Below are 144,179 nucleotides of genomic sequence, written 5' to 3' on the forward strand. Positions count from 1 at the left end.
CAAGCCCGATGTAGCCAATGTAGCCATTTCATATTATCACCCAACTGGCAGCAAATTGCAACCGGAGCGGCATTATGAAAATAGTTTTCACAATTGATAAATTATTAAAAGCATTTTGAATGAGTAAAACCAGAAATAATAATGTAGCCAGTGAAAATAAATGACGCGAACTGGAAATTTCCGCCACCAAACGAGCCAAAAAGTAGCCGGTTTGGCGCAAAGTAGCCTTCTGTGGCAATTCTGCACACCGCGAGGCATCAGATTTGCACTTCAATTCAACCGTATGGAACAAATAGCAAAAACGAAGCGCTGGCTAACCCATGGTGCTAAAATTGAAATGCCCTATCAAGGCCAACGATACGACGAGAAATATACGTGCATCAATCTCATTCAGCAAGGTCTCATATGTGCTGGCGGATGTGACGCTTATCTACACCTTTTACTCGAATGACAAGGCTATCATAGTATTTATGTACATGACCGTAAGTACGCTGCCATCGACACCGGAAACTAGTAAAAAACTCCGCTCGCAACACTACATGTGGTGGTTCTACTATATATTGATGTTGCTGAATAATCCTTGGTGGTATCAAGTCATAAATACAAACACGATTCGGCCTCTCACGTTCTTTCAATTTCGCAACACAGCTCCACTACACCACTTTGCAGCAAGTTTCTTTAAAAAGTTAGCCTAAACAAATGCCTCTGAGAAACAATCCTACTGAGTGAGAGAGTGCCCACTGGAGTACACAAAAATGAAGAGCCGAACGTGTTCTAGGAGTGATGCCGAAGATGAAGAATTGGCCCAACGAGAAGATGGAAACGAAAAGAGTGCTTGTGATTTTTTGATGATAATGATTTCTATTCACTACTATCTGGGAGCCTCTGAGCTACTATCGGGGAGCCTCTAATCTTATCAAACTGCGGTGCAATTGAGATTTATTTATTTATTTATTTATTTATTTATTTATTTACAAATACTGCTGTCCCATGCCTGGGACATTGCAAGAGCGGGTACAGAAAAATCAGCGAAAGCACAGAAACAAACACTAGTGCGCACAAATTTATGTGACTAACACATAAAATTTTTCCCGAACGCTACAGTGTTCATTCTACGCAATGCACCATCAAGCTTGTTCCAAACTTCCACCACACACGGAAAAAAAGAGAATTTGAAACAATCCAAACGAGACCTGAAGGGTACAAGGTTCAAAGCGTCTGTACTACGTGTTGTAGGCGCTGGTATATCAGCGAAAGATAAGGGCGCGTGAACGCGGGTCATTTTCTGTACAATCTTGTGCAACAAGATAATACTCCCACGTGTACGGCGGTGCCCCGCCACGGTGGTCTAGTGGCTAAGGTACTCGGCTGCTGACCCGCAGGTCGCGGGATCAAATCCCGGCTGTGGCGGCTGCATTTCCGATGAAGGCGGAAATGTTGTAGGCCCGTGTACTCAGATTTGGGTGCACGTTAAAAAACCCCATGTGGTCGAAATTTCCGGAGCCCTTCACTATGGCGTCTCTCATAATCATATAGTGGTTTTGGGACGTTAAACCCCACAAATCAAATCAACGTGTACGGCGGTGTTCCAGTGAATGAAGTGACAACAAATGAGCATGTGAAGACGGAGAGAAGTCCCGATCATAACGGTTAAAAACGAACCGTATAGCCTTATTCTGCACAGATTCTAACCTGTTTTTATCTTGCTCAAGATGAGGCGACCAAACCACAGAGGCGTACTCGAGCATCGGTCTCACTAGTGTCTTGTAGGCAGTTAACTTACAATCTTTGGTCGAGTTTTTCAATCTTCGCTTTAAGTAACCAAGTTTCCTTAGAGCTTGACAAGTTATCTGATCAACATGTTTGCCCCATTTAAGGTCATGTGTAAAGGTGATGCCTAGGTATTTGAATTCACTCACATGTGCTAGGGTAGACCCATTGTAGTTTTAACTGAAACTGAGAGGCTGTTTTTTATTTGAGAAAGTCATAGCTACAGTTTTCTTGTAATTTATGGGCTTTTGCCACGTTATGCTCCAATCGCAGAATAACGAGAATACGTTGTTGAGGACTGACTGGTCTTGAAAGGTAGTAATGCAGTTATACAGTACACAATCATCGGCATACAGACGTATGTTTACAGGGGTTCCAGAGATGACATTAACAACATCATTAATAAATATAATAAACAACAGAGGCCCTAGCACAGAGCCTCGCGGCACACCGGATGTGATTTCAACAGGGGATGACTGCACCTGGTTGAAAGTAACGAACTGAGATCGAGAACGCAAGTAATCCGCAATCCAACTGAGTAATTTAGAATCTTTAAGAAAGGAACTGAGTTTTAGAAGAAGTTTTTTATGGCATACGTTGTCGAAAGCTTTCGAGTAGTCTATGAAAATTGCATTTGTCTGACCTCTTTTGTTAAGTAATGTGGCAATGTCATGGGTGAATTCTAGGAGCTGCGTTGTTGTAGAAAATCCAGCTCGGAAGCCATGCTGACCCCGGGGCAGAAGGTTGTTTGCGTCCAAATACTCAACAATATGTTTATGAATGATATGTTCCAGTAGTTTACAGCTTGTTGAAAATAGGAAAATTGGCCTATAATTGGGAATGAGCTGCTTATTGCCAGATTTAAACAACGGGGCAACATTAGCTGTCTTCCAAAGTATGGGAACAGTGGCCGACGCAAACGATTTATTAAAAATGACAGTCAAGTAACGAGCGCCCCATTCGGAGTACCGCCTCAAGAACGTATTAGGAATGCCATCAGGACCGGAACTTTTAGTCACATCTAATTTCAGTATCAAATTGTGAACACCTGAACAAGAGATTGTGATGTCTGGAATTGTACACTGAACAAAGTTGCAAGCATAATCTGGAATAGTGCCATCATCACGAGAGAAAAAGGACTTGAAATAGTTGTTGAAGCTTTCTGCAATAGTGTTAGAATCGGAGCATGATTGGTCATTTATAAGGAAGCAAGACTGAACAGATGACTTCGGGTTAATAGACTTCCAAAATTTGGTCGGGTTTTCTACCATAAACCGTGACAATGTATTGTTGAAATAGAAATTTTTCGCTTCCTGCATTTTCGCCTTCAAAGTACACTTCAAAGAATTAAGCAGTGGTGATCGCGCAGCTGACAAAAGAGGACGACCTTTGCGAAGTCGCTTTACACGGCGACTTAGTTGAATGATTTCCCGTTTGTACCACGGATGTTTTGGATTGCGTTTAATGCACTTTTGAGGCACAAACTTGCGAAAATTGCAAAACAAGCCACTGAGGTATCGGAGAACGTTTAACAAAGGCTCAAAATCATTTTTTTTTCATTTTGACCACTGGTAATTGTGAAGAAAGCAACGCACACACGTTAATGTAGCTGTTCACTTTGTTTTTCATCATATGTATACTGCACTGCGGTAGTCCCAATTTATGCGGCAGGACCATAGCAACTGCAGGTCACTAATAGAATCTGCAGCTAGAAAATTTATTTCTTCTTGGTGATCCAGCGTAGGTGGCTATCGCCTCCAAGAGCTCGAGGAAACTAGCGAACAGTATGATCGGAGGGCTACAATCATGGTTGACGCTCGCGAAACATGCACAAGGGGACCTATGATACTAATATTTATGGCCATTTCATAATGTTTCCGATATATTAAGCTTCATTGTTTATTGGCATCGATGACTGTAAGCTATAAGCTAGCACGCTATTATCATATCGGACAAACGGTTCGTAATAACTAGGTATTCTGCGAGCGTTTACAACCTATTTTAATAATGTATTATTTCCATCTTCTTACAGAACTTTTCTGTCACCTTGCTCTCACGAAGCACAACACACGTACTCATACACAAGCAAAGCCTTGTTGCTGCAAAAAATAACTTTATTTTTTAAATAGGCATTGGACACATACAATGCAATGCGGCGATCGCAATTTCATTCTGCTAGAGTTTAAAAACAAGCGCGTCGTAGTTCAGCTCACAAGCACTGTCTGGAAGCTGCTGACAATATCTTTTATTTATCAAGCGTTTCATAGATGCGCACACAAGCGCTTCTATAGGTATATAAATGATCGCGACTGCTTCACAAATAATGACAACGCTAAGCTGACTGAGAAAAAAAATGCATGAACAAAGCGAGGTTATAAGTGTGGCCATGACATCACGCTATTTGCACTGTTATAACGCTCGGTTGCTAACGTCGCTCTCGACGATTAATGGCGGAACAATTGTACAGAATATTCGTTTTCGTCTCCGTCCTACACCCACATGGTAAGTGCTATTGGAGGTACTATCGATATGAGGTTAAGAAGAATTGGAAAGGTGTGCATAAAATTATACCTTTTGAAAGTATTTATTTATTTATTTATTTATACATACTGCAGCCCTATTCAGGGCTATCGCAGGAATGGGACGTTATATAATACTAGGCAACCAAGAAAAAATACAAAGAAATAATACAAATTGTGAAGCAAGTACAGTCGTAACAAAGCAAAAGTAAAAATGAAGTTAATTACGCGTCACTAAGATATTCATCAACCGCAACTTTAAAGTCGGTTAGTGGTAAGGAGCGAATGCTACCAGGCAGGGAATTCCACAGTTCTATCGCACGCGGAAAAAAACTGTACTTAAAGGTATTAGTAGGAGCAAAGAAAGGTGTTGCATTCAAGGCGTGGGAACTGCGGGTACAACGATAATCAGTAAATGTGATGAGGTTACCATGACCAAGGCCGGAGGAGGAGTTAATAATTCCGTATAAAAATTTTAAATCTTCGTTTTGGTATCGCGAGAGTTGTGATGGGATGTTTAATGATTGAAGGGCTGTGGTCGGCGAGAAGTGGCGGCTATAGTTATGAACAATGAAACGGATAGATTTTCGCTGAATGTTATCTAGCAAGCTTATTTCACAGTGTTTGTAAGGGAACCAAACTACGGATGCATATTCGAGAACAGGGCACATTCACTTAGCACATTCTTATGTTCTCTCCCACTTGATCACCCTTCTGTGGCTAGGTGCATGGCATGTTCAACGGCGGAAGAATCAAACAGTATAACACGTACGTGGATGACATATACTAATAGCTAAATGCGTGTGATGGCATCGTAAATAAATTCTTCATATTCCCGCAAGATGAAGAAAGGATAATAAAAGATAGAAAAAGTCGTACACGCCAGTGTAGCATAAAACTTCAAGGCTAACCTATTCTGATTTTTTTTTAGAAAGCAAAAATTCTAGTTGAAGAACGTAAGTCATTGTCTGCAAATATAACCAGCGGCTAACACATAACCGACTAGGAGGTTAGGAATTTGCAGTGTGATAAGGTGTTATTCTCAAATTGAATCGCACGAATATCACTGTTTTAAATGGTCATATACAACGGCCAAGTGCTTCGATTTGTTGAATAATTTACACATAACGCAACAATAGGTAGCCTCCTGATATGTTGAAAGGGGGAAGCAACGAATCCGGTAAGGTATTGATCTCATTAAATCTGCAGGCCAAGACCAATTATTGAAAGTAAAGCTGCCTTAGCCTTACATATGCCAGGGTGTAGTAGCAGAGAGTAGCAGTAGTACAAGTAGAGTAGTAGTAGTAGAAGTAGTAGTAGTAGTAGTAGTAGTAGTTGTTGTAGTAGTAGTAGTAGTAGTAGTAGTAGTAGTAGTAGTAACTTGTACAGTAGCATTAGGTGGTGAACCTGAGTGACCGCCTGTAGACTGCGTGTGCTTCTCCGATTGTGCTCGTGATTGTATGTATCTTTCATCCCTCTTTTTTATATCTTTTCTCCCCTTCGTCTCTTCCCCCAATGCAGGGTAGCGAACCGGACGTGCGTCTGGTTGAACTCCCTGCCTTTCCTCGCATATTTATCTCTCTCTTTATTAGGTGGCATCCGCTGAAAGGCCTTCTGCTAAGCCAGCAGCTCTCGTGATCTGGCTTTGACCAATCTTGTGTGAAAGTACTCATTTCAAATCTAGTGGCAGTGACACAACTTCACGTGATTTCACTAGCGAAGAATGTAGACTTCGGCGCTTTCGTAACCACAAGCGACTTCGCTAGGGGATGGTACAGACTAGGATATATAGGCTTCGCCCTATTTTGAATGGGTATGCCTCGTGCATCTGCACAGCGATGCACCACCGCGGCGCGAACTGTACCACCAACGCAATCGACGTTACCAGACCGAAGATGCCGTGTAGCCAATTCACGTATTGATTTCACCTGGCTCAAGATTGTTAAACGTTGTGCTTATCGCCAAGAAGCCAGCTGCTTACACTTGGTGCAACAGCCAGTTTAACTATGAGAGCTTAGCCATTCGACCATCTTCACAGAGTGGATAGGCCTATCCTTTTGATTGTGATATCAAATATATGTACATTCTCGGCAGCTTTGTGCCGTCGCCATCACGTTCTGTGTATATATATATATATATATATATATATATATATATATATATATATATATATATATATATATATATATATATATATATGGCACAACGGGAGCGTTGTCAACAAGGATAAATATATTTATTTCCCAACAGTTTCGGGAGGGGAACTCCCACTGACCTGAACCATGGCTGCCAGTACATCATCAACGGAGCGTTTGTCGCGGAGATATCCAAATTACCCTACGAAGTGTGCCGTCATCGGGGACTCAATCATGCGGTACGTCCACACTCACTTCAGCCCGAACGACTCGTCGACGCCGTGCTTCATCTCCTATGGTGGTGCTATGTTTTCGGACATTCCGGCGCTACTTGAGTACCTACCTTACCGGGTGGACACGTTGTTTCTGCATGTGGGCACCACGGACATCCTGAAGACGAGCTCTTCAAGATCACTGGATTCGTTGAGGGAGGCATTGAAGCGAATGAGGCAGATGCGCCCGAACATCAAGACACTGCATCTTAGTCTGCCACTACCTCGCGCACCCAATCGCCGACGGCGGGACTCGAACTGGCGATCAATGAATCGGTTTAATATGGAGGTACAGCGATTCAGCAGAGAGGCCCGCCGTCTCTGCCACTACGGGTTGTTGGGAGCAGGCGTCTATTACGTCGAACATGGTTTCTCAACACTCCCGCTGCGCCGCTTCCTGGCTGCTGACGGCTTACATGCAAGCTTCGAGGGAGTCGCGCTGCTGGCACAGCACACGAGGGTGCAGCTGCGATGGACGTCGGCGGCATGGAGATCGGCGGCAATCGCTTGCACGGACAACTCCAGTGCCAAGCCCCCTCAACAACAAGAAGCCGAGCGACACACAGAGCCATCCAGGGCACCAGCAGTGACGATGTCGCCACTACCACCAGCGAGGCCAGCGAGCCAGCGGGTCCCACCAGTGAGTCAGAGATCGGCGGCAACGGCTTGCACGGCAAACTCCAGTGCCAAACCCACTCAACAACAGGGAGCCGAGGGACACAAAGAGCCATCCAGGGTCCCAGCAGTGACGACGTCGCCACTCCCACCAGCGAGGCCTTACAACACCAGGCGGACGAATGCGGCGAAGACCAAGGCGGCGGCTTCCAAATGACACGAGGAAACAAAAGGTACGGGCAGTCTTAAACACGCATGGTCCCACTCATTTCTATCGATTAGGAAAATCATTGAAAAGCGGGTGCAATACGAAAAACACGCAGAACAACTAAACAAATATCTATCTCACGAAATTGCACCTAAGGGTCTCCGCCTAGCCTGCAACCCCTCAATGTCTACACTAAGTGAAGCAGAAAGGGGGAAGTGGGAAAAAATATTACTAGAAGCGTCCTTGCAACTGACTCGGGTCATTGCGGACCATTGTCTGCGTAAGGCCGCCGAACACAGTGTCACGGAGGCCACGCAGAAATTGGTATCTAATCTCGGAGAGCATGAGGCAAGAGAACTGGAAAGATATGAACTAAAGAAGAGAGGCGAAATTTCAGTGGTAAAAGATAGAAAATTCAAGCGGGACTGCAGTAGCTCCACTGCTCTGCAGCAGGAAAATAGGAATGAGGCCGTACAAGAACACCAGGGACCACCCGTACCACAACCTAACTTTGAGGAGAAAAATGGGAACTCAGAACCACAGTGCAATCCTAATCAAAACATCCTTACTCTCGAATATGACGATGACACTCCCGTGCCACGTGATAGCCAAGAGCAGCCGAAAACTTATGAGGAAAATGTCCTCAATCTGTCAAACACAACACTCACACCCGCTCAGCTTCAACTTTTGTCGAGAGGCTTGACCTTTTGTCCATCATCCGGTAGATTCAATGAATTTGAACTGTACCAAGACCTCGATAACTTTGCGCGTAATCTCCGCCTCCGTGAATACTTTTATGATCGCAAGGACTGTACGAACGAGAATAGAGTGATTGGTGGTGACAGATCATGGTGTCCGGGTGAGCAGAGGGACAAACACCTCGATATGTATATATCAGCAGTTCAAAAAGATATCATCAGAGCGTATGGAAAAAATCGGCCATTTCGAAACAACATATCAAAGTCAGAACGAAGGGCACTCGATGAACTACGAAAAAACCCTGGAATTACTATCAAACCGGCCGATAAAGGAGGCTGCATAGTAATTCTAAATACGTCGGACTACTTGAAGGAAGGGGAACGACAGCTATCAGACACAAAATTCTACAAAGAACTTCCAACGGACCCGACTGCCGAATTTGAAAGGGAGATAAAAGTAACCATAAACAATCTCCGCCGGGACGAGAAAATTACCGGCAAAATGTTAAAAGCAATGTTACCGGCCCACTCTGTTCCCGGTCGATTCTATTTGCTCCCCAAAATACACAAGGCAGGTAATCCGGGACGTCCGATAGTATCCAGTAACGGCACATCAACAGAAAATATATCAGAATTCATCAATTCCTTAATAAAAAACATCCCCCCAAATTTTCCCTATTACCTAAAGGACACAAACCACTTCATCTGCGAAACTTCAAGTCTCGACATCCCAGGCGGCAGTTTTCTGGTGACCATGGACGTCTGCTCACTGTACACCAACATACCCCACCACGACGGAATAGCGGCTATGGTTTCTGAATATGTAAAATCTGACTCATCAACTAGTGTAAGTGGCGAGGTACTGTTTACACTTCTTGAACTTGTACTAAATTATAACCATTTTGAATTCAATGGCAAGCATTTCCTTCAGGTCAGTGGCACTGCAATGGGCACGAAAATGGCCCCAAACTTCGCGAGCACCTTTATGGCTTCACTTGAAATCCAATTCATTGAGGGACGCACCTTGAAACCTTTCTACTACAGAAGATACTTAGACGATATTTTTATGATATGGAACCATGATGAGGGAAGTCTTTTCCGCTTCATAGAGGATTTTAACAAATGCCACCCGTCAATAAAATTCACGCACAAAATTTCCAAAACTACCATTAACTTTTTGGACGTTACTGTCACGGTCGAAAATGACCGCTTGTCAACAAACCTTTACAAAAAGCCTACAGACCGTCAAATGTACCTACATTTCAACAGCAGCCACCCAAAGCATTGCAAAACGGGTATTCCATATTCTCAGGCCTACCGGTACCAAAGAATATGCACCGATATGCGGGAATTAGACAGACACGCGGAACACCTAAAGCATTCCTTATTGAAACAAAATTATCCGGAAGACATTATTGACGATGCCATACTACGTGCTCGCAACGTGAACAGGAATGATATAATTAAGGGACCAAACAGAGTACCTAAAACGACTTCCCAAACGAACCTTGTACTAACTTACTCCTCATCAGCGCCACGAATCAACAACATACTTTCCCGCCATTTCAACATAATCAGGCAAAGCAAACGACTAACTTCTATTTTCGCGAAGCCACCTCACGTGGTGTACCGCCGGGATAAAAATCTGAAGGACATTCTTGTCAGAGCAAAAACAAACACCCCCAAAATTCAATCAGGGTGCCATCCCTGCGGAAAATCTCGATGCAAGGTATGCCCACAGATGCTCACACACGTGAATCCAAAGCGAACTTCTCGGATTTCAAATTCTGCATAACTGAAAGCCTTAATTGTGACTCAAGTAACGTAATATACATGCTACATTGCAACATCTGCGGACAAGAATATATCGGCCAAACAGACACGCCATTTCGGCTGCGGTTCAATAATCACCGGTACCACGCCACTTCACTGCCGAAGCTACCTTTATCTAGACATCTGCGCCTGCCAAACCACAGTTTTGAAAATATTAGCGTAACTCTTTTGCAGTCCGGTTTTTCAAACAGACGCGAGCGCGAACAGCGTGGCGAGGCATATTTTATTTTCAAATTTCGTACATTAGTAGCCGGTATCAACGAGGACCCCGGAAAACTCAACTGCCTCCGAGAAGTAAGCCAGGAGAAAATTGGTGACAAAGATTGATAGCTGGAGACCATGCTTTTTTCTGACTGACTCGTACGTGTACACTGTCCTTAATTTTTTTTTTCACATGCACATACAAAGTGTTTACGTTCGCCTACCACTTCATGACCGTTGAAGGGAAACGGACGAAGATTAAGGGTAAATATCCGACCGACCCATTAACGAGAAACCTTTCCTTTACACACACCACCCGCCGCCCGCCGAACGACCAATTACGGGGAAACCCCTTTCTTTAGGCACGCCGTCCCGAACCCTCCGGGCACCGCGGCGACAATCTTGGGTGGCCCGACACACGACAAGAACTGAACAGCACGTGATATGAACCGTAGGTGGATGTAGACGGACAGTTGGCTTCGTTCTCAGTGTTGACAGTGGTTCTTCCTCTTTTTTACTTTCTTTCTTTTCTTTCTTTTTTCGTCTTTTTTCTCCCCTTTTTTTGTTTTCTTCCTTTTTCCAGTTCCCTCTCACTCTCGCAAACGTCTTTCAAGGCGAGAGGGACGCGGCAGCAAGGAAGTTTGGAAGCTCATGTCAGTATAACTCATCCCCTGATGAAGGGAGGTCCCCTCCCGAAACTGTTGGGAAATAAATATATTTATCCTTGTTGACAACGCTCCCGTTGTGCCATATCCCATACCTTCACGAAGACTAACTGGCCCATTGAATTATTACTCCCACTATATATATATATATATATATATATATATATATATATATATATATATATATATATATATATATATATATATATATATATATATATATATTGTAGTGAAGAATAGGAGCTTCAGCGGCATTTCTCGGCGCATCAGGGGCATCGCCATCAGCATAAGCTCGTGCTTGCTGCGCTTGGCCGGACGCTGCTGACTGCTTCGCTTTCTGCGTTCTGCGCTGCAAATAAACCCCGTTACAAGTGGTGGATTCTGCTGGGTTTCGATCACCCTGGAGCTTCGGAATCGCACTTTACCATCCATTATGCCTACCGACGCAAGCGCCGCTCCAACTCCTCCACCGGCACCGCCTACTGTTCTCTGCGCCGGTTGTCTGCGTCTGCGAGATCCCCCTGTCTTCTCAGGCACAGAAGACAAGGACGTTGACGACTGGATTTCAATGTACGAGCGAGTGAGTACTCACAACAAATGGGATGACACCGCCAAGTTGGCCTACGTCTCTTTCTACCTGTCGGACGTGGCCAAGCTGTGGTTTATAAACCACGAAGCGGAACTCCCTACATGGTCGGCCTTCAAAACGAGCCTCACACAAGTTTTCGGACGGCCTGAGGTACGCAAACGCCGTGCGGAACAACGCTTACATACTCGGTCCCAGCAGCTTGGTGAGAATTTTACAAGCTATATTGAGGACGTTCTGGACCTTTGCAAGCGAGTGAACGAGTCAATGTCCGAAGAGCTTAAGATCAAGCATATCATGAAGGGCATTGAGGACGACGCTTTCCAAATGTTGCTTTCAAAGAGTCCTCGCACTGTCCTAGAACTGACCGAGTTATGCCAGAGTTTTGACGAGTTGCGCAGGCAGCGTCTTTCCACCCGACGTCCCTCGGTGCTCGACGACTCTTCGTCCAGCCTTTCCACCCTTGGCATAGGAGAAGACCATGCCCCTCTTCTCTCCAAGATCCAAGAGTTCATCCGCGCTGAGGTCGCTCGTCAGCTCTCTTTGATGTCCTGTGTACCCGATCAACCACGCAGATCGCCGTCTACACTCCGCGACTTCATTCAAGACCAGGTCGCACAAGTTCTTCCTCCCGCCCGTGAACCTCCCCCAGTCGCCGCACCTCTCACGTACGCCGAAGCCGTTGCTCGACCTCGACAGCCTGCGTTCCAGTCAGCGCCTATGTATTCGCCGCCGCCCTTTTCGTCGCCGACCTATTCACCGCCGACCTATTCACCGCCGACCTATTCACCGCCGCCTATGCAGATACCGCCTCGGCCGCAGTTTTCTGCCCCCCAGCCGCAAGTCGGAGTCTACTCCGACCAATGGCGGACCTACGACAACCGTCCCATATGTTTTTCTTGTGGTGGTGTTGGCCACGTGGCACGTTATTGTCGTCGTCGCCAGGCTGCCCAGAACATTCGACGAATGCCCTCTTTCGACCCTCAGTTTTCGTCTACGCCTTCAAGCCCTCCTTCCTCTTCCTTTCCTTCTGATCGTCCACACGGCCCGACCCGCCGCTCCCCATCTCCACGTCGACGTTCGCTTTCCCCTATGCGTCGCCGTTCCGGACCTACCGACCAGGAAAACTAACGGCCGCAGTTCCCGAGGCACGAACTGCGTCCCCGTCGCCATGCACAAGTCCTCGCCCCTGTCCAGCTAACGTCATTGAAGTGTCAGTCGATGGTATCGTCGTCATGGCGCTTGTTGACACCGGAGCCGCTCTATCCGTCCAGTCCATGAACCTGTGCCGCAAACTCCGCAAAGTTCTGACACCATTATCCGGCCTCTCTCTTAGAACGGCTAACGCAGAAAGTGTAACACCTCTCGCAGCCTGCACCACACGAGTCGTCATCGAAGGGATTGTGTATATTGTCGAATTCGTAGTGCTGCCCTCGTGTTCCCATGACATGATACTCGGCTGGGACTTCCTTGCGAATAATAATGCCGTCATTGACTGCTGTCGCGCTGAACTTGAGCTATCTGCACTTCCCGATGTTGACGCTGTCGAAGCCTCCCTGCCGTGTTATAAACTGTTTGTTTCCGACGACACCACCGTACCACCGCGCTCTTCTCTGCTGGTGACTGTGTCGTGTGACGCTATTTCCGACGGTGATGTTGTATTTACGCCCTCTGCCCTGTTCATTCAACGGAAATGTTCTCCACTGCCCATTGCTCTCCTTACTCTCCACCATGGCGTCACGAAGATGCTCGTGTACAATACGCTAGAAGGGCCTTTACCTTTATTCTATGGTGAATGTCTCGGTCACGTGCATCCGATCGACGCCCGTCACATTTTTGACGCTCCATCTAGTTTACTTTCTACGGACCTCAGCGCACTCATTTCTGACTCTGTTGTTGACCAGTCACTCCTTGACGCTTTCCACCGCTCCATCGATGTCGCAACGTCTTCGTCAGAACGAAGCCAGTTAGTGAACTTGCTGCAAAAGTTTCGTACTTCTTTTGACAGCCACGCTTCTGGCCTCAGTCGCACATCGAACATATCTCACAAGATTGACACAGGAAGCCATACGCCTCTACGGCAGCGCCCCTACCGAGTCTCAGCGTCGGAGCGCCGTGTTATTGACGACCAGGTTGCTGACATGCTCCAGCGGGGTATTGTACAGCCTTCTAACAGTCCCTGGGCGTCACCGGTCGTTCTTGCTAAGAAGAAGGACGGCTCCATTCGGTTCTGTGTGGATTATCGACGTTTAAACAAGATCACCCACAAGGACGTTTACCCGTTACCTCGAATAGACGACGCCCTTGACTGTTTGCAGGGAGCAGAATATTTTTCTTCGCTGGATTTACGGTCTGGATACTGGCAAGTTCCTATGGAAGCATCTGACCGACCGAAAACAGCATTTGTCACACCTGATGGGTTATACGAGTTTACCGTTATGCCTTTCGGCCTTTGTAACGCTCCAGCCACTTTTGAAAGAATGATGGACGCTATTTTACGAGGCCTCAAGTGGAACACATGTTTATGCTACCTCGATGACGTAGTTGTCTTTTCCACCGATTTCGACACCCATTTAAATCGTCTCGAGCACGTCCTCACACGTCTCACCGACGCCGGCCTTCAACTCAACCTCAAGAAGTGTCGTTTTGGTGCTCGGCAGCTCACCATTCTTGGCCACGTCGTATCGCGGGACGGCATACTTCCCGACCCCGCCAAGCTTCGAGCAGTCGCCGATTTTCCGAAGCCAAAAAACTTGAAGGAACTTAGAAGCTTTGTCGGCTTGTCGTCATACTTCCGACGCTTTATTAGAAATTTTGCTTCCATATGTGCGCCCCTTACGGACCTTCTTAGTGGCGACAAGGACCTTTCCACCTGGTCACCAGCATGCGACGATGCATTCACCAAATTACGCCACCTGCTGACTTCACCACCCATCCTCCGCCACTACGATCCTTCCGCTCCCACGGAGGTTCATACTGATGCCAGCGGTGTTGGACTTGGCGCTGTGCTCGCGCAACGAAAGGCAGGGTTTGATGAATATGTCGTCGCCTACGCAAGCCGTACTTTGACGAAAGCCGAGGCTAACTACTCCGTGACCGAGAAAGAGTGTTTAGCTATTATTTGGGCCCTTGGAAAATTTCGCCCCTACCTGTATGGTCACGCATTCGACGTCGTCACTGACCACCACGCCCTTTGTTGGCTATCCACACTTAAAGACCCTTCCGGACGACTTGCTCGCTGGGCGCTCAAACTTCAGGAATACGACATCCGCGTTATTTACAGATCGGGTCGTAAGCACACGGACGCCGACGCCCTTTCTCGCTCACCCATATCGGATGAAGGTGTTTGCCTCTCTTCTCTCGAGCCTGCACTTGCGTCATCCGCCTTGCGCAACATGACGGTGGAACAACGAAAGGATCCCTGGATCAGTGGCCTCATAAGCATTCTTTCTGATCCTCTCACTCCTTCGCCGTCTCGCGCTCTCCGCCGCCAGGCTAGCAACTTTTGTCTAAGGGATGATCTTCTTTATCGACGCAACTACCTTTCTGACGGTCGCAAGTGTCTCCCTGTGATACCCCGCCATCTTCGAGCTGCCATCTGCGAAGCTTTTCCCGCGGACCCACAGTGCGCCCACGCAGGCCTCTTCAAGACATACGCTAGGCTTCGACTCAGATATTATTGGCGTGGCATGTATAACTACGTGCGAAAGTTCATTCGCTCGTGTGCTCAGTGCCAACGACAAAAGTTACCTCCCGGGCAAGTCTACCCGTCACAACCTCTTCCTTGTCCTAGTCGACCTTTTGATCGCGTCGGCATTGACATTTACGGACCACTACCATCAACTCTAGCTGGTAATCGCTGGATTATTGTTGCGATAGACCATCTGACACGCTATGCCGAAACAGCCGCGCTGCCGACTGCCACAGCCCGTGACGTTGGAACGTTTCTGTTGAAACGTTTCATTCTGCGTCATGGGGCCCCTCGCGAGCTCTTAAGTGACAGAGGCCGTGCCTTCCTTTCTGACGCCTTGAAGGCATTACTCAACGAATGCCGAATCGTGCACCGCACAAGTACAGCGTACCACCCTCAAACAAATGGCATGACGGAGCGCTTCAACCGTACTCTTGGAAGTATGCTGTCGATGTACGTCGCCTCTGATCATTCAAATTGGGACCAAGTTCTCCCGTTCGTCACCTGCGCGTATAATACTGCCGTACAAGCTACTACTGGGTTTTCGCCATACTTTCTTTTGTACGGACGAGAACCTTCAAATACAGTAGACACTATTCTTCCATATAAACCTTATGAGTCCGAAAGTACAACTCTGTCCGAAGCTGCCCGACATGCTGAAGAATGCCGCCAGCTTGCCCGCTCTTTTTCTACCGAGGACCAGTGGCAGCAGCAATCCCGCCAGACTGGGGACCGTTCGGCTCCGAACTTTCCACCTGGTTCAATAGTATGGCTTCGGGCACCTGCTACCGCGCCTGGCCGCTCCGCAAAACTTCTTCCCAAATACATCGGGCCATACCGCGTTGTAGAGCAAACGTCACTCGTCAACTATATCGTGGAGCCCATCATCCCATCCACAGACCTACGCTACCGCGGCCGCGACACTGTCCACGTCTCTCGTCTCAAGCCATATTACGACCCATTAGTCGTTTCTTCTCCCTAATCCGCCAGGATGGCGTCTTTTTGTGCGGAGGGCGATTGTAGTGAAGAATAGGAGCTTCAGCGGCATTTCTCGGCGCATCAGGGGCATCGCCATCAGCATAAGCTCGTGCTTGCTGCGCTTGGCCGGACGCTGCTGACTGCTTCGCTTTCTGCGCTGCAAATAAACCCCGTTACAATATATATATATATATATATATATATATATATATATATATATATATATATATATATATATATATATATATATATATATATATTTCTTAAAAGTCTTCCTGGATTCCGGTCGAGTTATAAGTCACCAGAAGAAGCAAACGAGCAAACGAAAAACGATGCTTTATTGCCAACGTTACGGCCGGGGACCGGCCTTCGTCAGGGCATACGTCAGGGCACGTATGCCCTGACGAAGGCCGGTCCCCGGCCGTAACGTTGGCAATAAAGCATCGTTTTTCGTTTGCTCGTTCGCTTCTTCTGGTGACTTATATATATATATATATATATATATATATATATATATATATATATATATATATATATATATATATATATATATATATATATATATATATATAATGAAGTGCTAACATAGGACCCGGAAGTAAAAGTTCAAAAAAAATCAAGCACGTAGGAAAAGTTGTTTTGTAAAGGACTGACGTTTCGGCCGCGGGACCGGCCTTCGTCGGAGTGAAGGCCGGTCCCGCGGCCGAAACGTCAGTCCTTTACAAAACAACTTTTCCTACGTGCTTGTTTTTTTTGAAATATATATATATATATATATATATATATATATATATATATATATATTGCGAGCATAATTTATGCGTCCCATCTTTTCATCGCCGAAGACAGACGGTATGGGCGGCGGCACACATTGGAGCTGCCTTCGGTTTCGATGCTGTGCTCTGCAACGGAGGTGCAGCGCAGAACTGCGGAATGTACGTCAAATGAAAGGCTGTGCTTTTGGGCAAGGTCCACGAGGTCTGTCTTTTGCTCGGCAGTGAGGTGAGGACTTATGGTAGCATTAAAAGCAACATTAGTAGCCTTGGTATCAGTTGTATCAGACAAAGACGGTGATTCTGCGTGAAGGGGAACCAGCGAAAAAGGCTTGCTGTCAGCGAAGCAGCTCAAAGCAGTGCCCTGGGGCCGCATCACTGGCAAAGAAGTTGGGTTCAAGGTGGTGACCAATGCTTTACCGTCGTTAAACCACACAAGGCCGGCTGCTATGGTAAGTGCCGCAGGTTTGGAGCGAACTGATGGAGCTATGAACACGTCACCGTTAACTATAGTATCCGAAGCGATCGTGAGAATTTGTTCATCTCCTGGCGAAATGAAACAATCAGTGGCAGCAACGAAACGGAAGCTGTACGGATCGACATCGGATGAACTCTCAATAGCTGACATTTGAATTACTCGCTGACGACACGATATGAAAGCTGATGCCGAAGAAAGGAAGTCCCATCCTACAAATACTGTGTGAGTGCACAAAGGAAGTACAAGAAACTGAATGTGGTGAGGATGCCATCTATGAAACCGCGGACTGTGCAAACCCTTGAAGGCTCAATAGGGACTCCATTTGCGCAACGAAGGGGAGGGCCATCGTATGGCGTCCTAACTTTTTTCAAACGGGCCCAAACGTCTGCACGAATTACGGAAAGTGATGCGCTTGTGTCTACCAGTGGCTCTGTCTGTATACCTTCAACATACATCAATAACACATTCGATGGGTGGTACAAGGGATTTTGGCGCCCTTCGAAAGATGCAGCTTTCCCTCCTGAAGCTGCACTGTTTAGATTTCCACTTGGCGGTCAGGAATCGAAGTAGAAAGTCAGAGAGGAGAAGAGGAACGCCACATCGGTGGAGGTGAGCGACGACGTGAGAAACGGGAACTGCCAACTGAGCTAAAGTTCTGCGGAGACAGTGACCGAGGTGTGCTGTTCGGATACAGTCGGCGATAGGGTGGTCACGTGGGGTAGAAGTCGTCCCGTTCAAAGTCATTGTAGCTTTGTCTTTCGTCTTGTGGACGGCGTCGGCAAAACCTTCAGATATGACCACGGATGCCGCAATAGAAGCAAGTCGGCTGCGTAGTGCGCCAGTTGTTGTAAGGCTGGGCAGATTGTCGCGGTTCAAGTTAGTTGAGCGAACCATGAACCTCGGGCGCTGGTAGCTGCGTTGGGCTTTGATGGGGTGCAGGTGTCCTAGCGGCAACCTGAGCATAAGTTGGCATGGCCACAGGATATGAGCTCGGGACAGGTGTGACAGTCATCGAGGCCACGCTTAGGTGGGGCACAAGTGTCGTTGCAGCAACGTGAGCATAAATTGGAATGGGCACGGGATGTGAGCTTGGTACTGGTGTACCAGTGATCAAGGCCAGTTGCTCCCTCACGACATCACGTAAACTAGTAGCAGGTGGCGTCGTTCGGATATCAAGTTGGCGAGGTGAAGCCTGTGCATGAAGTTCATCGTGGATTACAGAGCGGATCAGTGCGCGCAGCTCTGTTGTGTCATGGCTTGAGCTCAGGTAAGACATATCAGGTTGCATCATAGTGGTCTGAAGCTCCTCAAGGCGCTGACAGGTAGCGACAACATCGGCTACGGTCTGGGGATTCTACACCACAAGTGCATTAAAAGCGACGGTCGGAATGCCTATTAGCAGGTGGCGCACAAGGTTGTTTTCCGCCATATAGTTGTCGATGCGGCGGCAAAGGGCGAGAACAACTTCGATGTAAGAAGTGCAACACTCGCCGGGGCGTTGAACACGTGCACCAAGCCTTTTCTTGGCGATATCCGAGCGCACTGACGGGTTGGCGAAAATCTGGTGGAGCTAACGTGTAAAGGCGGGTCATGTCGAAAAATCTGTGGCGTGATTAAAGAACCATGTTTTTGCGACGCCATTTAAATAGAATGCAACGTGGGTGAGTTTCGCAGGCTCATCCCAGTTGTTGATAACAATCACGTGGTCATACTCCTCGAGTCAGTCTTCAACGTCATCACCCGGAAGCCCTGCGAACAGCGGAGGATCCTTTTAAAGGCTGGTGACCGGGTGAGAAGGGTTTCTTGGTGGCGAAGCTTGCGCGCTTGGCTGGTCGGCTTGCGACATTACCGAACCCAGGCAACACCACCTAGACTTTTTTTCAGGCCTCCGCAAGCCTACGTGACGTCATCAGTGTAAGATCTGCCTGGAAGCTGGCTTCACTCAAATGGCCGGCACACGTTCGCGTTTTGTCGTTTCGCGGCCCAGTTGCACTCCTAGCATTTTTTTTTCTCAGAGGTTTACACCTAGAAGCAGGCCCGTGGCCAGGGGGGAGGGGTTAGGAGGCCCCCTTCCCCCCCCCCCCACGAAATCTGGATGGAGGGGGCTGTTTTACTGAGAATAAATAGTGAAAGTAGGGGTTTGTCAAGGACTTCAACAGGTGCCCCACCACGCGAAAAATTAATTTTTGGCTACGGGCCTGCCTAGAAGGAATTTTGTTAGCAACAGGTGTAAATGCTTAGAGCCGCTGTCGAACTTGGCTTTAAGCATGCCACCCGTTTTGCTTATCCAGCTTCTTCTTGGTTTCACTGGTTTCAACAACGTGCTCTGCAACTTCGGCAATCCACCGGTATAAACTACGAACTTGACATCTTGGCATGACGCACCGGCGCCTGACTGTCCGCCTATCGGCCACTTCGCTGGAGGTGTGACGTCACCAGGGCCACCGGGTATAAAAGAAGAGCTGCATCGCTTCGTCTTCACTGGGCACGGCGAACCACTGTCGAACTTGGCTCTAAGCATGCCACCCGTTTTGCTTATCCAGGTTGGTCATGATTCTTCTTGTCGAAGTGATGACATGCTACTAGTGGTTCTGCCGTGCCCTCGGCACTGTCTTTGCATTGCGTAAGAGTGTTTTTCTGTATTCAAAATATTGTTGTGTAGCGATGTTGAGAGTGACCCTGGTCCAGATATCCATAAATCATTAAATAAGTTTATAAAAAATCAGGAGTCAATGCAGAACGATATATCTGAAATGAAAGCCTTGCAATGCAAGCTTGATACTTCGCTTTGCAGTGTAATGACTAGACTTGAACAGATCGAGAAACATGTGACAGGTTTTCAAACTTCCCTGCAGCCTATAGCACCAATCGAACAACATCTGCAGTCGCTCCATAAGTCGGTTATTTCGCAACAGCAAAAGGTAGTGAATCTCGAAGATTACAGCCGGCGGTCAAATTTGCTTGTTTTTGGTGTACCCGAGGCTAAATCATAATCTGAAAATGAACTGAAGGAGAAGGTTATCGGCAACATCTTTGATAAACGGCTTGGTGTGAAGGTTGCATCTGTTGGGCGTATCCACAGACTGGGAAAACGCATCAAGGAGACCGGTAACAGTGAAAATGATAGCGGTAGAAGCGAGCAAAAAACCCGACCAGTAATCTTGTACTTCCAAGACTTCAATGAGAAGATGGCTGTTTTCAATAACGTTAAGAAGCTGAAAGGATCGAAAATTTACATTCAGAATGATTATTCCAAAGAAACTCTCCGCAAGCGAAAACTTCTCTGGGAATCGGCACGCAAGGATAAGGATGAAGGGCTGGATCCAAAACTTTATGACGATAAACTTAAAATTAATGACGAAACATATGTTTGGGATGATTTAACAGGTAGACGAATGAAGCTCATATTGTCCCCCGCGCAGTCGCAGTCGAAGTGACATGATCCCGGCAGCGATTCTTATCGCAACAGGCTCATTGTATTGAATATGAATGCCCAAAGTGTTGTCAATAAATCCCAATCCCTGGAAATTGCATTACTTGCGCACAACCCCGACGTAGCAGTAATAACTGAGACTTGGTTAACCAGCGATATCACTGACGACTGCGTCTTTCCTTTATCGTTTTCGGTCTTCAGACGTGACCGTGGGTCATGAGGGGGGGGGGGTGGCTGTTCTGTTAAAGAAAAATATGAAAGCTGTGGTTTTAAATCAAATAGAAGACCACGAAAGCCTGCTTCTCAAGATAACAATTTCTAGTTTCACTTTCGTCCTATGTGCGCTGTACAGACCTCCCAGTTCTGATTCTTCTTATTTGCGAAAGCTCCAAGATCATTTGTTTAGTTTCCGCAAAACCAGGCTTATGCTTGTTGGCGATATCAATCTACCAGGTATTGATTGGCCTACTGGATGTGTCGGAGCCGCAGAGCACTCTGATATTCTATCCGACATTATGCTAACTCATAATTTAAACCAGGTTGTTCTTGAGCCCACCAGAATTTGCGGTACAGCTAGGTCCGTACTCGATCTTGTGTTCTTAGATCGCAGTTTTTCTGATTATTCATTACATGTAAGTGACGGGATTTCTGATCACAAGGTTGTAGTTACCAATGTTTTTCTAGAACCTAAAAAACGTTTGGCGGGAGTTAAGCATACATATGTCAAAGACTACTCCAGGGCGAGGGACGAGTCTGTTTTGGATTACCTTGATATAGCTTACGAAAGCTTTCAAGGTAATGATGTGCGGCACTTGTGGGAAATGTTTAAAGAGCATTGCAAATTTTGTTTAAAGTATTTTATACCTGATAAGAAAAAACGAACCAAAAGGGTCAATCCATGGATTAACCGAGATATTATTCACCTAAAACGGTGAATTAAACGTATCAAGAAGACTCGCAGTCCCGATTGTGATGTCTTAAATAGGTTAGTCTCCAAACTTTCGAGCAGCGTAAAATCCGCAAGGAAACGATATTTTTGCGAACGTTTGCCTCAGTTCATTTTAAACAATCCAGGAAAGTTCTGGAATCACATCTGTAGTGCACGTAAATCGGTCGATCAATTATTGGTTGATGGCAAGATGGAAACATCTCGTCTCTCCATTGCTAATGCTTTCAATTCCTTTTTTCATTCTGTGTTTTCAAACGATCAAGCTGATGAATTTTATATGGCGGCTCATTCGGAACAGATCGAGCTTGTTTCTTTTGAAGAAGTTTTTGAAATGCTTCTGCGATTAGATCCTAAGTGCACTACTGGCCCGGATGAAATTCCGAACGCCTTTCTGCGTCGCTATGCAGAATCTTTAGCTCGGTTTTTGACAGTCATTTTTCGTGAATCTTTTCGGACGTCCGTGCTGCCCCATGATTGGCTTATGGCTAGTGTAATTCCAGTTTTTAAAAAAGGAGACCGTTTCCATGTTGACAATTATCGACCAATTTTCTTAACGTGTCGTTGTTGCAAGATGATAGAACATATTGTAGCTAACCATATTCTTAATGTACTGGAAAAAAATAAAACATTGAGTCCCTTCCAACATGTTTTTAGAAGGGGATTTTCTACCGTTACGCAGTTGGTCACCGCCGTTCATAGTTTTAGTTCAATCTTAGATCACTCCGGGCAAATTGATGTTTTGTTTTTAGACTTAAGCAAGGCATTCGACAGGGTTCCTCATGGTAGCCTTCTTTTAAAACTTAAACAAGCAGGAATTCCTTCTACACTTGTAAATTGGGTTAATTCATATTTGAAAGATCGAACGCAATTTGTAGACATCGATGGTACTTGTTCCTCTTCTCTAACAGTGACATCAGGTGTGCCCCAGGGAAGTGTGCTGGGGCCCCTGCTTTTTTTGTTGTATGTTAATGATTTAGTGTCTGTGGTTGGTGATACTGTGAGTATTGGAATGTTCGCGGATGATATCATGATTTATACTGAAGTGCAGTCTGCTTCTGATCAACATCGGCTAGATAGGGCTTTATGTGACATATCATCTTGGTGCGACAAATGGGGCATGAAAATTAGCACTACAAAAACAGTTTTTTTACGTATAACCAGAAAACAAAACCCCATAACTTTCCGGTACAAAATTAAAAACACCTTAATCGAGGAGGTTAGTAAGTTTAAATACCTAGGTATCGTATTGAACTCCAGATTAGATTGGAACGACCACGCTCAGCAGGTAACTTCTTCAGCGCCAAAAAAACTTGGTCTTTTACGGCATAAACTTCGAGGTACACCTAGTAACGTTAAGCTTTTAGCGTATAATTTCATAATTAGGCCTAAACTGGAGTATGCAGCGGTTGTTTGGGACCCGCACACGAACAAAAACATTAACGAAGTGGAGAAGGTTCAGAGGAGGGCTGTTCGTTTTATTTATAATAAATATAAAAGAAGTGATTCTCCGTCAGGTATCATGGCACTCAATAAAATCCAACCACTACACATTAGACGCCAAATTGCCCGCTTAGCTTTTATGGAATCCCTAATTAAGTGTAAGACTGGATTATCACCCACTCCATTCATTAGTCCGTCCACCACGAGGAAAACACGACACACACATAGCCACAGTTTATCCCCATTTCTTGCCCGAACAAATACCTTTAAGTTTTCGTATTTTCCACGCACGGTAGATGACTGGAATAAATTGCCAGAAAGAATTTTTAGTGGAAATTTTATGACAGCCCTACACGATCATTTTAGAAACTTTTAATTACTGACGTTCGGGTTTTTAGCATTGTTTCTTGAAGTTGTGCGTGATTTTCTAGTTTTATTTGGATTGGAAACCCTGCTATGTTTGTGCGAAAAGTCGGTTTCACCGTGGCTTGTTTATTTTGTAGTTCCAAGTGAATTCTGCGTTTTGTTGCTTCATTGTTTTTTTGCATTGCATTGTATGTACGTGAACATTCTTTTTTTCTGCCCGTCCTGCTTGGACCATTAAATTGGTCTGCAGTATTGTATAAATAAATAAATAAATAAAATAAATAAATGTTATAGACCCCCGAAACGTTTTTGATATTTACACCTATATTTACAATTGTAGCAGAACCTTGTGATGAGCTCATCATGCAATGGGCAAGTTCACACCTAGCAGCAGAGCAGTGGTAACGGGAAACGAAAATAAGTCTATTGGCTATAATATCACACGTGAGAAAGTGTGCCTCAGTGAGTTATGATTATACTGAAGTAAGGCGCGTTATCTGACTCGTTGGTTTATGTAACGTTTTTGAAGGCATTGGAGAGTCTATTTTGCATTTCAGTAAATGGACCAGAAGATTTGTATCAAAACAAGACTGCATGTTTTATTATATAAAATGCTTTTAAAAACAAATCAACAATGAAATAAAACCATTGAACGAGGATTCATGCGAAGTTTTTCGCATACAATATTTTCATAAAAAGTAAAATAAAGCAAACATGACATTACCTGTAAAATCTTTTCGACACTTAGTTGACTTACTTTCAGTAGATGTAATTGAACACACACGAAATGGGTTAGATATAATCTATTTAAATCTTCAAATTATTCTTCCACATAACGGCTCAAGTGCCAAAAGAAAGGCAATGTTCACAACAAAAGGAAAAATGTGACAATACTTTAAAAAATTGTGGAGATAAAGCTTTTAACATTTTTAAAATGATCTTGTAGAAGGTGTTGAAACTGGGAGCTCAAACGATTTGGCTTTATAAACACAAAGGAAAAATTATCAGTCATGTGCGAGAGATTACGCCTGGAGTGTCTTCAGTTTTCATTTAGCTGCTTTGGCTTCAGACAGCTTGTTTTCTCGTTTGCAAAGGTTCTTTAACAAAGTGTTGGCTGCTGCACTAAGTATGTAGCCCATCACTACATTTGGCGTATGGCCATTGTCACAAACATCAAAGTCTTCATTACACTCAAGGAAGAGTGTTGTCATTCAAACAAGCAGTTCTTTCTGCTTTTCACAGGCATAAAATTTGGCTGCGTGTTTTTCACTTGTCAGTTTCTCGAGAACAATATTTATCATCAGTACGGCGTTCACAACGATAGCTTGGGGAAACTTAAGTCCACCTCTTGTGATACTCGTTATGAGCTCGTTTGCCTTAATTGTAAGAATCCTACTCTCAACAACTAGATTCGCTTTACAGAATGCACATTTAAGCTTCTTGAGTGCAGCATGTGCGCAATAACCAGCGACATAAGTTGTAGCTGGAAGTGTGTGCTGCTTTGCAGCAATGTCCTCTTCTCCGACTACAATCTGGAATTGCTTTAAAGCATCACGAAATTCATCAGTGGAGGAACATAGAGGAATCTCGTCGCTCGCTGGCAGCTCGAGGACCTTCTGCAGCCTCAATTTGTGCTCCGCTTCATACATCTTCATATGGAGATATGGTACTGTGCGCCACTTAACTGTCGGTACCTGCCAAACCTGTCTTCAAGGCAGTCCCACTGGAATTTCCCAAGTAAGACGCACCTGAATCCAAGCTTTTCAAGGCAGTAGCTTGTCACCAGAACAAGAGCAAGAGACGTGTGACGCAATGCATTGTGCGTCTCATGACTGAAATGACCAGTGTCATGCTTGAGGCTTCTCCAGTAGTCGAGCCAACTGACTATTGTGTTCAAAAACTCAATTTGAGGGCAACAAACTGCCTTTATGGGCTCTTGTAAGTCATCTCGAAGGTGCCTCCCTTTATCCGGCGTCTTAACATTCACTATGCGCCACCACATTACGACAGTGCTGATAAAATCGGCCGTGCTTTTGGCATGCTGCAGTTATGCTGCTTGTGCACTGTTCGGAGCTGCGATCGTGAAACTGCTGAACACCTTGAGAACAAGTTTCATGTTTTGTCGCTCTAAGTTCGAAAGTTTCAGTGCCTTCAAAGACAATGTTGGAGCAGGTCGTACAAGCTCATTTCTTTCTCTCTCATGGAGCTCTAGCAGCGTGTTGAATAAAGCTGTTAGGACGCACGGCTTGTCAGGTAGTCCATTGATGTCTGGAAAAAACATACATTTACCACTGTTACGCTGGTTAAGCCAATTGTTTTGTATGCATTTTAAAACATGAACAGAATCTAAAATAAAAAAACAGTGGTCTTGATTGGTCTGATGGATGCTTGTAGACCGTATCAACCTTCCGTGGCTCTGAAAAAAATGACATTGCCTTCCCATTGAAGGAGTTATTGTCTGAAACAACCGCGATTACTCGAAAGCCTGTTGCCTCCAGCCCATTAATGAGCTCACGAAGAAATTGATGCAGCTGTATTGCATCTATTTTCACCACCGGAAGGATGTGCACTACGTCTTTGCTTGACGACAGGAGGCTTTGAATCATAAACACATATGCAGTTTTTGCTGCGTTTTGACTGTTTGTAGCCATTTCTACTAGACCACCCCCTTTGTAGTCAATGTAGGGCTGCAGATGAATTTCGTCCATTACAGGCGTCACAGTTTTTTCATGGTCATCCATTCTTACGGCCAGCCTCTTTGCATACGACAGAAATAAAGCATCTTGTTGCTCAGAGCATGGGTTCACACGGTATGACCCACAAGCACGTCTAATTGTGTCGGGATGTGGAAGTTTCAACTTTGATGTGGACCTAATAAATCTGTACGCATGTGGAGATATCGTGAACACAAGGCTAGCAAATACCAGCAAGACCACAGGGTATCTCGAAGTTCTGCTCAGTAAAATGCCGATTTGCTGTTTTACGAACTTGACAACTTCCACTTGCCACTCATGTGGGAAACTTTGTGACGCTAGTTCATCCAGTGTTTTCACTGTCTTCTTCATGACAATCTGCAAGCGTTCTTCGCTGTCGGAGAAGTTTCCTGCCAAACTTTGCACAGCAATAAGGACCCTTGTCGATTTCCCACAGATCACACAAATAAACAGGAAGCACGAGGGTCCCAAGCTTGTTAAGCTGCACGTCACCAACGAACACTTTCACAATCAAATCAGCTGACACTGTCACAGAAAAACGCACAGTTGGAGCTTCTTGAGAATCGAAGTTTAGGAAGAGGACTTTGTCGTGAGTAACAAGTTTTGTCCAGAAGGTGTTTGTCTGGAAACTTGTCAGAGCGGTGGGCAAGTCTTCAAAAGTACTGATGTTATTCTTTTTCTTCTCTTCTTTGTGAGCTTCAGTGGACTGCCTTATTGCCTTCTGTAGCGATTCTCCCTCTAGACGAAGCCGCTTCTCTTCAGGACCTTCCCGGACAACAGTAGTAGGACGAGAAAGATACAAAGGGCAGTTTGGAAATAGGCTCGGGATAGCACCAGGCTTGAGTCGTCTCAGCTGGAGAGGAACTTCAAGTACTCGTCTGGTTTTCTCATCTTGATAGGACGACGCGGTCACAAAATCACTTGTATGAAAGTGCTTCTCACACACCTGAAAAAAAGAAAAATTAAACAGAGCTTATAACACAAAAATCAAGCAAGAAAAAGTTAGTGGACATTCGTCAACTACATATCAGAAAATGTGGCTGCATTATTAGGCATTATCATAGTAGCAATGCCTTGTTAGGCGGCCCAACAGGCGAGCGCTGTTTATTACATCTAACTCTCATAGGATTTGATCAGGCGCTGCAGTCCGTTTAGAGCGACTCAGGCCATGAGCTAGGCGTGAGATTGCGAGGAAAGTACCTGTTTGTCAAGACTGGTCGTGCGAAAACAAAAATTAGGCAAACAGCACGATTACTAATACTGCGTGTCTCAAGTCCTTCGTAATATATGCTGGAAGTGCCCCGAAGGCATAGCTCACAAATAATGAAAATTTAAAGGTTTTTAGTTGCATAACTGAGTGAGTTTACACATGCGTAGGCACCTGCGACAAGTGAAAGAACGCACTTACCACAGTGTACTTTGTGGGCGCAAAGTCCTTGCGAGGGATCGCTCTCGTCCATGCGGTTCTTTGGTCGGCGTCCATCGGAAACCGATAGACGCGCACTTTAGGTCCATGAGCATAGTTAGAGTTGCACCCCGGTGCACAGCAGCATCCAGGCATACTGCGTAGTTTACCCAACCATGCTCACACAGCAAAAGAGAGAGAAAAAACAGCGTGAGCGGTAACAAAATGCAACTAGCCTACAACCACAACAGCCAGCAGAGCGAGCGAGCACGTAAGATCAATGTGGCCAGACGCACTGTCATGCGCTGCCAATTTCACTCGGCTGTGCCCAAAAATGTTTAAAGCGTGAATAAATCAAGTAAATAAGTACATCATTTGAAAGATATATTATTGCTAAGCTTTCTTTGTTAGATAGTAGGTAATAATTTCCTACAGTTTGCCTACTGAAAACTTGTTTCGAAGCGAAAAAGATTGTCTGTCTATTTGGCGAATAGAATCCGCAAGCCATTCCGACCTCAGCCAGTCGAGCGTTGCTTTCTCACAGAACTCACAGCAGTGACGTCACGCTGACGAGACGGAGGCTTGCCGAGGCCTTGAAAAAAAATCTAGGTGGTGTTGATTAGGCTAGGTACTGCCAACAGTGGCAAAGGCAAGCGCAAGTTTTCGCAATGCAGCTTTTAGAAGGTCGTACACGAAGCCTGCTTGGCTGCAGCTGCAAGCACACGGCGCGAATACTGTCTCGTTCCGGCATGGCATGAAAAACTGTTCTCTGATGAGTGTTCATGCTGTCACGTACTACATATGCATAGTAAGCACAGCGAATGTAAACAAGGTGTTATTCGTGAACAGTATCTGGAGCATCGAAAGATATTCTTCTACTCGCCGGTGACCAGCAAATGTGATAACATGGTAGTTGGTTTCCAGCAAACCTCTTTTTTTATTTTTGTAGCGTCCCCAGTTTCTCAATAGAAGCAACATGGCAGATGAAAGAATCTGTTTTCATTGCTGATCCTTACCCTCCTTCCATCCACATCCGGAGGGCACGTAGCTTTCAACCTGGCGGCCATGCGAATGGTGGCCGCTAGATGAGAGCATATTTTGCATAAGCTTTTTAATCCTGGTGCCAACTAAAATTTTTATTCTTCTTAATCGTCTCTTTAATAATAATAATAATAATAATAATAATAATAATAATAATAATAATAATAATAATAATAATAATAATAACAACATATGATTATTATTATTATTATTATTATTATTATTATTATTATTATTATTATTATTATTATTATTATTATTATTATTATTATTATTATTATTATTATTATTAGTATTATTAAAGAGACGAACAAGAAGAATAAGAATTTTGTACACCACTGTATTTTACGTGTTGGCTTCATGTTCCCACGATGTCATCCTAGGATGGGATTTCTCATCACGTCATCACGCCGTCGTGGACTGCGCTCAGGCCGAAGTGGAGCTGTGACCGTTTCGTGATGCGCCTTCTGTTGATGCGGCCGTATCTAGTGTGGCAACCTTGTCGTCACGACGGATATAGACCTTCCTCCTTTCAGCGCCCAGTTTGTCCCTGCCTGCTGTGCTTCACTTTCTGGCGCTACCGTCCTATTCACGCCATCTGAAATATTCAGTAGCCGCCACCACACATCGCTGCCATTCGCCGTTCTTGCGCTTTGTCAAGACCGGTTCCAATATTTATTTCCAATCCCAACTCGTGCTCCCTCAGTTTACGCCACAACGAGACGCTCGGCCACATTCAGCTTATCGATGAAGGTACTATATAGTGTCTGCCGATTTCTTCGACACCAAGCTGAATATGGAGCTGAACGCATTGGTTTCTCACTTTGCCTCGGACAGCGTGTCTTTCATTGCATTTAACCGTTCTATTGACAGTCATCTCGCCCGGGCTCAGCGAGAGCAGCTTGTTACCCTGTTGCACGAATTCAGGTGTTCATTTTACTTTCCCCAAGCGGTTCTAGGAAGAACGAACACAGTTGTGCACACAATTGACACAGGGAAGAGTACTCCTTTGCGCCAGCACCCCTATCGTGTGTCCCAGGCGGCGCGTCGCGTAATTCCAGAACAAGTAGACGACATGATACAGCGTGGAGTCTTCAAGCATTTTTGTAGTCCTTGGTCTTCCCCAGTTGTACTCTAAAAAAAAGGATGGTTCGATCCGGTTCTGCGTAGAGTACAGGCGCCTAAACAACATTACGAGGAGAGATGTTTACCCTTTTCTCCACATACACGACGCTCTCGATTGTCTCCAAGTAAGGAATTCTTTTCCTTGCTTGACCTTCGCTCAGAATATTGGCAGGTCCCAATGGCTGAGTCTCATCGTCCAAAAACGGTGTTCGTCACACCGGATGGTCTCTATGAATTTACCGTAATGCCATTCGGACTCTGCAATGCGCCCGCAACATTCAAGCGAATGATCAACAGCATTTTACGTGGTCTCAAATGGAACATACGCTTGTGCTATCTTAATGACGTTGTGGTCGTTTCACCCGATTTCACTTCACATCTCACTCGTCTGCGTAAGATTCTACAGTGCGTTGTAAACGCCAGGATTCAGCTTAACCTGAAGAAATGTTACTTCGGGGCTAAACAACTCACCATACTTGGTCATGTCATCTCGAAAGCCGGCATCCTTCCCAACCCTGAGAAGCTTCGTGCTTTTGCCGAATTTCCTAAGCTGACTACAGTTTAAGAACTACGGAGCTTTGTGGGCCTGTGCTCCTATTTTCGTCGGTTTGTCCAGAACTTTGCTTCCATCATCGCACCGCTCACCAAACTCCTTGCTGGTCCCGCAGATCTTTTGAATTGAACAGCAGCCTTTGACGAATTCTTCGCAAAACTGCGCCAACTCCCTACTTCACCACCCGTACTGCGCCACTACGACCCTATACTGCGCCGACCGAAGTACACACGAATGCAAGTGACGTCGGCATTGGTGCAGTACTCGCGCAACGCAAACCAGGTTTTATGGAGTATGTGGTCGCCTATGCCAGCCGTGTCCTCACTAAGGCAGAAGCCAACTATTCTGTTACGGAAAAAGAGTGCCTCGGGATTTTGTGGGCGTTAAACATGTCTCGCCCCTATTTGTACGGCCAAACATTTGATGTGGTAACTGACCATCACGCACTCTGTTAGTTGGCTTCACTGAAAGATTCTTCTGGTCGCCTCGGACGTTAGGCACTACGCCTTCAGCAATTCGACATACACGTCGCCTACCGATCGGGGCAAAAGCACTATGACGCAGATGCGCTTTTACGATCACCCGGTAAACCTGATGATACGCTAATATCAGCCCTTGACCTGCCCCTCTCTGCCGTCAGCGTCACAGACATGCCATCTGAACAGCGGGGGGACCCTTGGATTGTCTCGCTCTTGAATATCTTTTCTGACGCATCAACTTCCAGTTATCCGCATGCTCTTCGCCGCCAAGCAACGCATTTCGCCAGACGGGATGGCCTGTTATACCGTCGAAACAGTCGAGTGGTGGGTCGTAAATGGCTGCTAGTCATACTCAGCCATATACGGTCTGATATCTGCAAATATTTTCATGCTGAACCGCAACACGCACACGCCGGAGCGCTAAAGACGTGTGAGCAGATCCGCCAACTTCACTACTGGCGGAGTATGTACACGTTTGTACGCAAACATATTCGCTCATGTTCCTAGTGTCAGCAGCGCAAGACATTCCCTCATTCACCCGGTCAACTGTAGCCTTTACCATATCCTGCACGCCAATTTGACCGTGTTGGGATTGACCTATACGGGCCGCTACCGTGCTCTGTTGGTGGTAATCGATGGGTGATTTTGGCTGCCGACCATCTGACAAGGTACGCCGAAACGGCTGCGCTACCTTCGGCTGGTGCTCGTGACGTTGCAACCTTTATCTTGCATCGGTTTGTTCTTCGTCACGGTGCACCCCGGGAGCTCCCGAGTGAGAGAGGTCACGTATTTTTGTCTGAAGTACTGCAGCAGCTCCTACATTCATGCCGTACTGTACACCGCACATCAACAGCCTACCACCCTCAGACGAATGGCCTAACGGAACGTTTCAATAGAACCCTAGGAGACATGCTCGCTATGTATATTGATTTCGACCACTCCAATTTGAACGTTTTTTTTTTCCTTTGGTGACGTACGCCTACAATACGGCGATTCAATCAACAGGCTTTCCTCCATTTTTGTCTTTTATATGGTCGTGAACCACGCAGCACATTCGACACAATTCTGCCATACAATCCTGATGACGCTTCCGAGTTCAGCCCAGTTTCTGAAATGGCCGAACATGCCGAAGAGTGTCGTCAGCTTGCACGGTCCTTCACACCCGATAATCAAGCCCTCTAAAAAAATCGCCACGACCATGATCTTGTTCAGGACACTTTCCCCGTTGGTTCTCTCGTGTGGCTCCGATTACATTCTCACTCACCTGGACTGACTTCCAAGTTTGCACCGAAATATACTGGCTCTTACCGCGTCATACAGCACCCTTCTTCTGCCACCGATGTGATTGAACCGCTCAAGCCGTCCACGGACAAGCGCCGCCTTGGTCGTGAGACGGTCAAAGTCAGTCACCTCAAGCCCTGCTACGACCCTCCTGTTCTCTCGTCACCTTCAGTCGCCAGGATGGCTCGTCATCGTCGCCGGGATATTGTAGTGGGCAATTCGCAAGGCAATCACTATTGGGACCATCTCTGAGCGCAAATCGCGAGTGTGTGCACGAGCTGTAGACGCTGGACTGCTCAAGTATTTGTGTCCATACCGGCCTTCTGCCTACTACCTGGCGTCGCTATTAAATTTCCTTGCATTATTATTATTATGTTCACGAACTCGATTATCGTCACGTCTGATTGTAGCAGCCTGAAGAAGTGTGCTCATTTTATTTGAAATACAATAAAAAACTATCACAATCACTTAAATGTATATGCTCGTCAGCAAGTTACTCTATAATAAGATAAAAACATTCACTTCCTAGGTACATTGAGAAATTTATAGCTGGCCTTGCAAACATACTGCGCTTTTTGCGATAGACCGGCCTTTCTTACTGGTTGTAGCCAGAACGCCCTTCCTGTGTGCAGTTCTGTTGTCTCCTGAGTACAAGTGCGTTTTTTTTCTCCCTCTCTATGCCTTCTTTCCTGCCCCTATTTCTGCAATCCCAGTAATGGGTAGCAAACCGGATGTCAATACCTTGTGAATATTTCGGCCTTCTTTTTTTTCTCTCTTTCTCTTACGGAAAGCGGCAATTTTGTATTTCACTAGGTAAAATGGTAGAGCAATCTTAACCTTATGCAATACAATAAAGTATGTTTAGTCTGCAACAATACCTTTTTACTGCACTTCACTGACATGGGAAATGAACAACGCCGGTATCGGGAATCGCCGCAACAAAGAGCGGTTTTGAGATAATATTCAGTTTTGCTGCAACATTGAGAACTCGATTGTACCATGCAGTAGGTGTCATTTGTTTATTTTTTTCTATCTTGCTCTCTTCGAAGTGACTTATCTGATGATCACGTATGACAAATTTGTGCATTTATCAGCCGCCTTGAAACAATGTTCCCTTGAAACAAAACACTCCAAAAAGTGTTTAAATAAGTTGGACTACAATGGTTTCAATTGGGAGCCAGGATGAAATCTTACATGCAGCGTGGAAATGTCTCAAATTTCAAGACAGGTGTGTCAATCAAAGCAGGGACCTTGCACAAAATTACTAACTTGTAAGCTAGAAGACAACTTCTCCACGCAGTCACATTGTCACTGCTTTCTAAGAAAAACACCTGCAAGGTCGTCCTTCAACCTGGTTTCAGAAAACAACACGTGCCGAACTAGGTTGCCTGGCGTACAAACCTGGGCCTTGAGAAGTGCTGCGCACATTGTTTGAAGTAAGTCACCTAACTATGGCGCTTCTACATAACGCCATTGCCTTCCTTATTACCATCGCCTACATTCGTGGTATGTTATATGTTTTTGACACAAATCTATGCAAACATGCACAGAGTACAGGTGAAGTTTAATTCAAAAAATGAATCTGGCTCGCGAAAAATCAGTAGTTCAATGATATTGTTTGTATACAATTGTATGCCTTTCCTATTATATAAGCATTTGCTTCTCTGTTTCATTTTGCATGTTTAAAATTTTGCCTATATGTTTAAACTTTCTACGAAAATAACCTACTTGATAAGGACGTTTTTTTTTGTTACGCTTTGTACACAGCAGTCATTTTTCTTCGAATCTTCATCCACTTAAAATCTGGAACCAGCTATAGTATAACCTATTGCTGATAAATTGAAACTGAATTAGTGCAGCGATAGCATTTTCTTCAAACGTGCACATCGAGGCTCAGTAAATAAGGTACATTTTACGCATGTGTTTACCAATACCAAGCTCATTGTTCATTACCAGATGTTAAAACTCAGAGCTTCTATAGGTAGTGATGAAGTATCAAGTATATGAGTATTAATAAAGTGTTTTCATGATTTACAATATAATACATTTCAAAGTTAACAAAAATAATCTGCAACAAAGTCACATATAACGTGTGACTCTGTTAGTACCACTAATTAAGTCAAAATTTTAAGAAGTAAGCAGCACTAATGCCTAAGAAGAAAGTCCTGTTGTTTTCAGAGAGTCTTCAGTAGAGAGGGATATTACTCTTGATGACAACACGCGTCCTCTTTATTGAATCTCACGGCTCTTCTACAAAAGTATATTGCTCTCTGAAGGAATTTAAAGTGAAATGAAAGATGTTCTAATATTCAGTAGAACCTTGCGGTTACTACGGGCTGACATTACAGTCGATGATGTCAAGAGGGTGTAGGAGGAGCAATTTAAGAATACCTGAAAAAAATGCCCCCAACTCCTTGAAGGGAATCGCGAGGAAATGCAACTGCATTTCTTGCGCAGAAAGAGGGTACCATTGCCGTCAAGCATTCGCCTTCAACGACTTCTGCCGTTGCCTCAAAAGGCACCCAACCAGTGAACCATCGATAGTGAAGAGCGAGAGGAGGGAAGAGTGGGGCGCCAGCGTTTTCAACTTCGCGCTGGCGTTTTACAGCTGTTTCTCGAGCACACACTTCTGGATGTTCTTGAAAGGCGCCCAGCCAGCGAACGTTCGAGAGGGAGGCGTGAGCGGACGGGACAGTCGAGCACAGGGAAGAGAGAGAGCACAAGACAAGAGAAGGAGCGGTGAAGCACTGTTCCTATCCTCTCCTACGCTCTCTCGCACCACATGATCTGGTTGCTAGGGGCGAGGATAAAAGCGCGCTCCCGCAGCTGTTGTTTGGGAGACGGAGTGATAGCGTACAGACATTTGCCGGCTTCTGCCGGCCCGCGAACACCACCGCGGACAACGCCGGATGCCTGACGAATCCCGACTAAAAATGCATTCGCAATTAAAAAAACTTTGTCTAGCTGTGTCCCCGTGAGCGTGCCGCCTAAAGTGAATGCGTGGAAATCTACGTCATCTTTGTTTCCTCTCGCGGAGCCATTCTACACTCCGACGTAAGGTTTGGCGGCTCACTAGACCTGTTTAGCTGATCATCACTTACAGTAAGCCACACACAGATGTAGCGTCTCGAGCAAGTGCAGGTATGGTGGTGCAGAGAATAGAGTTTTCTAAATGTACACTAGAGGGAACTACGGCGCTAGTGTTCATAGGAGCTGCAACACACGGTGCTTCAGTGAGCATGGGAATGATAGATTTTACATGGCTTTGACTAATATTTCTACTTATGGTTTCTTGGGTGTTCGTGTGCCTTGAAGGTGTTTTCTCACAAAACAAAAATTAGCAAATATTATGTGGTTGCGCTTCACCACCTCAAATTTTTAGATTCACAATTTCAAATCAGGTCATTAAGTTCGAAAGCGTTCATTCTTTTCTTTGAAACACAACCGAAACACAGCAATAAACGAAGCCACAAGTGCGATTCACCACCCGCAAGTACTAAGACCAGGCAAATCAGCGTACTATCCATCATTTCCATCATTGCTGAACGACCGCAGCGCCCCCGTCCCCTGTAGTGAATTTTAAGATATTATATGGTGCTGGGGACAGCATAGATTTAGCAATTCCAACAATGGTGTTTTGACGAGACGCGCTCATCATGGCTGAATAACGACATCAAAAACAAGTCGACTCACTCATCACGTCCCTTTGCCAGACCTAATCAATAAGGCCGTGTTTCAGCACTGCTGACGTTCCAGACATAGCATACCGAGCATGACGTCACCGTGTTCGCTCGACGTCTCAAGAAGCCTGGCTGCCACAGCATCTACGTTCCTACCAAAAAAATTGTACCGTAACCATGGAGTGAATCATCATGAGTGGGGCGAAGCTTCATATGGTTTTATTGGTAAACCGTGAATTGTGCATCCGTCCGTCCGTTGGCCCATCTTGTGAATACTCCAAGTACCACCATCTCGCATCTTTTTAGAATATATTTATCACATAAAAGTACCGCCATCCAGTGGTCATTACAAGGAATAGACAAAACGTGGCTACTTCCTACTACTACATACATCGAGGACGAACGACCCACAGATTGAGGAACTTCGCACCTAAAAGTGCTATTTGCAATCACTTGTTAGGACCCTCACATCGCTGTTCGAATGCAGCACGAGTAAAACTGCCCTTGCGTGCTCCAAAGTCATGCGATGGAATGTGCGTCAGCTTCCCCGTTGAACGTATATTTCTAAAGAGAGTCACGTACACGACAAGTCAACATTTGCGAAAAGGTCTAATGCCTTATCTTGCAATGTCCAATATGCGAACAGTCTCAACGGGATTTCGCCGTAGCCATCGCCCTTGCCATCACCGCCAAGTCACAGATTAAGCCCACATGATAAGATTTCTCAGCGTATTGTAGCGCACGAACGGGAGCTATGAACAAATCAGAAGCGGAGTTACATAAGCCGAGTCATCTCCTGAAATGTTGGACTGGTGGTCGAACGCTAAAGCAGAAAAAACGCCCCGCCTTTCGTCAACAACAAAACAGATGAAGGGATGGGGGAATCAATTTATGGGGCGAAACAACTTCTAGGTAATAGATGTCAGTTACAGGTTTGGCTATGGCGTCTTCATTTCACAGCATGATACAGTTGACAGAAACATTGCTGCGTGATGGAGGAAGCATGCCGACATCCCCATCGACCACATGTAACGTCAGGGATTGTCTTTGTGCATCTTGCGTATTATGCTGGTCAGAGGCCAGCGTGATCACACCGCCTGGTATGTTGACAATGTTGTGGTGCTATCTTAAATACAATCCCAGTCTCAGCGTTTTGCTATGCTCCGGTATATTTCCATATCGCTACTAAAGCTATATTCGTGATAGTAAGTCTTGTATATTTCTCTGCAGTTCTAATTATCTAGCCCAAATGAATTTCATTATAAGAAACCATTATTTCTACTCTGAATTTTATATTTTCATCTGTGCCAGTCACTCACCAACAATGAAAAGTGTGCGCCAAATCAAGGAAAGCCGTAAATTCAAGCCCGTCAAACATTACAGAGATGTTGGCAGTCGCAGTTCCCTCTGCATCATTTTTCTGTTCGGCGCCTGCGTGTTTCCGCAAGAACGGAGGATTTTCGGCAACTTGAGGACTTGTAACCTTCTTCCCACAACCCGCAGCTTCAAGTGTTCCACAATGGGGCTGGGAGACCAACCTCTGTTGACATCAGCTAATGTACGGCGTTTTTGTGAATAAAACGAACCAGTGATGGTGAGGGCGTCCGGAAGTTAGCTGATATTCGGCATGAGTTGTAGTAGGCTGGCAAGGACGTCATTTACGGTAGTGTGGCTGCCATGCAGCTGTCGGGTATAACAAAACATCAGCTAACGTCGGTATTTCAAATGCATTTCCTGTATGCCAAATATGGGGTCAGCCCTCATTAGGTCAGGACTCCATAAGCATATCAATACTCATCTTCTAGACTAGTCCCACGTTTGTAGCTCACCCAAAGTGTCATTTCTCATGATACGTGAGAAAATATTGAAGTTCACACAAATTAATGCCAGAAACAGTCGCAAAATCAGTGAAAAAATGTTAGATGGAGAGTTCATGTGGACGTTACCGGCCACAAGCGAAAGTTTGGTGTGCTGCTTGTTTTAGACTCCAAACACACAGAAGCAAAAAAGTGCCACAACTTTATGCAGTGGTTCAGGGATGCATGGCAAGAGAGGGCATTGCGTGTCTTGACACCGGTTTGTATTACCGGTGGTGTCGAGTAACCAATGCTAAAACCAATGCTAAATGCAAAAATTTGTCTCCCGGCTTGGGGACAACGTATTCACGTTGCCCTTAAAGGGCCACTAAAGGCAACTAATAAGTCAACGTTGATTGCTCAAATGGCGGTCCAAAAACCTTGTTGTGTTACTTTCGTGCCAAGAAAGAGTATTTTTTGAAATAAAATCACGTTTTAGTGGTCTGCATTGAGTTAGCGCGCTTCAAACTGTTTATAACATTCCTTTTTCGGTGCACAACGTTGTCCGGCTTTGCTTCCCGGACACTGATACTACTAGCCGCAGAACGAAAGCAGCGGAGCCACAGCAGCAACAGTAGCCATTGATCAATTTCCTGCCATTGGCTTCAAGGTGACACACGTGTTTTGGTTCAACTGGGCCTCGCTAGATGGCACGCCCTGTCCAGTTTAACCACGTGAAAAATAAATTTTTGAACCACTCACGTCATTCCTTATTGTAACATCTGGCGGTTTTTTTACCATGATTCAAACGGAAACAAACAAGCAGAATTTTATAGCGTCTTTTCTAGCACAGAATGTTCTTTGGTGCAGCTAGATCGATTACTAGTGACTAATTGTGGGTGGTTCGTCTGACGTCATCGGAATCATTTCGCAAATTTCCTACTGCAGTGCATGTATTTTTGAGCATTTCCCCTAATGTCTCGGTAAGCAGGGCACTTCTATTGACAATATTATCACGGGGGTGAGAAAACGAATAAAATAAATATATTTACAAAATATACAGAGAAAGTCAGAGGCAGCTGCAGCCAATATGGAGGTACAACGGCAACAACAACACGCACGCGATCACATTCATTGTCTTCGTCGTCTACTTGATGCTCTCTTGTTGCTGATGTCGTGTAACATACAACCCCCCGCCGCCGGAAGCGCCGTCTCAGCGCCTAAGGGAGAGTGGCATCATATGCGGAGATGTATGGTTTCAGCCGGGACGCGTGGACGACGTCAGTGGCGAGTGTGGACGACGACTACTGACTGTCCAACGGAGCGATCTCATATGTGACCTCAGAAAGCCGGCGTAAACCTTGTAGGGCCCCGAGTAGAGAGATGGGAGCTTCGAAGAGAGGCCGACGTAGACATGGAATCCAAGGGAGGACCAATGAACCTGGAGAGTAGGAAACTACTCTGTGGTGGCTATTGTAGCGGGCCTTCTGAGAGAGCTGCGAGTGAAGAAGACGTTCCCGTGCGATTTGGAGGCCGACTTGAACCCGAGAAGTGGCATCGCGGGCGTACTCTGTAACCGTTTGCGTAGTTGATGGGAGAAGAGTCTCGAAGGGTAACGCTGGATGGCGGCCGAACAATAAATAGAAGGAGGAGAAGCCAGCGGTGTCGTGGCGTGACGAATCCTATGCGAATTTCGCATAAGGCAAAGTACTATCTCAGTCAAGGTGATCTTTGGAAACGTACATGGAGAGCATCGTTCTCAAGCTTCGATTTAGGCACTCGGTAAGACCATTTGTTTGCGGGTGGTACGCCATAGTGAGCCTGTGACGCGTCGAACACGAGCCAAGCATGTCACTTACTGCTTTTTAAAGAAATGAGCGACCACGATCGGTCAGCAGCTGTCGAAAGGCGCCATGGTGAAGAATTACTTCTTGAAGCAGAAGTCCACGACGTCAGTGGCACAGCTTGTCGGTAGCGCTCGTGTGATAGCGTATCTTGTGGCGTAGGTTGAATGTTTGGAGCGCTGGCAGGACTCACAAGCAGCAGCGTATCGACGCACAAACAGTAAAGGCCTGGCCAGAAGAATCTACGCCGTGAGCGATCGTACGTGCGCGTGACCCCGAGATGTACAGCGGACGTCGTGAAGCTGTTCAAGTACAGTGGAACGGAGTGTCGCCGAAACTACGAGTAGTAGTTCTGGTCCTTCGGCACTGGTGTTGCGTCGGTAAAGAATGCCATCCCGACAACGAACGAATGTAGCGACAGGTCTACGTCGTAACTTACTCTGCATGACATACCGCAAGTGGACTTCGCTGAGCTGTTCTTTGCGTATGTCAGTGAAAGCAGACATGGTGAAGACACAAGGGTCAGAATGATGTGCTGAAAGGTTGGGTGGGTCCACGGGATGACGGGATAGACAGTCAGCATCCTAGTACATCAGGCCAGATTTGTATGTCATTTCAAAGCTGTATTCTTGGGGTTTTAAGGCCCAATGGCCAAGTCGTCCAGTTGTATCTTTAAGCGACGACAGCCAGCACAAGGCATGGTGATCCGTAATTACCGAAAAGGTGCGGCCAAAGAAGCATGGTCAAAATTTTCCGACTGCCACGACTAGTGAGAGACACTCACGCTCTGTGATGGAAAACTTGCTCTTCTAAGGACAAATAATGGCGACTGGCATAAGCGGTGACGCAATCCTGTCCTCGTTGCCGCTGGGCGAGAAGAGCACCGATTTCTTGTCATCGGTATCGGTACGAACTTCAGTGTGGGCTGACAAGTCAAAATGGGCCAAGATGGGTGGAGAAGTGAGTAATGTTGTGAAGGTGCTGAAGGCAGTTGCTTGGTTAGTACCCCAATAAAAAGGCATGTCCTTCTTCAGCGGACCGGTAACACTGCATACATTTTTTTGCGGAACGTGGTACAGGAAAAACTTCTACAACTCGAAATTTCTCAGGATCAGGTTGCATGCCTCGAGCACTGACTGACAAGGTGGCCTAGCACAGTGATTTCACGACGGCCAAAGCGACATTTGGAAGAGTTGAGCTGAAGTCCTGCTGTCCGCAAAACCTCAAGAACAGCCGATAGGCGGCTAAGGTGGCTTTCAGATGTAGGTGAAAATACAATGACGTCACCCAGATAGCACAGGCATGTGAACCCTTTGTATCCACGCCGGAGAGAGTCCATCATCCTTTCAAATGTAGCTGGGGCATTCCACAATCTGAATAGCATAACCTTGAACAGGAAAAGTCCATCTGGTGTAATGAGTGCGGTTTTCTCACGGTCTCGATGACCGACAGAAGTCTGCCAGTTTCCTGATCGTAAGTCGATAGATGAAAAGTAGGCAGACCCGTGTAGGCACTCGAGAGCATCGTCAATCCACGGCAGTGGATACACGTCCTTACGGATTACTTTATTTAAGTGACGGTAGTCTATGCAGAAGTGCTAGCTGCCATCCGTCTTCTTGACTAGCACGACCGGCGATGCCAATAGACTACAGGAAGGTTCGATGACGTCTTTTGTGAGCATTCTTCAACTTCGTGCTGGATAACTTGTCGCTCAGCATCAGACACGCAATAAGGACGTCATCAGATGGGGCTAGCGTCTCCAGTGTTATTGCTTTGAGTTACGAAGGATGTCTGACCCAATGGGTGGTCATCAAAATCAAAGATGTCATGGTAAGATTTCAGCAGGTGCCGGATATCAGTTATCTGTGCTGGAAGAAGGTCAGGGGGGATCACCTTGTCGATGATGGCATCTGCTGCGCTCTTCGAGGAGAAGAATGGTTCAGAGGACGAAGAAGACTCGGCAATGAACGCCGAAATGGCAGCATCTATAGAAGAAACTTCTGCCGAAATCTTACCATCTGGGATAACTTCAGCGCGCCAGCTGAAGTTTAGGATCGGAAAGATGCTGTATTTCCCGGGACTTTCAAAAGTGTGTGAGGCACGGCAACATTTTTGGCCAGCGAAATGTCAGCAATAGGTGTCAACATGTAGGCGCCGTCGGGAACAGGAGAGATAGCTCTCAGGTTCACGTAGGTAATAGCTTGAGGTGCTAGGTGAACGTGATCCACAGAACACATGCGTGGTTGAGCTGGTGTTCGGTCGTCATGGAAACACGTTAAATCAAGTTAAAGCATGCCGGTTGCACAATCAATAAGGGCAGTGTGGGCGGATAAAAAGTCTATGCCAAGGATAAGTTTATGGGAACATTTCTCGAGCACAGTAGATAGGACTGTGGTGGAGCGATCGGGAACACTTATACGCGCGGAGCACATTCCAAGCACGGGAAATGTGTCACCGTTCGCGACCTGAATAAGTGGTACTGTGGATGACGTTAAAACTTTCCTAAGGTGGCAACGAAGTTCTGAATTCATCACTGTTATGTGAGCCCCTGGGTCCACAAGTGCAACAACGGGTGTGTCGTCTACTTCAGAGTCAATAATGTGGCGTCGAGTAGGCAGCATAGTCAGAGGATTCGGCAGGCAAGTGGTCGATGCAGCATCACCTCCGGGAGCTGCATCATCTAGTTTTCCCGCGGGAGGTGGTCAGTCGGCGACGTTGGTAGACGAAATTGTGGCGAGTGAGACGACGTGCAACGGGAGAGCGGTGAACGGGACTGGTGAGCATGCGGAGATGGAAAGCGACGACCATATGGTGTCATAGAAGGAACGTCTTCCCTGGTGGCCTGAGGTGATTCCCGGTAAGGGTGAAAGCGTCCATGATCCCTCTCTGGGCGATGCGTGTACCCATAGGATGCCTGATGCCAATACTACCGAGTGTTACAATGGTGGGCCACGTGTTCGATACGGCGGCCGCTGAAACAAATCGAACGATCGTCAGCAGTCCTCCACTCTGCTGGATCGCGAGGACGCCCCGGAAGTTTTCGCTTTGGGCATACTAAACAGGGAGTCGACAACGATCGATCGGCTGAGAAAGACCTGTAGTGCACTCGAAGGCCAGTGCAGCATGAGAAAGTTCTTGTCGCACAATGGCATGTACAAGTAGCACTATCTGAAGGCTAGAGTCAGAGGCATCGGAGCACGTGGACGCAGGATACAGAGCTTCAAGTTCACGTCTGATGATCTTGGTCACATGCTCTGCAGTTAACTGCGTCTGTAGTGCAGGCTCATCTTCGCACAACCAGGTTGCTGCTGTGTTTGGTAGTCGAGTGAAATGGTAGATGATACGTCAATTTTTTCCGGCCTCGAAACGCTGGCACTCCCGGATGATGGCATCGACCGTGTTGAAGTCCTTGCATATGAGAAGGTTGAACGCATCATCTGCATTGCCTTTCAATATGTGTGCTACTTTCTTGGTTTCTTTCATGCCATTGTCTGCTTTTCGGCAAAGGGCGAGCACGTCCTGTATGTAAGTCACGTAGGACTCAGCTGACGTTTGCGCACTAGATGGCAACTCTTTCTTGGCCGCTTCCTTTTTACCCACAGACTTCCGGAAAAGGGCAGGCATCTTTCCCTTGCACGCATCCCAGCTTCCAATTCCATCTTGGTGGTTCTCGAACCACACATTTGCTGTTCCTTTCAAGTGGAACAGGATGTTGGCCAACATAATAATTTGATCCCAGCGGTAATTCTTACTTGTACATTCGTACAACGGCAATCATTCTTCAATGTCGACATTATCAGTGCCACCGAACGTGCCAAGATCTTTTAGCTGTGGAAGGACAACATTTGTTGTTATAGTAGCCTCGGCGGGAGCGGGCCCCTGGTTTGCCATGGTGGAAAAACCCAAACGTCGGCCAATGTGGAGCTCCGTTATATGGTGTTGTACCCAGCACCCCCACCAAATGTCATGGGTCTGAGAATAAATTAAATGAATATATTTACAAGTTATGCACGGAGAGTCAGGGGCATCTGCAGCCAAGATGGAGGTACAACAGCAACAACACGAGTGCGATCGCTTTCATCGTGTTCGTCGTCTACCTGACGCTCTCTCGTTGCCGATGTCGTGCAACAATATTGTCAATTTAGATGATGTATTCATTGAACTTTCACTCTGAGGTATTGTTTTTACTTAATTGGCCTTTTATAAGCAAACTATACGTGGTAGAGCTTCTGATTTGGGTGCCAGTTGTTCTACCAAGCTACGCGTTGAAGCCATGGTTATTCAATTGTACCAGTTGCAAAACTGCATTCCAAAACTCTGACCTAAAACTGGCTCAATTTTGTGAGAGTCAGCTGACTTCCGCGCCATCTGGGAGTGGTAACACAACACACAATAGTGCGTTTAACAGCTGGTGTGCGGATCAATCGGTGGTGCGATAATCTGCACACGCCCGACATGCCGGCCAATGGCGTCTCAAGATTTCGACCTATGGGGATTTTTGCAACTATGGAGTTTATGGGGATTTTCGCAACTCGTATGATTGAATGACTCCTATTTACCGACCTAGCTACTCGTCCAACTGCCCAAGCCAGTCTTCCACATCTTCATTCTGGCAGGCATGGAATGGTTCGAAGGTGTGAAGATTCTGCAATGCTACCCATTTTCGGTTGCTTAGAAATTGCGTTTCTTGATCCGGGATGGCAGTGGGCACCGGTGGCCCTTTGTAAAAAGGTGAACTTAGGCGTCGAACATCGACGGCAACGGCGTGAGTAGTGTACAGGCATCCCCACACCAAACTGTCTTGTTGGGCTGCATACGTAGGGCTGCTCGCTATGCAGTACCGACCACAAGACATGTATATTTCCACAGGGTCATGACGTGGACGAAGGAAGCAAACTGCAGGTCGGAAAATAAACTGTTTATTTAGCCTAACTAGTGACCACGTAAAAGAAAAGTCGGATTAAAGCAAGACGCTGGCACTGATAGCGGCGAGCAGAACATCGGCCGTCGATCAACTGAGAAGCAGCGAAGCGCGTCGGCATTTATACACTTGCCATCAAATGTTCTAGCGTTTTCGCTATCGGCGACGCAGGTTCAAGAATAATCTGTAATCTTCACGAGGTGGGTGTAATCTCACCAAAACGATCTACTACAGCCTCGAAGCTTTTTGAATATCGTAGACGCGGTTTACACTGAACGTAGTTTAACGGGATGTTAACAAAAGTTGTGGAAAGGAACATGGCATTGCCCCCTTCTCAAAAAGGCATGATCTCGATGTTTAACAACAGACGAATGTACAATAATATATGAACTAAACAGTATGTAAAAGCAATAAAGAACAGTAACAACGAAATACAGTCCTCATTTCGTGCATGCAATGGCTTGAGGCGTACGACATGGAGGACTTCTGGTCAAGCACAGCCCCATTATGAGTCCGTAATGCCACCAGGAACAACCTCGTAATGGAGTGGGCCAAGACGTCGAACTACTGTATGGTCCGAGGTACCGTCGTGGAAGTTTTTCACTCAAAGCACGTCGGCGTATCGGTGTTCATACAAAAACGCGGTCACCGGGCTGGTACTCAACGAAGCTTCGTCGAAGATTGTAACGGCGGCTGTCGGCCGCCTGCTGATTGTTGATGCGCAGGCGGGCAAGTTGACGAGCTTCTTCCGCGTGCTGAAGGTAGACGGTGACGACGAGGTTTTCTTTTTCAGCGACGTATGGCAGTATGGCGTCGAGCGTCGTTGTCGGGTTCCTTCTGTAGACCAACTTGTACGCCATCATCTGCGTCATTTCTTTTACGGCGGTGTTGTATGCGAAGGTTACATGAGAAAGGATGACGTCCCGCGTCTTGTTTCGACGTCGACGCACATGGCCAGCATGTCAGTGATGGTCTTATCTAGGCGCTCGGTGAGACCATTGGTATGTGTGTGGTACACTGTTCTACGGCGGTGACTTGTCTGGCTGTATGCCAAAATAACTTGGGTTAGCTCAACAGTAAATGCCGTACCTCAGTCGGTGATGAGGACCTCCGGGGCGCCGTGACGCAGGTCGATGTTTTCAACGAAGAATTTGGCTACCTCAGATAAACTACCTTTCGGCAGGGCTTCTGTCTCGGCGTAGCGGGTAAGATGATCGGTAGCTACGACAATCCATTTTTTTCCCACAGCCGACGTCGGCAATGGCCCTAGTAAGTCCTTACCGATTTGCTTGAAGGAATGGCGAGGTGGTTTAATAGGCTGCAGACGTCCTCCTGGCCTTATCGGCAGCGTCTTTCATTGCTGGCAGTCCCGGCACGCCCTCATGTAATGAGGGACGGTGATGGTAAGGCGTGGCTAGCAGTATTTCTTTTGTATTCTCGCGAGTGTGCGGGAAAAACCAAGGTTGTCAGCCGTGGGGTGATGGTGCAGCGCCTGCATAATTTCCGGTCGCATTGCCGAAGCCACGAAGATAAAGTAGCTTGCTCGGGCAGGAAAGAAGTTCTTCTTCACGAACACATTGTCCTTAAAAAGTGATGTCAGTCCTCGCCTGAAGTCTTTCGGAAGGACGCTGGTTCAGCCCTCCAGGTATTTTACTAGCCCTCCCAATTCCGGGTCACTTCGCTGTCACTTGGTGAAGTCGTTGGCAACTATGATTACCAAGAAGTACTCATCATGGTCGACCCGCGATTGGTGGATCGGCTAGGGCACGAGACAGGCCGTTGGCGTCGGATTGTTTCCTTCCAGGCCTGTACACGACGGCAATGGAGAAGTTTTGAAGTCTTAGACTCCATTGTGCAAGGCAACCTGAAGGGTCCTACAAGTTAGCTAGCCAACACAGGGCTTGGTGGTCACTCAACTTTGAAAGGCCTGTTGTGGAGATAAGGGAGAAATTTTGATGCTGCCCAGATGATGGCAAGACACTTCTTTTCTGTTGTGGAATAGTTGGCATCGGCCTTTGATAGCGACCACCTAGCATAACGGATAACCTTTTCAGACCGTCTAGTCTTTTGTAAAAAGACGGCTCCGAGCCCCACGCTGCTTGCGTTGGTGTGTATTTCTGTCTCGACATATTCTTCAAAATGCGCAAGTACCGGCAGTGTCTGTAGTCGTTGTTTGAGCACTTGAAGTGCTTCAATATGCACTGTTTCCCATTTAAAATTGACGTCGGTCCTCGTGAGTTGCGTTAGTGGCTAGGCGATATGTGAAAAGTCTTTGACAAATTGTTTGTGATAGGCGCACATGCCGAGAAATCGGCACACGGCCTTCTTGTCATTGAGTGGCGGGAAGGCAGCGATGGCAGCTGTTTTCTGTGGGTCTGGGCGCACTTTAGTCATGCTGATCACGTCACCCAAAAACAGAAGCTCCTTGTACGCGAAGCGGCATTTTTCTCGCTTCAGTGTAAACCCACAGCTGCTGATCACTTGAAGTACGGATTCAAGGCGCTGGAGGTGTTCGTCGAAGCTAAAAAAAAACATAACGACGTCATCCAAGTGAACAAGGCAAGTCTGTCACTTCAAGCCAGCCCGGACTGTATCTATGATTCGTTGGAAAGTAGCAGGTGCCAAGCAGAGACCAAAGGGCATCACCTTGAACTCAAACAGGCCGCCCGGCGTTGTAAAGGCAGTCTTTTCTCGTCGACTTCGATTTGCCAATAGCTGGTCTTGACGTCCATCGAAGAGGAGTACCTCGAACTTTGAAGGAGATTTCGAGCGTCGTCCATCTGTGGGAGCGGGTACACATCCTTCGTGATGATTTTGTTCAGGCGGTGATAGTCGACGCAGAAGCGTAGAGTTCCGTCAAGCTTCTTCACTAACACCACAGGTGGCGCCCATGGACTCTGAATTCTGAAAGATGTCTTCGCGTAGCATTTCGACGACTTTTTTATTTATGGCCTCGCCTTCTCGCGTCGACACTCTGTATGAGCTCTGACGGAGTGGCCTGGTACTTTCTTCTCTTACGATCCGATGTTTCGCGACGGGAGTCTGTCGAATTCTTGACGATGACGAAAAGCAGTTAATGTATTTCCGGAGCAAGTTTTTCAGCTGTTCTTGTCCATACCTCGTAAGGCTTGGATTAACGTCGAAAGCCGGTTGAAGCGCTTGTGTCGTCTTAGTGCATTCGGCAGAATCAATGATGGTGGAAAGGTTGCTGGCTTCCAGTATTTCTTCGATATACGCTACCTTCGTACCTTTGCTCACGTGCTTCTACTCGTTGCTGAAGTTCGTGAGCATCACTGTTGCGTTCCCTCCTCGCAGCTCGGCTATTCCTCTAGCGACGCCAATTTAGCGGTTGATCAACAGGTGCTGGTCGCCTTCAACGACGCCTTGTATGACTGTTGATTCTTGAGTGCCGACGGAAATGCTGACGCTGGAGAGAGGAGGAATGGTGACTTGGTGTTCCAGCACATTCAAAGTGTACCTCCCGGACGGCGTGTGCGGTGGCAGTGCTTTTTCTGTGGATAGCGTTACTGCCTCAGATCTTAGGTCGATGACGGCGCCGTGTTGACTCAAGAAGTCTATCCCAAGTGTCACATCCCTGAAGCAGTGCTCTAGAATTGAAAAGCTGGCTGGATAAGTCCGGTTATTGATGGTGATTCTTGCTGTGCCAACACCAGCCGGCGTTAGTACATGACCCCTCGTGGTCCTGATTTCAGGGCCTTGCGAAGCACTCTTTACTTTGTTTAACTTCGTCACGAAAGGCCCACTGACGACAGAATAGTCAGCCCCAGTGTCGACGAGAGCGGGGACGTTGTGGCCGTCGAACATTACGTCCGAGTCGCTAGTTCATCATCGTGTGTGTCACTTCGGTAGTGGCGTTGGGTCGCGGCTATGTCAGTTTGCTCCATTGCTTTCATGTTGCGTCGTCAGGTCGTATTCAGAACGTGGGGTGTCACCGTCCAGGCTTTCCCTGGTTCACATCGTATTCGGAAATTACCGTCGCGGCAGCGACGTCGGAGGATCTTCGGTAGTTCGCCGCACAGCAACCGCACCTCCAGTGGTTGCTGCCCTTAATTTCACGGATAAGGGCTAGGAGACCAGCCCCGAGTTGGGCCAGTGTACGGCCGGCGGTGAGAAAACATGTGGCGGCCGGGTGACGGCGGTGAACGAGATCCTCGAGGTGTCCATTGCGCTGCTGCGAGGTAGTCAGCAACGCCGCGGGGTCTTTCCCCCCGCTGTAGACGTGGTGCATCTGCGGTGAAACCACACAGTCCCATCTGATGGTACTGGCAGTGGCGATAAGTGTGGCCAGCTTCTCCGCAGTGGTAACAGAGATGTCGGTGGTCGGAGAACGCCACGCGTCGGTTTTTCTCGGAGCACCACACGTCGGTTTTTCTTGCGCTGACGAGCGGGTGGATGGTATGGCGTCGACGGCGGTGGTGGCTGGCGGCGGAACTGCGGCGATGTGGCCTCTTGACGTGGGCGTGAAGGGGGAGCGTAGCGTCGTGCTGCCACAGCGTAGCTCATCGCTTATGGCTGAGGCTGCCGTGCTTCGGAAACCCCAAGCGATTTGTCAAACTTCTTCGCCAACAATGTCGGCGATCGAGTCCACTTTAGGCTGCGCTGAAGGTAACAGCTTGCGCAGCTCCTCCCGCACAATCGCTCGGATAGTCTCACGCAGGTCGTCGCAGCAGAGTGGTTGCGTTTCTGCGTACTGTGGCGTCGAGCAGCGGTTGAATTGTCAGGTGCGCATCTCCAGCGTCTTTTTGATCGTTGTCACCTCGGAGATGAATGCCTCAACAGTGCATGGTGGGTTTCGCATCATACCAGCGAACAGCTCCTGCTTTACTCCTCGCATGAGGAAGCGAACTTTTTTGTCTTCAGGCATATCGGGTTCAGCATACCGGAATGGTTTCGTCATCTCTTGCGCGAAGAGCGTCACATTTTTGTTTGGAAGCTGCGACCAGAATTCAAGCAACGCTTCGGCCTTCTCCTTGAGTATGGCACTTGTGAAAGTAGCGAGGAACTTTGTGTGGAACGTGCCCCATCTTGTCAAGGTTCGTTCCTGGCTCTCGAACCACGTACGAGCGGCATGATGTAAGGAGAAGTAGGAATGACGAAGCTTATCTTCGCTCGTCCAAACATTGAAAATCGCCACTCGGTCGTATGCCACTAACCAACTTTCCGGGTCTTCAAGGGCTGAACTATGGAAGGTCGGCAGCCCCTTGGGTTGCCGGAGCAAGATTGGTGCAGACGGCACAGGGTCTGTCATCGTTGCTGCGGCCGTGGTCAAGGTCTTGGTCTCCCGGGTATTCTCAGGTCTGAACTCTGGCGGTAGACCTTGTTGCCTGCGGCTTTTTCACTGCTCGGGGCTGTCGTCGATGTTTTCACAACTGGCGCTGGCTTCAAGGCTTGACGGGGGCGTCTGATACATGGAAAAAGCAGCACCTCCACCAAACGCCACGGGGTTTTGACGTGGGTCAAGGGAGAAGACTGCAAGTCGGAGAATAAACCATTTATTCGGTCCTAACTTGTGGCCAAGTAAAAGTAAATTCAAATAATAGCAAGATGCTGGCACTGATAGCGGTGAGCAGAGCGTCGGCCATCGATCAACTCACAAGCGGCGAAGCGCGTCGGCATTTATACACTTGTTATCGAATGTTTAGCGTTATCGCTATCGGTGACGGAGGTTCCAGAATGATCTGTAATCTTCACGAGGTGAGCGTAATCTCAACAAGACTATCTACTACAATCTCGAGGCTTTTCGAACATCGTAGGCGTGGTTTGCGCTGAACTTAGTGTAACGGTATGATAACAAAACCTGTGGAAAGAAACGTGGCAATATACCTTGCGCTGCCGCCAGTATCATCCCTCATAAAGCACAAGGGCTTTACTGAGGAAAGCTTGAGTACGACGCGTCGTCAAAGAAGAGACACACGAGAGGTGCAGCCGCCGAAAACATGTTTTCCCACACTCTTTGATACTTGCGCCTCTCAGGGAATTGGTAATTTTTATTACGGACGCCAGCATAAAGATGGACACGGCAGTATATTTCCTGAATTACATATGACCTGCTATAAGCAAAGCAATATTGGTAGTAATGGGTTTTCCCAATTACTAGCGATGTAATTTCAGAGCAGTGGTATACTGCCGATAAATCTACCTTCGGTCCTTGTAAACCAACTTATCTCTGCAATAAGCGAAGCAGTATCGGTAGTAGTGGGCTTTCGCGGTTACTTGTGATGCAATTTCAGAGCAGTGGTACTGCCCATTATTCTACCTTCGATCTTTGTATACCAACTTATCTCAGTTGTTACACCTAAGGCTGCAATCTTCGTCCAGGTTTCGAATTTTCATGGTCTTATTGTGCATCTTGGCTGTGAAAGGCTGAATCTTCCCGACACTCTCAGCCTGTATGAACCTGTCAGCTCAAATAACTACGGTAACAGAATCATTTTGTCTATCAATGTCCTTTTTCGTGTCAGCAGTGCTCTACTGCTATGGTCGCACACCTGTTGTAAAGTGAACAGTTGATAGGATCTCTTCAAACTTCAACGGTGCAGCTTGAAACATCAATATTACAGCAGTTCATGGCAACAACGGTGCAACTTTGCACCACACTTTTTGACCAGGTTGCTCCAAGCAAGGTGTTTGAAAAGCACGTGCAGATGGCGACGAGCTTCTGTTCTTCAAACTCTTTACAAGTGGGCCTCCTGCCGCAAAGCTTTTCACCCTAAGGCAGAACACAATGATTGTGCTCATAACATCAGCGGTGGGGCTAAAGAGGTCAGAAGAAATCAGATGGCTTCACAAGTGCGCAGTTCTTATCTCAAGTCGCGTACATTATTGTACATAGTGCAATTCATCAGTTATTTCACGTTATTCATATTACCCATTTTTGTAGCCATCTCTTAAAGATGGCTTTAGGGTGTAGGTCTTTTTGAGGGGCAGAACAAAAACATATGTGACGCTGGCGCTGTCAGTGTAGAGCTTGCAAAACAATAAATTAGAGAACAGAGATCACCTGCCAATTAATATTGCCAGGGAATAATGAAAATAATTAGGTAATAGATTGACTTTCGATTCTACTCAAATTTCACGCGATTCCTTTGAGTTATGTTTTATTTCAGGCATTTTTCGTGCTGTCTGCCTGCCCAGAGTCTACTACAATCAGCACAATGAGGCATTTATACTTGTAGAGTAGCATGAGATTACGATTCACTTTAATTTATTAAACATGACAGCTAACTTCAACTGATCTTCTGGTCACTTCTTATGTTAACCGCATTTTTTTGTTTCTTTTTCAGCTGTACCGCACACCGCTGCACTTTGCCGCCAACGACCAATCAAAGGCGGATGTCAGCTAGTGAACGAGACATGGCAGTATGAACCTCGTACGAAAATGTGCTTTCCGCAACGCAATGTAATTTGCGGTGGAAGACAAGGTGGCTTTCAGACAAAAGAGTTCTGCATGAACTGCCAACGTGAGTCAGCGGAAACTTTTCAAACAACTATTGGGTTAATAAAGGGCTGGTGGAGAGGAATACGCCACATCTGGCACCTCTCCATCGACATATTGGACCTCTGTACCGCTGTTAAATGAAAGTGCACCTGTATTATATATATATATATATATATATATATATATATATATATATATATATATATATATATATATATATATATATATATTTAGGAATAAAGGAGCACACTTACGAAAATTTGATAGTTGTTTAGCCTTCATCAGGATCCTGACGAAGGCCATGCCACGGCCGCAACGTAGAGTAAACAACTATCAAGTTTTCGTAAGTGTGCTCCTTTATTCCTAATTATACTTGCACCGGACGCACAGAATTTCTTTTTTGAATCATATATATATATAAATATATATATATATATATATATATATATATATATATATATATATATATATATATATATATATATATATATATATATATTCGAAGTCTAGATACTAAGTTCGCCTTTCTTAGTGTTCCCACTGCCAATTCCACAAGCTAACTTTTACCGCCATTTAAGAAGAGCCGGCGGTAAGTTACGACATAATATCACGTGACTGCGCTCATGCGCTACCGCATTACAGAGCTCTTGATCAACGGGGCTCCAGTAAAACAACCAGACTGTGAACTGTGGCGAAACAAACAGCCATGGCTCTTTGCATCGGCGTCCCTGTGCGTCCTCATTGTAACATACTTAGCACCCGCAGGTCGCGGGTACGAATCCCGGCTGTGGTGGCTGCATTTCCGATGGAGGCGGAAATGTTGTAGGCCCCTGTGCTCAGATTTGGGTGCACGTTAAAGAACCCCAGGTGGTCGAAATTTCCGGAGCCCTCCACTACGGCGTCTCTCATAATCATATAGTGGTTTTGGGACGTTAAACCCCACAAATCAATCAATCATTAACATACTTAGCAATATAGTATTGTACTTTGCATCTATCGTGCCGATCGTGCTGCAGGTTTGTGCACTGCTTGTTCAGTACGTGCCCACTTCCCTGGCGTGATATGCAACATGTGGTAATGTGATTTTCCTAATACGTGTTGTCGGCGCAAAATGGAACTCGAACAGCGGCAAGACCATGAGCAAGATTTCGCAATGGTATATAGAACGCAAAGTTCCGCCACCACCATGTACAGGCACGCATATGTGTCGTGCTGCAAAACCGGATGCAAGTGTACCTTTTCATTGTGATGAGTGGACGGCGTGCTATATATAATTGAGATAGCTTGCTGGCTTTTTGCGTTTCATTTGACACGAATTGACCTTATGATTATTCTGCACTATTAAAACTCGTTAACGTAGATAGAGATGACGTGAAGCATCTGTAAATACATAAAATAAGGCACAATTATTTGGTGCCCATCTCACTTTATGATTCAGAAAGCTGTTCTTGCTCGGCGTAATTATCACGCGTGTCGCTCAGTCGCTCTGCAAAGCTCTGTCACTCGCCATCTCTCCTTATGCACAGCCAAATACAGTGCACATGTTCTGGTGCCATTTGTTCGTGGATATAATGAATCTTCAAACATTTCCAGAGAATAATGTGAAAAAAGGCCAGCTGGCATGCCCACCGACACCAGTATTTGGAGGTTGCCAGCCGAGGCATCACCATTGGTACTTCGACCCTGAGTATAGGCAGTGTCAACGCTTCCAGCGGGGAGAGTGTAGTGGTGGCGAAAACCATTTTGTTACTGAATATAAGTGCAGAGAAACATGCTTGCGTAAGTAAAAAATTTCACTCTGTTTCTACCTGAGCACAAGAAGTACTAGTCGTTGAAATAACCAACAAAAATATGCTTACCTTGAACAAAGCATGATGCACAGTGATAGTTACCACAATAGAAATAACACTATACGTTGAATTGGTTGTTCACAAACATGCGCTGAACTTCCAAAAGCTAAACACCTAGTCTATGGTTGAGACCCCATATTGGAATAAAGTGTGCTACTCAAGGCGAGGCAGGGCTACCATTCATGCTGAATATACGACACGTGAACTAACTGTATAGCGTGGGTACAGGATTATAATAAAATATAAAGAACGCGTTAGGGTTCTCTTACACTTGAAGTTTGAAAAAAAAAACGCAGCTACCCTTTTCCATATAATGATTGAATGGCTTCTTGCCTTTCTATATAATGACTAAATGGCTCACTAATAGACTGCCTTGAAAATTTGTGGAATCCAGTTTATGAGTGGAGAGTTACTTACACTTCAAACGTCTTCTCTCTGCAATTGTTCGAGCGAGCTCGTTGACTGAAGAAGAGTAGCACAAGAGGGGCAACTAGCTCCGTCACTTTGTCTCCACTTAATGTTATTTGCCACTTTTCTTTTTTCTTCTTCGAACACACGGCTTTCTTTAAGCGTGGTCATGAGCATGCGAGAGCGAACATGTAGGCTCACCATGACCGCCGTGGTAACTCAACTGCTCATGATGCTGAAATGAGATAAAGACCGTAAAGTGTGACTTTATGGTCTGGTCATTTTGGTTAATGCCACAATTTGTGGAGAGAACAGCGAGTCATTTCTTGCGGAATCTGTAAATCATTTGGATTCCAGGTCACGTGCTGTGCGCTAATAGATGGTTCGCGTGTTGTGCCACGACCATCAATTGGTGGAGTTTTGAGCATGCTCATATGTGTTGCACAGCTCCGTTAACTCATTCTGGCACGTGTAAAAAACAGATTAGAAAGATTAGGTAGAATGCTACGTTTTCTTTATTACTGGAAGCTGAAAGTCTGCTCCATACAAGGCAATGCATGAGATTCTGCGACAGGGGACTGGATGTTTTGCAAGTCATAGAAAAAGTGCAGAGTGAGAAATGCATTAAATTACCATAACATTCTCACTTTTATTTTGTTCATCTCACGCGCAGTAGATTTGCGCATTTCAAGTAGTGTTGCATTACTCTGAGATTGGCGAATTTCTGGCACAAAACATCTGAGTCAAAGATCGGGATGAGCGATATAGGCCTGAATTCCCGCAGTAACGATGAAATTTGCCAGCTGCCCGATTTTCTAACCATGACATCTTCTGTGATAGCGTAATGGTTTCGAGACCATTAGTGTGGACTTGTCGACACCATCTATGCGCCCACTTTTCTCGTTTAGTGGGGCATAAACTGCTGCAGCTTTCGTAACATTCAGAGCAGTGGCCTACATGCCCGTTTAGCCTTACTAGTAAACTGTCTGTCTGATGGGCCCGCCCTTATTTCTTTCTCCATAGCATGTTTTATTGAGTTTTAGGGAGCTGCACGTGGCATCGGTATCTTAAAATTTCTTCTGTTTCACCTTTATGCGGCGGTCATTTTCGCCTACGGCGAAGACATTACGTTAATTATGTTAGTGTTCACTTGCTTGAAGCAACAGCGAACGAAAGAAAGTAACGAAAAAAAGAAAATGGCAGCATATCCACGGAGTGAATGATGGAGAGTGGGGCGAAGCATCCGTCCGTCCATGCATTCGTCTGTGTGACCATCCGTACGTCCATTCGCCCGTCCATGCGTGCGTCTCTTCGTGCGTCCACACGTCCATCTGTGCGTCCGTCCCTGCGTTCGTCCATGCATCCGCCCCTGCGTCCATCCATGCGTCCATCCACCGCTGCAGCCATCCGTGAGTCCGTCCATGCATCTGTCTGTGTGTCCGTTCGTCCATATATTCAACACCCCATGTAACACCATCTCGCATCTTTTCATCATATATTCCCGATATAGAAGCACCACCATCCAGCGGACATTCCAAAGACTAAACGAGAGGTGGCACACGCACACTTTCTTTCAGCTTGCGCTTCATGTCTACTTCCCACCTTTAACCACCTCGACTTCATGGTATATACTAGTTCACTGTATTCATGGCACTGCGGTCCAACGCTCGCTAAACCTTTCTAAAACGAAGGAGGTACGCCCAGCGAGTATAACGTAGCAACCCTTTCTTGTCAGATGTTTCTAAATGTACATACCAATGGCTGCTAATGGGGAATGAGAAACAGGAGAATTCGGCTTTGAGTTGACGCGAACGCTACGAATTTTTTATTGTTCAACAACGCACAGAAGAAATCTCCCACCGGCACCACCTTGCAGGTCAAAACGTAAGACTGGTTACACACTACGACTACGACTACGAGGGATGAACGGGTGACGCTATAAGAAGCTTCGCCCCTAAAACGTGAACATTCATTCATCATGGCCGAGTGAAACTTGCTCCGGAATAGGCAAATCAACCAACCTCTTGCACCAGCTTGTACAGTCTGTTCCACAGTTAAGCCCGAAACATATGCAGCGTTTTTCCGGCGTTTCTTACGCCGGCGTCACTCAACGCCGACGCTTCCGGTGGCGGTGGCTGAAACGTCCACTTCTGGAAGAATCAGATATCTGCAGCGTCGGCGCTGACGCCGAAAGTGAGTCGATGAATGGAGAACCAATCAGCGGAGGGCTGCCAGTGACTTCCACTACGCAACACCTACATTACTGCTGCCAAAATGGCTGCTGCCCGCCTCAGGTTTACTAGGTGGTCGCCGTGCTCTGTATGACCCGAAAATTTTCAACTGATGCTGGTGTTTGACTTATCTTGTTCCTCAGAAGCTTCGAGAGGAAGCGGTCGGGATTTCTGCGAATCATTTTCGAGCGCCATCGGTGGGGTTAGCAGGCCTGAGTGTATTGGCTGAATACACGGCCTCAAATATCTACAACCTACAAGCTGAGGGGTTGCATATATCGAGTTTAAGGGTCTTCTTATCCGGAACAGCTACGCTAGAAGAAGCAAAAAAAAACACCTTTCCATGATATTCAGATTTGTTTTTCTCACCAAAGAACTGCAAATAAGACATGAAACCGATTGTCAGGATTATTTGTTGTTGCTGCATTGACGGACACTGAAATTGCTTTGCGAGGTCTCGGGTTCATTCTCTTCGACACAGTGTGCGACGCTGAGCTAACGCTGGCCTTGGCGCTCTTCTAATGGTTTGCCATCCTCTCGGGCGGCGTTGCTGCGATGACACCGAAAGAAGCGGCGCCGGGAAAACACTGGCAAAAACGCTGCATATGTTTCGGGCTTTAGGAGAAATCTCGGAGCACATGGCATCGTGATATGGCCAACCCTGCAGTCACGCACCGGCAGGAGCTAGCGCATGCGCACACACTTGAGGAGCGTGGTGTTTAAACGCATCGTCTGCATGCTGCGGCAGTGCCGCATTGTCGGGCGGTCTGCTGATTTTACAGTGGCTGCGGGAACTAAGCAGGTATTCTGTATTAAACCGTGCGCAATGCCAACCTCTCGGCCTTCCCTTGCGGTAATGGGGTTCTAGAAACAGTGTTTGATAGCATACATTGTTTGCTCTTTCAAAACATCGTGACGCAGAGTGCGTTCACGTATATCTCTTCTTTGTTTGTGCCTCGCAGTTCGCTGCGACGGGACATACTATAATGAGCACGTACTGTGCGTGCATACTTATTTCTGGCTAAAGAAAAGCGAAGAACTCTACAACGACTGTCGTGAAGCTATGTAGGTTCAATACAATAAACAAATGAAAGCGAATATCGTGCCAACCGGTTGTGCCCTCGTGATCTCCGACTACAGCTCAGCTCTGGCCGACTGGGCTCGCCCTACGCCATCTGCTGACACCGACAAAGACTTTCGCCGAGTGATGCCCCGTCCTCGAACTTGTACCGTGTCCATCTTTCCTATCTTCACCTTAATTTCGTATGTGGCTGTCCATGCGCCTCTCGCTCTCTACCTGCTCCTCTCTATCTCTATACCTTTCTTTCCTCCCTATCATTTTTGATTCCTCCTTACCCCCATCCTCTGTGCAGAACTGCGGAGGTGCCCTCCATTGAGAGAGAGGCAGTAACGAAGCTGCGCTTATTTCTTTCTTTTCCCCTTTCAAAAGTCCCTTATAGAAAACGAACTCAGGAGTGCTGTAGGTCAGGATAACGACCTGAAAGGTCTTAGTTTTGACGACATTTTATCAGATGAGGCAGCGCTCGCTCGCCGGCGCCGAAATTCACGCGTGAAGCATTCCACGTCGCTCAATACCTCGTCATGTCCGCAGTGGCAGTGATGAAGGAGCTCATTTTGGATTACAGTGAGGCGCACAGTACGGGATGAGTGATGTCGACCGAGTTCCCGCATTAAATATAAAATTTTCCAGCTGCCCGAAAATACAGCTAGCACGCGCCGCCGTGGCAGACGACGTGGTTGAACCGCTTAACACTACGCTCCTCAAAAGTCTGTGCGCGCGGGAGCTACTGCCGGCGCGCAACTGCCACGCTGGACGCATCATGGCCGCATCGTGATGCCACGCGCTACCATATTTCCTATAGTGTGAAACAGGTTGTACAAATGTTACGCTTCTAATTAGTGATACAATCATCCCCAGGGTGTCCGAAACTAAAGGTGGACAATTAGCCACACCATTTGTGCGGTTAGTTATTTGGTACTGTGTCGACCATTACCAAACGCCCACATGGCTGTCCAACATTGAGGATTGCTTTATAGTATTACACCTCGTCATGCCTCGTATTGCAGGTTCTAGCGCAGCTGAAGAAACGTAATATTGGGTGTTGCACAGTTCTAAATAGTTGTGCCAACATTATTTCTGCTAGAAAAGGATTATATAGGTGAAAAAGGCGTTGCATAATACATGGCAATGAATACAGGGACAGAAACACAATTTTGCAGCAAAAGTTAAAAAGGTATTATAAGTATCGATAACTAATATTTAGATTAGGGAATAAACTCTATGGCCCCATTAAAAATGTTACAGTTGCATGCAAGTAAGGGGCTGTGTGGGTTATTCACATTGAGGAGGCAATCTAGTAATTAAACATAGAGTAACTCAATTTGTCGAAATCGCCATCGCTATCCACGTACCTGCACTCACTGCAGGGTACAGTCCTCGTCCTTGTTCCACCAATTGACCCAGTTCTATGCTCTCTGCGTCCTCGTAATCTCTGCAAATTTCTTAATCTCATCTGCCCAGTGAGTTTTCGGTCTCTCTTTCACGCGATTGCTCTTCCTAATAGAGGAACAAAATTTTGGGGGTTCTGGTTTCATGCTCATATTAGAAGAGTGCAAAGAGGAAAGCAGAGTATAAATGTTGACGAGACGAGCGCCTTATTGATGCTGGTTTTGTGAATTTAATATCAACATAGTGCATTTGACAAAACCATGCCAAAGTGCCAGTCTTCATTCCGAAGTTCGATTACTTATTACTGCCGTATCTCAACAGCAGCTTTTATTACTGATTGCTGTTTTTAATACCTACATAGTGTACTTCAGTCTCATACTTACATACATTGTGTACTTCAGTCTCATACATGCACAAGTGTTCCGTAAGCATAATGTATTAAAGTAGAAAAATATTTCTATTGAAGATATATCATGTAGTGTATGCACAATACAAATGTTTTAAAGTACACAGTGAGTGAAAGCGTCGAATAAAAATTCCTAAAAGTTGAAAGCTGGCTGTTAAACTGTGGGGCAAATTATGCGACACAAAACTAGGTTCATAGAATCGTGCATTATTGAAATAAATATGAGGACAGAGTCCACCAGATCCATGTAAAAAAACAAAAAAAACAAAGGGGTTGCGTTGTTTTATGCCCTTGACGCTGGTGTTAACATCTGTTGTTAGGAAAGTGAAGCGCTTTCCTTTATCCTCTTTACTTTTTCTTTTTTCTTTCAGCATTGCACGAGATGTATTTCGTAGAACTCTAGAGCATTCCTCAGTATTCCAAGCACTACTTTCTTGAAGAGAGTGGTATTCGTTAACATAGTGACGACTGTTCACTACGGCCGCTAAAGCTTAAATTTTTTCTCCCAGAAAAATTCACAAGGACTCTTGTGCATGCACTCACCTAAGATGACTCGAAAGTGAAAGTCATATTCTTCTTCTGAGCCGATGCATCAGGTAGCAGGAATCATTGCGCGGGTTTGCATGGCGTTGTGCAGTGCCGTTTTCATTTTCTCATTTTGAGGTAGCGCGCTTTCTGGCTATATGTTGGCCGCTCAAAGAAGCGTGCTACAACGGCATCATGCGGCCTAGCATCATATTATCTCACGCATGAAATCTTGACTAAATTATTACGTTACAAAGTTAAGTGATCCGTGACGTGAATATGACGTTATATGGTGACGTCATCGCTGGGTAATTTCTTGCGTCACTCGTCCCCGGCGCTGCGGGATGGTCACCATTGATGATGTAATGCCTAGTTTTATGAGACATCTAAAATTTCTTCCTAAACACATATTCAGGAGGCACCTTGTAGCTAGTAAAGTGTATTGTCACGTATCCCTGTAGGAACGTACAAAGATGGAAAACATACTGTTTACTGCAAGTTCAGGAAAACCTCTCGTGTTTAACTATATACCGTAGTTACCTAATTGTGTTTGACGGTGTGATACAGAAACAGGCCACTTCAAAAGGTTTTTTTCTACACTTTATTTTGTGCAATATACATTTTGATTGTTAATTATTAGACAATTCACTTTCATCAGTCAGTTATGTGACGTTTTTCGCCATTGTAGTCCCCCATTAGTATTATTCTGAAGACTACTTTGTACCACCATGCTTGCCACTTTATTTTGTTAATCACTCTTATGCCTCTAACATTCTCGTAATATACCTTCTCTAAGGCACTAGATGCCAGATGAGGGGCATATGCATTTGAGGGGATCAAAACATATTAGCATATTGGCACACTTGTCGACTTTAGTGTATGTCTCGTCATGCAAAGCCTGAAATGAAATAAACTAGACTTTGTCATGCCCATTCCAGGCTAACGGTATAATTACACGTAAGTGGACACTTCACACTATGAATAATATGTTTTTTTGACTGTAGCGTTATTGGCAACAGAATTTAGAGTTGTGTCATAGCTCCAATGATGAAACATTCACACTGAACTCACGAGGCATTCAGCGTTGAAACACGTTGTTTTATTACGTACAGTGTTGGAATAATTTTTTATGTTGTATCAATTGTCTTACACTATCAATATATTTTTCTTATTTCAGCTGGTATGGTGAAACCACCACCGAGATGCCAACAGCGATTAGTACGAGGCCATTGCCGCGAATTACAGCATTTCTGGACTTTCGACTATAGAAAAAACGATTGTGTCCAGTACCCTAAAGGACTTTGCGGTTCTGGACCGAACATATTTGTCTCCAAAGAGAAATGCATGATTGCATGCAATAGTGAGTACACGTTTTTTCATCAAACTTCACAGAAATTAAGAAAAAAAAAACAGCATATCGAGTGTTCACAATGGTCTTGGGCAGGGGTTACCATAAATAAAATCAAATTCGGCAGAGCCCACTTGCCTTTGCATTCCATGTTAAGCGAAGCTTGCCGATAGAAAGGGCCGCTAAAGATGTGTACAAATGCACGCAAAGACATACGTTAATCAGCCACCTACGTGTTATATATCCACGTGTTTACAGTTGCGTAACGATGCCAACCGCAACATGCTTACTATCAATATTATAAGCCTTAAGTTGATATGAAGCACTGGTGCTCGCGATGTTGGTAGCACTGGACACTGCAACATAAATGAACTTCAGCGGCTTTTTAACTGCTGTGTATTGTGGTAACACACTTTAAGAAATACATGCTGGTGCTTGATACTAGGTCAAAATATTTCCGTGCGCTAGCTGGCGAATGGAATCATCTTAAAATTTAAAGTTATTTCAGACAAATGTAGTTTCTCTAAAATTGAAAAAACTCAAAAGAGTTGGAAGCATGCAGGATAATTATCGAGGTACTGTTTACCTTGACAGCACATCTCAATTTTGGTAGTGAAATGATGTGCAAGTGATTTTAGCGATTCCTATGTTGCATGCCAGGTGTTGTGACAGCAATTCAAGCGCTCTTCGTAATAGGAAACTTTAAAAAAAAAAAAAACAGGCAGTCAGAGAAAAAAAGATAGAAGAAATGAACAGGAGAGAGTGGAAAGGCAGGGATGTCAATCATTTCTGAAATACTGGAGTAACTTGGAGTAAAGAACCTGGGAATGTAAAGTTAAACGTAAAGATAATTCTGAAATTATATTATGAAAGAGTGTTATAGAAACCCATAACTTTAAAGCACTAATCATTGCCCCGGTCACAGCGTTTACGAACCTAATGCAGCCTAATACTTTTTCAGAGCCTTTGGGCCGAAAAATGCCCGACTGCCTCAAGAAACCACGCATTGGCAGCTGTCACCAGAAAAAGTTCGCGTGGTTTTTCGACGGATTGGTTGGGCGCTGTAGGATGTTCAGCTATGGTGACTGTGGCGCTCCAGGCGCCAACCATTTCGAAACCGAAGTAATGTGCAAGAAAGAGTGTATGCGTAAGTACATAAATGTTATTTTCCTGTTTCGCACTCGTGGGTTGGTTGGTTTATGCGTGCTCTTCAAAGGAGCAGGGCACCTATAGAAAACTTGGGTAGAAACACAAATATATGCATAACAGGCGCATCACCCCATGTGCCTTGACTACGACACCCTATAGCTAAGTTCAGAGTGGCCTTTTAAATCTTTCTCCCCCATAACCTTTTTTCTCGGGCCATATATCTTAACAAGCAGAAGTAACAAAATTTATCTCCTCTTGAATTTTTGTTCACCACACAGCAATTATCACCAGCTACAGCACGGCACAGGAGGTCATCAGCTAAGCCGTGTAAAACAAACGAATGAAAGTTAACAAGACACCTTTCAATTTTTTTTCAGAATTTAGGTTTACCTATGGAAGGAAACAATGGCCGGACTGTTTGGGGCAGCTTCGTCTCCTCTTTCAATCAATCTATTTATTCTTCGCAATTCAATCCGTCAGCCCTAAACATGACGTAATTTTTTTTAAAGTAAAGATTTTTGAAATTACAAATAGTTTTGAGTCGCCTTAAAACATCATTTGTGATAGTCGGAGGCTTCACTCTGCAGGAGATTTGTCTTTGTCTAGGGCCCGAGTTGGTACTAGGAAAAGTTTTAGCGAGCTAATGGCACACTACAGCAAGCGACATCCCCCTAAAGCTAGACCGTTGCTTGTAGAGTTCCTGTTTAAAATCACAGAAGTTACGTGTGTTTGAGCACACCTCTTGTTTTTCTCATAAATGAAGTTTAGTTGCAGCTAATTAACGCTTTGTAACGCAGAGTGTAAGCATAGGAGCATGATAGGTGTACAACCGAACACAAATGAACATTCTCTTTAGTTGCATAGACGGCTAGTGGTTGTTAAAAAAACAGCACCAAGACCGCTGAAATGTAACGCTATACCGGCGCGGGCGTACTTTAATATCATTTGAAAATTTTGATGCCTACATCTCTAACACTGCTCGCTCATTTCGTTTGTTCGGTATAACGTTTAAAGTCAACACGACATACAATAAGTACGAAAAACTTATTTTCGTTTATCACGTGTTGCCAGCAACAATTCTTTTCGTTTGCTTTTAGTGTTCATTTTAAGCTACCCATGAGATTGCGAAGTTGTGCCCCGGATATACAACAATGTTCTGTTCAACACACTCTTTGCGAGGTTTATTGTCCGACAGTACTGAAATCGCATAGTCATGGTAGAAAAGCAGCTCTAAAACTACTCGACTTTCCGAACAGCGCACACGTTCTTTTTTTTTTGGAAAACAGAACGTCGAAAAGGCAAGTGAAGTGTTCATAAAGCAAACCACGACGAGTGATTTACTAGAGGGCGCCGAGACCAAGAGTGATGGAAGGGCTGTGAGGTGATGGTGGAAGGGGGGAGGGGGGGACAGAGCGTGCTGAGGCGGCTGCAGCGAAGCAAACGACCGAGTAATCGACGCATTCAAGCTGTCCGAAACCAATGCAAAACAAGCAACAGTACAAAAAAAAATGAGAAATTATGACAACATAATTCATGAGCTCTTGAAAACATCTACGAGATCAGCAAGGTTTCGCTGCAAAACTAAACTCAGCAACCAACTTCAAGAAATAATGTTATAGCAATGCCTCTTCTTGAAAATCATTTGATGTGTCCAGAATTTTTATGTAATTAGAATTATCCCATAGATGTGCGAACAGTTGCTACACTCTTAATGATACCCTAAGCAAAGTGCTAGATATATGTGGAGCATGGTACCTTTATTTATTTCCCTATCAGTAAATTCCTAAAGTTTCAGCCAGCTCAAGATTAGGAGCGTAGGTGGCAATCTTCATTAAACCAGACTTGATGCTGTGTACACTTCTTTGAATTTCGTACTTTTATAGTGTGAAGTTTTTATTAATGTTTTTTGTGTCAAATACCCATTTAGTTTGCAATGCTGGATTTGCTTATTCTTGCACCGCGCATGTTTGGTTTACAGGAATAGGCGATCCATACCCAGTCTGCAGCGCAAAGCCAATATCAGCGTACTGTTTGGGATTTGGCACGTATTGGTATTTCGACATAACTGCTAACAACTGCTATCGGTTCAAGGGTGGATGGTGTGGGAAAAATGCAAATGGATTTGTTTCATACGAAGCCTGCATGAGCTACTGTAGCTGTAAGTATGAACTTTTTAATGTGCATATAAAAACACGTGTTTTCACAGCTTAGCTACTGCATATGACCTACAGGATGTGGGAATATACTGTTGACCTGCTTTTTTTTAAAGCTTTGAAGTTGTGTTCTGTCAGGCTACCTTCGCAAAGTCACGTTTGCAAATTCTAATCAAGCCATCTCATTTTTCGTCGTCACTATCAAGAAAACATTGCGATATTGTAATTTTTTACATACATTAAGACACATAGTAAATCTTATCTAAATACTTGACATTTTAAAATAGCTTGACCATGAATAGAACATGACACATAACAAATAATATAAAATGTTATGCCGCGTTGTATAAAGTATACAAATGCAGATGCGTACTGTATTAAAGAAGACGAACAGACAATAAGACAAATTACTAAACTTTAGGGGCTTGTTTTTCTTTATTGCCTAAACGTATTAAAAATAGATAAAAATACAGTGCCTAAAACTGTTTTCTGGAAGATGGTTGATGTAAGGGCATTTAGTGGTGGCGAGTAACTGTCCTTCCCATGTAAACGTTATTAAAGCAGAGACGCGAGCTGAGCAACTTGAAATGGGTTCTCACATTGGCACGACAAAGTGGGAGATTCAGAGAGAAAAACAGCAACACTGGTCTGTACAGTGAGCTTCTAGACGCGAATGCATTCTAAAATCACCATTCCTTATTTTAGAAATGAAGGCGTCTCCTCATCACAGTAATGACGCACGTGGTGAAAAACGAAGTCACCAGTGAAAAAGGCGTACGATCACGGAAGCACTCTTTAGCGATGCGTAAACGCTGTTATCACTGTTTTTTTTATTTTTATAGGGATGAATCCTCACAACACAAAAGACCTTCATCTAGAGCTATTCTTCGACGATGCCTGGCACCACGGTTCAGAGCTGAGCGAAAGAGATGAAAGTGTTAGAGAGTGGCTGAACAAATACACTTGTCTTAGGCTATGCAGCTGATGAGATCCTACTAGAGGGCTTATAATCGGGGAAGTTTGTTTGGAACACACTGTACTTATATTGTTTGAAAAACTACAACAAGATTTCGCCAGAGGCGGAGAATCAACACGGCAAAATAACTAGGTGGCTTTCAGGACTATGCGTGCAAAAACAATGCACTGAGAAAACTTTTACATAGCGTGCCTATGCACTGGTGAGACTTGCTACCCCGACATCAAGAAACACTGTAGATTGTGCAAGACTGAAGACCACCTACCGAAAGAAGACAAAGTCGAGTATCTGATTTAGAACATTGACAAAAGTGTCGCCTAGTATCTCATTGACATGGCACTGTGGAGTCGGTAACAACCGTGGTCAAAACGCCGTTGTGCATTTCCGACTACAAAAAAGCAGTACACAAAATATTGTATTTTACAAATAAGAGTGTTCAAACACAATAGCGTTTATGCTGTCCGAAGACGCAGCAAAGTACGAATATTTATATTTTCATCTGGGATTATGCGATGCAACATGCGTCTAACCAGTGCCCCATCAGGGCTTCATCGCGTTGCATCAGCTAGCTCACTGTTTGCAGTCAGTCTAAATGGCTTTCTCAGCCATATTTCTTAATCTGGCAGAGAGAGATATCAAGAATGGAACACGAGAGGCTGGGAGGTTAACCCAGCTTTAGCTCGTTTGGCTACGCTACACTTGAGGAGGGCAGCAATTGGCAATAATAAGAAAGGATAGAGAAGAAGTGTGTGAAAGAGATTGATTAACAGTTCGCTTGAACCTGTAGAACACGAGCTAAAACTGTTACTTCACAAGCATTCCTAAAGTCACGCTGTCCTCAAGAAGCACAACAGGGTTTTGTGGCCTTGCATTGTGTGTAGGCCAAATTCCCAGGATGTTTCTTCTGTGAGTTTTCTTCAGTCCAGGTGATAGAGTTGGACTTCCACACCACCTTGTTGAGTCTGGTGAGACAGGCAGTGCCATTGGAAGTGTTCAAACGCCTTCTCACGGGCGCAAATGCTTCGTGCTGCACTGCTGATCATTCCAGTCGAACACCAATAAAAGCAACCAATGAACTATAGTAGATGTGAACTGCTTCGCACGCTATGCCAAAAGGACGCCAGTGGCGGCATCAATTTCCGCAACTGCTTCACTATAGGGGCTGGCGTTTATCATTGCACGCCAGGCATTCAGCGCGTCTTCATCAGTGATCGCGGCCGGCCACTTGTGGACCACGTCGCGGATGAGCTGCGTTGTTTTCGGCGCCGCAGTCTTGTTCGCGACCAATGGTCCAGGCAAAGAAAACTCCTCCAACAATTATTTTAACGTACGATTTATAAATACATCAAGCGAGTTAAACATTAAGTTAGATTACGTAACTTTTGCCTACAACGCTGCCCAACATTAGGCCACAAGATGGAGTACACTTGCCCCTCTCTATGGGCACGCCTGAACAGCGAAGTCTTCAATATATATCTCATCGGAAAAAGACCGGACTAGTCTTTCGAAACACGCTGACATGCAAAGGAGACTGAGTGAGTCGTCATCATTCCTATTGTCGCCGATCATGAGAGCCAGAAGGTTCATTAGGGCGAGCATCATGGGCACGCATTGTACGCAATATTTGGTGTGAGGTGGCTGTTTATGCATATCCACAATGCAGTTATGCACAAAACGAGTAGCAGTTTAATCTGAATGAGTTGGTGTACCACACCTAACAAATAGGCTGCGCATAAAACGCGAGAATCATTGAAAGAATGTACAAACGGTTTCCTTCTTGATCTTATGTTTTAATGCAGCCTAATCATTAAGTACGCCCCAAAGGCTTCGGGCCCACAGCGAAAGCGCCTTCGTCGTCCTTGCACGCCTCGTAAATGTCGCATAAGTGCTACACTACAGACCGTAGCCTAGAGACCACTCTAGTAAGGCCGACGTTATCCATATAGCCAGCCATAAACGTCAGAACCACCAGAACACGAACAGAACAACCCTCTGGACATCCTGTGTGGTGAAGGAGATCCACCATTGGATGGTCAGTGAAAAGAAACTATATGGTGTCAGTGTTCGCCAGAAGCGTGCACAGTTGGACATTTGTGAACATTTCGCAATGATCATTCACCATTTGTAAAAAATAAAAGAACCTCATTTTCAACCATTTTTGTTCATTTTTTATGCATTCAAATTAAGAGAAGTGGGCAAAAATCATGTTGAAAGGTATTGAATTAGATATAATGATAAAATTCTTCACAAGCTGTAGGTAATGCTACTGCCACCTCGTAATGATAATGTCGTTCATTGTTACCAGTTTTATGATGACGTACATAACCTTATTCGTTTTTTTTTCAATTGCAGATCCCGAAGCACCGAGCTACCCACCACAATCTATAAACAATATACCAGGTCAGCTACAACAGCAAGTAAAGGGAACCGGATAATTTATACTCGAGCACAAGATATTACTAAACCTAAGCCACTGCACAAATGTCTTTTTTTCTTTTTAATTTTTTTTCGCACAAGCTCACAAGTGGGTTAGTATAGCTTTCTGAATTTTTAACCTTTAATGCATACAAAGTTGCAAATTATGGCTTTTTACGGAGTTTTTTTTTTTGCAAGAAATAGGCACTTGCAAAATGGGCACGTCTTCTGGCAAACATGGCTCGACTATTACTGCGAACTTTCTTGTTTTTAAAAGAGATTTTTGGACTGAAGGATTTGTGATAGAAAGACAACAGATGAAATGGCATTCGCCTAATAAGGGCACGGTACCCTAACAAAATTTCTTTTAACACGTGTAGGTTAGATATAGCATTGAAGTATATTGTTATAAGGCCTAAATATGTGTTACTATCAAAATTAAATATGGTTGTTGAAAAGCTTTCATGGTCTTAGGTGCGTTTACTTATACGACTCAAAAGTGAAAGCCATTCAATGTGGTTACATTAGCGGGCACTTATAACACAGAAACGACGCACTATATATATTTCTCTTGAATAAATGCCGCATAGTTAAGGCGCAGTAGCCGTGGTCAGGTTACGCTGTTTCTTTTTTATTTTTGTAATCGGTGGTGTCATAACAAGCTGAGCATATAGCGGAGCTGAGTGGAGGTTGCCTAGTAACAATTGGACCTGGCAACGCCACTCGCCGCGCCATCATGCAATGTCGTCAGAGATGCAGCTGGTGAACCCACGTTGCAACAACCAAGGCTTCCTTTATTTCTTTCAGTGCCTGCGTAAACGCGCGCTTCTTAACGGAAGCCGTCTGTCCACCTTAGTACAGGGAGTGGTTGTCAAGCGATGATTCATAATTGTTAGCGGTGCTTGTGTCACACGAGCTTCCGAGCGCTTCCCCCGGAGATGCGATAGACGTCTGTCCCTCTCCAATATCTTACGTCAGTTAGATTTGTTCCTTCCCGCTCCTTCTTTGTGGCTCGACGCAATGCCGCCACCGCGTCACAGCGCAGTGCATGCAGTGGCAGTGCAACAACACTTTCCCATTGGTTGTCTGCATAGTGCCAAGAACGGCATATCTTTTTCAGAGCTGGCATGACCGCCAATATTATGAACACGAGGAATGCAACAGGTTGGCCGCCTAACGAATCTGTAGACGACTGAACAAAAAAAATACTGCATATGATTTCCGTCGCAACGCACTCATGAGGGATTCTCTCTCCGATGACTGCAAAGCACACGCCAAGGCTAGACGATGAGCGAGAACAGAAAAAGCTACAGTAGAGGGTGGTGAACGTCTGGATCTAGCGCATCTGCCTGGCATTGATGAATTACAAGAGACCTTGCAACAACCGATAATGAGCCGGTGTTGCATCATATATATAGGAGGGGAGGCTCGGTGGGATTGGTCAGCAGATATGAATAGTGAGCGGGAGAGACTGAAAGAAGCCTGGCTTGGTCGTCGGAACGAAACGAAGAAGAGGAAGCGAGCCCAGGAGACTGTGGCAGAGCGAGCCACACGCCACGAAAAGCGCTACCGTACAAATTGAAGATAAAAAATAAAATAACCATATATGAAAAAAGGTGCTAGCGTATTTTATGTGTCGTGGCAACACTGCCACTATCAAGGTGAGCTGTGTACGCACTAGTACAGAAGAAGTATTTCTGCTATTTGTCTTGCCCTCCTGCTACCAGCACAGGCGGCAGGGGGTCTGCTGCATTTACCTAATCGTTGCCGCATCGTGCGAGTGAACAAAAAATGCACGCGTCTCCACGAAGTGAATTAAAATGAGTCGGCGAAGCTCTGGGTATCGTATCGTTGAGTATCCGTACGTTACCCGAACGCCTTCTTACTTATTGTAAATTAAGTGGCATAAACTGTATACAAAATGTAATATGTTTTTCCTTCCGGTCGTCTCAGGCAACTCAAGGACGACATAAAAAATTTCTGAAGTTGAAGGTACGCCTTGACAGCGAGTTCAAAAAATCACCATCTAGCCTACGGAAAGACAACGTTCTAATATCCGTAAATTGTTGGGACTTGTGGTACTCCATTTGCGCATGTGCCAATGTTGTGAAGGTTTTTTTGATAAGCCTACGTTTAGCAACAATTTAGTATAAAGCAATACTCATCTAAATGGGTTATTTTCGTCGATAACAGCAATATCATACCTAATATTACCCTATGTGTACGTTGAAGTAAGTTGTAAAACATTTTTTTAATGTCTCACTTATGCTTTGATCGTAACAATGGTTCCATACCATGACCACAATGGAAAACAAGGCTAGTTCTTCAGAAGGTTCACCCCTAAGAAAGTATATACAAGTGCGGTGCACTCTTCTTAGTCCACCTCATCTTTGCGACGAGCCTAATTAATAACAGCCTCGCGCCCTACGTGCCCTGCATGCAGGGTTAATGAAATCATCGAGATCCTGTTGTTTAAGCGCTTCAGGCACAACGAGCCGCATTGCTCGCCGCAATATGCCGACATGGTCTGCCTACCGTTACACAGAGGGACCTTCAGTTTTCTGAACGGCAGCCCGCCCACGTCTTCAAGGTGGCTCTTCTTTTCGTTCGCGACACCGGACTGTACAACAGCCTATAGACCTCACCTTCCAAGTGCCCAATCGAGGACGCGATTTGGCTCCTCTCTTTCCTACATATTAATTATTTTCCAATCCTGGACCGGCGCCGAGCCCTGTCTCAACTATGACTGGAGAAGTTGCGTCTTTTCCTTTCCTCGACCTCTTCTCCTCCTCCTCAACCTAGTGCGAGTAAAAAAAAATAAAAAAGGACTTTCCCCGTGAGCCTCCCATATTACTTCATACACGTCTGCCTTGCCGCTTTGCGAAAGGAGCGAAACAAAAAAAAAAGCACTTGCGCCTTTCATAGTCCTGCAAGTGTGGCTTCATCGCTGAAATTCACTGCATTTCATTACTTCGCGAGTTTTATTAAAGGCTCCATTTTAGAAATCTCAAAATGGCAATGGCTTCCTTGCATGAAAAACTTCAATTCTCCCATTTGACACACCACCAAGCTCCACTTAGTGAAAGGTGAATTATTTCGATAAAATTCTTCACTATCATCCCCATGATTTCTCTAGCCACCTCTTCGGCTGCAGAAAAAAAATCTGAAGGCATCCAGAAAATATCACATTTCCATGGTTCTTGAAGTTTTCGGACACATTTCTTGCAACCATCTCTATGTGCGTGCCTGCGTACTGGCAAGATAAATTGCAAAGCTTCAGAGTAGTAGCGGTGCATGTACCAACATATCCCAAGGGGTGCTTCTGATAAAAAAAAATGGGTTCCCACTCTAAACATTCCATAGCGACAACTTGCGGCACTTAGCTTTGATATTATGTTACTAAGTACACAAATAAATAACCCAATCACATACCACAAGCCACCATTTTGATCATTATGATCAACCATAGGATCGCCATGGTGCGGCCAAATTTCTTCCACCTTGGTGAGACCCAATAGACATTATGGCTCACACATTATTAGGCTAATAACGTTAGGCGCCTTATGAAACAAAAATAGGACCATCGGAAGGGGCCGTGTAGGCCTCAACATGAAGGAAGCAAAAACATTACATGATTACATTACCTTATCACGCCAGGTGTCCTTTAACAAAGCAAAATAAGGGATGCCGTTATGACGTGGTATATGACGCCATCACATGATATCGCCTCTAGACACAAGGAGAGGTGATTTCGGAGGAACTGCAAACTCACATGAGATGCTCACTGCTGGAAACGCCTGATATCCCGGAGGCATTTCTAAACCACGGTACGTGATTCGGTGCAGGATAGGGTGGATGAATGAATGCAGTCTGTGCGAAAAAAAGATGGCTTGCACTTTTGAGTCGTCTAAGACGAATGAGGACTTCCTCGGGATACTCGAACGCAAACGTTTTGGTCTGTCTATACGTCTGTCAGTGTTTGGCCAATGGTTGAGTCCACTGGCGAAAGCTTAACCGCATGCTACAAACTCACCCATCATGATCTTGTAGCTGCATTCGTGCTTGTGAACACCATCAACCAAAAAGCAAATATTAGTAATATTTGAAGCGCGGAATCAATACACTAGTGTTAGACAGTGCGACTTTTATTGAGAAAATTTATAGATATGCATTTCCAAAGACCGATGAGTTTGTTACGGTTTGCTCACAATGCGATATGAACGAAAAAATGGGTGTTTTCTACGCTTCACTAAAAAATTAAGGGGCGTTACCTCAAAGAACCCGCTCCTGGGACCTACCAGTTGCTCTCCGTTCTAAACGAAAAAAAAAAAACTATCGCTTCTTCACATTACTGCCGAAAGGCACCATATCTCACTCAGCACCTCCAGGGGGGGGGGGGGGGAGATATCGTCTTTCGACGTCATTTGCAGTGCAGCGTAATGGTATGCGGCCAATTTTTAGAGGTGAAGCCCCTCTTAGTCTTACATTGTCGCGCGTCACGTGTAGCCGAGAGAAGATACGAGAAAGATAAGAAGGCAGTATCTCGCGAACAATATAAGGACGGCGCTGCCTCATAGAAGCACATATAAACTGCAGTTGAGTGATGATATTCTATATGACGCTGTACCGCTACTCTTCGATTGGCTGCTGCATGGGCTGTGCCTGGGTACGCGAGAACGAGTGCCTCTCTCAGTCTCCTGTATATTCACCGTATGTGGCGGATCGTTAGTGGGGCATGGGCGAAGCAGAATGGCGGGTGCGTTGAAGACGCTTGCGTATGGCTTCCTTGGCTCGCGTCTCGTCGGTGTTACCCACGTGCCATCTGTGTTTCTAACCTGATCGGACGCATGGACGCATGCACGGATGGACAGACACATGGATAAATGGACGGATGAACGCTTCGCCCTACTCATCATCATTCACTCCGTGGATATGCCGAAATTTTTTACTGCTGTTTTTATTGTTTTAAGTACTTTTGAGCATGAGCACTGATAGCTGATGAAGGTTTCGATGCCTAAAAATTTCGATGTAAATAGTTTTTTGCGACATGAACCGCGTTCATTTACTAGACCCCGAGCCAGGTTGCTTGGACAACTTTCCTCTGCTTCGCTAAGACATAAAGACCTCTCTCTCCTGGGACACTTGTGAGGTCACAAATGGCCATTGTTTGAGAATAACAGCAGCTGTAGAGTTGGCCCACACACGGTAAATTTGTATGCATCCACTGCATAAAATCGAAGCGGCTAACAATGTCGCTTCGATGCACTGTGCTTACGCTACTTATCGTCATCACCTGCGCCCATGGTAGGTTATCGTCTTTCTTATGCACATTCGCCCAATTCGCTGCATTCCAAGATTGAATATCATGCTGTAACTATATGATGTTTCAACCGCTTGCATGAAACACAAAAATTCAATGTTACACGAAGCATACTTAAACACAATGCAGACGAGAATTAACAACTACGAGTTACACACCACTGTATACGCAACCGCGTTGGTCACCCAAGAACCCAACCTGTGCTTGTTTTGGAAGTGAAGAAGTAGCTAGCGAGCCCAATCTTTTAATATATCTTTTCATATATGTTGACATTACCGATCAGAATAAGATTTTGTCTTCCAGATTGTAGTGTGCAAAAGTATGCTACGCTTTTTTTGTTCATTGGTGCCACATATTGGTCGAATTTTCATAGCACTCTTAGCACGTGAATTGCGCATTACGCTACTTTTGAAACCTCAGGCCCCCACTAAACACCGCACTGCCACTTATTAACGTTGCCTTAGTATAAAACGTTTATGCCTGCATAACTGATTACGTTAGCCGCTGTTTCAAAACGGCACCAGTTTTAAACATGATTCATGGATATTGTCACTTTGCCCAACTGAACTTTTCTGAAATTGCAGAGAATATGTACTATCAGCGTCAAGTGAAACCCGAACAGCGGAAAGCCTTCGTGATGGTATAGTGCGCGGCGTCCAGTTATCACGGTTGGCTTGCGCTCGAATCCTATTCGGCAGTTCTGCGCATGTATGCGTGCCTGTCCATGTTCATAACTGGATAGCGCACACTATACTTTCACGAAGGCATGCCGTTGTCCGCACTTCATTTGACGCATACAGCACATGCTTGACCCTAACTTCTTCAAGAATAATGAACGCCACCATGATCAAGATCAGCGAGAGAACGAAAGTAGCCGGCCGCGGAAGAACCAACATAATAAAACACAAAGCACCAACGAAGACCCCAGGACAACGTGTAAAGAGGAGTTAATTCTTAGCAACACTACAAAGCGTAAAAAAGATATCTTGAGAGGACATACCGGATGCATTGTTAACAAAGAAAGTGGTGGATGAGCGCGCAGTTCTTTGTCTTGTAGGTCAATATAAGCAGTACCCAGAGAGTGAAATTTGAAAAAAAAATAGCATGAAATAAGGAATAAGGAAACACTATAATAGCTCTTTCGCAAAAGCTTAGTATTGGAGCCATTTACAACCATGAAGTTGACAGTTGCGTTGATCTATGATATTAAAATACCAAAACAATACTAGGTGTGGGCTGTATGTTATAAGTATATAATGGTTAAAATAATTGCAATATTTGGTGATATCGTCAATAGCACCATTTTCTCAACATGTTAAGTGTCATTTTTTTATACAGTAATCAAGAGTACAAGCCCTCCGAAACTTAGGATGGCTATTCCGGAAAATACAGAGCTCCGCGTGGTTGAACGTTACCTGAAAAGCAGGTCATTCGACATAGAAACTATCGTGAGAGCGCAACTAAACACAACACACAAGAAGAAACAGACGCCTGTTTCTCTTTGCGTGTCATGTTTAGTGGCACTCTCAGGATGGTTTCTATGTCAAACCATCAAGTCGCCCAAAAGTCAGTTCTACTGCGACCAATTGAAGCTTGACAGGGCTTTTGTACTGGGGAGGGCCTTTGTAGGCTTTATGTTGCTTGGTATACGACTGTTGGGCAACAAGAAGGGTCCGAAACCTATAAGATAATGGACAACTGCCAAAGTAGAAAAAGAGGAAGATATGGAATGGAAGGTTGATTTGCCTAATGCATAATTGAAACGGCTACATCTTTGGCATCTTTTTGTGCTCTTTCCAGAGTAGCATTGAAGCAAGCAACACTGCTATTATTACATGAGTTGTACTTAGACCGAACGCAGATATACACTGATGGGTCCGTCTCATCCAGCAGCTCATCAAGTGCCGCTGTAATTCCGGCTGCAGAAATGACAATCAAGTTTAAGTTGTCGCATATGACTACATCTACGGCATCAGAGCTTGCTGCTATAAGGGCTGCTTTACAATATCTCGTTCAAGAACGTCCCGGAAAATGGGTCATATTCTGTGATTCGAAGGCAGCGCTTCAGAGTTTGCAGTCTGCCATGCGTAGGAGGAGCCATGACCAACTGGTACAAGAAATAAGACATTGCCATCATGAAGCTCTAGCACGAGGGCATGATATTATATATCAATGGCTGCCTGGACATATCGGTATTACCGGAAATGAACTAGCCGATGATGCAGCCCGCTCAGCCCATGAAGAAACCCGTGTAGTCCCGATTCCTCTATCAAGGAATGATGCAGCAAGACAACTTTACCTGCTGGCTCGAGATCTCACACGCACGTTCTGGTTGTCTACCAGCTTCCAAAGGTGTCAATTTTATTAACTGGATCCTTCGCTAAAGCTAAAGCTACCATCACAACTTTCCCGCTCCGATGCGACACGGTTATGCCGCCTTTGGTTGGGTGTTGCATTCACAAAGGTGTACTCCTTTCGCATTGGTGTGGCAGACACTCCTACATGCGACTACTGCGGAGATGAAGAAACCATCGAACACGTCCTCTGCAGCTGCGCTTGCTACGACACACAGCGATGCCAGCTACGGATGGTTTTGAATCGACTTGACCCCGGACCATTTTGTGTGCAGAAGATACTAGGACCTTGGGCATCTGCCTCAGTTGCGCAGAAAGCAACTAAAGCACTGCTTCTTTACCTTAAGTCAACAAACCTGAGCGACCGCCTGTGAACTGTGTGTGCTCACCGAGTGTGCTCGTGATTGTGTGTACCTTCTCATCTTTGTGCAACCTCTTTTCTCCCCTTTATCCCTTCCCCAGTGCAGGGTAGCAAACCGGATGTGCGTCTGGTTAACCTCCCTGCCTTTCCTTGTATCTTTATCTATCTCTTTTGTGCTCTTTACTGCTCCTTATTATCAATTGATATGTTGAGTTTAACGTTAAGAAACCAGCATATGATTATGAGAGACGCAATGGTGGAGGGCTCCGAAAATTTTCACCACCTGGGGTTTCTTAACGTACGTCCACACAAATCTGAGCACAGGGACATACAGCATTTTCGCCTCCATCAAAAATGCAGCCCCCAAAGCCGCGAATAAATCCCGTGACCTGCAGGTCAGCAGCCGAGTACCTCAGCCACTAGATAACCTCGGCGGGGCTGCTCTTTGATATCACGTAGCCTAGTCAGAGAGTCACACAATACCTAAAATGAACTCGGGGACAACGACTACATGCCGAGTTTCCCAATGACAGCGCCGTCGTGGTGGTGTGTCATTGAATAACAGAGCATGGTCAACTAATGATTGATTGATATGTGGGGTTTAACGTCCCAAACATGGTCAACTAAGCTACGCTAGACGCTCTCAAACAAATGCACCAATCTTGTATTGTTGGCTCAGTGTAAAAAATGTGTAGTATAGTCGAATTCCCGCGGCCATCTTCTGATAAGATCAATTTCCACAGTGTGTGAGATCTAGCGGTTGTTTGTGTATCATCGTAATTGTGAACACTTTCTGCGCATGTCATGTGCATGGGCAAACGTAGGTCTCTTTTACGTTCTGTAACCCATGCTGCCCTGCACGAAATGCTGAATCCCATGGTTGGGCAAACATCGTTTTTAATGAGTGCCTGCGAAATGGCCAAAGTGTGGTAAGGAGGTCTTTCAATGGTTTGGCATGTTCGTTTGAGTACGAAATGCCTTAGAAAGTACACGGCATACAAAGTTTTTTTACCAAACTTCGTATGCCATGTTCTTTCTGCTGGCAAAGTAATGTGATGAAAACATTGAAAGAGAAAAGTGGGCTGTTCTGGGTGCATGAAAAAAAACAAGAACAACAACGAAAGTTTGAATATTAATAAGAATTAGAGTAATATTATCAGTTTAACGTATCAAAACCATATTATGGCTTTAATAGACGCCACTGCGGAAGGCTCGAGTTATTTTCACACGCTGAGATTCTTTAGCTTGCTCCTGAATTAAGTACGCAGACGTTTGTCGCACTTTACCTACATGATTGATATGTGGGGTTTAACGTCCCAAAACCACCATATGATTATGAGAGACGCCGTAGTGGAGGGCTCCGGAAATTTTGACCACCTGGGGTTCTTTAACGTGCACCCAAATCTGTGCACACGGGCCTACAACATTTCCGCCTCCATCGGAGCACTTTACCTACAGGAGGTGCGATATTGGAGGGGGGGCGAGGGTTGATGCGAGTCAGGCAAGGTGATATGGGGAAAAGAAATGAAGTTAAAACAATATACGGATCAGAACCGTCACAGTAATTTCATTTGGTCTGACGTTCAGAGCATGCAAGCATGCTACTTTGAGTTCAGTTGAGCTTGTTCTGTTTAATAAGTACGCAAAAGCATACATGAATGCGGGTGGTCTCAAAATAAGAAAGTTTCATTTCACAGCTTAACTCGCTCCGGGACAAAGCGACAAGCAGTCAACAGCAACAACACCAGAGAAAACATGGATGTAGCTCGTGATTTCCAGACCACATTGATAAACTGCAGTGTCGTTGCATTTGTTTTTGTTTCAATTTTATGGCTGACATCTTTATACAGCCCGAGTATTTTCTTTTATTTTTACAGCTTCTCGTCCACCCATACCACGATTTTGCCTTGCCCCTCTGGTTATGGGAACGTGTCGCATATTAAATACGTCATGGCATTTACAATGTCCTACTAGAAATTGCGTTCCTATGTCTAACGTACTCTGTACTAGATCACCAAGTGTTTTCTTATCGCAAACGTCGTGCATCTTGGCCGGCAAACGTGAGTAATTGTTTTTCTGAACAAGTTGACGGAAGTCACACGGCACTTTTGTGTCAGTGTGCGTAAAATATTTAAGAGGTTGTTCAAAGGTCGTACTAAGGTAGAGCTATTTCATATCCCGTGAATTTCATAATCATATCTGCGCACATTGAAATAGCCTATTGGTTTGTGAAACATACCTGAGCACCTAACTCAATTGGCCGTCATTTAGCCAATACTCTAAAAAAATATCGAGTAAAAAGGGTGTCCTTTTGTCCCACAACAATAATCGTCATCAGGCCAGCGTGCGCTTCCTTTCGTGAAAACTCGGCGCTGGCCACTTTCCTATCGAGAATTTAATGTAACCCTGATAATGAGCATGTCGATCATGACCGGAATGTACCGGACGCGGGGCGATAGCGCAAGGATGGAACGCAATATAGATGACGATTATTGTTGTGGGACAAAAAGACACCCTTTTTACTTGCTATTTTTTAGAGAGCATAGTTTACATCATTAGTAAGTTGACACAGGATTATTGAGCTCTAACCAAGATGTAGCCATTATTACGCAACACTATCCACCGCAGTTAGCCAAATCGGGCTTATAATTTAACCTTGCTTCAGCTGGCCATAACCAATGGTAGCCTAAGGCTCGTGAAACAAGATTAAATGTGTTGTGCCATATGTTTGTAGCTCGTGCCCAATTATGTGAGCTGGCAGTACTCGTCGATGTGCGCGGCTCGGGTGTCTGTGCTGTATCTCTATTGTAATGCAGTGACGTCTAAAACATTACAATAAAGGGACAGGAGAATGCGCATTACAAGTGGTATACAAAAACAAAACTTGGTGATTGACGTATCAGTGATCAGCTGATTTCATTACCTTGACAAGGAAGCAGTACAAAACAGTTGTACGTGATATCAAGACCACCCGTTTACATGCTCATGGATTTGTGGTTGGTTGACGCATTATTTCCATAGGTTAACTTTCATTCAACGTTTTTTTTTAGTTTAGAGCCACTTTCTTTGTTTGCAACGATCATGGTGACAACAGTAAAAGAAAAATAAAGCAGTATATGTACCATGCATTTATATATTGCAACGGGTTTAAAAATTAAAAAAAAGAACAGTAGCACACTTGAAAACATAAGGCGATAACATAAATACGCACAGATGGAAACTGTTGAACACGTGTAAGAATATAGAAGTAGATGTGAAATGCATTGTTTTAACCTTTATTTGCGCGCAAATACCGCACGACTCAATTCAATGCGCCTAAATGAGATTCCAATACCGAGGAAAATTATTGAAGTGATTGTGCACTGACGACGTTTTGGCTGTGGTATTAAGTTTTGGGCTGGACAGAATGTATATTTTAGCACAAACATTGGAATAATGTTACCAGTGGTTAGTTACCTGATTGTTCAATTTTAATTTTGTTAGAAAATGAAAGCCACACTGTGAGGGCTGACGTAAGATTGGTACAACCCATATTATTACAGTGCGGAAAGTAACAGAATGCGTCGAAATTAATGCACTCTCTGGCAGCGCGATCTGGAAATTCAACAATAGACATTTTCAATTTTTAAAAACTGGGCTCACCACAATTTGTGACGTAGAACAACTGCGCCATATACACAACTAAACCGAGAAATGATAATAAAAAAGTTATTTCAAATATTTTTATCAATTATTCATTCCTAGGTCATCTAAAAATATAGCGGCAAAATCTTTCCGCCTCAGCCTACAGATTGGCTGTGAAGACTACTTGAGTGCCTAGCAATAGTAGTTTTTTGAAAGAAAATTATCTACTGCTTATAAACACACTATATAATTTGGCGCGTGTGTGTTTGTGTTGCTACCTCCAAGGTTCAAGAACAAGATGAACGAACGTGTGCACTCTAGATGCTCAATCTACCGCACGCCTTATTACTAGTCAGTATGCTCATTGTTGTCCAAACATGGATGTGCGCGTCGAAGCAGCCTGAAATAAATACTGGTTAATTTTCACTTCTTAAGTGAGCTCAAGTTCGTTCTGTAGTTACAGCGCTGCTATTTACGGCAGCCTAGCTATCACCAGCTGACTTCTATTCCAGCTATACAGAAATGCATATGTCGATTTGCACAAATGGACGAAAGTGTCCATGCGCATGCGCACATGCTTGCATGTCATACTGAATCTAAATATTTTTTTCAGAGCTTGCTGCCAAAAATCAGCTGACTGATTGCACGCGGACGTCTCTTTATGGTGGTTGTCGGCCAGTATCCCACCATTGGTATTATGACCCATCTCAACAGAACTGCAGAGTGTTCCACTACCGACAGTGTACTACAGGTGGCAACTTTTTTATGTCAGAAAGAAGGTGCAAAGAAATGTGCCTGCGTAAGTCATTTTTCAGTGAAAAAATCTTTACCAGTGGTTAATGCAATGATTATTACCGTATAAACTCTAACGAGATAGCGTAAAAGACCCCATTGCGCAGAAATTCAAGTGTCGACATCCTTGATTATGAGCGAAAGATTATTCTTGTCTGGAGGACAAATTCACAAAAAAATGTAAATAGAATAAAATACGTAAATCACTCAGCCCCAGTGAAAATAGACCACAGGGTTTTTGCATGAACAGCAGTTGTACTACCACAGAGCAGCCCTCAATGGCTTTAAACAGCATAGTAAACACCAGATTCGGCAGATCCCTTGAAGCACGAGAATCGATGTTATGCGGAGAAACTAGAGGGAAGTTGGCTGAGGCGTTTTTTACTCAATAAACATTACGAAATGATCCTAAAGATATGTACGAGTGTTGTACGCACGGAATTGTGTTGAACAGTCGCATATGTGTATAGAACCAGTTTACAGCTCGTTATGAGACCACGCTGCATAATATCAATCCACCCTTCCTAAATTTGTACAAAACATTATTCACGAAACGCTTTCAAACATTATTAAACTGAGCCAGCCCTAGTTTGGAAGCATGATGAAGAGAAAGTATCAATTAAATTTGCTCGAAGAATCTCTGATTTTTGTAAAACATGGGCCGCATTGAAGGTGTATTTGGCAACCTTCATTTTTCCAGAGAATACTTCATCTTTTACCAAGTTCATAGGTGAAAAAAAAAAGAGTAAACGCATCAATACCAGCTAGAGCGCCATTCCAGCGCAGTAAAAAGGTATATATGTAGCTGTTTAGCAATGCCGTTGAAATCGACAGAGGTGATATTTTTTATTTATGTCATAATAATAAAGTCAATAGACGTCCTCAATGCGGCAATGTGAGTTGTAGATAGCATTCAAGTCTTTAAAAGGGTATTATAATAAGTAACACGCATGTAAGCAATACACGAAAACAGATTATTCCCCGTACACTTGTTGATGGCGTCGTTAGAAGTTCATGTGACCGCAAGGAAATAGTCATTATCACTTTGTCGTGCTGGCACTGATTCACGTTCACTAAACCTGCGTGAACGTCGATATATTTTTATGTTCTATTTTACAGGTTCATCAAGACCTATAATGGGGTCACCAAATAAAATACCATCAAGGACACCACAGGCGTTGAAAAAAACAGGAAGCAAAAATACCGTAAACCATAAGCCTTGAAGCAGACTTATTTTTCCTGACCTGTTCACTGACTGTTTTAATGCATTTGTTTCGCGTGGGAAATAATAGGATGTGTAGAGTTTAAGTCGTCCTTCATTCCACAGTAAAACATGATATCACTTGCTTAAGTGTAGAAGCAGCCGGACTATATATAGGCATGGGCAATTGAACAGAAACCTCATGATGAAGACTATCGTGTGAGTGAGTATGAACTTTATTGAGGTCCTGAGAAGAAAGAAAGCGGTGCAGAAAGCCCCGACAATCAATCCGGCAGCTCCAATCAGGTCGAGACCAGTAGACAGAGTCTTTCAGTGGTGGCCCGGGCCCTCTGCATAGCCTTGAGCTGAGCGATGAGCTCTGTGCTTCGAAGAGCGGAGTCCCAGGTAGACTGGTCATAAACTTCCCCCGTTGGCAGGGCGCAGCCAGATCATGAGGTCGAAATTGTTATATTTGTTGCCACAGTGTGCACACACAGTAGAGAAGTCAGGATTGATCCTGCTTAGTGTCGTTGGTGTAGTCTATGTATGTGTCTGCAACTGTCTGCAAGTGATTGCTTCGGCTATCTGCAAATTTGTGCGAGCAGGAGGAAACGTTCGACGTTTTAATCTATGATGCGAGGTGAGTTCGTGATGCGACACGAGCGGGTTTTGTGGTCGAGGTTTCCGCAGGCTGCATTGAAGCGAGAGGGCGGACCACAGACGCAGAAAGTGAGTTCTCGCGCCAGTTGGTGTGCCTGCTCATTTGGGTTGCAGCCAGAAAAGCCGCAAACTTTTCCCATGTGAGCCGAGAACCATGCGTTGTGCCAGGACGGAACAGTTTTCTCCTTCGTCTCGTGGTCGAAGAGCCTGTGAACAACCATAGCTGTCTTCAAAGAGACTAGAGGCGCCGAAAAAGTTTTTATGGCTGTTCGAGTAAATGACAGACTCTCCCATGCAGCTTCGAAGGGCTAGCGCAATGGTCATTTCTTCTGCGTCGTGGGTGAAGTTGGTAACTACTGTAGCTGCGTTGACGAGTGAGCCACACACTAACAAAATACAAAAAGCAGCCTCGACTTTTCAGACACAAGAAAAAAGTGATGGAGAGTGGGGCGAAGCTTCCGTCCGTCCATTCGTTCTTGCTTCCGTCCGTCCACGCGTCCCTCTGTGTGACCGTCTGTGCGTCCATCTACCCGTCCGTGCGTGCGTCTGTTCGTGCGTCATCCCTGCGTTCGTCCACGCATCCGCCCCTGCATCCGTCCATGCGTCCATCCGCTCTTGCAGCCATCCATGCGCCCATCCATGCATCTGTCTGTGTGTCCGTTCGTCCATCTAGTCAATGCTCCAAGTACCACCATCTCCCGTCTTTTCATCATATATTCCGCATATAGAAGCACCGCCGTCCAGCGGACATTCCAAGTACTAAACGAGAGGTGGCACACGCACACTTTCTTAAGGCTTGCGCTTCGTGTCTACTTCCCACTTTTAACCACCTTGAGTTCATGGTATATACTAGTTCACTGTGTTCATGGCACTGCGGCTTAACATTCGCTAAGCCTTTCTAAAACCAAGAAAGTTACGCCCAGCGAGTATAGCGTAACAACCCTTTCTTCTCAGATAGTGCTCAATGTACATGCCAATGGCTGCTAATGGGGAATGAGAGACAGAAAAATTCGGCTTTTAGTTAACGCGCACACTGCGAACTTTTTATTGTTCAACAACGCACAGGAGAAATCTCCCACTGGCACCACCTTGGAGGTCAAAGCGTAAAACATGTTGCGTACTACGACGAGGGATAAACGGGTGCCGCTTTAAGGAGCTTCGCCCCTAAAAAAAGTAAGAAGGAATTCAGCCCTAAAACTAAAAACTAACTGTCCTGTGATAAAATGTCATCTAAGAGATGTGGTGATTGAAGAACGTGGGGTTGGGGGGAGGCTCGCTATTCACTCACATTTTTTTTTGTAATTTCTCTTTGTCTCTTCGCAACATTTCTTTTCGTCATTTTTTTTCCCCACACCACTTTCCCCACCTCAAGGTAGCCAGCCGGTCTAAGAACTGGCTAACCTCCCTGTCCTTCCGCTTCAACTTTACTCCTTTGTGTGTGTGTGTGTGTGTGTGTGTGTGTGTGTGTGTGTGTGTGTGTGTGTGTGTGTGTGTGTGTGTGTGTGTGTGTGTGTGTGCGTGTGTGTGTGTGTGTGTGGGGGGGGGGGGGGACTGTGTTTTTTTAGACCTCGAAAACTGTAAAACTGTGCTAGTTCACTTGCGTGTCATTGTAATGCCACAACACAGTTTTACAACGTGGTTTTTGTAGTCAACATCCCCAAAGAAAAGCCGAATCAAACATTGTTTAGAATGTTCCCCTGCTCCTGCATTGCGTTCGGTAATATTTATCGCAATGACCAGGCTCACAAGAATGACAGGTGGCTGCATTCATCATCGTATTTCCTTGGCAAAATTTAGGACGCTCATTATGATTGTAATCATAAATATTATGTGTCATACTGAAATCACCAAGTCCTTATGAGAGGGGTCGTTGTGGAGGGCTACATAAGTTATGACCACCTGGGTTTTTTTAACCTGCACCCAAATCTGAGCACCCGGGCGCACAGCTTTTACGCCTCTATGAAAATTGCAGCCGCCGCAGACAGGCTTTGATCTCGCAACCTGGGACCACAGTGGCGGGCGAATGCAATCATGATCTTTTTTGAGATAATGTCGTCATTGAAGTGCTTACCAGATATAGCAGATAGTTCTTGCCTTCACTAACCACTGGAGTCTTCTGAATTTTAATGCCCCGCTGCGGTGGTCTAGTGGTTAAGGTACTCGGCTGCTGACCCGCAGGTTGCGGAAATGAATCCCGACGGTGACGGCTGCTTTGTCTATGGAGGAGAAAATGCTGTAGGCCTATGTGCTCAGACTTGGGTGCACGTTAAAAAAGCCCAGGTGTTCGAAATTTCCTGAGCCCTCCACTACAGCGTCCCTCATTATCATACGGCGGCTTTGGGGCGTTGAATCCCACAAATCAATCAATAAATTCTGAATTTCAGAGGTTAGTTTAAAAGACTATTGTCACAAATATAGTACATATTTGTTGTTGTAACAATAAGTAGCTAATTACCCGTTTATCACGGTCGGAAACTGTAAACGCTTGTCCTTGTCTGCTTAAATCCTTCTTTTTTGTCGTTGTTCTTAACACGTTCGTGTTTCAAATATCAGGAGTCCCGAACTCACCAAATCAGCCATTTTCGAAGCTCCTTGACCACGATGGTTCTCGAGGTCGTCCGAATGGCTCTCAAGCTGCCCGTGGTTGTGACTTCCGAATTGTTACGCTGGCATATCGTGCAACACAGAAACATGGCGTTAGGCACGCATTGTCCCTCGGCAAAGATACCACGTCACCATTTATGGTGAAATTGTCCGAATTGATGACGTCCAGGGAATTAAAGTGCCTCGCACAAACACGCAAATGCTTCCAATCGATGCTGAAGTTGTCTGTTTCTTGCCGGGACAAATGACTCCCTTCCAGTTTTTTACCTGCCTAGCACTAAGCATGCAAAGAAACCACATTTTCATATGTGCTTTTCAACGTATACCTTGGCACATCGCACCTGGACGGCATCATCAGGCGAATCTACGGCTTCAACTGCAAAATACGTGAACTTGGCCTTTATCCAAAAAGCAACTACTGGTACAAAGAACACGGGTGAAATTACAGCCCTCACCCGCCACATATGAGGTCTCTGCGAAATCAACCCGGAGAAGCACGGCTTCTAAATAGCGATGGCGCCGCACTGCGACCGCTTTCCGCGATATGTCAAGCTTCATGGAGACTGGGATATTTCTACTCTCGCACTCACATTTAAAGCAAACGTACATATTCTTGATCCTGGCATCCGTCGATGCCGCCAGCGTAGGGGTGTAGGAATGGTTACATCACAGCATATGGCGAGGAATACTGCCAGTCCTCGTGTGATAAGAACAGGCTGGATGATAGCGCAGCCAGTCGTTTCACGCAATCAGCAGCCCACCTGCAAAGATGGCTGCTCACTGTAATTGATGCTAATTCTGGCCTATACACCTTGGCGGCAAAGTTATGTGACCAGAAAAGTTTTAAAGGACTATAGCGTAACGCAATATCCCTACGTCATTTGCTCAACTACCATGGTCGGCCCATAAGTACACATTACGATATTACACCAAAATTATGGGCATTTGGTCACATCGTTACCCATCGAAAACAAATTGAGTAGGGAAGTGTTCTCGTAGGTATTTCAAAGCTAAGCTAATGTTGCCGTAACGACGCTACCGCGTAAAAGTAATGCAGCCTTTCTCGACTAGGGTATTCTGAGTAAGAGTGCATAAACTGATTACTTTGGAGTGCGTTAAGTACACAAACAGAAGAAAACAAAAAAATGCCGCCATATCCACGAAGTGAATGATGATGAGTGGGCGAAGCTCCGGAGGTAAACCTGGTAAACCATGAATCCTCCGTACATTTTGCCCACTCGATTTTATTGCAACGCTCCCCCTAGCGTACGTCGCCGCACTATATCGAACGATGACACGCGCCATATGTGGCATCATTCCTATTTTATAACACCTCGCATCTTTCATAATCAACTACACGTACCACCGTCTAGTTTATAACATCTTGCATCTTTTGGACGGACGGACGGACGGACGGACGGACGGACGGACGGACGGACGGATGGATGGACGGACGGACGGACGGACGGACGGATGGATGGATGGATGGACGGATGGACGGATGGATGGATGGATGGATGGATGGATGGATGGATGGATGGATGGATGGATGGATGGACAGACGGACGGATGGACGGACGGACGGATGGATATGGCTGTACCCTTTAGATCGGGCGGTGGCTAGCGTAATACTTAGAACTGAACGAGAGGTGGCTACATACAGGGGACGCACAGCCCACGCCTTAAGGAGCTTCGCTCCTAATAACAACGAAACTAGCAAGTTTGGACAGACGGCACTTCACATTGAATAAATTACTTGAACCAAGGCGTGAGATGCATCTTTATAAAAAAGAGAACATAAATCTGACAGGCTTTTTAGAGAAGACCGCACTGGATAAGCGCTTGTGATATACAGCTACGAGTTGAGATATTGTAGCGAAACTTCGGGGTTGTTTAAGCTAGACACATCTGATGACCATCCGGACGAACAAGTGTGGGAGCGATTCCACCCAGGCAAGCCATGACAAGTCGACACGATGATTTCGGGGAGCACTCATTTGGTTTATTTATATAACATAATTTAGCTTTACAAAATGCACTGAGTCACAAATACAAGACAGGGAAAAAGATGGAATACCCCTCAGCCTGCATGACTGGTCTCCGGTGATGAGATTCGCTGTTGACCCCAAGTCCACTCACCCCAAAAAGGGCCCAAGTCGCTGCTTGAACAGAATTTTCCAGCATCCACGGGTGCGCGGACCAATCAGGCAAGCCGAGGGTAACCAATCCAACACGAGTTTTCATGGTTGCGTGAAGCTTGCCTCGCAACAAAACAGTGGCAGCTTCTGGAAACGGGTACATTCTCTAAAATGGCATTGACGCGCTAACAAGTGCATTTTCGCCTCCATCGCAAATGCAGCCGCCGCAGCCGGAATTCAATCCCACGACCTGCGGGTCAGCAACCGAATACATTACCTACTAGACCACCGCGGCGGGGCAGAGAAGAAGCATTTAAAAAAAAAGAAGCGAAATTTCAATTTTATTGTTCGAATAGGTTTCGTTTTGGTTGGCTTTCTTTCGTTTCGTCTGTTTTCAGACTTGTGCGTAAAGAGTTTAAGTGTTCAGGTGAGCCTGCTGCGACGTAGGAGACATTGCATGAAATTGGCAAAATTTGTGGGAGGCAGCAACTACCGCCATAAAATTGAGGTTTCTTCGTTGCTGTGGGTAAAGATCTTGTAAAGGGCCGCGTTGGCTATTGCGTCTCACTGGGCCAGCTAGAGCGTCTCTGATTGCCTTCCCAAGTTTATTCATGCGAGAACATACATTAGTGAGTTGCTAGTTCTTACGGGACGGTTTGTAAGCGCTCCCATAGTAAAGTACCTAGTACTGTAAATCGTTAACTACTTTTTCTAAACACACAAGTTTATTCATCTTACTTTAAGAACTCCACTGTTTCCGAAAAATTCAAAAAATTCAATGTATTTTTAGCTGGACGGCTCAGTGCTCTCTCATGCATGCATATTTGAGTAGGAAGTACTCGAAATCGTTGAACATTTTTGTCTAAACCCTTTTACTTCGGTGAGTAGCGCCTCGCGCGTCGAATTTTATGAGCCTCTCCTCAAAAGTAAAGAAGTAAATCAAGGCTTTTATTCTTTGTAATAGAGAATAATATTGAGAGCTAACAGACATATATACCCAAAAAAGTGTAGGAGATGATAACGTAAATTAGAAGAAACGTGGATGAAAATACAATTTGCCGCTGTCAGGCATCAAGCCTCAGACCTCCTAATAATGCTTCCGGTGCTCTACCAATTGAGCTGGAGGGGTATTCACCCTCTCTCCTTTTTATGGAATATATATGTGCATTTTAAACGAGTGTTGGTCAGCGCTACTAGTAGCCATGAAGACAAGCGTACAACACTCTTCCTGCTGCCTGTTGTCGCGTAGCTCATGACGACAACAGGCAGATGGAAGAATGTTCCACACCAGCTGCCAGCTATGAAGTAACTTTTCATAGAGTTTTCTTCTCATTTATGCTATTATTATTGTCATCATTATCAGCAGCAGCAGCGTACTACTAATAAATACTGCTAATCACATTCTGTATAGTTTTCTTGTCCCTGTCTGAGTTCTCGTTGTGTACCTAACTAGCGGTGAGATAGCGTCGGCTGCACGCCGTGTAGATTGATAGATTTTGTGCTATAATGGTGCGATGCAATCGCACCATAGTCATTTCGCGCTGTGTTTCTGAGTTAAAAAGCCGTGAAGTTTATGTAAATGTCGGTAGGCATTTGCTTGTAACTGGCGCCAGTCTCCCACCTGTCGTCGGAGTAGTTTAGGAGAAGGACGGGCTCTGGTTCATTTTCCAGAACTTGCGGGTAGGGTTCGGTGAAGTATGTGCCTAGAAGAAAACTAGAGCAGCCAGGGCTCCGACAACATAAAGCAACTGACCGGGAAAATGACACAGTTGTAGTATTTTAATTGCGAAAAAATCCCAATGGCTTTACAGGATACATATTTATAAAGAACTGTAAAATAAATTTGTTACTTAACGTGCAACGCAGTCTGAGTAAAGTGGTGTTTCATTTCCCACCCAGCTCTGTATTCTTGCAGTCACTATAAGCGAGGGTCATGCACAAACCCTTCAGCTTAAAAACGTAGTACCTTACCCACTCAGCAGGATCGGATGGTTTACGTTTCCCACTCTCAAAGGGGAAGGGGCAGGGCGTACACAGTACGAGATAAATTGGTAGTGCCACCTATTAACGAGATCAATTTTATAGCACCGTTTAAAAAAACTCGCAGCACTCGTGTGTTTCAAGTAGTGCACCACAATAAATTCAGCGTTATCTTTTTTTTTTTGCACAATAAGAGCACGACTTAACAAGAACGTCCACGTACCACAAGAAAAAAACTTGGCGAATGAGAGAACGAGCGAAGTTGAAATACATGAGAGCAGTTGGGCCAATGACAAAGATGCGTATATGTAAAACAGCAGTTGTTACTGAGTTAACTATCGAAGACGTACGAGATCGTTTCAACGTTGTGAAACCTGTGGTGTGAGCTGCTGCAGCGAAAGATCGTTCATTCACAGCCAAAAAAACACGCCAACATTAATGGCGGGATGTGTAATACAAGCTTCAGCAGTTTCTAGCTAGCAGAACTTCGGTTCATCGCATTATAAGACAAGGACAGAGAGGGGTACAACACTGGTGGTAAACTTAAATTCCTTTATACATAGTAAGGCGTAGCAATATATAGTGGGTTATGCACATGCGCAGACAAAGTTGATTCCGCTCATCATCCTTGCGAGGCCACTACTTACGAAGAAACACATTTCTTATCGAAATAATAATCAGATGAATCACTGACACAGTCATAACTTTTCTTTTAAATAAAATAGGCTTCTAATAGCCCTCGAGCTGTTCGATCTGAGCTTCTATCCAGAGGTTTGTCTCCAGATGATCTGGCTTCTACCCAGAATCTTCAATTCTTACTGCCGTGTAGTCATAGCTCCCTCTGGCTTCTTCATAGCGAGGTCAAGTTGTCAAATTTCTAGTCAATCGCTTGTCATTCTACCCACTACTTGGACAGCATGAAGATTACTTGATGTTTGTACCTTTCTGCCACAGCTATCTGGTGAAAGCGGGGGTGTGGAACGATCTCAATACAGCTGTCACGTTAAAATAAAAGTGGCGAAGCACAATGCAAATCCCGCTACAACAACATATGATTTCATAGGCCTAATCGTTGCTGTGCAAATTCCGAAGGCATCGGTTCAAGCTTTGGAGGTCTGCTTCCGATGAGGGCTACAGCGAAAATGACCGCGATTTTCAACAACTTGTTTACAGAAAATTGCACAGGCCGGGCTCAATAAGATGTTCTCTACAGAAAAAAAAAACGCCTGCTATGTGCGCAAGAAAATCTCGTCATTCGATACAAAATGCAGGAATTGCGTGTTTGCGCTGTATTCGCTGCTAAACTGGACTCTTCTGCCAATCCGTTATTACGGCCCTAACGTCCTACGCGCCAACCTCAAGAAAGACGTCAGTATGATTACTGTGCTTGTTGGAAATACAGCTAATCCACAATACAGCCCCTGAAGACTAAATACAGAAAGGCATTGGCCTTACAGGGAGGGCTTGACGCAGGTGCGTTGTAAGCTGTCAAGAAACAACGTCGATTGTTCTGTGGGGACCTCGAGGAAACACAGTCGCCGGTATAGGACGTCGATTCGTTTCTTGGAGGACGTGCTTTCTTTCCACAGGGAAGAAAACACCTGCAATCGCGTCGTGAGTAAATGCTTATAGCTGTAGGCACACGGACTAATAATAGAAAGTAATCGTGCATTTTTGTACATCCAATAGGTCTCGACAGGGAGATGACCCGCTGTCGCGCGAGATTAAAGAAATGAAACTTCTACTGGGCAGCTGCGTCTTGCTTTCTCTCTGGGTTACGTATGGTAAGTTATTGTTCTTTTCATGTCGTTTTGCCTCCATGGGAAAGCGGCCGCCTGACCACGATTTGACTTTGCTGCCTTGGGGCTAGCAGTCAAAAACCACAACTTCGATGAGCGTCGTAAAACGTATGAATATGCTTAATTGCGCAATTTACGTTTTTCAGCCGAGCATGGGACAACGCCACACAGATGCCTCAAACCACCAGCTCTTGGCATCTGCCGACCATTCTACAAGGTTTTCTACTTCAATTACACCGAATACAAGTGCCGAAAGTTGAAAAAGGGTGTCTGCATTGGAGGCAACAATCACTTCCCATCGCAAATGAGTTGCCAAATAGCCTGTATACGTAAGTGCATTTGTTTTGTTATCTTTTACAACCGCCAGTTCACGCGCATGGACAAAATGCCGAATAAATATTTGTTTTACCTGTCACATGACGCAAACGGCAAAGAATTCTACATGCCAACATTTCATTCTTAACATAAACAGAGGGGACCCCCCATTGTCAACGTCACAGGAGCTCGCACTGTTCACTAAACTGGGCTCACCGATTATGTCATTCATCCACGAATGCCAGAAGCTTCGCAAGAAATGTCGTAGCTGCTTTTTCAGCCGTGTACCGATAGTTTTGATTTGATTGATATGTGGGGCTTAACGTCCCAAAACCACCATATCATTATGAGAGACGCTGTAGTGGAGGGCTCCGGAAATTTGCCGATAGTTATTTGAAAACTGTGGTAGCTGCTTTTTTTTCTGTCATACAGTGATAGTAATTCAGTTCTGTCTTCAATACTTTGCACTAAGGACGTAATGATAGACATGAAATGCTTGTTCAACAACGCTGACTATTTCATGTGTGCCCGTTCATAGTAAACAATTACCTATATTTGTTTAATAAATCGTAATAAGGTGGGCGCTGCCAAGTGCACCCTTTAACCTCGGAGTAAGCCTGGTTGCAACCAGTACTATGTTCAATAATAGTTTCTTGCATTAAAGAAAGTGAAGGTTCTGAAAACTTTGACTTCATTTTTTTAGCCGCGTCACGTACACACTGTTTACAGTATTTTAAAACTCTTACTATCATGTATTGAAAGGGGAGCGAGTTCAAATAAGCTGATCAACATAAGTCACCCAGCCCGTTTTCTGTAGTTTCCTCACTGCAACTTTTTAGATAATTAACCTTTATATCGTACCCTGCACACCCGCCAGAGTATCTAAAAATATCACAATCAGTGCAGTGACTTGTACTTTTCTACATGTTTTACCTGGAAGTACCTTGTAAATCCAGAATGAATTTACCACTCAGCTATTTCAAAGATTAGCGAAAATAATGACTGCTTTGGTGCGAACTCAAGAGCAGGACAAACGGGTGCATAAATACGAGCGCCAACTTCCAATTATGTTTATTGTGCTGAACACAGAAATATTTAGCCAATCGTATCATTTTACCACGAATATATATTTTCGTACTATGCACAATAGACCTAGTTGGAGTTTAGCATCCATTTGCGTATGCCTTTCTACCCTTGTCTCAAAAGTTCGTGCTAGAGCCGTCTCGATCTCATACAAACTATCCCGAACCGCCACGGTAAGATACAAAAACCTCCGCGTCATTGAAAACTTAGTGTCATGTTTCGTCTCAACACAACGCTTCCCAGAGCTCTACCAAGGCGCGATTGTCTTAAGAGATACTCATATCACCATGAAATTTGTTTTTTTTTGTTTTTTGTTCCTCAGACGTAGAAGGAAAGAAGCCAAAGAGGTGCCTGGAAACAGCGGAAACATGCAACTGTACCGCGAATACGCGGTCCTGGTTTTTCGATCACAAGAGAAATTACTGTAGGATGTACAATCACACAAAGTGCGCAGGCGGAGTGAACCGTTTCGAATCAGAAGAGGACTGCATAAAGATTTGCCAAAGTAAGCACCGAACGTACACTTAGGGACATAATGTCTTAACCAGTTTTAACCAATTTTTCTTTACACCATGTAAGATGTGACTTTCCGATTGTACAGTTCGTTACTCAGATGTGATAGAGGAACAGTGAATTCAGTAAGCGAAAATAGACCAATGATCTGAGAGACCCGTTTGTTTTAAAACACAGCAATATTAAGTGCAACATGAAATAACTGCAACTAAAGTGGTTGCTTGGGCGTGTTGATACGACATAGTGAAAAAGTGAAAAAATGCTCTGTATGTGTATTTCTTTGCCTGGCCTCTCGTTTTCCAGGCTGTTTGTTTTTTCACTATTAATTAACATGGCTCCACAAACCAATTGCTGCTATCTCAAGAGACCTGTAGATTTTCTAGTGCATCTGCTAGTAGGCTACCCAATACATTAGTAGCACGAACACCTCCTGTAACTTTTTTTTTCTCTTCAAAACACTTCTCACCAAGCAATCCACTTTTTAATACTCCGAAAAAAATATTCGAGTAGTAGAACTGATACAAAACCAATTATGGTGCTTGGAGTTCCACAATCGCTGCATGAGTTTACTTAAGATAAGGACCAGTGAACAGTTACAATGAATAATTGAAATACAATAAATGATTCCAGTATAACAGCAGACGCTTTTTTTGCGAAGGGCTGCAATTGTTCTGGCACCTGGCGGAAGATATTTTATTTGCACCGGTCTTTCTACGTGTCTCCCGAGATTAGTTCCCGCTGAACATGAACCAGAAAATCATGTAAGGTGTGCAGCATAGGCCCACTAACACCGACGAGCCAGTACCACAACCGGACATTTAAGTGTAGTACTGTCGTCACCTCTTGTTTTCGTTTTACAACGCTATGCTACCGGGCAGCGAGCGCAGTGTTTCAGTTGGGCTCTCAAAGGTGGTTTCGTTTTTTGACAAAATCAATTTACGTACTTCTTGTGTCGACCGGGAAAGAATGTGCATATGTACAAAATTTTCTACTTTTTCTTGTCTATTTTTTCAAGAAAACATGAGTTTTACGTTTTAATAAGTATATACACGTGTTCTGTGGCAACTGTTTTTTTGTTTGTTTGTTTTTCTGTTTTTTATTTTACTTTCTTTCGTTCGTTTTTCTACTTATTCTCTCACTGGCTGCTCAGTGGGAGGGGGTGTAAAATCGCACAACTGGTTTTAGAAGCGTATACCTTTTTTTTATATATATATAGAAGTGAAACATGAGATCGTCGCCATAATATTCCCAACGCGCTCAACGTGCGAAATTCAATAATCTGACTCGAAGGCACAAAGGCTCTTCAAGTTATTGAATTCATATATTATCCAATAAAGTGCGTCGGTAACCACAGCAGCATAGTGCCTACGACAACAACGTTTTAAATTTTAGCTATATTCACGTGAGTGAAACTGCCTTTGTTTTTGTTGTGAACATTTTATTTTATTGCATCTAAACACAGTTAGAGTGTCTAATCAAACAACGTCCAATTTTTTTTTTTTTGCAAGGTTCGCTATGAATTGTTTGATTTCAATTTCCAGACACGGCAAAGCCAAAACCTGTCTGTAGCGTGGCGCCAAAAATGAGCTGGTGGCTGTGCGTTTTGAGGAAGAAGCACTGGTACTTTGACGCCGGAACGAACACCTGTCGCCAGTCCGAGAGCAAGAAATGTGGGAACGGCGACAACCGGTTTAGCACCTTCGAAAAGTGTATGGAGCGATGCAGCTGTAAGTGCTTGATATATTTTCTCACTTGAAAGTTCGAAGTAACCGTGCCTTGGATACGAGAAAGGCTAATCAGTGGAAATGGAAATGAATGCATGGAGTATTAGCTAGAAGCAGCTGAAGAAGTCATGAGGAAACCCGCTGATATGATGGAAGCGCTGCGGCCGATGGCGTCCGTGACTCAAAAACGAGTTCTGCTCAGGCATTCAGCAGTATTCTACGAAGGCAGTTACCGGTAGTTCAGCTCATGACTCCAGCCTGGATTGCGTGACTATATACGAAAAACATTGTAAGCATCCACCTTTGAGGAGGCATGGTCACACGCTTCTGAAGTTCTTTCTGACGCTTCTGAAGTTCTATATTAGAGAACATAATTTAAGAATGTTAACCATGCAGAGCCCGTCATTAGTACGGCATCTGTGGGGCCTTGTAAACTCGTAAAAACAAAACAATCTTCCTCATAGAAGAACGACGCAAACGCTATAGCTGAGCTAGTGGGTATGGTTCCTTACCAAAAAGTAGACACTTACAACGCTTACTAAGTGTCTACTTTTTGTCCTCTAGTTTGCGCTGTTTCAAATAATAAAGAACAACAAAACCTCTGTGTAAGCCATAACACAATAAAAGAGCGAAGTTGTTCAAGTGATTTTGTACTACGCTGTTTATTTAAATGTTTACTGAAGATGTAAATTGTTCCTTTTATTTCTCTGTTCTATGATTAGGTCCTTCACTGCAAGAAAATTTGGTAGTAGATGTACTAACACACGTACGTTAACAATTTTATTTTTCTCCTCCAGATGTGGGCTGCCAAAAGTGCAAGAACGGCGTCCCGTATTATTACCCAAATGGAACGACACCCTGCGGAGCAGAACCCGAGTAGAAAAGTCGCAGCGATCGCTGTTGTGGTACTGCCACGGGCAGCAAAAGCTCTTCATCTGCCGAAAAAAACTTCATGTGCCAGTGATGACAACATTGCATGAAAAAGTTAACACGTAGTCATTCGTTTGGATATGACAGGCTGACTCGATGCTGCTGTAAAAGTTTGCAAACCAGAAATAGAAACAGCATAAGCAGCAGTAACCATCTAATGACTTTCGTTCACTAACCACAATTTTAGTTCAGCGTTCCCTATCAACGTGAATTCGAACTTCAGCCACATCATGCAATGAAGTTAGTTTCATTTTCAAATTAGCTAAATATGTGCCACACTCCCTTGGATAATGTATTAAAGGTACTCAATGAATTTGATAGCTGAGTCAATTTAGATATTGCCCGAATCTATTCCAAGTAGTTTTCCACGCAGTTTCACCCTGATAATCAGGTTATTTTTCTTAATAATTAATTTCAGCGCACCGAATACATCTAAAAAGCACGCTGATCTTTTGTAGTTTGTTTCACGTACGCAAGGCAACACACCGGCTGATACAAAGCGGGTAAGACATGGTGAATATTATACCAATAGCAATGCTTTTTTTTTTTTTTGGCTTAGCACCACTTTTCGCTTATCGATTAATTTGTCGCAGTTTACATACGAACACCGGTTTTCACTATTTAGTGTATAGTGTCAAGCAATAACTTAACGGCGCTGTGTTTACATTGTTAGCACACACACGAACGAAACTAGAATTACCAAAAACCTATCATTGTTTGCTCTGTAACTTCTTTCAATAATGCTTAGCATACATATTTCACACTGTGTGAAAGCTGCTAGATTCTTAAGTTAATCAAATTTTGCATTTACATACAATAATCTTGATATTCCGTGTATTATTTTATGATTTACCCTTTAAAATATTTTAGTAAAATGCGTGGTTAGGCGAACTAAAAGGGCTCCGTCCAAAGTGCGCTGTAGCACTGCCTGAACTGGCTGCGAACTCAGTTCAGTATAGTTTCAATGAAAACTATAGAGTTAGAACCAGACAGTGTGCCATTTGTTTGGCGTAGCAATGCCATCCAGTCATCAATTATTATTTTAAGGTCTTCAAAAACTTGAATGACAAGAAAAAACAGATAGTTGAATACACCATCTTAAGTACAGGTATGGCGTGCCATACGTGATGCGAGAGTTTGGAGGCTCACAAGAACAGCCAGCTGGAACGACTCAAGCTCACGCCCACTGGGAGGTCGGTACTGCGGTATCTCAACTACAGCGAATCATACATTGCGGATGCAGACCGGAAAAAGCGCGTCCCAGTGGACGTTCGAGGGTACCCGTCCATCACGCCTACCCATGCACGCAGCATGCGCGACGCATTCCACAAAGATAGACGAAATGCTAGAGCAGAAGCTTTTCAACGAAAGTTCGGGCAAGACCCGAACGCCCGCTATACCGACGCGGCTAAGTACCCCCGTAGAAACGCGTATGCTATTAGCGTCGTCGACTCTCAAGGCCGAGAGTTAGCGTTGGCCACAGTGAAGGCACGCAACTCAGACGCAGCGGAAGAAGCGGCAATCGCTCTCGCCACCACCACATGTAAAGACGCCGCGGCGTTCTTCGCTGACTCGCAAGCTGCTTGCCGGAATTATGCGAAGGGCCGCGTCTCAGCCGACGCAATTAACAACCTGTCATGATGAAGCTCTCCACTTTCATATACCTGCGTAATCTGGGTTCCTGGACGCGAGGGTCTACAGGGAAATGAAACAGCCCACGCGGCTGCCCGCGAGCACGTCAGCCGGGCTGCCCTGGGACCAAAGGATACCCGATCCGTACCTGTAGAGATGGAGGTAGTAGAAAACACTTACTCGTTGCTACTTCAACGCTAGAAACTAAAGCGACGGGTGTACCCTCCACTCCATCTAAGACTAACCAAAGAAAAGAGCGTGATTTTTAGACGCCTGCAAAGCAACACTAACATACATCGCATATTAATGCACCGCCTCTACCTAATGACACATGGCCATATGTGCCCACTCTGCAGCGTACCAGACACCCCGGCACACTTGCTCCAGGAATGCCAGTGTGTTATGCAAACCACGACATGCAAATGGAGTGGGACCAAGCCTCAAGAATAAACGACAACCACCTAATAGAAACGTGTGAGGCCACGCTCGTCCTCGAGGACCTGGAAGACCAGCGACAACTCGTCGCCAGGGCCAAGAGAGCAGTCGAAGCCAGAGAGTTCCTTGACTAGGGAACCCTCCCAACTTAGGGTGACACCAGGCCTCGCTTCAGAACACTGTCTCTCAGTCAAAGTTTATTTCTCTCTCTCTTGAATACACCATTCCTTTACCTGGCATATAAAGATAATGCGAGTGACTGCTATTCATGTCCGCTTAAAATATCACGTACAAGTTATGAAAAAGTAAGCTTATACACCCACCCAATAACGGTACTTCAGATACGAAGTACGGGGATCGTAGAAAATTCGCGAAAGGCGTGGATAAAAAAGAAACCTCACAAACACACCACAGACTATTGGGTTTTATGGAAAACATTGACATATAACCCGTTCTAATTGTCACATGGTGAGAGTATGTTTGTGAGGTTCTTTTTTGTCTATGACTTTAGCGCGAATTCTTATTATGATGCCGAACCAACTCACCCAACAAGCCACTCTTTCGAAGACGGGGATAATATCACCACAGGATTTCATATTCTGCAGTAAAAAAAATTGCTGAAGGTTACACAAACATAATTTCGTAACGAAGTGGTTGAACGTAACCAAAGCTGTGTTGGTGCGATGTCAAAATGTCTAAAATAAAAATAAAAGATTTGGCTCATGACGTCAAGCACAATATCTGAACTCTATGCGCAGTCTGCTTCATGTATCATTCCTGCTCCTCACACAATGACTTGTAATAATAATTCACCCTAACATATAATTACAGTTAACGTTATCAACAAAGCAAGCATCCTTTCATTGGACAGTATATAAAGATTTACTCATCTTTCAGTAGCATGTGTAATGTCTTTAAATGTACCTAAAATAAACAGTGAAATTGATAAATCTAAACTTATATCTCTTGTTCAGTCCTAAATAACACTACATGCTGAAAACTTTTGTTCAAATGCTCGTTATGACAAGCCTGACATTGATCTTGTAGCACTTGTTAATGTTCGAGTCTTTCTTTTGATTTATAAGAATAGCCTCAACGAAACAAAATAAAATCTCACAAAGGTCTACTTTGAGTTTGGAAGTGCATATATCTCTACAAAAATGCTCTACTGCACTAGAAAGTGAATACTTTTTTTGTACCGCTAGTACCGAAACCCGAGTTCTGCTCCAGAGAGACTGGGAATTCGGGAGCCCGATTCACATAGTTTTTTTATCCATGGTGAAGAGGGTGAGATGGCTTTCCAGCGGAAAGCCATCTCACCCTCTTCACCATGGATATATGCTCGGATATATGCGTCAGTTTTCACTCACCTATGCTAATAAGGACAGCAAGTTTATGAGTAAATGCATTGTATTCTGGTGATCTAAATGTTTCAATGGAAGTTGACATCTAATTAGAATATAAAAGAGCAAAAAATTAACAGTCGACATTGAGCTATGGCCTTATTAACACTTTATCAAAGAGATAGTGAATATATTGTCACGTGCGTCCCGCGATAAAGACGAAGGCGACAGCGCATACGCGCATCTGCACGCTTTTATGCAGAACGCAACAACGAGAAAGATGAGGAACTCTCTCTCGCGCGGTTAACAAAAAGACCGACCCGCTGCTGTTTTCTCAGCGTCTTCGAGTACGACCTCTTTCCTGACGTCGCGACACTTGAGCAGTTTCGGCGACTGGAACTGCAATTGCCGTCGGGAATAACTTCGTAGTTGATGTCGTTCAATCGTCGGGTGACTCGATATGGGCCAAAGTATCGTCGTAATAGCTTTTCTGAAAGTCCGCGTCTACGTATTGGGATCCAGACCCATACCTTGTCGCCTGGTTTGTAGGTTACCAATTTATGTCGTAGGTCGTACCGTTTCGCATCTTTGTGTTGCTGGTGACAAATACGCACGCGGGCTAGCTGTCGGGCTTCTTCGGCACGCTGACCAAATTCTTCGGCGTCAGCGTGAGTGTCGTCACGCTCGTGCGGCAGCATAGCGTCCAACGTTGTAGTGACTTCGCGCCCGTGTATTAAACTAAACGGCGTCATTCCGGTAGTTTCCTGTCGGACCGTATTATAGGCGAAGGTCACATAAGGCAAGATTTCGTCCCAGTTCTTGTGTTCTGTGTCGACATACATGCAGAGCATGTCTGCGAGGGTCTTATTAAGCCGCTCTGTTAGTCCGTTTGTTTGTGGGTGGTACGCCGTTGTTCTCCGGTGAGCTGTACCACTGAGCCTGAGAACCGACTCCAAAAGTTCTGCCACGAACGCAGTTCCTCTATCCGTGATGAGAACTGTTGGAGCACCATGCCGAAGGACGACGTTTTCTATGAAGAAATGAGCCGCTTCTGCTGCTGTGGCCCTCGGCATGGCTTTAGTTTCTGCGTAGCGAGACAAGTAATCAGTGGCAACAATGACCCATCTGTTTCCTGCGGTAGAAGTTGGGAATGGGCCCAGGAAATCCATTCCGATTTGGGCGAATGGCTTTGCTGGTACTTGAACGGAATGTAATAAGCCTGCCGGCCTGCCGGGTGGTGCTTTGCGTCTTTGACAGTCGGCACATGTTTGGACGTGATGTTTTACAGCAGCAGGTAGGTTAGGCCAGTAGTAACTGTTTTGCAGACGGGACAATGTTCGAGTGTAACCGAGATGGCCAGAGGTGACTTCATCATGGCAGGCTTCCAGGATTTCTTTTCGCAGTGATGCAGGGACGACGAGCAAGTATGGGCTGCCAGTGGGAGAAAAGTTTTTCTTGTATAGGACGTTGTTCCTTAAACAAAAAGATGGCACTCCTCTCGCAAAAATTCGCGGCACGTCTTCCCGTCGTCCTTCTAAGAAATCGATAAGCGAAAGCAGGTCAGGGTCACGGCGCTGCTCTTGTGAGATAGTGGCCGCGTTGATGACTCCCAAGAATGCGGCGTCCATAGACTCGTCATTAATAGCGGCAGGCTCAACGGGTGACCGCGAGAGACAGTCTGCGTCGGTGTGCTTCTTCCCTGATTTATAAATAATGGTCATATCAAACTCCTGAAGCCGAAGGCTCCAGCGTGCTAAACGGCCGGATGGGTCTTTCAAGTTAGTGAGCCAGCAAAGCGAGTGGTGATCACTGACGACCTTGAATGAGCGGCCGTACAGATACGGTCGAAATTTGAGAACCGCCCAAACCACGGCGAGGCACTCTTTCTCGGTAGTCGAGTAGTTCTCTTCCGTGCGAGAGAGAGCTCTGCTGGCATAGGCTATCACTTTCTCGGAGTTATCTTGCCATTGTATCAGTACGGCGCCCAGGCCTACATTGCTTGCGTCGGTGTGAAGTGCTGTTGGCGCTTCCTGGTAAAAGTGCGCCAGAACCGGAGGTGTTTGGAGGCGTTGGCGTAATTCGTTGAACGCTGTTTGTTCCTTTTCGCTCCAAAGAAAGGGGACATCCTCTCGTGTGAGCCGCGTCAGAGGCGCCGCAATAGACGAAAAGTTGGCGATGAATCGTCGGTAATAAGCGCAGAGGCCTAAGAAGCGTCTCACTGCTCTTTTGTCATGCGGTGCGGGAAACCTTGCGACAGCGTCGATTTTGCCCGGGTCAGGTCGAACACCTTCGTGGCTGACCACGTGGCCTAAGAAGCAAGTTCGTTGAAACCGAAATGGCACTTCTCTGGCTTTAAAGTCAGGCCAGCCGAACGTATAGCTTGTAGAACTGCGAATAATCGACTTAGGTGTTCCTCGAATGTAGCTGAGAAGACGACAACGTCGTCTAGATAAACCAAGCATGTCTGCCACTTAAGTCCTGATAGCACAGTGTCCATTAAACGCTGAAAAGTGGCTGGCGCTGAGCATAACCCGAATGGAAGCACTTTAAATTCATAAAGACCGTCGGGCGTCACGAAAGCAGTTTTCTCACGGTCTCTCTCGTCGACCTCTATTTGCCAATAGCCACTTCGCAGGTCCATCGATGAGAAATAGCGTGCATGCCGCAGCCGATCAAGAGAGTCATCTATACGTGGCAGTGGGTAGACGTCTTTCTTCGTTACTTGGTTTAACTTGCGGTAATCTATACAAAAACGCAAGCTGCCGTCTTTCTTTTTAACCAATACCACGGGGGATGCCCAGGGACTCTTAGAAGGCTGTATTACGTCATCTTGGAGCATCTTCTGAACTTGCTTTTGGATCTCCTCACGTTCTTTCGGAGCCACACGGTATGGGTTTTGACGGATCGGTCTCGTATTTTCTTCAATGATGATTCGGTGCCGGGTCTGTGGTGTTTGCTTGACTTTCGACGTGCACGAAAAACAATTTTTGAACTGGTGTATCAGCTCTAGTAGGCGCTGTTTTTCCGAGGCTGACAGGGTTGAGCAAATGTTGACAGACAAAGGTGTCGAGGCTGGGATGGTCGCCTCGTCCGGTTGCAAAGCGAAGCGATCTCTGGCTTGGCCCACGTCGTCGTAGTAGGCAATCGCGGTGCCCTTCTCGATGTGACGACGCTCGTTGCTGAAGTTGGTGATGAGGACTTCTGCCCGCCCATCAATTAGTGCCAGAATGCCTCTCGCTATTGAAACACCTTGCGTAAGCAATAGCGTGTCAATTCGCTCCGCTATCACCTCATTACGGCACGGCCGTTCACACAACACCGACACAAGGCAGCAAGATCTCGGCAGGAGCATCACATCATCGGCTACACGTAAACGTTGCAGTTGTTCTTCAGTGGTGGCGTCGACGTAAGGATGGGCGGAAAAGGTGACGATACGTTCTGGGATGTTGATGATAGCACCGTACTCTCGCAGAAAATCCATACCCAAAATCAACTCTTTACAACAGTCCGGTAAAATGACAAAAGTGGCGACGAAGTTTGAATCATCGATTACGAGCCGAGCGGTGCATTTACCAGTTGGCGTCATTAGCTGCCCACCAGCACTTCTTATACTCGGCCCACTCCACGGCGTCTTAACCTTCTTAAGGCGGTCGGCGAGCTCTTGTCGCATAATAGAGAAGTCAGCACCAGTGTCAACCAGTGCTGTTACGTGGTGTCCGTCTATAATAACGCTGAGGTCGGCCCGTACAAATTCATTGGCAGTAGTACTCGTGGTTGTTGTCGTCTTCGTCATCACCGTCGTCACGTCGTCTTTGTGCAGAGGCAAGGGGGTCTTTTTGGCGTCTCGGCAATTGGCAACCTTGCCCCCGGAGGTCGCGGCAGTTAGTTTCCCTGGCACGGGCTTGGGGAGCGGTTTCTGATGGCGTCCGCGTATCTTTGGCGATTCGGGGAATTCTGACCTCGTGCAGGTGAGGGAGACCGCCAGCGACGACTTGGTGAAGACGCTTGGTTGGTCGGTAGGTGATCAGCACCATGGTCACGAGGGTCTTCAGAATAAAAAGAAGCGGGCCGAGAAAAGTTTCCAAACCGAGTTTCTCGATGACGGCAGTAGCGCGAGATGTGGCCTGGTTCGCCGCAGTGGAAACAAAGGGGTCGACGGTCGGCAGTGCGCCACAAGTCGGTCCGACGTACTGGTGGTCGCCGCACAGGTTCACGCTGCCACCACGGCAAGGTAACGGGCCGCGGCTGAAAGGGTGCTTCTTCTGGGGCAGGCGGATGACAGCGGACGGCATCAGCATAGGTCAGTGGACGTGGTTCGGGTGGTGGCGCTGGTGATGGAAAGGCTTGCCGTAGTTCCTGGCGCTCGATTTCTGCAACAGAAGCAACTGGGGGATCGGTAGACGGAAGGCCGAGGGCCCGCAGCTCTTCCCGCAGGATTTGTCGAATCATTTGCCGTAAAGAGTTTTCAGAAACGGCAGCGTTTTGAGCGGCGGCACCAACAGGCGTTTGGTCGGGCAGGCGGTCAAAGTGGCGGCATCGTTGCCGGAGCGCCCGCTCAATGACAGTCGCCTCTTTGATGAATTCATCCACTGTTGTTGGCGGATTTCGTACAAGGCCGGCAAAAAACGGTTCCTTAACTCCCGGCATCAGATGACGAACTTTCCTTGCCTCGGGCATGTCAGGGTCAGCGCGGCAAAATAGGCGGGCCATATCCTCAGCGAACATGGCCACGCTTTCGTTCGGCTTTTGCATGCGGGCTTCGATCATCTGTTGTGCGAGATCCCGTCGGTCCGCACTCAGGAACGTCTCGAGAAGCTTTTGGCGGAAATTGTCCCAGGTTTGGAAAGTAGGCTCCCTGTTCTCGTACCATGTGCGAGCGCTATTTTCCATTGCAAAGTAGGCACGGCCAAGTTTTTCTTGCACGCTCCAACGATTCACCACAGCGGTCCGCTCGAACTGGTCGAGCCAGTCCTCGACATCTTCATACGGTTCTCCACGGAAGACTTCGGGAACACGAGGAGTCTCAAAAGTTACCTGGTAAGGGTGAGTCGTCTGGGCCGGGGCCGGGGGAAGATTCGCAGACGCTGAAGGGGCCGCCATGTTGGTAACAGGAGATGCCGTCAAGAGTTCTGGGCTTAGGCCTAATAGGCGCCGGCTAAACCGATGTACTTGAGTCGCAACAAGACGTTGAGGCTCCGGGCTGGGTGTACGGTCCCGAACAACGCTTTCTTGCATCAGGTTGCAGGCCCCAGCACCTCCACCAGTGTCGCGACGTCAAGAGAGAGGTCGTACTCGAAGACGCTGAGAAAACAGCAGCGGGTCGGTCTTTTTGTTAACCGCGCGAGAGAAAGTTCCTCATCTTTCTCGTTGTTGCGTTCTGCATAAAAGCGTGCAGATGCGCGTATGCGCTGTCGCCTTCGTCTTTTTCGCGGGACGCATGTGACAATATTTATATATATATATATATATATATATATATATATATATATATATATATATATACTTTTTCGCACTAATGGGGCGATACGAAGTTAACATGTACGAACACCACAAAACAACCTGAAGGCTTTGTAACTTCTTATCATCTGAGTGGACACTTCAGCATATGTCCAGTGGGCAAGGTGACAGCAGCGCGGCTACAATCCTGAAATATTGCCTGTTTTTTGCGCAGCTTGCCGTTGGCCTTGGTGTCGCTTCATTGTATCACCTGACTGCGGTCGGCAACACGGACCACCGGTGCGCTACAGCCACTTGGGATACCTTTCGCCGCTCGGGGGATGACCTGGTCACTTCGTCACTTCTTGGCCGGAATTCGCCTGATCACAGCTCTGCCTACTCTGCCTCCCCTATCTTCCTTCTGGTAGAATGCTACACTTCAACCAGCCTTGTTCCCACTCAAGTGAAGTGCGACAGCAATCGAAGTGACGTCACCCTTACCAGCCCAATCGCTGGTTTCTGGAGTGCCACGACACCACTACCGGAACTGGATAAACTAATCACGCGGCTATCGCACTTCTTCAGTGGGCAAGGAAAGAGCGTCGCCGCTACAATGCTGAAATCTTGCCTGTTTTTTGCGCAGGTACAGTATTTCAAAACTGTTTCGTGCTGCTATTTCCGTGCCCACAATGTTGCATTATGTCATTCTTGTCGTTTTTAGCACAACTTATGCATCACATAACCGGTATTTTATTAAGCGGCGATGTTGAGCTTAATCCTGAGCCCCGTCACACAGCATCGTTGACTACTGCTGCAAGGACTACCACTGATAACGACCACTCTATACCTGACATGCTTGCCCAACTAATCAATGGACAAAACCAAATAACCAAAGACATCGCATATCTGAGACTCTCTGTGGATTCTCGTTTTGCTGCCTTTGAATCGCATCTCTCTGCCCTCGAACTTTTCATCGACCACCTCCGCTAACGCGCCACTTCTTGGTGCTCTTCATAAAAAAAATTGGCCCCGTGTCTGCATGTGTTTAGAAAAAGTGGTGTAATGATTTAGAGTACTAAGTACTCTACTATGGGAGAGCGTAAAAGCCGTCCCGTGAGGAGCATACATCAATGGCCAGATATTCTCCACAAGCCACTACACTCTTTTTATTTAAAAAGGCGATATCAACTGTTACACTGCAAATGTCGTCGAAAAGCGATAGTCTTGAGTCTGGAGAGAGTGAACAATAAGTTTACTTGATGTTCTGCCCAAGAAAAATGGTGAATGGTATTCTGGAGGCGCTGCGTTAGAGTGCCTCGAGCATGCAGCGGTGGCGAACGAGCGTATGAAGTCATGTCTTACGTGAGACATGAGCGCTATCTGGCAGTAACCCTGGAAAATGGGGCGCACGCCATGCGCACCCGTCTCTGAGGTGATAAGGTGTAGAACGCAAGCCGTCGGGTAGGTGCAACCACCGTGTCGTCTTAGCAAAGCGTTGGAAACACTTGCCTTTTCGGGCAAGCGTTGCATTGTCAGCGTAGCGTGATAAACGCTGTGGTCCTTAAATTTACTTATGTATGCCTTTTGCTAGTAACAGTACACATACTTAATATTGACGAGTTGTTATGGTGCCTCAGATAAGCGCAATATTGCTTTTTGATTGACAATTACACAAGTATGAACGCTGAATTTTGAGTAATATTGGTGGGCGCTGCTGATGAGGTCGACCGTTCGGAGCATCGTTTGGCCACTTTGATGCCTTTTAAGGTACCATTAAGAGCGGACAAACAGACAAAAGTACAGACAGACAGACCAAAATTTTGCATCGAAGGTCACCAAGAAATACTATCATCTTTAAGAATTGAATCGCTTTCGGCAATGGTCGGCAAGCTTGCCCTTTCTTCACATACATTGACACGCAGAACAGTCTGACACAAAACAGCGTGCAGGCACGTCTGGACGAGCTAGAAGACTGCTGGTTGTGCCCGAAAAAACCAAGCAGCACTGATTCTAGAGCCAGCACGGGCTGCAGCATGGTCTTCGCAGTACCTTGTGGCATTGTCGCCAGGTGTGAATGTAGAGCGGCAAACAGAACGCGAACAATCTCCGCAGTGTCGTGAATATTTTTCTCATGTCCCCTTGTCTTCTGCTCAAATTCTTGTCTCAGTACTCTGGCATTGGTAGCTTGTGTAGAAATGTTCTGAGTAGACTCAGTTGGCATGGCTCCTTGTTTAGCTTGACACGCATTGCCCGGTGTTTTCAGGAAGCATTCTTCTGATTGCACCTCACGTACATTCTTTGTACTAGTTGATATTCTTTCTTTCACCAATGAAGGAAAATCCTCAGGTGATTGAGCAACTGACCGGGCAGTAGTTCGTTCAGTTGGTTTAGGCCCCGTAAAAAAGGCTTTTCGTCTATGCAGCGCACTCACTCGGAATGGGCACCCACTATAACTGGCGGGATGGTCACTATTACAGTTTGCGCATTTAAAGACTCCCTTGGAAATTTTGAAGTCATGTGGACCTCCACAGCGTTTACATCGCAGCTCTTCTTCGCAGAATTTCGCCACGTGACCAAAACGTTGCCATTTAAAGCACCTCGGTGGTGGCTCCATGCATTCAGGGGTTTCATGTCAAGTGAAGCTAAGGTTAATAGTCGGAGGTCACTTGGTGTTGGGAGTAAAGGCAAGTACCACCACGTCCGTGGGTCTAACTTTCCACTCATTCATAGAAAAAACTTCTCTTCTAACAATCCTCCTGACGTGAATCACGCCTTGGGGTTTCATGTATCCGAGAAGATCCGCCTCTTTGTACCACTTCGAAACACCTTTGAGCAAGCAGATGTTTCGCAGGCATTAGGAAGACGAGCACTAACTTCTACACCACACAGCTTGCCACATTTGAAAACCGCGTTTACTTGATCTTCAGTGGCCACGTCAAGCAGTAGCGAACCTTGAGCAGTGAAATAACTCCGAAATCAATAACTCCGTACCTAAATAACTCCGAACGTTAAATCATCGAAAAGTGCCTTTCATAATGCAGTGGAATCGTGGCGGTATTGTTTCTCGCATGAATGAACTACACCTGTTTTTGAGAGAATATCAAATTCCAATCTTGGCTCTGTCGGACGCCGGATCACCAATACAAAGATCAATCACTGGATACGTCACTCACAAGAACCCCACCACAACGACTTTCTCAAATGGAAGCGCCACTGTGTATATACGAAGAGAGATACCACACGTAGCACTCAATGTGGCGGACTTGTGCACAGATTTTATAGAAGGTTGTGCGATCAGGGCACAGATAGGAAACCGCAAAGTCAGCATTGCATCGGTGTATGCGTCTCTTCGCAAAAAAATATTGATCGAAATGTTTTTGGAAGACCTGTGTCATCGCTTCCCAGCTCCGCGCATCATTTGTGGTGATTTCAATACGCATCACACGTCATGGGAGGACAAGAGTTCGGATGCACGTGGCCGTTGTCTGGGAAAGGCTAGTGATAAGCTAGACTTATGCCTTGCGAATGATGGCAATGTAACATTCTTTAGGCCCATCGCTTGTATAAGTATTATTGACTTGACGTTGCATTGAAGGGACGTTCAACTCACGTGTTGCACAGCTCCGAACAGAATAGGCAGTGATCATTTTCCTATATTGATCAATGTTGCTGGCTACCATTTGACGGTATAGCTAAATCCTGCAAAGTAACTGATTGGGATCGCTACCGAGAGCATCTAGATAACTGATCGGGGAATATTTTTCAGGATATGCTGGCGAGCAGAGTGGCTGCAACTACTATGCTTAAGCTACCTGCACATTTTCTAGCCCCGGACTTAAAGCTCCGTAATTTCAGTGCGGCCAGAAGAAGGGCAGAGAAAAGGCTTATGCGAAGAGGTGGTGAACCTGCTAGCTAAACTCAGTTCATCAGACTTAATGCAGCAATACGGCGATACAGCAACAAACTTTGGAAGAAACAATGGGCAACGTTTTGTGAGAGTTTAAGTGTATTTACTCCACTGTCAAGGATATGGCGAGTAGTAAGTAGGGTCGTTATCACGCCCGAGCCTTTGAGGCCGTTTATTCACCTCGCGTTATTCAAGGATACATCAATGCCGTCTCTAGCCGAAACGTTTGCTGACATGTATGTAATTGGAAGAGAAAGTGAACCACCTTACCCACTTCCGCCTCATTCTACATCTGCCATCGACGCACCTTTCACGCTGCGGGAACTTACGTAAGCCATAAGTTGTCTCCGTCGACGCTGTGCTCCTGAACCCGACAAAATTACAAACCAAATGATCTCAAATCTGCCTGCAGAAGTGAAGAGGAGGCTTATGATGCGTTTCAACTATGTTTCAGAGTCGGGAAACATTCCTCAAGCCTGGCAAATGGCCTGGGTCGTGCCAGTGCTGAAGCCAGGTAAAAACAGAACAGAACTGGCATCATACAGACCAGTATCATTAACTTCGTGCGTAGCGAAGCTCATGGAGAAGCTGGCCTGTGTTCGGCTGACATGGTGAATGGAGAATCACAAGGCCCTTCCAGCATATATGACAGGGTTTCGGCAATGATTGAGTGCACAGGACAACATCTTGGACTTGGTGAGTCACATAGAACACCAACGAGCATACGGCTTTTCAACTCTGACAATATTCCTGGACGTTTCAAAAGCATACGACTACGTGTTCCAAGGTGCGATAATTTGTAGTCTTATATCTATGGTTATAACGGGGCACCTTTTAAGATTTGTTCAGGCGTTTCTTAGTGATCGCTCGATGCAGGTGAGGTTAAGGACAGTGCTGAGTAGCTCAAGGAAAATCACCAGAGGAGTGCCACAGGCAGTGTCCTGTCTCCAATGTTGTTCAATGGGACCATGGCTGGTTTACCTAATGCTCTCAAGGCTGCGAGCTAGACAGTACAAATATCAATTTATGCCAACGACATATGCATCTAACTGTCTGAATATCAACATAAGCGATTGGAAATGATTGGCCAAATAGTTCTACTCTCCGCACAAACCTATCTTGAATCTATTGGACTAACAATATCAGCTGAAAAGTCTCAATTCATGCTATTCCTTGTTATGCGTAGACGAGAAACAAGGATAAAAATATTACTTCGTGATGCATCAATTAAACAGGTTAAGTACATGAGAGTCCTTTGAGTCACACCATACACACGGATGAATTGGCGACGGGCAGTACACAAAACGATGTCAGCGCTGTCACCTCGTGTACACGTTCTTCAAAGGTTGGCAGGAACAAGCTGGAAGAGCCACCCAACATCAATGATAAAGTTACACGAGGCAGTAATTGTCAATCGTGTGCTTTTCCAATTGCCTCTGATCTCTCCGAGTGAGCCACAGTACGAACGGCTGAAAAAACTTCATCGTAAAGGCCTCAGAGTTGCTTTGAGAGTGCCAAAGTTTGCAGCGAGCATAAAGGTGCTTCATGAAGCTCGTCTTACGCCGTTACGTCTTCTTGCCTCTCAACGACTGCTGACACAGCTTTGCCGACTTGGCGAATCGAGCCCAGGACGAGCATTCCTCAGTCGCCTTCGGCGACGCACGGAATCGCGAGATCTAGTGGCCCTCAACACCCTTCGCCATCTTATCATCGATTCTCCCGAATAAAGACAACTTCGACAAGACCCACCTTGATCGCATGAGGATGTCGACTGCCAGGTGACGATTCCACGGATGCACAGCAAGCGTTCCGCAGCCACAGCAGAAGTACGTTCTTTGGTACTTGAATATATTGAAGAAAAGTACGCCGATCATTTGAAAGTTTTCACCGATAGATCAGTCGACATAAAGCGCGGAGCAGGCACCGCAGCGTTTGTGATCCTGTCTCTAAAGGCATCCTGGGCACCGCGACTCGAGTGCGTTGCTTCATCGACAGCATGTGAAAGCGTGGCAATTCAGGCAGCCCTGAAGAAACTGAAGCTTTGGAGGCAGCAACAAGTCGTGCGGTTTTCGGACAGTAAGCCCGCTTTGCAGCGGCTAAAACATGAATTGCTTTTGGATCGATTCACTTAAAGATCACTGCGAATCCTTAAAGACCTGCATGGCATTGGCATTACATTATGTTTCAATAGATTCCATTGGTAATATAGCGGGTATAGCGGCTGACAGACTTGCCCGGAGTGCTCTGGAGCTTGCACCAACGAAGAAGGCTCCCAAAGACAATCAGCGTATCTTACAAGAGTCTGTCAATAAGTATTTTCACTCGTTATGGCTGACGCCTCACCAGCCATGTGTGACACAAGGGCTATCAAAGGAAGAGGCCTGCTTGCTTCATCGCATCCGAACGGGATCAGCGCGTACACCAGCATGGCTTCACAAGATTAGACTCTCCGCGACGCCATTGTGATCGAAGTGCAAGAAAAACGGCGATATAGAACACTATTCGCTTAAATGTCGTGAGCTTAAGAAGGATCGGCAAGGTTTATTTGATGAACTGCAACTGTTAGGCTCGCCATGTGACAGCGTGACTTATATTGTGTTTCCGCGTGGTTCCTCGATCTTCAGGAAACAGGTGTCGACACTTCTCTTGAAATTTTTTTTGATTGCTACAGACCTCGCATGTGACTGGTGATAAGTGACAATTATGTTTGGGACATAGTGCGATGAGATAGAGTACCGGCACAATACTGGTAATGGAATAGCACAAAGGCCGCCGTCTTATGCAGGCTTACGTCGCGCTATGCGCGATTTTTATTTTAAAAGCCTGCTCGTGCTTAGTTAAAAACAAACAAAGGATATTAGCTAATATTAGCAAAGAGAAAACCGGGCGGGACAATTGCCTGCAAATTATGCAAGGCTTAGATCCCCCGGCTACTTACAACATCCTCAACCTTAACCTCAACCTTGAGCTAGAAGGCAGGTCTAGATGCTACAATTTATTCATGTATAATATTCCTTATTCGCGGGAAACATGGGACCAAATCGAGCAAAAAGTTTCATCAGCTTTATCAAATTTCCTTGGCAATGAACTCTTTTGCGAGGCAGTAGAACACGCGCATCGCATAGGTGCTTACTCTTTATCCAAGTGTCGGCCTATAATTATTAAGCTTTCTGCGTACAACACAAAAGACAACATATTATCTTCGAGATCACTACTGCGGTCTGGCAACGTATCTGTGTCCGAAAACTTCTCGCCCAGTACTTAACTAGCAAGAAAACATTTGCAGGAATTTCTGAAAGTTTGCCTCAGCCTCCCCGTTTTCTATTTCGATATAGTAAGCTGTTTATGGACAAGACATGCTATGTGTACGATGCCGATACGAAGTGTATGAAAGTTATCAACCAGCCTGCCTACAGCAGTCCCTTACATGATGCATCAGCTGCTACATCCTTATGCGTTGCTCAAGATATAAAACCCGCTTCATCATAGGGCTCTGCGAGGGGGCGTGATGTATTCTTACTTCATTACAGTGCGTACGTACTGTTGTGAAACGCTAGAAGCATGATTACCAAGCGCGATTCATTACATTTCTTATAGATACTGTTGGCTATGACATCATCGCTCTAACAGAAACCTGGCTGATCGCTGCTGTTCGCGACGGTGAGATATTTCATGACTCATGTCGGTTTTCTTTGAATCGCCGTGATCGCATTCATCATCACGGGAAAGGTGTTCTCGTCATATCGAACACTTTCAAATGATTTCAAATTAATTTTGAGACAGTAATAGAAACTGTCTGGGCATGCGTTGTACTCGGGCTTCGGAAAATAATTGTAGGCGTTTGCTATCGACCACCCAATAATCCCCTCTACCTTTGTTTCATGCTTACACGAAGTACTCGGCTGCATTGTGACACAGTATTCTTCGTCACAGATAGTATTACTGGGTGACTTTAATTACTCTAACATATCCTGGACTTTTGATTCACCTGCCTAGTCAGTATATTCCTCGCCGAGTCAAGAATTTCTTGACTTGTGTTCTCTTTTTTTCGCATCACATTTTGTCCTTCAGCCAAGTCGCATAACTAATGAGAGTGCAAATATACTAGTCCTTTTTCTTTCTACTCAATCTGATCTTGTTTCTAAATTTATCTACTTACCTGGATTAAGTGATCATTTCGCTGTTTCATTTGCTCTTTCTATCCCCACAAAGCAAAAAATATATCTGACAAATCGCATAAGGAATCATAACAGAGCTAGTTTTAATGCGATTAATGCCGAAATCATCCATCAATTCAACTATTTTGTGATTGGTTTCGAAAACCTAAGACCGAAGAGTAATGTCAAATCGGAACCTTTTTCTGAGTAAAATTCATGACCAAATGGAGAAGTATATTCCACTGCGTAATATTTCATGTCTTTCTGGCTCGCAATGGTACACCAATTATCTAATAAGATTGTCTAACAAAAAAGCAACTCTATCACCGTGCAAAGAATTCCTCATCGAGCACCCGGTTGAATAACTATGAAGCAGCAAACATCACTTGCGTATTGGCCCTCAAACAAGCAAAAGCTAACTTCCAGCAACACATATTACTATGCACCCATATTAACCGACAACCCCAGAATGTTATGGCGCGTCATCAATCCAAACATTTTTCATATAATCGATAATAACGCCATGCATATTGCCGAATCTGACTGCACCGAAATATGAAACAACGTCTTCTGCAACAACTTCACCAGGTAAACTGACGTGACACCTACTCAACCATGAATCCTATTTTTATTTCACCCTCTGGAATCTCTAAGCTTATTGATTCACTAAAGAGATCATCAAGCCCTGGCTCAGACTCAGCTACTCCTAAATTTTTAAATAGCCCCGGTGCCATTTCGTCATTCTTTCTTGCACAGATTTTTCAGCAATCCATCGATAACGGCATTCTGTCCCAGGACTGGCAGGTCGGGAAGGTGGTTCTGATACACAAGTTCGGTAGTAAAAGTTTGCCCTCAAACTACCACCCCATATTATTAGCCAGTATTCTTTGCAGAATACTAGAGCACATTATTTACACTAACGTCGCCTCATTTTCGGAAACACATTCTTTCATTTCAAGCGCACCACATGAATTCCTCAAAAATCGATCTTGCGAAACACAAATTGCATCCTTCATTCACCATCTTCCTGTCACTTTAGATCGTAGTTCACTAACTGATTTTATTTTCCTCGACTTCTGTAAGGCTTTCGGCAAAGTAAGTCATAAACTACTGCTCTTAAAGCTCCAACCACTAAACCTTCATAACAACAGCATCAGATGGATCGAACTTTTCTTATTTCACCGCACGCAGTTTGTAACCGCCAACGGGAGTTATTCTTCATCTCACGCCTTTCACTCTGGAGTACCACAGGGTTCCGTCTTAGGACCCTTTTTATTTCTAGTTTACATTAACGATTTACTTTTATGTGTTTCTTCTAACATAAAATTGCAGTGACTGCGTTGTGTTCCACAAAATTACCAGCCTAAATGACGTCAATACCCTTCAAAATGACATTGATTTCATCGTTAACTGGTGCACGACTTGGCAAATGAAACTAAATACTTGCAAATGCAAGGTATTGCGCATTTCCCGAATATCATTTTCTCCTGCTACTTATTCACTTAACAGCGTCCAAATCGAATCAGTCACCTCTTACCGTTATCTATAGCGTACACATCACCACTTATTTCAGCAGGTGACACCATATCCGCTTTATTATAATGATGCAAATCGCATGCTTTTACACATTCGTCGCAACTTCTCTTCCGCACCTGTCTCCCTTAAACTACCAATGTAAAAGACGCTGATTCATAGCAAGATAGAATACGTCGCTGCAGTATGGGATCCGAGTTCAAATATTTGATAAACGGTTTTGAGTTAATCCATAACAATTCTGTTTGCTTCACTCTCCACAACTATAGTCATCACACTAGCACTTCGCCCATGAAGAATTCACTCGAACGGCCGCCTCTTGCCTCTCGTCACATGCTCTTTCGCCATTGTCTATTTAACAAAATTTATCATCATCTTCCAACTCTTCGCGAGGCACTTAGTTTTCAGCCGTCTTACGTATCAACTAGAATTGATCATCCTAATCAAGTTGGTTTTATGCCATGTCTAACCAAAACCTGCAGTGATTCTTACATTCTCAGAACATTAGTAGACTGGAACCGCCCTCCCGGATCAGTGGCCATCTTGACCGATCATCACTTATTTCGTTCTGCACTAACTAGCATTGCATAAACGCCCACACCTACTTACTTGTTCTGCTTGTACAAAATACTTATATTTTGTTGTTTTTATTTTAAGTTTTTTCACTGTTAGCCAACATTGTATGAGTAAAAAACTTTTTCACACTCCTTCATAGTGCTATTGGCCCGGAGGGTATTACAATATAAAATAAATAAATAAATGAAATAGTTTTACCATGAACAGCCATGTACCCTAATTTTGAAACATCTTGTAGCGTGGGTAGACGAAAGTACCGTTCATACGCAAGACGCACACTTGTATGCTCATGCAGTGATAGAACTGACAAATTAATATAATATTTTAAAAAGTGAGAAGCTTGTCTGCTGGTGGACGTAAATAGTTCATGTAGGACAATGCTTATGCAATGAGGTGAACAAGGATGCACCAGCTACTTCGAAGAGAGCTCCTTGAAAGCATTTTGATGGAAATGCCTAACAATGAAGACGTCGTGCAGCTTTCTCATCCTCCTGGTCTCCACAGCGTTTGTGTACGGTAAGACTCATTTTGGCCCCACTATACATGTGTTTCTAACCAAAATAGGCCTCGCTGCTGCAGTGTGCCTTCTCTGCTTTTGCAACAGCGTGAAGTGTCCTTTAAGAGTAAGCGCTTGCTGCATACCTTTACAACAGAACTTACCGTGATTGCGCAAAATTATGGTTTTACAAAAGTAACTGGCGACGATTACAAGGAACCCTTCACTACTTTTTTTGTGTAGAGAAGCAGCAAGAGGTTATTCGATCTGTCAAAACTTAATTGCAACTTACGCTGCAATCGTTTCGCCATATTTGGTCACTCGTGTTGATATCAGCGATTTCCTCTATATCTAAGCTCCGAATGCCTTAGTGAATGCTCTCGAGGTGTGATAGAAGACATGGAAAAGAGTTAACAATGGTGTGCTCACTAGTGTCCATGTCTTGTTTTGCGTCTGAGAAACATTTCTAGCAGTTATGTATACACACTTACCCAATAATAATAATAATAATAATAATAATAATAATAATAATAATAATAATAATAATAATAATAATAATAATATCTGGAGCTTTACGTGCCGAAACCATCACGTGATTATGAGGCTCACCATATTGAAGAGCTGCGGAAATTTTGACTGCCTCGAGTGATTTAACGCGTACTGATCTCGCATAGCACAAGAGCCTCAGGCATTTTCCCTGCATGAAAACGCCAACACCACGGCCGTAATTGAACCCGCCACCTCAGGTCTGCTGTTATGCACTGCAACCGCTTCATCAATGCGGTATCCTACTCACCTAAGAGCAGACACAACTAGACCGCAATGTATGCTTATAATGTGTATTTTAAGTCCATGTATTTCACGTATTTATATTGTAGTGTCCTGCGTTTTTCATGCCAGTGGATCAACGATGTTTTAGGAAATGTGGAAAGCTTTCTCTAAGTTACTCAAAAATCGGCACATCGGTTTTGGGAGCGAATGACAAAGTAAAGGTCGAAGCGAGCGCAGGCCAGTTGACAGTGATGATAGTTTTGGGCCTCGTTCGAGAGTGACAGTATTGAACATTTACTAAAAATGGGTGTAACCCTACGCCTACTAAAGTTGGCAACATTGGATCGCAAACTAACATACGCTCTGCGCCCAACAATCTGTTACGCACCTAATGCCAAACTGCAGCCCATACTCGTAATATTTCATAAAGTGGAGGTTCAGTTTATTCATCCACTTTAATGCCTAATAATATTCATAAATATGTATAGCAGACCAAGTACAACTATTTCTTTTTACCTTAAGAGGTGCCAGCACGTTTTACAATCACAAGTTCAAATCATTTTTTTTTTATATGCAAACGTTCATTTAGTGGAAAGCACGTAGTACCGTAGTCTTTTGCCAACTAAGTAAGCACATCCCCATGCGAATGCAGATGCAACACTGGCCGGCTTGTTTTCAACGAAAAAAAGAAAGGCTCCCAGCAACTGCCTCAAGCCACCATACCTTGGAAAATGTAACAGGACGATTCACGCGTGGTATTTTGACCCTACGAAAGGCTGGTGCAAAATGTTTACTTACGGACCATGTGGTGGTGGCGCCAACAACTTCCGGTATGAACTGGAGTGTTTGAGGCACTGTCGACGTGAGTACAAAATATGGTGTTATTTATTTTTCTCAATAACTGTATTATGCATTTAAATATACCCGTACTTGCTGTTTTCACGTAGACCAGGGTTAGACACGGAAGTTAAGGCAAATGCGTTTAAAGTTTGACTTCTATGTTTTGTGAAAAACAACAAATAAGTTTGCCCAATATCAAGCATGCGTAATGCATGAAGGTTGGTACTAGTCCAACTTTCAATATATCGCTTGCTGCCTTAAATGCATGCGCTACGCACTACAGGTCTCGCCATGAAGGATGCTCGACCACTTCTAAGCCCATATACATATCTTATGGTCTAATCCCACAAATTTGCGTTGCATAACAGCGCAAATTGCTCATGAACATGATGTACGGGAAAAGTACTCCAAAACGAAAAAAATAGGTGCATCCCAATTTCCATATTGTAAGTGTTCTTTGATGAATATTTTATGCTTGTCTTATCACTGGTTGGGTAGAGCGTGTCCTGGTATCAGAGGAACCGCGAACTTGATGCTATAGCTTATTCGTGATAGAATGTACTTCTGTATCGCTTTAAATACTATGGCACAGAATAGTGGGTGGAAGTAAAGATGAATAATTTGAAGGTGTAATACACCTTCTGAAGAATTCTGCAACTGATTTTAAGCTAATTCTGGAAATTTATGATGCCACATGGCCGTCTGCTATTTCAAATGTAGTAATTATTCACACATGTTATTAGGAAAATGCCACTTATCAAACTCTAAATTCAATCGTTTGTCTGATTCTCCCTTTATATGTACCCGACAGTAATTACACTGTTTTTGAACAACTGCAGAAAAACGGCATCCTAGGCTCCTGTGCAGCCTGCCGCCCAAGACGAGGCCATGCTGGGGAAGCTCAAGGCAATGGTATTTCGACACCTCAAGCAACACTTGCAGAATGTTTGAAGGCAAAATGTGTGCTGAGAACGCGAACGGTTTTTCAAGTTGCCGAAAGTGTCTGTATAGATGCAGCAGTAAGTACACAAATTTTAGTATCATAGTATGTATCTTCCCTGTGTAAAAATTATCGTAAAAATTTTCATGTTCTCCCAAAATGGAAATGACATGAAGTATAACATAACTCATTTAGTTCACAAATATATCTCAAACTTCACCATTTTTTACCCAGGTAAAAAGGCGGGTGATGCATGCATAAGAAGTACATTGCAAGGACAAACCAGTGTGTGGGCGCCACCACTGCAAAGTCAGGCCACAGGAATAAGGAATCAACTACCTTCTTTACCTCCTTACTCCGGACACCCAGAAGCTCAAACAGGGTGGCAGGGCAGCACATACCCGCCACAAATCGGAACAGGGAACGGAATACCGGACTACCAACCTCACCAGGGACTCCCGCCGCCCACTGGCGGGTGGCATGGTAACCTATACCCCTCACCGATTGGAACAAATAGAAAACCAGCTATGCCTCCATATCAAGCACCCTATCCTACATCTGGAAGATGGCAACGTCCAGCAAGCCCATACGGCCGAACAGTAAATGGAACACAAACTTGGCCCACTGACCAAGGACCCTTCTCTACGTCTGGGACGTGGAATGGCTCACACAGCCCACATAACCAAAGAATAAGTGGACCATCAACTTGGTCCAATGAACGTGGCGCACGCTCCGAAATTCATAGTCGACAGCCCTCCCAGCCATACCCACCAAGCAGCCCTGTAAGCCATATAATTCCTGTGTCTCCTTCTGATAAGAACGGAAAAAATCAAGTGTTTAATACAAGCATGTATGCCGCCCTGAAGCCATTGTGACTACCGTTCACCCCGTCACAGCAATTTTTATGGAAAGTTGTTAACAATGGGAAACAGTAGAATAAAGTAAAACTCATACAGATAATGTTGCGTATTAATTGGTTCACATTTTTACAATGTTGTAATAAGCCCTCATTAAGCTTCTTCAGGCTTTGTGTGGAATATTTTGGCGCAGCCTTTCTCGAAGCACAAGGCAGACTTTCCCCATCTTCACGACACTCGGCCGTGGTGCAGCCTAGGCACTATAGCTGCTTTCTTAATTCCTGCGATACAACAAGCTACAATCATGCATTGCAAGAACATGGAGGGATACGGTAAGGAAAGTAAAATTTAATTTCTCATTATCGAGCAGGAAAGCGCACTTTGTTTCGAAAATGCTGAAATCTGTGCTATAACATGAATTGTGACGTTAAGTCAGACCTTAAATACTATCTAGCAGCCAATGTAGTAAACGTTTCCGTAAGCCCATAACCTGTACACAACTACTGACTTTACCAAAAAAAACTTCGATGGAATTTGTAACGCTTGGCTCAAAGCTGGAGCTGGACAAAATAGGATAGGGTCCAGCATGTGAACAAGTGAATTTCTGCTTCACTAAGATTTGATAATAATAATAATGATATTATTAATAATAATAATATTAATAATAATAACAATAATATTAATAATGTCTAGGCTTACACGAACGTCCCGAAAACATATGATTATGAGCAATGCCGTAATGCAGGGCTTCGATTATTTCGACCAACTGGGGTTCTTTAACGTGCGCCTAAATCCAAGGACACGGGCCTCGAACATTCTAGCCTCCACCTGAATGCAGCAGCCGCAGCTGGGATTCCATCCCGTTAGCAGTCGAGCGCCATAATCACTAGACCACCGCGGCAGGGCCTTGTTACGATGACGGCGAGACGCCAACACGGTCCCGAAGGCGCCACTGCTGCGAACTCCGCCGACACGGTCACCAGCAGTTTGTTTGGTAGCGTGTGTTACTCGGCTCGCGTCTGCTTCTGCGCAGAGCTGATAGACGAGCGGACGAGACGACGGTGAGTTAAGGCAAGGTTTATGTACAGCAAAGAAATAGAGGCGTTACAAATTCCGCACTGGGGCCGACAGCTTAGAGACTCGAAGAGCCGAGATTTCTTCTCTCGCACGCTGTTACGAGGCACACCGCTGACGAGGTTACGACAGGCGCCACGAAACTCGCCGCTGCCAAGGACACCGGGCGCGCCTACTGTGAAGGGGCTCGAACCGACGAAAGCTTCTCTCACGCATAAATCAGCTACTCGCGACGCTCCGCAGGGCTTTTTTTTTTATAGTCACCGGGTGGATTCTTTGTGTAACCAAATGTCCAACCAGAAGCGCCGCTGTCGGAATCCTCCAATGGGGCCCGCCGCTGCGCGTGGTTGCAGCCAAGAATGAGTGACGTTCCCCCACATTGCGTAAGACTCGCCAGACTGGAAGGCGCCGATAGCTTCAACGGGCTTGCGGGCTGAGGGAGCTCGCGGTGCGTTGCGTGGCAGACAGGCGCCGCCACTTGATGACGTCGTTGAGTTGGTCGCGTCAGGCGGGCTCGATTGCTGGCCTTGACGCAGGTTGCCTTATGCAGAGGCATTGATGTTCGGTGTGGACTCGCAGGCGTAACAGCCTGCTCCACTAACGCGAAACAAGAGATGGGAAGAAGGATGCAGTCAGCTTCTAGATAACGTGTGTGCTGCTAATCTTTGCATTTCAACTACGTACAATAAAAAAATTGGCCCCGTATCTGCATGTTAATCTGCAAATGTCTTCGAAAGAAGATAGTCTTGCGTGTGGAGAGAGTGAACGAAACATTTTTTTTTATGTTCTCCGCAAGAAAATCGGTGAATGGTATTCTGGAGACGCTGCGTTAGAGTGCCTCGAACGCGCAGCTGAGGCGAACAAGTGCATAAAGGCACGTGACAGGTGAAACATGAGCGCCATCTGGCAGTTTTTTTTTTTGGAAAACAAAGCGCGTGGCTCTGTGACGGGTGCGCGTGCCTGTCTCAGAGGTGATAAGTTGTAGAACGCAAAGCGACAGGTAGGTGCCACAACGTCTCGTCGCAGCAAAGGTTTGGAAACACTCTCCTTTTCGTGCAGGCGTTGCATGGTCAGCGCAGCGTAGTAAGCGCTACGGTCCTTAAAATTACTTATGTATGCCTTTTATTGTAGAAAACGCACATGCTGATTACATACGTGCTGTTAGGGTGCCCCAGACAAGCGCCATAATTGTTTTTAATTGACAATTGCACAAGCATGAACGTAAATCTCGGCCGTTTCAAGTACCCGGTGCCGTTAAGATTGGACAAACAGACAAATGTTCAGACAGACAGACAGACAGACAGACAGACAGAACAAAATTTTTGCGTCGAAGGTCCTCATCAAATACTATCGTCTTTAAAACCTTCCACCGGCACTACATTGCAGGTTAAGATCCAATGCCTATATATACAGGGCGGCTCGTGAGCGGTTGTGCAGCGTGAGCAATCCATCGGTGTGGGCTCTCGTGGGTGTGGAGGCATTCTTTTTTTTTTTTGCAAGCTGGTACCAGTACCATTCACTGCAGAAAGAACGTTTTCTAAGTCAACGCGTCCCATTCGGTTTCTCTCGCCACATGGCAAGCGCTTAGGCGATGACTCCTGGTCTTGCGCTCAAGCAAGTGGACCGTTACGACCGCAGCAGCAGCAAATGACGCACACTGACACAACGATACCCTAAGGCCATTCGCCCCTAATATACAGCAGGCAATTAGTCTCCGACTAAACTTCGCACAAAACCGATTCTTACAAGTCATGTGATCTCTCTAAAATTGATTACCAAGTGGTCACTGTAAGAAACCATGGTATAATGTCACAGTCAGCCGTTGATGACCAAACATTCATTTGTGGCATTTTTTCCAAGGCTGAGAAAGTTTCACACCACTATTTTCGACAGCTTGAGCATATTAACTCAGAGAGAAACAGAGTTAACTTCAAAGCATTCACGGAAGAAACTACTTTCCACGTGTTAACAAGACCAAGTACCACTTTATGACATAATTGCCCATATTATAATTGCTTCCTGACTAAAAAAACAAAGCATATTCACAAAGTGAATGATGACGAGTTGGGCGAAGCGGACGGACGCATGGACGGACTCAAGGTCGGACGCATGGACGGACGCATTGATGAACGCACGGACAAACGGATGAATGGGTGCTGAGATGGACGCATGGACAGACCAACGTATGGGCGCACGGGTGGATGCATGTATAGACGGATGGATGAACACATGAAAGCACGGATGTACTGACGGACGCTTCGTCCCACTCATCATAATTCACTTCGTGGAAATGCTGTGGCACCGTTTTTATTGACATGCAACGCAATGCAACTGGCTACTAAGATGACTACGACGACAGGGGACATACAACCCATAGCGTAAGGAACTTCGCCCTCAAACGAAGTGCCCTGCACCCTGAACGTTGTTTTATATTGGTTGATCAGGGTACCTGTAATTAGTTAAACAGGGTACTTAGGTGCCTTTACATATTTTTTTCCCCACCGAAAGTTCTATATGGCTAGGAGAAACGAAAATCTAGCAGCCGTGTGACAAGCGGTCTCGATGGGTGGCTCTATCAGTTGCGTCGTTCTCAAGCACGCGCGCCATTGGTTGCGTTGTGAGTGACGTCATCGTGGCCATGGCACTGAGCCCGTGCGCTAGTTTCTCCAGAGACCTGCCCGCTGAGTTGGCTCGCGATGTCAGACGCTTGCAACAACGCCGCGTTGCGGCGTCTGTGTGATGATTGCGAGGGTGCTTTTGGCGCGTTTCTCCAGCAGCACATTATACTTCGGCTACGATGTCTATGACCGCGTGTGGTTCGATCACAACCACTGTGATTAACGCCTTACGAACCGCATTTAACCGCACATTACACTTCTCTGTAACCGTCGTCATGAGAGGCATAATTTGCGGCATGTGAAATAAACACTGTGATAAATGCACGCCAAGCGTGTGTCCAACCTCATTAGAAAGCACGAACATGTAAGCAGTAATTGCGAAAGGCTTTAGCGCCACATCCAGTTGAACCCACTGCTAAACACTGGGACCGCACGTTTCAGCTCTCGCTGGTTGCCCATTTGTACGGATTGCTGCGATGGTTTGTTTTGTTAGCAAAAACAAAACAAAAACATTTGTTTGTGTTTTGTTTTTGTCGGAGACCATCGGACGTTACTGACCATCAGATTAACAGTCTCTCAGCTGATCTACATTGAATCAGAGGAGATGCGACTACCTTACGATCTCGCCATGTTGAGATAGCGATCTCCACGGCGTGAGTGTTTCACTGCGTTACACGTGAATTCTGCTGATGTATCTAGATTTTTTTCCACAATACTGCAAAGAAATGCGTCTAGAATGCGCAAGCTAAAATTGGTTATTCGGAGAACACTTGCGGAAAATGCCATGTAATTAAAAACAGTGCACAAGGACCATTGTGCGGGTTCTAGCTTTTATTCAAAAGACCTGAACAGATTTGCGAGTGTGCCAGCCCCCAACTCGACGGAAAAACAGTCTGCGTAACGTCAAACTCAAGCTTTGTTATAGCGAAGTACGCATAGTAGGCTTTGTGCAGTAGATATTAGATCAAAACGTAGGAAGCTGGCCCTCGGTTCCGCAGACTGGAACACGTAACCATGTTAAGCAATGCGCGTGGTCTTGTGTTCTTCGCAGTGCTTGCGCATGGTAGGTGGTTGTATTTTACTTGAAAAGTGTTCTTTGTCACTCCGATTAGGCACAGCTGTATTTCGTTACTACTTTAACTGGTTGTGGTTTCGATTACAATTCTAAGAAGTTCATCAGCCGTGCGCATGATAACAAATATGCGGCGTCACGGTAGACATTGTTTTTTCGCTGCGTATATTTTCTAGAAACGGAGGTACTGTATGTTCTTTATTAAAATGTATTTTTATAAGAAATGAAGTTCCTACAACACAGTTGTAATAAAGAAAACTTTCGGAATTCCTGTCACCGGAAAAACAGCATCGTTGAAACTTGCCTGCTGTGTATACGAAGACTTGGCGATAATCAAAACTATATAAATAAATTAGCTTCTTTTTTACCTAATAGTGTAGAAATCCCTGCTGTTAGAGTGGCAGTTAGGCTGTATACTGAATTACTTTAAGCGAATAATTTTAAGGAGCCTCCTTATTTTCCCAATTACTTTTGACCGGAGTATACCATGACTGCTTCTTTTATACAAAAATCTTTCGACCTAAAATGAAATAGAACTACCTTATAAATGCTGATGTGGTTGCTTAACATTATGTGTGAAGTTGAAAAAAAAAATCTCTGTGATTTCAGTGCATTGTTGCTGTAATAAAGTGTTCAGTCAGGTCCACAATGAGGGTAGATGGCCCCGCTCAGAAAATAAGGGGGCCCCTCCCCCCTCGCCTTGCCCCCTTTTTTCCGTGCCTTGTCATCTGATGATGCTTGATACTTGACGCTATACACATTTAGCTGCAAAGAACGCAAGCAATATTTATTTTAAGGCCCTCCGGAGTGTTTATTATCACCTGCGAATTATCTTTCTTGCAGAGCTCGTAGAGAGATGGTGATCGTAATAATAAACTATATCAGAAGATGAAGACTTATCGACAGCATTAACATTTGTCTGGTTCGTTGGATCATACTGAAATAAGACTAAACTGTTCGAGAAGTTAAGACGAAAAAAAATGAAAGCATACAACACTCGGAAGTTCAGTCTAAGCATCATGTGTGTTTCTTCCATTCGTCTTAACCTATGGCGTTGTTTACTCTTATTTCAAGAGAGGACATTTTTCCTTAAAAATCAGGGAGCGCCTTTGTGAAAAATAGCTTCCTCTTTTTGCTTCAGCTTCACTGAATCGCACATGCTTTCGTCGCCTGCGTGTAAGCACTGCCAAAGTTCGCAGGTGGTCTTTTTTTATTTACAATACAACGAAAGCATACCGTAGCACACCTATGCGCACCTGCATACCATATATTTTCGGCCAGCACATTGAACAATCTTTCAGACAGGAACAACTCTCAAGGCATTCGCATTGTGTCTAGGACTATACCTGCTAAAATACTCGTCAGGCTGCCTTATGTGTCCATCCGCTAGATCAGTTCCTTCTCTGTACACGATGCATCATGCTTAGGCGAATAAAATGTGTTTACTTCAGACTGTAGAACTGTGAGCTGACTTCAAGATTATACACGTTATGCAACTAATAACCTCTTAGAAGCATGTATATTGGATATTGAAATAGATAATCTGTTTCTATCGGGAGAATTCCGCAATAAGGTTGAACTTTTTCGAACAGACCAACAAAGTCGACCATTTTTTCTGGCCATTTGGGGGGCCCATCAATCCCGAGGGCCCAGTTCATTAGAATTTTTGAACCCTGGATAATTCAACCCTGTGTACAGTTTTTATACGAATTAAGACGCGACAGTTTAAAGTGATGTTCTGCAGGAAACCTTGTATCCGCCGTTATCAGTCGTGTCCTATCGGCATGATGTCATCTCAAATTCTCACATCAAAGCAATATTTAGCGGCCAAATTTGAAGCATCACGAGGTAACTATCTTCAGGTAATGGACCAAAAAGTCGGCGTACTAAAAGCTTGAATGCTGCATTTTAATCTGTGAGCAATCTGTATAGATGCGCTGAGCGTAAATGGTGGACTGTTTGTTAAGCGGTGTGAAAGTAACCTGGTTGCTTTCGAGAAGTGATAGCAATGTTAAGGCACTATCTTTGGCCAACTTTATGATTAGTTTAAGTTATTTTGTTGAGGCTATCTCTTATATAGGAACACTCAGATGTGCCCATCCCACCTTTAATAGTTTACTGCAACAATCCTGTATCGTTGTATGAATACCACCACCTCGCTCCTTGATTTGTATCTCGAAACATTACATGCGTGTTTGGGATAAATAGCGACAAATGAAAAGAAAAAAATTGCAGCCATGTAGGGTAGCACATGGAAGCTGTCATATAAAACCCTACGAATGACAAATACAGAAGAACGTAGACTACTCATGGAAGAGCTTGAAATCCGTACAAAGCATATCTGCCGTACTTACTCATGCAGTGACGGCACTGGATAAAGCAGGCCACCTATTTGTTGGTGTTGGCTATCTACTCTTACAACTTAAATAGTGCCTGCTTACGGCTTTTCTCTGCCTAACGTACTTTGCCTATAGGAATAGTCCTTTTCAGGAAGACTATAGCCGCAGATTTCGTAAGTGCTCAGACCAAATTTTTACTTCTCATGGACCAAAATCTCTACTTGGGAGTTGCGTGAATAAGAATATGCGAAGATAACTAAAAAAAGATAAACCAAATAGGCTTGATTTTGTTCGCTTGTACTCATCTATGAGTGCTTTTTGTAAAGGTCTAGCTAACGCAGTTTTTTTTTAAATTTTCAGCTCAAATAAAACGACCTGGCGTTTGTGACTTACCACGGGATCCTGGTCCTTGCAAAGCACGTATACCGGCTTGGTACTTTGAACAATCGACTAGTACCTGCACTATTTTCTACTACGGAGGCTGTGACGGGAACAGGAATCGTTTCGACTCGAAAGAAATGTGCAAAGTGACCTGTCGTCGTAAGTACAAAAGTATTCTCGTTCCAGTGCAGACTTACTACGTTACGGTTTCTGAGTTATATAGACAGCAGTGCACCATTGTATGATAGTAGGTAACAGGATAGACGTCATTAAATTCTTTGATCGAAGTCTAATGTGGTTTCGGGGATCGCTCTACCACGTAATATTATTATCTGGGGTTTGACATCCCTGAACCACGATGTCATTCTGAGAGGGGTCAGTGGGAAGGGCAACCAATATTTCGACCATCTGCTGTTCTTTACCATGCACTGACATCACCCAATACATGGGCCTGTACCGTTTTGCATCCATTGAAATGCGAACACCACGGCCGAGATCGCTCTACCATGTGACTGCACTTGAAGGAAACGGGTCTCCGGAAGGAGATTGCAATGTTACATGGATGGGATGATCATTCTAAATTTATTTTCACAGTGCGAAATAGAGAACAGAATACAAGTGTGGGCTTGTGGGCTAAGGAACGTTTCCTTTCTTGGTATATGTTCTTTCACGTGTTGCGAAGTATTTTACACTGATGTGATTTCTTGTCTTCCTCAATAATTGAAAATGCATTCGATTGCTGGTGTTTTATAGGCATTAGGCAAATTTCTGTACCAGAATTATTGCATTATTGCATTATAGGTATTAGGTCCGAATTTTTTTCCCAACAAGAATGAAACTCAAATTTGAAAGCGATGCCCTTCAGAGTTTTTCAATCACATGTAATGCATGCTAGTCATAAAATCTGCGCACTATGATTCCGCGTATGTGTACACAAGATCACTTTGAATTATTTTTTCTGTATATGTATAAATGGTGAAAACAAAAATGATGAGCAATACTTTCATTGCCAGAAAGCCCCAAAAAACTCTTATTGTTGATCTTCAACTGTATGGAACACTTGCTATTTTTCTGCCCTGCCTATTAAAATGTTTCTGCTATCCACATTCTGCTCTCCTCGGGAGTGCTAATGTTTTTTTCCAGCCCATAAAAAAAGGCCGAGTTTATGTGACAAAACACCAGACACTGGACCTTGCAAAGCACATATACCGGCTTTTTATTTTGACACTTCAACGGAAACCTGCAAATCTTTCATATATGGTGGTTGCGGTGGGAACAAAAATCGTTTTACTTCTCACAAAGCGTGCCTCAATACGTGTCGACGTAAGTATCGAATTATATTCACTCGTTTACAAACTGTATACGTTAGCTCATAGTTGTCAATCTTACAAGCAGAATTGTAATCTATAGTAACTCTGTTATGTAAACATTCCCATTTCCTTCATTTATGTTTCAGTTATACTTCAACTCATAATGATCGTGAGGTGATGTAGAAGCAGGTGTAATTACAATCCCGAAAAACAAAAAGACAGTTCGTGTTACTATTTCCTCAACGAGTCCAGGCTTGCCACACATTTAACTCTCTTTTTGGTATATTACTTGAGATAAATGCGAATATATCAAAAGGCAGTTAACATGCATGTTTAAGGAGTGTAAAACATGTTGCAAGCGGGGACACCCCCAAAAAATCGATAAGTTGTAGCATTGAATGGTCATTGCGCGGCAATCGTTTTCAAGCTAATGCTGCGCAACGCTTCAAAGCACAGTTTTTGGTAAAATCTTACTTCTTGGTTAAAATAAAGTCGACAACTTGTTGAATATGGTCGCTAAAAATTATAAATGGACTGTTTATGAAGAAACTTCAGCAGGGCTTATTTCGGCACGATTTCTTTCCAGCACCAATAAGTCCTTGTAAGTTACCACCTGACACAGGGCCTTGCAAATACCGCGTGCCATCCTGGTTTTTTGACCGAAGCACAAAAAGCTGCAAACATTTTATCTACCGTGGATGCGGAGGAAACGCAAATCGATTCAGATCACAAAAAGATTGCCAAGAAAGTTGCTTAGGTAAGTGAACATTTTTCTTCATTTTAATAAACAAAGTGTCATAAAGAAAAATACGTGCTATTATGGGCAATCAATTACATTGATTAGTAAACATTATATTCGCATGCACATCACGGAAAGGAACACAAGAGAAATGACCAACGAGTGCATTCAAATGATTTATTTTATTTTATTTATTGGTTTACATATATCCACACAGACAAATGCCTTCACTCGAAGTCAAGCAACTGATGGTGGTTATAAAAGCAAAGCTGCACTAGCACGCCATAAGGGGCCATCAACGTCTTGTTCAATATAGCAAAATTATGATGCATATGAACGTGTTGTGCACTCATCCTCATCAATCATCATTACCATTACTTAGTTGCAGCACAGCGCCTCCCGCACTGCTCGTACTCGGAGCTCATGATGCGCGCTAGAACAAAGTTCTCACGCCTGGTGGCTAGGACATAGGCAGCCGTCGCCACTCCTCTTTGACCTTTTAGAATAAAGCGGTGAGATCTCATACGTCCCTCTGCATTTCGTTGCAAGTGGTGACCCGGAGAAAGCGCGCTTCGAGGAGCCACTCAATACCATGTTTTTGCCACTCTGGCCGTCCGTGCCGCCGTTCGACCCGGCCTACCCCAATGTATGGTTGATGATGCTCGACGTCGTTCTCGCGGTGAATGGCGTCACTGACCAGCCGCTTATGCACGCCATCTTGCTCGACGCACAGCCGGTCAAGTTTCGTCATTTCTATGCCCCATCAAGCTCCAGCCCTCAGCCCTACGATGTCCTCTGCACTAGGATCTGGCCTGCTATGACCTCGCCTACCACCCGCTTCCCGAGGCCCGCGACTCCCACGTTTCCCCTGCGCCACAGTGTAGCGTCACGTCATCAGTCCAAGCATGTCGACGGGCCAACGAATGGATTTCATCCAGCCAGATGGTTGGGTCTTGATCAACGCCAGTAAAGTCAGGAATTTCTGCCATAGATGGAGGAGGCAACGTGGTGCGTGCACAGGCTGCTGAGAAGGTGACGGCTTGCTGACTTCCCTTGACCTAGCCTGGCAGCCGCAATACGACTCGTCGCTGCCATCGTTCCGCGCTGCCTGTGTCGACATATGGTTCGTGGAATTTGAGGCAGCCCTCGCATTCAACAACATCTGGATCCAGGAATTGGTTTGAGGTACTGGAATATGTTCTCCCACCTGGCCTCAAACGACGCCTCACGTGCTTCTCGTGGAGCCCTCGCCCTTACGACCAACTGCGCGGCGCCGTGCTCCAGTACTACGACAATAAACATCGCCTTACCAATAGCGACACCATGGCACTTTGCTCATCTTCATGTACACCACCCACACCACTGCCAATCCACACTACCATCTTGCCAACAGCACCCGGCTGCACTCGTCAAGATCACCCTGCCGCGTCAATCAGCCAGTCGACTCAGAAGTTCGCAACCCCGGAGTCTAGGGTTCTGATCTCTGAGGCCTTGGCTCTGCCACCAGAGCCAATACCACTTTTCTCCTTGGCATATTTCACACCGGTGACCACATCGCAATCTATCGGATTCGTTTTAAAATCCTGTTCTGCTGCACAAACTCCCAATTCGCCGTTGGCAGACGAGCCAGCTGATTCGCTTGGTGACTTCTCGGCCACAACCACCGAGCCTTCTACTAGGACGGTGACGACAATGCACAACGCACTAGGCTAGCCAGAAATGTACCCACCCTCATGTCCTACGACAGACACGCAAGCAGTAAATCACTATGCTGCCCTGCTCACGTGCTCTTCGTCACCACCAGACTTCTACGAGAATTTGATGACCACTGTCTCAAACTCCAATTCTATCGTGGAGCCTGGGCCTCCTCTGCCCGATATCTCTTCTACCAAGTCGCAGACATGCCATCAGTGAAGCCCCGAAAATCCTACCTGAAGGTATACGCGCAGGCAGCATTACACCCACCCTTCTGATCAATTTCAGGGTGCTAGCATCTGGTGGAGAAAGGCGCAAGTGCCGCGAAAGCGCCCTTGACAAGTCAACATACGGGAAAGGCACGTCGGTACCAATGCTCTCCACTCCGACACTCGACGTGGCGCCGACGACGTCATTCGCACCACCAGCACCGTCAATGCCGTATCTCCAACGCCACAGCGCCATTTCCTGTGCGCCCTGTCACCTACGGTACACGTCATGCGGTCTCACCAAGTTGCAGCACCAGTCAGCCTGTGTGCTCATACCAGCACCACGAATACCCCACAAAGCGTCAATCAATGACTAGTCATTGCCGAAGGTCGCGCCTGCGTCGGAGACACATGACTTGCGTCGCCCGCCTATGCATACGACCACCATTCTTTCTGCCAGCAGTGTCCGTTCCTCGCAACCCACTTCCACTCCGCTGCTCCTAGTTCCGCCCTTCGCAGCTACGACACGGACCCAATGCCTTTCAAAAGTATGACTTGGACTTTCTTACGGACATTTATATCTGCCATTCCTGTACTTACAGTCTGCCTCAGTTGGTTTGTATTTCAAATGCGAAGCTTTTCTTCGCAAACTTTTGTGACTTTGAGCGTATCTATCTATCTATCTATCTATCTATCTATCTATCTATCTATCTATCTATCTATCTATCTATCTATCTATCTATCTATCTATCTATCTATCTATCTATTATCTATCTATTATCTATCTATCTATCTATCTATCTATCTATCTATCTATCTATCTATCTATCTATCTATCTATTTACCCGTTTATGACTTTTAGCTCTCCGGGCCGTTTCGATAATGATTTCAATACCGAATCTTGTATAGCGTAACATGACTATATTACAAACATAAGTGACTAGTTATACCATGAAAATCATGACATGTATGTCATGAGTGTCATAATTTACACTTCATGCTTTTGCTGCTCTTGTGGTGATTTAGTTCATACGACACATTGCCAAACTGGTATGGTATAACATCACTGCATGGCGAACAAAAATTACCCTTTGTAGCATGGAAATCACTACATGCATGTCATGTAAGTCATGACTACACACCGTGCTCATGATGTACCAGCGGTGTTTTCACAAGCTTCACATATACTAAATTTGGTATTGCGGGACGTGAATGATTGACGAAGATAAATGACACTTGCAAACATGATATTCATGACATGCGTGTCATGTCATACATGACTACATGATACGCTCATTGTGCAATCATGGTCGTTTCGCAAACTCCACTTTTACCTCATTTGTTATCACGTGACGTGAATATACGGCGAATGTAAAGGACGCATCCAAACATGGTAGTTATGATATGCTTGTCATGTAAAACATGACTACATGCGGCCCCCATAGCTTGCTCGCGGCGGTTTCGCAAGCTCCACATATACCGAATTTGGCATTACGTGACATGACTGAACGATGAAAATGAATGACACGCCCAAACATGGTAATCATGATATGCATGTCATGTACAGCATTATACACGCTATGCCGCCAATTCGCTTGCTCCATATATACCAAATTTGGCATCGCGTGACGAGATTAAGATGAAGGTAAATGACACGTCCAAACATTACAATCATAATGCGTACCATCTGAAACAAGACCACGAGCTACGCTCATAGCGTGCTCGCGGCCATTTTGTTATCTTCACGTATACCAAATTTGGTATCACGTGACGTGAATAGACGACGATGATAAATCACACGTCCAAACATAATAATTATGACATGGAAGTCAGGTACGGCATAATTTACGTCTTAGTCTTAACGTTTTGCTGATTTTAAAGTGACACATAAGCCTTCCTCATTCGTGCTTCGCATATAATCAATTCCCACTTTACGTGGAATGTGCCAATCGCGCAAAGTGCTAGGGTGGGGGAGGGAGACGCTCTGTATTGCTTTTATCTTCATCAATCATCATCATCAATTCTTAGTCAGAGCGGTGCTCTTTTCGCGCTGCTCGTGCTCGGAGCTCGAGGCGTGCGCTAGAACTAAAGGAATCCTCGCGCCTGGCGGTTCTGAAGCAGGCAGCTGCCGCCGTTCTGCTTTGGCTCTGAAGAATAAATTGGCGAGATTCATCACGTCCCACGGCCTCTCGCTACAAACATCACAGAACATACTGAAACAGTGGCTATAAGTCCATAACACTGAATGAAAGCGATGAAATAAGAAATTTTGCGCCTAAAAATAAAATTAAGGACAGACAATGCGGCAATAAGAACTCTGTGAGACCTATTACCATAACTACAAACTAAAACAATGTATACAACATTCATAACATACTTTTGTGCCCTTTTCTGATCTGTGAACATAATTTTTGAATACCAAATAACCTTGTCACACACCCTGATTTAAATAATTTATGAAAAAATGATTGATTTTAAGCAGTCACATAATTTAAGCAATAAACTTCGTTTCCCTCAGTGTAATTTCCCAATTTTACCATTCGCTTTATTTCAATGTAATATGGCACTGGTAAACATTGTTCATACGCTAGGTCTGGGTTAATTATCGGGTCGCATCAAGGTGTCGTAGTCTGCGTTTCCGTTATTAGTTTGACTTTCACGGGAACAGTGTAAGCTTTCTTTATTACTGGTATGAACGAGTGTTTCTGACCTTTATGTTGAGTGGCCACAATTATTCCTATTGATCAGCTCCGCTTATCATTACGAGGACCAGTGAACGCCAAGCTAATTTTCCACTTCCACTTAGTGATAAATATCTTTACCAAATTCTTCACTGTAACTTCGCAGAAAAAACTTAGCCTTTTGGAAAATTTGCAGCTTCTTGACTACGAGATACAATTCAGAATTTTTCGAGAACATATTGCCTCACGCCTAAGTGCGCTATTGAACCTTGCTTGCATGTACAGGGGGGTGAAAAGTTTCTAAGCCTTGCTGCCATCAAATACATGAGATTTTGGCCTGGAATCTTTTGATTTCTTTTGTACCTTTTCTTCATACCTTCCTGTGCCACGGTTTGCATCCATGCTCATTATTCCGTTGCGCTTTTGGCCCGGCACCCACAATCCCGTCTATACTGTTCAGTATTGGCACCAGTAGATTGTGGTGCTCCTTCAAGAACGCAGTTCTTTTGGAAACTTTTCAGACCTTAATACCCACCCTTTGGCACTTGCGGCTTTTTTTTATTTTTATGTCAGATTTTGTAATCCGCTTTCACCACTCCGCGGATCAGAATAATGCTCATCACTCCCATTAGCAACCCACACACAGCCAACGTGAGATTCCACTTATAATCTCCGCTGGGAATGCTTAGGTGCCATCGCTGTATTGTGATCATTCACGATGCGAATATGCACGCTCATGGCCGTAGAGATACCATAAGCTCGAAAACCACTGCAATTTTTCGATGCCTAGAAGCTAATTCTCGGAAGCCTTCATAACACCATGAATTGTGGTCTGCTTCAGCTAAAAAAGTGAAAGCAAAAGTCGAACTGTGTTCTGTGACAATTCGCAGTTTGAATTCTTCTGAATATACGCTGTGAACATACCTATGCAAACGAGCCAATTGTTTCTCCTCTCTTTCCTTCTTCTTTTCTCAATTCTTTCCCTACACTTCCTCCTCCACCCGCCCACGGTGGCGCAAAAGATGCAACTGGTCAACATTCATGTCTTTCTCTTGTCTTTCACTCTTTCTTTCTCTTTCTAAACCTCCGAAGAGGAACCGACACACCTGTCTGAAAAAAACCAGCTTGTGATGCATCCACAGAGTCATTCAACCGACTAGTTGACTTAAATTGTTTCGTAATCCTCTGGAGTTCTCACCACTAGACAGCGCAGCCTTATTTAATTGGATTATTCGGCTTCGCAAAAACATCCTTATAGGATACAATAATTTCCGAACGCTCAATCGGCACTACCACTCACAAATACCTCTTTCAAACACCGTATCTGCTACATAACCTCGCATGATCACAAAAAAAACCGACTCGTGAATCAAATTTCACAGGCTGTTCATCCGGCACTGAACCTTAATAAATCGTATTTAAAATGTTTGCCACATCAAGACAGACTACTCGCAAGCATGTTAATATTAGATGTCTAAGCTAAATACAACAGGTTTGCAATTACAACACTCTGCTTAAGTCATGTGCATTTCCGAACGCCTGTGCCACTCTTTCTTTCTTAACTTCACTTAACAGCACAAAATTCTCCACCTGTTTTTATTCCTTTGCTTGCCTCTTGTTCAATAGAGCCCTTCTCAAGTAAACAACATACCAAAATACCTCAGCAGGTTGGTTTTCAGCTATTCAGGGGAAGTGGCAGCTCGGCAAATTATAATTTTATTTCATGGATCAGACATTCACGGCGAAGGAGATTATGGTGATGCTTGACTGATGAACAAAAAAAAAGCGTGGGTAAGATCCTAACCGCGATGACGCATCTCAGTGAAATGAAATGCTGTGTACCGCTGTGTTATGTTCAGTACCGCTGTGTTACCGCTGTGTTATGTCAGTACCGCTGTGTTATGTCAATACAAGCTAAGGAACACCAGAAAGTTGAAATATCCTAAACCTTTCACTGAGACGTGCCTCAGAATCAAATCGTGATTTTGACATGGAGAAAAGCTTGTATTCTTATCTTACGCTCTGATTTTAAAGATTATACATATGTTTGTTGAATCCTAATTACCCATTGATTTGTATTTTATGAATTTACATAAACAACGCACAATTTTCAATCTCGTTTAAGAGAAAGCTATTGACAAACATGTAGATATTCAACGCAATAAATCGCAGCACCGTCTATGCCAGAAAAAAAGCCGTGACAAGAAGCTACGCTCAAGCATTATTTTCGTGAGATCACACAACCTTGTATAACAAAAAACAAACTTAAATATCATGTCAATACAATACATTGTGAACTCAGAATAAGTTTACTTTCTGAGCCAAAAATTACAGCCACACCATTTGGCTTACATCATCATTTTAGGGCACTATTAAAATAGTCACGACGCTTCTGGTGGCCGATAAAAACATTGCTTGCTTGTGTTTCTTTGTCCGTTATTTGCAGCTGGAAAACAACCAACTCCTGTTTGTAGCAGAGACTTACACACTCGGAGCTGTATAAAAGGTCCGAAGTGGTACTTCAACGCTTCGCTGGGCTCCTGCAACAAACTTCCGCTCGGAAAATGCTCAACTAGCGCTAACAAGTTTGAAACGTGCGTAGACTGCATTCAAAAATGCACGAGTAAGTGCTTATTCTGTATGCAACCTATACCTTTTTGGACGCGTACCATTTTGCCTAAGATTCAGTAAATGACCAAGAGAAATTCATCGCACAGATCAATAGCCTTTCGCACCTTAAATGTTTACCTTCAATTCAAACATTCACTGATTTCAAGGGTATACACTACCTTCTCTGTTACTTCGTAAGCAGGCCTACTTTGGGGAAGTGCAGACGCATAAAAGCAGGACATCGAGATAAATTGCTCAAGTTTTACAAGAGTGGTGGAGCAAAACAAATGTGAAATAAACAATGAGCACGGATAACAGTGAAAGAGCCCATACTGAGACAATGACGAAGTAAACGAACACAGAAGCATTTTGTCACTTGCTTGCTCCGCCCTGGTATATTCTTTCTATTTACGACAAATTCGCATTTATTTGTATCCCAGCGCCCATATATGTGGACCAAACGTATGAGTATAGTGACATCAAGCTGTTCCGTGTAAATCCTTAAAAATTGATCAGAAGTTTTGGTACTACGTAGGCATTTTCTAAAAGCGTGTATACGAGTATGTGTCCGCTTTTGCGAACAAAAAAGAGCGATTCGTGCGCACGAAATAATGGTCTTCTTCATAACACACCCGAATAGGGGGTACGACCACAATTTTTGAAAAGTTCACTTTCAATTCAACAGATTTTTGAAATTATGCTCCTTTATACAGGGAAAACAAGGGTTTATCATATTTTTATGTTAGTTTGGTTGCTCTGTAAACAAGCCAAGTTTGGTAAGTTGAGTTGTCGCTGCGGCATTCGTGTTTGTAGAAGCCAAACATAGCGAGTTTGTTTAAGAAGCTAATACAACGACGAAGGGTACACGCACCTCCTTCATTGACGCGCGCCTTTAAGCACAAAGCATCTGTAATATGTAATATGGGTAAACATGACTGTTTGAAGTTATGTTTGCAATTCGTTTGCTTTATTTCTGATGTAGAATAATTGATGAAGTTGGGATGTAGAATAGGCGGTTAAGTCATATATACATGACATAATCGATGAGTATACCTGTCGAATTGTTCGATTTGGAGGGCAGCGAAAATTAGCGTGTTGAAGAAGTCTTAAACAAGTTCCTCTAGAACAATACCACTGCTGATAGGGAAAACATTCTGTTTGAATCTAACCAAGAACGCTTTGGTGATGCTGATATACGACGATAAAGATGATGAACACGTTCAAGCTGTGTAAAAGCAAAAGGTTTTTGAATAAGGATAATTATGGTGATGATGAAAGCATTGGACTTGAAGATTAGAGCATTAACAATGGTCGTAATGAGCAATGATGATAAAGGCGCTCAATCATATCTCACAGCTAGTGCCCGCATGAACATTTACGAATAATGATAATATTGATGAACGCGTTGAACTGAAGACGAAGGTGTTTATTTATTATAGGGAGAAGTGATGATAATGATGATGCCGTTGGTGGTGATGATAGTGATGATGATGATGATGATGATGATGATGATAGTGGTGGTGGTGACGATGATGATGATGGTGATGCGGAGGAAGATGAGGAGGAAGATTCGTACGTTGGAACGGAATTCTCGGGAGGCAAAATTTCTGTGTACTATTAGCATGAAATGAAACTCTAACAGCGGCAAGCTTTCGCGATGGTATAGTGCGCACTGTCCGTTATCACCATTGACAGTCGCGCGAATAATGTTCGGCAGATCTGCGCGTATATGCGTGGCTGTCCATCGTGATAAGCGGGCGGCGCGCACTTTACCATGGCGAAGGCTTGCCGCTGTCCTGATTTCATTTAACGCCTACAATAGATAGATACATGGGGTTTAACGTCCCAAAACCACCATATGATTATGAGAGACGCCGTAGTGGAGGGTTCCGGAAATTTTGACCACCTGGGGTTCTTTAACGTGCGCCAAAATCTGAGCACACGGGCCTACAACATTTCCGCCTCCATCGGAAATGCAGCCGGTGCAGCCGGGACTCGAACCCGCCACCTGCGGGTCAGCAGCCGAGTACCTTAGCCACTAGACCACCGCGGCGGGGCATTAACGCATACAGTACATTGAAGAATAACGACAGACCGGTGTTTCCCGCGTACCCCATCCCACGCTGAGCACTAGTGCGATATTGTTGAAATTGCCAAGGTGTACAAGGAATGACTGTCGACAGCTTCGACCGGAACCCTGCCAATGTCAGAGCCATGTCGTGACGAAGGGCGAGATTTGTATGCGAAGCGTATTATGGTCGAGCTTAATCCAGTGTGTGGCGTGACAACCTTTATTACGCAAACGCTCCTCCTCTCCATTTTCTACACTCCGCCCCTTTCTCGCTCCGCAGCGTCGACGCAGACACGGTCTGCTAGCCTACGCTCGTTCCCCCCCTCTCTTCCCTATAAGCCTCCCTCCACTCGGCATTTACAGCCACATAGTGCATGTCCACCCCTCCTCCTTTTTTACACTGCCCTCATCGCTCGCCTCGCAATGCCAACTGGGGCACCGTCTAATAGTCTATGCTAGCTCTCCCTCCCTCTCTTCTAGGAATTTCTCCTCGCGGCTTGTATACAACCGTGGCGTGTGCGCGCCCCCTCCCAGTCTTTTTCTATGATCCTCCCTCTCGTCACACAGAACCGACACAGGCAGTGTCTGCTAGCGAGTGTCCTAATTGGACAATTTCCCCAATATTTCCGGAGGGAATTGTGAAGAAGCATTACCGTTGATTTCAGATATTCGCCTTCACCGGCTCCTGTAATCGCCCGAAAAAGGCACCCAGCCAACCAATGGTCGAGAGTAAGGAGTAAGAAGACGGGAGATTGGGGCACAGGGAGGAGAGAGAGCGAATGGTGAGAGAAGCAGTGGTGAAGCACTGGACCTACTCTCTCCCACACTCTCTCGCACCACATGCTCCGGCTGCTAGGGGTGAGGATAAGCGCACGCGCCCCCAAGTGTTGCTATGTGAGAGGGTGTGTGAGCAGAGAAATAAAAACAAAATGGCAGCACATCCACGAAGTGAATGATGGAGAGTGGGGCGAAGCATCCGTCCGTCTATTTGTTTTTGCTTCCGTCCGTCCATGCGTGCGTCTGTGTGGCCGCCCGTGCGCCCATCCGCCCATCTATGCGTGCGTCTGTTCGTGCGTCCGCACGTCCATCTCTGCGTCTGTCTCTGCGTTCGTTCATGCATAGGCTCCTGCATTGGTCCACGCGTCCATCCGTCTGTGCAGCCATCCGTGCGTCCGTCCATGCATCTGTCTGTGTGTCCGTTCATCCATCTATTCAAAACTCCAAGTACCACCATCTCCCATCTTTTCATCATATATTCTTCACATAGAAGCACCGCCATCCAGCGGACATTCCAAGGACTGAATGAGAGGAGGCACTCACACACTTTCTTACGGCTTGCGCTTCGTGTCTACTTCCCACCTTTAACCACCTCGAGTTCACGGTATATACTAGTTCACTGTATTCATGGCACCGCGACCCTACGCTCGCTAAACCTTTCTAAAACCAAGGAGGTTACGCCCAGCGAGTATAACGTAGCAACCCTTTCTTGTCAGATAGTGTTCAATGTACATGCCAACGGCTGCTAATGGGAAATGAGAGACAGGAGAATTCAGCTTTTAGTTAACGCGCACGCTGCGAATTTTTTATTGTTCAACAATGCACAGTAGAAACCTCCCACCGGCACCACCTTAGAGGCCAAAATGTAAGACTTGTTACACACTACAACTACTACTACGACTACGAGGCACGAACGGGTGCCGCTATAAGGAGCTTCTCCCCTAAATGACTAGCCATAAACAGACAAGTCGAAACACTAGAAGGAACATGCTGGATAGACAAAGATGCTCATTAGCAACGATTCGCAGGTTCCAGTAGGACATAGCATCACTGCGTGCTTTGCGCCTCCCCAACTTTATTTTCTGCGACACACCGTGATGAGCGCCAGCGTCAAGGCCACCGCCAGTTGAAGCATTTGCACTCGCTGCTTCGCATAAACACATGGTTACCTTCGGCGGGAGATGGTGTAATTTCTTTTTGTCGTCAGGGGACGCATTTCGCAGGTCATCATTTCAATTTTCAGGACAATGAAATGCTCTACGCGAATGCTTCACCCAATTCATCACGCACAAGGAGAGCGAATGCACTGCGTGTTTTGACGTGACTACTGTGCCAATTTCCACGTGAAGCGGTGATATCAGATGACGTAATTACATGCGTCACCACATGGTCACAATAGTTTTCCTGTCAGTGGATGATACGACAATGCAAGCCAAATTGACGCCACATTTTTAGCTTCATGATGTATGTAGTACTTTCTCAATGAAACGGCATTTGCACAATTGCTCGTAATAAAATGTAACTCCCAGTAAGCCTATCTGTTCTCGTTCACAAAGTCTTTCTACCACTGCGCTTATCCAGGGTGCCCCATCAGACTCTGACCAGACCTTGAAAATATATTGATGAGTTCTATCACATCACGTAGCTGGGGTTGCGTGGAATGAGTCACAATTATTTTTGTGTTCTGAATTTGTAAGCACAGATGAATTGAAAAATGTTGTAGCACAGAAGCTGCAGGCCGGGATATTTTAAATACCAAATAGTGTCACAGCTTGAAAAACCTGCGGTAACACAGTTTCTGCTGTCTTTTATAACTTAAGTTACTGGAAATGTGAGCGAAACACTAAAAAAAAATATCAGCTGACATACTCGCTTGAGCAAGCTTACGTGCCGCAATTAGAGAGCTGCTAACGTTCCGCGGGCAGCTGACCTAAAAACTTGGGTGCAAATGCTGGAGCTTAAATGGCGACAGAAGAGCGAAAGTGGTGGCGGCTATGCAATCACGAACTGTTGTTTGCAACAGCATGAGTCATGAGTCTTGTTCATTAGGTCTATTTATCGCCCTCTTGAACTGCTGCGAGAAAACATATTCTCTTTGCACATGTTGCATTAGGAAGCGCTGCAATCTCGAGTAGCAAGCGGGAATGTAACGTGGTAAAATTTTTTATTTCGCAGGCGTCTGTAGCAAACTGAAAACTACAAGTACCTAATAGGAATGTTAAAAAGTGCATATTAGGATGTTCTGCTTATTGATGAACAACTTTCCAGTCATAATTATTTACCAGTTACATTGCTTCAAAAGTTAGTTAATTATTCTTACATATTTGGGCGATGATTAAGAACACATAAATTGCCATAACTCACTTCCTGCTACAGTCATCAATATACATTTGATCGCGTTGTAATAGAGTGCATGAGCATATTTTAGATTATGGCCAGAGTTACATGGTACGCCCTGTATAACTGAGCCGGAAAACTTGCACCTATTGGTCTTATAACTCACATTCAGTTCCTCATTCAGGCTCGCAAAAACATTTATTGTGTCCAAGTCAGAGAGAGCCAGATTAAAGAAATTTTGCTGAGTCTGAGTCTAAGTCGGCTCAAATGGCAAATTAGATTTTTTGATTGAGTGTAAATATAAGCTTCACCTTTTTTGCCCACCTATGAATGTATCCACGTCCAACACCTGAAAATCATTTTGACTGTTTTGTTTCAGAAGCAATATTCTTTGTGTTTTCTTTTCATTTTTTATAGGTTTGGCGCCTCAGATGACTTGCCAAGCAATCATCAAAAGGCTGCCTGGTGCTGGAAATCCAGAATAGGTCCACAGCTTGGTCCCCTTCACCAAAAACTTCGGGGCACAATCGCGCCTGCTAAAATCATGTTTGCTGGCAAAGCGTGTATACAATACTGACTACTCTTGAATTGTGAACAGTCGGTTTGAAGCATGTTTCTGAGTTTCACACAATTATATACACCGTACTCATAGTGGCGTGATACTTGGATCAAGCTACACACGTAAGTAAATGCAGCCTACACATCACGTATCACCAATCTTTCATAAGCTTAGTACAGTGAAAAGCAGGTATAACCATACTGGTTTTAGGAATATGTTTATTATACCAATGAGAATCTACTGCACTGTAACTTTTTGCATATTTTTTACTGTGAAAGTACCCACCTAAAAATAAACCACACGATGAATTATACGTATCACAATACATTTTGGCTGTTAGGTGTACGTGCCAAAAGCTAGTGAAAGGTGCAATCCTTGAGTGAAAAAAAGAGTAAAACGAGAAACTCAAGTTTCTGCCTCTCCGCGCACCACTCGAATGACCACCGCGCACAGGCTCATACAATAGAACGTGCTTCGTAGTGTCGCTATTGAGCAATGTAGACCACTACTGTTGCGTTCTTTAACAGTTAATCTATATATAAGGAAACGGTGTTCCGAATACGTGGAATGGGCTGCTGTGTTCTTCCATGAGAGCTATCGTAGCAAGTAGACATGGATAGCAAAATGCACATTGTACAAAGGCGAAGCTCTCCCTACCCCCGGAACGTGAATTGGCTTCTCCGTACCTCGCTAAGTTGGTGTTGACTCGCGCCCACAGTGTAAGACCACTTTCAGTGACGGTTGCCCCTTTGTATTCACAGTATGCTTCTCCTCAGAGTGGTTTCACATGGAAAAAAAGCTAACTTTTAAAATCTGTTGCGCTCACAAATGTATCTACTCGAGGCAGCGCTCATTCGAGCCAGCGAGACCCATCAACGTGGTAGTGGTGGAGTTGTCAGTTATTGCAGCTATTGCTGTTTTTAGCTTAGGGTACCCGTAAAGCTAAAGAATAAAAATATTTCACAGGGGCCTTGGTTTTACTATCGGCGTCAAATGAAACGCGAATAACGCAGCGCGTGTTTCAAGTATTAGAAACAGTATAGTATTGACCGTCCAGTCATCACCATTGACAAGTGTGCACATCTGGTGTGGCAGCACTGCGCGATCCCTCTAGAGTGCGCTATCTCCGTTTATGCCCTAGTTTTCGTTTGGTGGTAAGGGTGGTCATCGTGGGCGTGCCAAACGCTTTTGATTTCATCACTCGCAAGACCTTGTTTTTACCTCAGCGTCGCAGTGCAATCAGTGTCTTGACATGATACACAAAAGCAGAAATACAATCGGTTTGAGGTTGATTTTCAAAGGATTGTCGTATGTCGTTCGCCAGCGCTGCTTCACCCACACCCTTCTTTCAGAGACCGACACGACAAGGCTTCACTTTACCTGGCAATGCCGAGCGTTTCCTCGCAAGAAAGAGCGCGAATTCTTTCGCTTTACCAGCACAAATTGAAACACTATGAAATTGCCAGCATTGTGAACCGAGTTTTGTCTACTATAAACAGAATTTGCCAGGTGATTCGTGATTATGCACTACGTGATGAAAAATTGTGCTACAATTGTCGCCTTCGGCTCCAGTAGTTTAACCTCTGTATTTTTTTTTTATTTTGTTCCTTTCAAATACCACCATACCTGGAACACAAGCAGAAATACTGCACTATAGGTGGATCGCGCAGTGCTGCCACACCGTATGTGCAGGCTTGTCTGTGTCAATGACTGGTGGACTGCGTGCACTATGCCATTGATAAGGCGCTCCACTGTTGGCGTTTCATTTGATGCCGATAGTACAGATAGTATGTCTCTATATTGCCCTTTTTTGGCGGAGCTGTCAATATTTTCAACATACCGCATGGCGTGACCTAAAATCTATCATTATCATTAACCGTCACATTGTCTCTCAGTCGTCTTCTTCATCGTCCTCTTCATGACTTGCTTCACACTCAGAAGACTTGAGTTAAATTGTCCAGCGAAACAGAAGAAGACATGCGCTCAGAAACAGTGTGTAACGATTTAGAGTGCTATATTCTCTACTGTGGGAGAGCATGAAGTCGTCCCGTGGGCCTCATACTTGACGAGGCTCTGTTGACAAAAAGTACATAACAAGAACATCTTTATGCTCAGACACTGCAATGTAATGTATGATCGAAGAAAAATTTTAATACGTAGAGAAATATACAAAGAAACAGACACAACAGATTCAAAGAATTGAGGCATCTTAGCACCAGTGGTGCCAGGCCCGAAGAAAGGCAGCAGCTGGGTGGCTTTCTTTGTGTCTCATTGTTTTCCTTTCTTTATCCTTCCGTTACTATGTTATTCTCTCATCTATTTTTCTTTTTAACATTTCTTGTCCTTTATTTTCCTGTTGTGGTGTGGATCACGAAACGAGGTCGACACAGAGACTTTGGGACAACAAATGGGCTTTTGTCTATCCTTCTTTTTATTTCCTTTCTTGCTTTTGATTCTTTCTGTTTATTTTTTTCTCTTTCTATCTTTCATTGCCTTTCCTTGTCATCTTGGTCTAACGCTCTAAATTGCGAAATTCTCCTTTTTTTCTATTTTTATTTTTTATATTTTTTCAATCTCTCTCATGTTTCTCTCTTCTCTTTCTCTTTCTGCTTTTCTTATCCTCTATTTCTCTCTGTCCAACTGTTTATATGCTATATTTTGTCCTTTGCCGTCCTACTTCGACTACTCCTCACCGTCACTTCATTTTTCTACTGCCCTTCGTTACAATAGTAAACAAGGTTATTCTCATTCTCTCAGCTTGCGTAGATAGCGGAGTGACGCACATGCATCAACTGCACTAGAGAACAAGATTTAGGCATTATTCTAATGCATTAAAGGAAAATAAAGGTGCGTGGTTAGCCAAGCGTTCACCTTTTGAATCTTTGTTGCCCTGGTTCGAATTCTGGCACCCCACAAGGCATCCTTGCGGGCCGCCAGCATTATATTCTTTTTCTGTCCCTCTGATTCGTTGCTTTTCGTTTTTCTTTCCCCCCTTTTGTCTCTGTACTCATGCTCTCCTTTCACACATCGAGGTTATTGCAGGCCAAGCCAAAGAAATTGGCGCATGTGCTTTGGGAGCGATTCAGAATGTGTTGACAATTGAGAGGAAGGAAAACACAAAGAGTTCGTGCTAAATAATGATAATGATAACCTATGTTATCAATACTATGACGCAACAAGTATCTTTAAGGGAAAATACAGTGCAAGAATCGTAGTCTATATTATAACAAAAAGTGGGAAACCGTAGTGAGGATGAGGTGAAGTAAAAGTAAGAAGGAAACGGCACCACTTACGATGTTCTCACAGAAAAAAAAAATACCCTCGATAGTGTTGTTATATTAAAGAGCCCGTTTCCCATACCCCATGCAGTGGTCATTTCTGAAGATTTGACGTCAGCTTTTCAAACTTACTGATACCTATTTCCACGATCACGTAAATAAGCTCACCGATTCCGATATGATGAAATATTTAGTTTTCAATCGACAATAATAATTCAACTCATAATGACCCCCCGCAGTTCCACCTGAATTGCAGGCTTCGCAAGAAG

At 44.9% G+C, this 144,179-nt stretch overlaps 3 protein-coding genes, 1 long non-coding RNA gene and 1 pseudogene across 5 annotated transcripts; 4 read left to right on the top strand and 1 right to left on the bottom strand.

The window, feature by feature from the left end:
• Positions 1-4,202: 4,202 nt before the first annotated feature.
• Positions 4,203-68,006, top strand: LOC142765648 (papilin-like). 2 transcript variants are annotated; one of them, XM_075866990.1, is made up of 7 exons: positions 4,203-4,272; positions 51,754-51,930; positions 53,502-53,687; positions 60,976-61,158; positions 62,108-62,293; positions 64,274-64,453; positions 67,777-68,006. In XM_075866990.1, the coding sequence occupies exons 1-7, from the start codon at positions 4,218-4,220 to the stop codon at positions 67,857-67,859; spliced, it is 1,050 nt and encodes a 349-aa protein (XP_075723105.1). In that variant the 5' UTR covers positions 4,203-4,217; the 3' UTR covers positions 67,860-68,006. The 2 variants fall into 2 exon arrangements, with proteins under 2 accessions (XP_075723105.1, XP_075723104.1); XM_075866989.1 differs by lacking the exon at positions 4,203-4,272 and adding an exon at positions 33,610-33,714.
• LOC142765043 (uncharacterized) lies at positions 24,184-27,992 on the bottom strand (annotated as a pseudogene).
• Positions 68,007-73,043: 5,037 nt separating the features above from the next.
• LOC142765044 (uncharacterized) lies at positions 73,044-81,598 on the top strand. Its single transcript, XR_012884036.1, has 4 exons — positions 73,044-73,143; positions 77,752-77,934; positions 80,112-80,297; positions 81,410-81,598. It is a non-coding gene; the product is annotated as an uncharacterized LOC142765044 (long non-coding RNA).
• An 8,744-nt stretch (positions 81,599-90,342) lies between these two features.
• On the top strand, positions 90,343-95,550 carry LOC142765649 (kunitz-type serine protease inhibitor A-like). Its single transcript, XM_075866991.1, has 6 exons — positions 90,343-90,487; positions 90,563-90,657; positions 90,819-91,001; positions 92,393-92,575; positions 94,125-94,310; positions 95,105-95,550. Exons 2-6 carry the CDS (start codon positions 90,606-90,608, stop codon positions 95,185-95,187), a joined length of 687 nt encoding a protein of 228 aa, XP_075723106.1. The 5' UTR covers positions 90,343-90,487; positions 90,563-90,605; the 3' UTR covers positions 95,188-95,550.
• Positions 95,551-114,676: 19,126 nt separating this feature from the next.
• On the top strand, positions 114,677-118,216 carry LOC142765045 (uncharacterized). Its single transcript, XM_075865608.1, has 4 exons — positions 114,677-114,772; positions 116,176-116,385; positions 117,203-117,382; positions 117,538-118,216. The coding sequence occupies exons 1-4, from the start codon at positions 114,718-114,720 to the stop codon at positions 118,176-118,178; spliced, it is 1,086 nt and encodes a 361-aa protein (XP_075721723.1). The 5' UTR covers positions 114,677-114,717; the 3' UTR covers positions 118,179-118,216.
• Positions 118,217-144,179: the final 25,963 nt, after the last annotated feature.

Source organism: Rhipicephalus microplus, chromosome 6 (genome assembly GCF_043290135.1).
Source record: "Rhipicephalus microplus isolate Deutch F79 chromosome 6, USDA_Rmic, whole genome shotgun sequence".
NCBI classification, from domain to species: Eukaryota; Metazoa; Arthropoda; class Arachnida; order Ixodida; family Ixodidae; genus Rhipicephalus; species Rhipicephalus microplus.

Excerpts from the sequence above, each read along its gene's own strand:
- LOC142765648 (XM_075866990.1), top strand. The coding sequence starts at position 4,218 with ATGGCGGAACAATTGTACAGAATATTCGTTTTCGTCTCCGTCCTACAC. Across the intron at positions 4,273-51,753 it reads CTCCGTCCTACACCCACATG|CTGTACCGCACACCGCTGCA; the intron begins GTAAGTGCTATT and ends TTTCTTTTTCAG. Across the intron at positions 62,294-64,273 it reads GTGCAAGAAAGAGTGTATGC|GAATAGGCGATCCATACCCA; the intron begins GTAAGTACATAA and ends TTTGGTTTACAG.
- LOC142765649 (XM_075866991.1), top strand. The coding sequence starts at position 90,606 with ATGAAACTTCTACTGGGCAGCTGCGTCTTGCTTTCTCTCTGGGTTACG. Across the intron at positions 90,658-90,818 it reads TTCTCTCTGGGTTACGTATG|CCGAGCATGGGACAACGCCA; the intron begins GTAAGTTATTGT and ends TACGTTTTTCAG. Across the intron at positions 92,576-94,124 it reads CTGCATAAAGATTTGCCAAA|ACACGGCAAAGCCAAAACCT; the intron begins GTAAGCACCGAA and ends TTCAATTTCCAG.
- LOC142765045 (XM_075865608.1), top strand. The coding sequence starts at position 114,718 with ATGAAGACGTCGTGCAGCTTTCTCATCCTCCTGGTCTCCACAGCGTTT. Across the intron at positions 114,773-116,175 it reads CTCCACAGCGTTTGTGTACG|ATGCAACACTGGCCGGCTTG; the intron begins GTAAGACTCATT and ends ATGCGAATGCAG. Across the intron at positions 117,383-117,537 it reads GTGTCTGTATAGATGCAGCA|GTAAAAAGGCGGGTGATGCA; the intron begins GTAAGTACACAA and ends TTTTTTACCCAG.